The sequence below is a fragment of the Staurois parvus genome, unplaced genomic scaffold (genome assembly GCF_062004578.1).
Source record: "Staurois parvus isolate SC_StPar_1 unplaced genomic scaffold, SC_StPar_1.0 ptg000556l, whole genome shotgun sequence".
Classification (NCBI taxonomy): domain Eukaryota; kingdom Metazoa; phylum Chordata; class Amphibia; order Anura; family Ranidae; genus Staurois; species Staurois parvus.
The window spans coordinates 1,098,247-1,242,425 of NW_028318352.1; the positions used below are offsets into that span (position 1 = coordinate 1,098,247).

General features: G+C 42.2%; 1 protein-coding gene across 1 annotated transcript; it reads right to left on the reverse strand.

The window, feature by feature from the left end:
• Positions 1–10,575: 10,575 nt before the first annotated feature.
• RBM19 (RNA binding motif protein 19) lies at positions 10,576–120,343 on the reverse strand. The gene is made up of 25 exons (XM_089691232.1): positions 120,222–120,343; positions 111,003–111,185; positions 110,795–110,920; positions 107,010–107,042; positions 100,931–101,120; positions 96,571–96,764; positions 93,645–93,719; positions 89,484–89,562; positions 86,025–86,096; positions 82,763–82,963; positions 79,850–79,980; positions 77,309–77,427; positions 76,495–76,591; positions 76,293–76,403; positions 75,605–75,805; positions 59,461–59,575; positions 50,974–51,107; positions 50,760–50,820; positions 48,334–48,413; positions 44,498–44,553; positions 36,327–36,443; positions 33,422–33,527; positions 31,846–31,966; positions 14,944–15,029; positions 10,576–13,783 (listed from the first exon to the last, which is right to left on the reverse strand). The coding sequence occupies exons 1-24, from the start codon at positions 120,255–120,257 to the stop codon at positions 14,947–14,949; spliced, it is 2,721 nt and encodes a 906-aa protein (XP_089547358.1). The 5' UTR covers positions 120,258–120,343; the 3' UTR covers positions 10,576–13,783; positions 14,944–14,946.
• Positions 120,344–144,179: the final 23,836 nt, after the last annotated feature.

The window sequence follows — 144,179 nt, forward strand, 5'->3', positions numbered from 1 at the left end:
TGGTGAACAGAAAATGCAGAAAAAAAACAATTCCACTGCAGCTCAGAGAAATTGGTGTTGACTGGTAGAATCTGTATATTACACATAATGCGGAGGGTATGTAAAGCAGAAAGTCATTTCTGACAAGTTACTGTTCTGAAGATCATTACAGGAATCATAGGAAAGCACATAGTTAAGGAACTGAGACACAAAGAGAGAATAAAGTAGTAATGCATTGTACATAATATCATGGGAACTTAGCTAGCGCATGTACTATCTGGAAATTACGTTCCATGGCATAGGGTAACATTTGTGGTATACTAAAACACTATGGTACCTAATAAATGCGATTATAAATATGTGCAAAAAGGCAGAAGAGCTGATAGACAGTTTGCACCCCAAACATCTATTTCACTTGTATTTAAATGTTTTTTTTGGGGGGGAGGGGGGGGGGTTAAATTGTCCTTTTGCTTCTTATATTTGACTAGCCATAGACATGATAGGACCATTACCTATTCCATCCAAAAACAATCAACCAAGAAATAATTTCATATCTGTTGAAACTCCATCACTTCTACAGACACCCCCTGGACAACTGACCTCAGTGAAACAATGGCGTCTTTCTCATAAGGGAAGGATTTTCCCAGTGATATCTGCTCACTGTATAAGCACAGGTACTCAGCCATTTTAAGTCTATGGCTGGTCGATCTCTTGGGTAGAGATCTTGCTGCCACTGTTTTGAGCTTTACTTGCTGTGTCCATTAAAAGTAAGTCTTGCTTACCCTGTGGGACTGTTTAGTAATGCTGCATACAGGAAACTGTTAAGAAACCAAACACTTGTCAATAAGAAGTCCCTGATGCCAGCCACAATTCTAAGACTCACATACTCTACCCTAGATCTGATCCTGTGGCATACTTTGCAGTGAAACTAAAAAGGCACAACTTCACTGCCTTGAAACAGCCATATAGCCTGTAAGTCCATGTGAGTAGAACATGATGGGACCAGTCATTCCCCGATTCATGTGATGCCTTCTACCTCAAGGGAAGTGAATTACTAGATGGGTTCTGCTTCACTATGCAGTAACTAGTATGAGTTTAGAAATATTAATTTCCTTAAAAACCCTAATCACACAAGGGTTCATTTTGTGACATATTTCAATCAAAAATACTCATTGAAACTCCTTAAGTGAGACGACTCCTGCTGCAGCGGTAGTAGACCTTCATGACTGAACTCCATCATACAAATCTCACCATTGAAGTATTAAAACATGAAAAACGAATGGGTGACTCAACCAACAGTATGTCAATACATAACCAATAGATTTTTTGGATTGACCACTTAAAACCAATTTAAATGCACATGACAATAAAGCAGATTTAGGTGGTGTATTTATGAAAATTTTCACACAAGATTCACACAGGATTGATACATTTTTCACATTTAGACTCCACGACTTCTACAGCTTCTCCCATGACTCTTCTCTGCACATTAGCCAGGGAGTTTTCTAACAGATTTTAAAATGAATCAAACAAATAAAAAAAATGGCAAAAAGTTATCTACCACTTCCAAAGAAAGAAAAAAAAAAAAAAAGGTGAGACACTGTAGAATTCTTCGTAGGTAAAACTTTATTGGTCTGAACAAATGACATAAAGCCCCCATCAACAATGGGTTTAATCGTACAAACAACATTTGATCTGGAGATTACCACCTATATAAAAGGGACACTGAACATGTTATACAACAAACTGAGTCAGACTTGGAATGTTAATCTTAAATGATTGATAGTGAGGTCTTCTCTACATATTCATGTATCCCTCATAGGTTATGTCTACAACATCATTTGGACTATTAAGCTGGGCATAGACGGATTCCTCCATCCAAACAAGCAAGGTGGAATGAAGAATCCTTGCCCACCACCATCACTACCACTGGGACATTGTATTCTGACACGGGCTCCCGCTGCTCTCAGAATACATTGATCAGCAGCTGCAGCCACTGACCGAATAAAGTTTACAGCATGTCCATTTGACAGAAGTTGATCTAACATCTGATTTCTGTCGATCAGGGAGGGCTGCACACAGATCGAAATTTGCCAGGTCCCTGCTGAGTCATCAAAATTTTAATCCGTCTATGCCTAACATTACACTAAATCTTAAAAAGCTTTGGGATATTTTAGTTTGGAAGGTGTACATTTTTTGCTAACTTACAATTTTTTTCTGTTTGGGGGTAGGTATCCCCAGAGGTTTGCCCCCACCTAGGGTCTCTAAAATTAAGTCCAATCTTAGCTAAAATGTGTCAGGACCAGAAGGTCCCAGGCAGAGTTTTATGCCATTTGCCAAGAACAATATAGTTTAACCTACAAGGGATTTTACAGTGTGCACTGTTTTCTTTTGACTTAAAGAGAGCATAAAAATTGCTACTGTGTAAAAATTCTGATGCTTATTTTACATGTTTATGGACCTCACACAACATATAAAAAGGAGTAACAGAGGTTATTTTTACAAAGTAAAAAAAAAAAATGTTTTTGATGCACAATCTCATAACGCCACCTAAACAGTGGGATGTATCACATCTTTGAGGCCAGTTAGAGGACAACACTTTGAACTTATTTTACAAGACCACGAAAAACATGTATGGTATGAAAGTTCATAGCAATTAATCAGGATTCTTCTTTCACCAATTTGACCACATAAAACAAAACCCTGAGCTATTGACCACTGCACTGTTGTTCTAAGTCTGTTAGCATAAAAATGATAGAATAAATAAAAAATTAGACATGATACCTGCATGCCACATTGTCTGCCTGGGAGTACTCACAGCAAAACAGTAACAGTAATATGGTAGTAGGTACTCATATGACTTGAAGCATGAGGGTTAATATAGATGTTGCAATGCGCAGCTGTTGACCTTTCTCAAAGCCATAAACCTATACACACACAAGGTAATAAAAGTGATAAAAACTTTAACCCAACTCCAGCCATAACTAACCACCACACTCACCTACACCCTGCAGTGTCCATGCTCAATGCAACCCCAAAACAAAGAAAGCTATCCATGTAATAAGCGATAGTTTATATGGTCTACAGTTTATGTTGACTCGACGTTCTACTTTCTTGACAAGATTGTTTAACCACTTGCTTAATGGGCACCCCCTTCCTGCCCAGGCCAATTTTCAGCTTTCAGCGCTGTTGCACTCTGAATGACAATTGCGTAGTCATGCAACACTGTACCCATATGAAATTGTTAGCATTATTTTTTAGACAGAGCTTCATTTGGTGGTATTTAATCACCTCTGGGCTTTTTATGTTTTGCTAAACAAACCAAAAACAACCAAACATTTTGAAAAAAATTTTTTTTTTCTTAGTTTCTGTTATAAAATGTTGTAAATAAGTTATTTTTCTCCTTCACTGATGTGCGCTAATGAGGCTGCAGTGATGGGCATTGAAAGGTATCACTGATGGGCACTGATATGTGGCATTCATGTGCAGTGGTAGGCACTGATGTGGCACTGGCATGTGGCATTGACGGACACTGACAGGTGGCACTGATGGGGCTACACTGATCATCAGTACCCTGTGTCCCCTCTGAGGAATGCTGATTACCAGTTCTCCTCTCCTCGCAAGCTGTCAACGTGACAGCTCGTGAGGAAAAAATTCCGATAACCGGCATGTCCTTATTTACCTGCGATCAGCTGTGATTGGACACAGCTGATCACATGACAGAGCCGACGTCTTCGGCTCTTTCCGTTGATCGGTGATCCGCGGTGTCACATTGCACAGGCGCGGTTAGAGTGGGAGGACGTCATATGACGTCCTCCCAGAACGAGAGAACCGCCTTCCTTAACTGGCGGGTGGGAGGCAGTTAAATAGCACTATTTGTTTTCCTAGTTTTGGGGTTGCATGGAGTGTGTACACAGCAGGAAGTAGGTGGGTATGTGAGCGTGTTTGAAGCTTTGAGAAAGTTGGGCTGTGCCCAACTGAAACATATTGGGGATGATTTTGGAGACTGCAAAATATGGTGCAGCTGTGCATAGAACCAATCAGCTTCCAGGTTTTATTGTCAAAGCTTGAACAAGCTGAAGTTAGAAGCTGAGTGGCTACCATGCACAGCTGCACCAGAATATGCACTCTCCAGTTTTAGAAAACCAACCCCTCTATGTATTTAATACATTAAAAATGGTTTCCCGAGATCTATGGGTTGTCTAAAGACCCATATGTGCAAAGTAGATCCCTCAGCAGTTCCCTTTTTCTAAAACCTGAGCCCCGAGCCTTATTGTGATTCATTCCAGTTCTGTACACAACAGGCTTCTCTCATCACAGCTAAAAAGTAATCATGTTGTCCATGTGGAAAGGAACCTAGAGCTCTACTTGCTGTCTGGATAGAGGACTACATAAAATATTATGCAACACTGTATATTACCCAGGCTGAGAAAACTATTTAAAATTGTCTTTTTTAGGCCTGACCCTAATAAACATACAAAAACACACATCCCCACAAACATCACCTTTACAGAAAACCTGTACAGAAATATGAAAACTACCATTGCTGACCTCTTTTGAAAAATGTCTCCCTGTCTAAGGCTGCAATGCTTTTTAATCACTAAGCTGGAACAAGCTTTCAGATCAAAAAAGTTAGAGAAGCCAGAACCCTTGGTCAGCATGCCAGGCAGAAACTAATATTTCCTGGGCCCCATACTACAATCAGCATGGAAGTAAAAATAAAACCTTACTGATATATGTAATGTTCTGATGGATGGTATCCAAGGCATTATGTGAAAAGGTAGATTGTATAAACCAAGTACTGTGCTTTATGTATCTAAATCAAATACTGGCGAAGCGCTTCATATACGATATAACAAATCAAATATCATACAACCTCATATCATAACACTGCAAAAAAAATAAAAAATTATATATATATACACATACACACACCACTCAAAAAAATTAAAGGAACACTTTTTAATCAGAGTATAGCTTCAAGTCAGTTAAACTCCTGGGATATTGATCTGGTTAGTTAAGTAGCAGAGGGGGTTGTTAGTCATGTTTAGCTGCTTTCATGTTAATGAAATTAACAACAGGTGCACTAAATGGGCAACAATGAGACGACTCCCAAAACAGGAATGGTTTTACAGGTGGAGGCCAGACATTCATTTTCCTACTCATCTTTTTTCTGACTGTTTTTCCACTAGTTTTGCATTTGGTTAGGGTCAGTGTCACTACTGGTAGCATGAGGCGATACCTGGACCCTACAGAGTTGCACAGGCAGTCCAACTCCTCCAGGGAGGCACATCAATATGTGCCATTGCCAGAAGACCGGTATCTGCTCCTTTGTGCAAGGAGGAACAAGATGAGCACTGCCAGAGCCCTACAAAATGATATCCAGCAGGCCACTGGTGTGAAGGTCTCTAAGCAAACAATCATAAACTTCAGGAGGGTGGCCTGAAGGCCCGACGTCCTCTAGTGGGCACTGTGACAGACGTGAAAGGGTCTGGAGAAGTCGTGGAGAACATTATGCTGCCCGTGACGTCATTCAGCATGACCGTTTTGGTGGTGGGGCAGTGATGGTCTGGGGAGGCATATCCATTGAGGGACTCACAGACTTCTACAGGCTAGACAGTGACACCCTGACTGCCATTAAGTATCGGGATGAAATCCTTGGACCCATTGTCAGACCCTATGCTGGTGCAGTGGGTCCTGGGTTCCTCCTGGTGCACGGCAATGCCTGGCCTCATGTGGCGAGAGTATGCAGGCAGTTCCTGGAGGATGAAGGATTAATACCAATGAAGGGCTCCCACGCTTGCCTGACCTAAATTCAATAGAACACCTCTGGGATATCATTTGTCAGTCCATCTGACGCTGCTAGGTTGCACCTCAGACTATCCAGGAACTCAGGGATGCCAGATCTGGGGGCCATACAAATTAATGAGTGCCATTTTGAGTTGCTGCAATGAAATTTCAGCGAAATGGATTAGCCTGCTGCATCATTTTTTCACTTTGATTTTCGAGGTGTCTTTGAATTCAGTCCTCTGTAGGTTGATAATTTTAATTTCCATCAAACAATAGGGCATCGTTACAATTTTAACACATTACCCAGTCCATATCAGTATAGATATCCAGCATGATATTTTCCCCATTGAGATCTGATGTGTTTTCAAAGTTCCTTTAATTTCCTTGAACAGTGTATATACATACAGTTAAGCTCTTAACGCATAAAAAAACAAAAACGTATAGTCCAATGTAAGCGTCCCATACACCAACCAATCTTTATTCAATTGTCAATCGATATATTCATTCTTGTCAGAACAACAATATGACTTTCTTCAGCATGAACAAACACCACCGTGACCCTCACCACATCTCATGGGTATCTCCTCACCTTATATCATGGACCCCACTGCAAAAGGAGGGTCAATTGTGCTTTAAAATTAGAGACCACGAACTTCAGCATTCACCTGGTCATTACTGATCTCCCAGGAATAGATATATTAAAAAGAAGCAAAGAAACATCCAATAGTGCAGACATAGTTACATAGTTAGTCTGGCTGAACAAACACAAAAGTCCATCCAGCTCAACCATAGAAATAAAAGTTATAATCCTACACCCAGAGTTGATCCAGAGGAAGGCAAAAAAAACCCCCAGCAAAGCATGATCCAATTTGCTCCTGCTTGAAAAAAAAATTCCTTCCTGAACCCCCCAGAAGCAATCGGATATTCCCTGGATCAACTTTACCTATAAATGTTAGATTACAGTTATATTCTGTGCATCTATGAAACAATCCAGGCCTTTTTTGAAGCAATCCACTGAGCTGGCCAGAACCAACTCTTGAGGGAGTCTATTTCACATTTCCACAGCTCTCACTGTGAAGAAACCTTTCCGTGTTTGGAGAATAAATTTCTTTTCCTCCAGACGTAAAGAGTGCCCCCTTGTCCTCGGTGATGACCTCAAGGTGAATAACTCTACACCGAGTTCACTATATGAACCACTGATGTATTTATACATGTTGATCATATCCCCCCTTAATATCCTCTTCTCAAGAAAGAATAAATTCAGTTCCTCTAATATTTCCTCATAGCTGATCTCCTCCATGCCTCGTATCAGTCTAGTTGCCCTTCTCTGTACTTTCTCCAGTTCCCCAATGTTCTTTTTGTGGATTGGTGCCCAAAACTGAACTGCATATCCCAGATGAGGTGTTACTAATGAGGGAAAAGGATGACAAGATCCTTGCATGATAGGCAGAGGAAAAAATATACCACAACCCAGATTGCAAAGCACCAGAACAACATAAGGGCGCACAGGAACTCATCCACCTAAACACCTTTAAATGTCCCTGGGTTAGACAGAGGACAACTACAACCCTGTCTACCTCAACCCAAAGAGCATGGTTTTAGGAAACATCTGGCCTGGCTCGGCCCGACCCAACATAGCATAGTCAGCTAAGGAGCAAGGGGCAGAGAGATTTGCTAAAAATGTTCACCTGATTAGGGAAAGAAGGAAGGATTCTGGTGTAACTTCCTCCATAGGCTGCACATCAGTCACTGAAGTCACTAGTTTCCAATGATCAATGAGGAACCAGATTGAAACCCCAGAAATTTGGGGGGGGGGGGGGTGGAGAGGATCTTATTGCTCGGCAGTGAGGATGTCATGAAAAACACTAGGATGGACCTAACAGGGGTGTGAAAATTAAAAAAAAACAAAAAAAAAAACACTTGCCCAAGGGACTAAATCGGGGTCCCAATTTACTTGGGGTCCCAATTTACTTGCTGAGCAGTCAAATCAAGTTCTGGTGTCTGCTACATTAACCACTTAAAACCAAGCTTTTTCTGGCACTTTTTGTTTACATGTAACAATCAGCAATCTTTTGCTAGACAATTTCTTAGAACCCACGGCACCACAGTATTTGCACAGCAGATTCTCAAATTTAATTTTTTTTAAAAGATACAATTTTGGATTTTAATGAAAAAAACAAAACAAACTACAATACATAACCCAATTATTGGTAAAATATAAAAGATGATGTTACACTAAGTAAATAGATACCAAACATGTCACTCTTTAAAACTGCACATGCCCATGCAATGGCGACAATTTAAAAGCCTTTGCATATTACCTTTTTAGATTTACAGAGGAGTTCTGGTGCTAGAATTACTGCCCATGATCTTCAATTCATGGTGGTATCCCACATGTGTGGGACAATCTTTGTTTGCATGCATGACCGACAAGTGCCAGCAGGTATGTAAACATCCCTTGTGACAGCAATAGGCATGTGAAAGGTACTCCTTATGGAGAGATCAGGAGTCTGTAAGACCCCAGATCCCTCCTCTGCCCTTAAAAGCATTTGATCACACCAAGATATGCTTTTCATTTTTAAAAATGGCGCCATTTACATCTGGGTAAACTGGAAGTGATGTAAGGTCATTGCTTCAAGTTCCCTAATATCAATAGAGGTGAAAAGAATGGTTCCGGTGTTTGTCTCTATGATCAGTTGGCAGAAGTGTCGGCTGGTCGATCGGGTGCCACAGTGGAACGAGACAGCCCGTTAGAGCAGCGGAAGGTGGCAGGAAAGCTGAGGCATCCCCTCCAGCTGCTTGCAAAAGCAATCCAGTTGCTAAATAGAAAAAAAAAAAGGTCTAAATAGAATTTAACAAAAAACACCTGCCTGATGCCCAGAACTGCATGTCCCAGGCATTGGCCGATATGATTTGCACATCCATGCCTAAGATACAAGGCAAAGGAAGCCTCTGGAGGATCTGGCAAGTCAGGTTCTCATTAAAAAAAGAAACGGCTGAATCTGATCTCTGCTGTAGGGTCCCTCAGGGAAGTGTCAAATCTGGTGGGTACCACATACCCTAAGTGGTGCAACTGAATCCAAAGCAAGTGAACATGCCCGAAAAGAAGGAGCATAAATCCATGCAGGGTATCAAGAAAAGTCTTCACTAGAGTAGGAAAAAAGGGTCCCAGGGTATAGAGGTCCTTGACAGACCTGGTAAAAGACACCACTGAGTGCAGCAACCCCAGAAAGAGTGAGGGAAAGCCAAGGAAGACATGACAGATGCAAGAGTTTAGCCTGTAAGCTACAAGAGTAACTAGAGCTCCATATGCTTTGCAAGCATATAACCCAAGGACCCATCTGGACCTGCAAACATCCCCCCCACTTGTAAAAGTAGGGGTGCACCTTCATGCACATGGCTTACCAGAGGAGTAAGCTGACCTCTGCCTTTGAGCCCTGCAGCTTGGGGGAGGGGGGTAGTAGACTGTCGGAGTCGATGTGTACTGACCAATGAGGTAGATGAAGAAACTGGGTGGGACTCCTTTGTATTCTTCACAGACCTCCTGCACTGAGACATGTGGTGCATGCTCCAACCACCAGTGACATTACTAATATCACTGTCCCCAGAAGGTCAAATGAAACAATGTCCCTTGAAGGTTAACCAATTAGATGTTCCCTGGACAAAGGGAAAATGTTCCAAAATATTCTCAGGTAAATCCCTGGAGCCTTTATGGTGTTTCCAGTCCCTGTAGAGGAAGAAGTCATATAGTTCAGATAGCAGGAAGGTCTTTGCAATTGTAGGAGCGCTAAAAGATCCAAGGCATAGACAACACAGAGTCATCCATGACAGACACTTGGGACTTTAAATCTGAATCAGAAACAGTGACAATGTCCTAGGACCAGCTTGAATAGATTGCTCAGGATTTGCACAGCCAGAGTCTGTAGGTGATGGTTTGAGAGTGTGCACCTCTGTAGGCACAATGCCCTAGTTATCCTAGCACAAGCAGATAAGATGTCCAAAGTGGACATGGGGATTCCTGTGGCCATGGGGGAGGCCTTGGCTGCACCCAATGGAACAGAGTTAGACTATAGCAACCTTATAACAATAGGGGAAAACTGAACTGAGAGTGACTGGAAATTTAAATGGTGTCCAGCAATGCAACACTGAGGTAGCTCCCAGTGCTTCATCCTGCTATATCTTACTCTTACTTATTGAGTGTTCAGAGACAAGGTCACATCTACAGCTGTGCCACAGCTCTGGATCTGGAAAGTGTTCTGTGGGTAAAAGCAGGATGCTTAGATATAGAAAACACAATGCAGAGCACATTCCGAGCTATCCCCCTCACGTCCATTCCAGACATTTTGGGTACAGCCTCTAAACCTAGTGCTGAGGAGCTGCCAATCTGGATAACTGCTATAAACAGACCACCTCAACCAGGGGTATAGCCTGAGATCTTGATTTATATCACCAAGAAAAAAACAAGCTGTGTAGTGAGAATCTTGATTGAAGTCAACAAGAAAAAAAATACCAAAAAGTTAGAAAGCTAGCAAAAATGAGATTTTTTTCAGCAGATCTGAAGAAAATGTGTTCCATTTTCTATGACACTGGGTAGAAGAGATGTTTTATGGGGACTGGCATACATTTTGTGTTTGTCAGTATCCAAACTTTCTGTAGGCAGAAGTGTATCCCAACTGTTTCTGCATTCCTGTGTCACTCAATGGCCAAGAAAGGAAACAGGGCTTGTTTCATTGTGGTCTCCAACATGGCTTTATTTTCTGTGGCAGTGTAGGTACATTGCTGCTTTAGAGAACTCACGTTCAGAAATAAGCAACCAAGTCTGTTTATTGGCAATATATACAGGTGAAACTCAAAAAATTAGAATATTGTGCAAAAGTTCATTTACAGTCAGGTCCATAAATATTGGGACATCGACACAATTCTAACATTTTTGGCTCTATACACCACCACGATGGATTTGAAATGAAACGAACAAGATGTGCTTTAACTGCAGACTGTCAGCTTTAATTTGAGGGTATTTACATCCAAATCAGGTGAACGGTGTAGGAATTACAACAGTTTGCATATGTGCCTCCCACTTGTTAAGGGACCAAAAGTAATGGGACAGAATAATCATAAATCAAACTTTCACTTTTTAATACTTGGTTGCAAATCCTTTGCGGTTAATTACAGCCTGAAGTCTGGAACGCATAGACATCACCAGACGCATTGGTTTCATCCCTGGTGATGCTCTGCCAGGCGTCTACTGCAACTGTCTTCAGTTCCTGCTTGTTCTTGGGGCATTTTCCCTTCAGTTTTGTCAATCGGATTCAGGTCAGGTGATTGACTGGGCCATTGCATAACATTCCACTTCTTTCCCTTAAAAAACTCTTTGGTTGCTTTTGCAGTATGCTTTGGGTCATTGTCCATCTGCACTGTGAAGCGGCGTCCAATGAGTTCTGAAGCATTTGGCTGAATATGAGCAGATAATATTGCCCAAAACACTTCAGAATTCATCCCGCTGCTTTTGTCAGCAGTCACATCATCAATAAATACAAGAGAAGCAGTTCCATTGGCAGCCATACATGCCCACACCATGACACTACCACCACCATGCTTCACTGATGAGGTGGTATGCTTAGGATCATGAGCAGTTCCTTTCCTTCTCCATACTCTTCTCTTCTCATCACTCTGGTACAAGTTGATCTTGGTCTCATCATACTGCAAAAGCAACCAAAGAGTTTTTTAAGGGAAAGAAGTGGAATGTTATGCAACTGACTAGCTGATTAGAGTGGGGCACTTTGAGCCTAGAATATTGCGCCTTTTCACAATATTCTAATTTTCGGAGATTGTGGATTTGGTGTTTTCATGAGCTGTAAGCCATAATCATCACAATTATGACAAATCACGGCTTGAACTATCTTGCTTTGCATGTAATGAGTCTATCTCATATATTAGTTTCACCTTTTAAGTTGCATTACTGAAATAAATTAACTTTTGCACGATGTGTGTATATATATATATATATATATATATATATAGTGGAGGCAGAGCCGTTAAGAACTTATTTAATAATTATCATGAGTGTGATGTTTGTATCTATGGTATAGGGAACAATAGTAAGTATACCTGTCAAAACTACATGAGAATTTGGCCCTGCTACTTTTTTTGCATTTGTGTAAAATGATGCCATGACACTACCTCCTGACAATAATTACATTTGTGCATTTAGGACCTCAGTGCAGGCCTACAGTATACCACTGCACTGCTAATCCTTCTAAACAAGCAAAAGATATAAAAACATTACCTTGGCATAAGAAGCATGCTTTGGCAAAAAAAAACCCCAAAAAATTACAGTAATGGCACTTCACATCTCTGTAGTCAAGAGGACAGTGAAATGTAATGTGCAAATAAAGAACCTTTATAAATACCATAGTTGTGGTAGAAGTTTAAATTGGTGTCAAAGCAGCTCTCTTACAGGATAATAAGCTATATGATGATATGATCAGCTACAGTTACTTTCCCCAGCCTGGACAGGATGAGTGACGTTCAGTCCGCTGTCAGCTGAAAACTGGTCACAAGAGTACAGAACGAACTGCACTCCTGTGATCCACAGACGTAGTACAGCTAAAAAAAACCTGTACTTCTCCTTTAAAGTAGCACACAGACTGCAAAAAAATATGTTTTTCTATATACTTTGCACATTAGTACTCTAAGTTTCATTTCTGCATGTGTGGACGGGTACATCAAAGTAATGTTAAGTAGCGGCAGTCCTGACAATATTATGTATACATGTTTTTTTCCAGACTGCAGCGCTCTTAAATGTATTCTCAGACATGGCTGTCTGCTGATACAGGAACAGCACAGTTTGGATCAGACACAGTACTGCAAACAAACCTTGGTCTGATTATAAAGCAGGTATCTCACAGATAGAGTGTGCTCTGCTCCTGCTGGACATCACCTTTGCCTAATTTTGGATGAGCACGGATAGAGTGAAGGGTCCCCTGAGCAGCCACCCCCACCCTGGGGATGGGCTGCGTACTGACAGGAGGCCAAAACCATTTAACATCTCATCAGGCAGCATGGCGGTCCGGTTGTCACCGTGGCAACGCCGGGGCTCAATTTCACAAATGTCACATTGCGTTAACATCTTCACACTGCCCCACAACCCTGGGATTAACCCCTGCCAGTCTGCAGAGGAGTGTGTAGTCTACAAACAGTAACTCGTTGGTTCTCAATACACAGGATGTTTTAACACTTGAATGGTTTAAACAAAATATATTCTTCATAAACATCTGGATTTTTGCTTTCTGGATTCAGTTACAAACTGTAATCCCTGTTCAAAAACCTATAAGTACTGTGACCAAGCACCTTTTTTGTAGAACTTTTAGACTACTTGCAAAACTGTATTCTTCTTGAAGTTCCCACTGCCCATACTGATTGGGTTAATCCCCTTCTTATCAGATTTCCAGAACAAGCTATTTGTACTGAAACAGCATCAAGATCAGATATATATAAAAAGTGACTTTTATTTAAACAAAATGCAACCCGGGTCTGCACTTCTTAGCTTAAATATGATTAATAGGGCATAGGCTTCTGTCACCTCTTTTTCCAGTTTCAGATCCTGGAATCTGTCAAGTGCCATAATGCACCAGAAATCCATTGGCTCACTTTGGTTCACAAGTCTAATATAAAATAGGCAATAGGCTTTTGGGTGAAGCGTTTTCATTGTGTGATTGTCACAATAGTCTTTGCAGGTTGGATATTAAAAAAAAAAATAAAGTAGAAAAAATATAAAACAGGTATTGTGCATTGCCATGTGTTGTGAGCACAACTGTGCTCTTTGAGAACACTGCAAAACTATATAATTTCCTTGCGTAAAAAGCAAGCACAGAAGTGTCCCATTGATTCCAGAAGTCCAGCAGTCAAAGGTCCATCAATGTTCTAAAAAAGCTTTGTCACAGGAGCTCAGAGTCACCTCTTAAACAGGTGTAATTTGAATGATGACAGACTCTAAAGAATTAGTTCGCAGAACCTAAGTGGGGAAAAAGGAGGACCACAGTTAACCCAGACAGCAAAGAAAAATCAGCTCAATAGCAGCAAAGCCTAAGGCTATCAACTGTGCTTAGCTGTGCAGAGGCTTGTCTGCAAATCAAGCAGCTTGCTATATACACTGTGTTGACTGCTGTAATAGCATACTAGAAAATGGCTCTGTATATTACAGTCACAAAAAGTACTGGTAAAAATTTGTGTCCCTCCTATGAATAAATAATAACAAAGAAAAAATAGAAACAGCATTGGGAGAGGCAGTTAGAAGACAGCCAAAAAGCAACAGAAATTAAATCACCTACATAAGACAGAAAGAGGGGAATTAAGGGGACGAAGAAAAGGATATTTAACATATAAAATTGGGATTAGGTCTAGAAAAGGGTTGTGGATATGAGAGGATGGGGAGATGCTCATGCTAGCAAAGAAGGAGAGAGAAAACACAAACACTGGACAGACTGGGCATCCGGAGGAGGGAGGCTGCACTTGGAAAAGAAGGGGGAGAGGAGCCCATCTGGCCACAGTGTTACACAGAGATTGCTGGTATTAAAGGTTCTCTCGGCTGAGTGGAATCAGGGGACGGCTGGTAATGAGATGACAAAACGCTGGCAGTCTGGGAGGAGCGGCTCTGTCACAGCGCTGCGCGCTCAGCTGGGTCATTTGTAAGTGTCAATCACATGGTGCCCAGGGGGAAGAGAAGGGGGGCATCATCCTACTTCATCTGTTCCAGCATAAAGCTCTAGCTGAACCAGGTTTTCCCAGCTACCTGCAGTATCTACAGTCACCACCTGTCAGCATGTGTACACATGAAGACAGAGCACTTTAACTGCTTAACAATATGGATTTGAATACATATATGAGGAAGTACATGTGCTATAGCAAAAAATATCTGTTTGTGTCTATGATCTACATGCAGGCATTTACGCCATGTCCTAATTATCTGTTGGTTCAGTCTATAAAATGCTGAACATGCACTATATTTGGTGGTACAGAGAATAACAGTCTATTCAGACAAATTACATGAAGTCTAGATCTGAAGAAGAGTATATTTTGGGAAAAGCACAGTTCCCCCTGCTGACTTTGTTTTACTATCTAAATATTGTCTAGGTAGCTCTAATGTTCAGTGGGACCTGAGACCATAATCCTTACGTATTATTCATCCAGATCATCTGGCTGTATGCTCTCCATGAAATCCTCCATCACCGCAGAAGCTTTGCTTTTCTTTTTTGGAGGACCTGTGTGAAGAAAAGGAGCAAAGAGGACGAGGTGCAAATTAGCGTTATGGCAAAATGGCATGTGCAATGTCAAGAAGTCAGATGTGCAATGCTAATAATCCTGATTGTTTAATCAACAAGGGATATAGTGAACATACAATATTAGGTTACATTAGTAAAATATTTTCAAAATGGCAGAAATTACTTGCAGCTTTTTTACACTCACACCTTAACGGAATATTATAAACTTGGCCAAAGAAAGGTGTTTAAGTGAATGGTAACTTCCTAGATGAGTGGCACACTAGTATTCCCCAAATCCCCTGCATTATTTCTCACTGTTGCCCTGCTGTCTTCTCCGGGGAAGTTCCATCCTTAGAGGATGGAGTGGGAGGCCCCACTGACTGACATGTTTACAGAATGCAGAAAACTAGTCAATACTAATTAACCTGCTAGGAGACACAGTTGCTGACAGTGAAAGCGAAGGAGGGGGAGAAAAAGACAGAAAAGGAGGAGGAGGAGAGAAGTAGTGAAAGAATTAGGAAGTTAGGGAAAAATGGTGAAACAAAAAAAACCATACGGGTTTAAAAAGAATTATTAAAAAGTGGAAAGAAACTGAACAAGGAAAAAACAGACAAGACTTTTTTGGTTGAAATTTTGGTGGATGTCAAGTGAACTCTAATGCTATGTGAAAGAAAAATGGAAGTATAAAAAGTGGGTGACAAACTGTGGGAAACCATATAGAGAGAAGTATTGTTTAAATGAATGAGGTGGGATGATGTACGTTGAGCTATATGCAGAAATTTGCATGAACCTGCAGACACCCACATGCAGACTTCAAAAGTATTAATAATTAGCAATGTGGAAAACTGGAGAATGGTTAGAAACCAGAAAAAAAATAAGTGATTTAATAGCATGGACATCTACAAGCACTGTACAGGGGACATGAAAACACAAAGCAGCAATTGCAGTCTGGATTGAAATACAAAATCAGGGAGAGATGCTCTGTGTCTTTCACTGAACTTTTGATACATGCAAAATGAATTTTGTGTGGGGATCAAAGATTGTTGATAAAGGACACTGTTGACTGCAAATGTTCATTAATATCTCATTCTGCACATTATTCATTTGGAAGGACTGTGTTTGCAGGTTCCACTGTGTTTGTACAAGAGCCATGGGCAGCACTATTCATTTGATTATAATCTCTTGTTCGATACATGGCAAGGGTCAATACACATTGGCTTACATTAAAGGACTACTAATATGCTCACAAATATGAATAGAAAACATCTCCAAAGCTTGTCATAATAGAATAGACGTGAAGTAACAATCTGATCTGAAAAAAGACACTGACTGGCATACATCAAACTAGTTGATACAAATAGAGTTTTCTACTTAAAGGATAAGTTCACCTTTAAGAAAAAAAATAATAAAAATGCACTTTTTTTTGCAGGTAAAAAAATGTGCATTTGTTATTTTTGTCTGCAGGAGCCTGTAAACCATTGCACCAGCAATCAGTAGATCGCTGGTGCCATGCAAGTCTCCTGCAGATCTGTCAGTTTATCTGCTTGCTAGAACAGGATGCAAGCAGATATACTGACAGGAAGAATGAATGAACGGTGAAGCGCCGTGGTAGCTAATTAAGGACTATAAGCTGACCAGCTGTGGAGACTTGTAGTCTCTCATTCACGGTTGACTGTGAATGAGCGATACAGGTGTGGGGGCGGAGCCCCACACAGCCACGTTTTTAAAAAAATTGACAGCTAGCGAGTGGGGAGAAGATCCCCCGCTAGCTGTCAAAGCAGGGATTGGGGGGAAAGGGGGAGGCAGTCTGATTGTAACATGTTACACCTTGAATATGGGTGTAACAGGTAACGTGTTACGAAAGGTGAACTTATCCTTTAACATGGATTCTCTTATCCAGTAAGGTATACATCTGAATAAACTTTATGCAGTACCTGATTGGATAAACCAAATGAATAGGGTAAAAATGATTTGATAGTTGAATATTTCACATTTTGTGTTGTTGCCTGGCAGAGTATATATAAATTTACAGATTTTATTTGCAGCCATAAAATCAAAACAAAAACTGTATTTTAGGTTCCCTTACCTTTTAATTAGTTTATCACATGCTGCAGTACATCTAACAGTATTAGCAAATTATAGATAAGTATTTAATCATTTTACTGCCACTGACATAAGTTATTTATATCGGAATAGAACTGCTTGCAGCAAGCCAGCACAGTAACCCTTACGTTCATTGCATTACCTAAGGCTGTAAAGTTCAAGTCACAGAAGCTCACACCCAAGTGCTGCCTTAAAATTTGCTCTCATGTAAATGGATATGATCAGTGGCTAACAAAACATGATCACATCTACAAAATCTGTAAATGTGGCGGCTCCTGTATTCAGCTATGTTATGACTTCTGATCACATTTATAGTACTGCACCCAGTTTCCCTCTCCAACCCCTGTCACTTTACAGACCATGTCCCCATCCTGTGCTCCAGCACATGTTCCTCTCCAGCCTGTGTTCCCTTCCGGTGTTTTCCCCCTGTGCTCCAAGCAGTGTGGTGCTCTTCATTCGCCATCATACAAGCTCACCGATTGCACTACAGTTAGTGAGCTTGCAGGCTAAAAGAGGTGCCCAGCTCTACCAAAGTAATCCAGCAGCCGAATGCCTGTGGATCATGTTAACATCCTTGCACCTGAGAAAAGCACGACTTTTTTGTCAGGCTGCTGTGCTTTGCTCTGTAAATATGATTTGGTAGCTGTCATATTCACAGCATCTCTGCCCAGCTGTAAAAAACCTCCCCAATTGCCATCTTGAAAGTGTCATTCATGGGACTGGCATCGTAAGCTAGGGGAAATCAGCAAACTTGTCTTATGTTCACTAATCTCCTTTAGTTTAATTAAACATATAAATGCTCATTTATGAGCAATACTGGTTTTAATACTGGGCAACAGCAGAGAAGCATTCCTGCCCCTTTCCACCTCCTGCTGCTTCCCTTGGCTCTTAATGGCAATTCCCAGCTGTCATTTGAACAGCTGGGACTTGCAGGAAGCAGCTGCTGTCAAACGCCTCTGAGAAGTGTTTGTAAACACTGCTCAGATGCAATTCAGAAGAAATACATGTAACAATATTTAGTCTTTCACCTTCTTTTTCTCTAGTCACACCATCTTCTCCTTACAACCAAGATTGAGCATATTACGATTTGGTAGCAGTTCAGACATATCAGATCTCTGCCACCTACAATACATACCCTCTGGTCTTACATCATTCACTGGAAACTATGAAGGCAATTATAAATATTCCAATATTATTCTTATATAGCTGTATACCAAGCTAGATATATTTACGACTTCTCTTATACTTTACTATCCCCAAAGTTGCTCCAGTAAGGTTTCTCTGAGCTTGTCCCCCAGGGTCCTGATGGTATGGTCCCGTCAAGTCTGGATCACTGAATGTGACTGCAGTGAGTACCTCAACCTAAATATCTTGGTTATATGTTAAATGTGTATTATTGGATTTGGTAATGTACAAATTTCGCATTTATTGTACAGTATATATGAATATTTGTTTTCTATATATTTAAACAGATACTGTACTCTCCTGAGTCCTGCTGAAGAAGTGGACATCAGCCCTGTGAGACGTGCTGAGGGTCATGGGATACCCTTAATATGAAATAAAATATATTCAGATGAATAGCATGGTCTAATTTGATATAACATTAAATGTGGAACGCCAACATGGGGATCCCAGAACAAGAAGGGAATTGAAGAAATTGAAAAAAAAGGCAATATTTCACTTTCACTTCCAATTTATGTGCTTTTTTTATACTTTGTGAACGAAAATCTTATATAATTTTAACTAGTTAGTCAGTAATCTTTAAGCACCTTAAAAGTACAAATATTTCACAAGGTATTTAGCCCTGATATTTCAGCTGCCTGCAGGTTTCCTTGAGCCTTTTTACTAACAACAACATACTAAATAAATAAATGTGGGGAATTTAATTATGATTGTGCAATGTTCAAATGCAGACTTAATGGTGCCCATATCAATAGTTTAAGTACAACTCTCTTCAAGAGCCTCTCTATGGTTTTTATTGCTGTCTACTGTATGTCCCCACCGGGGTGATGGAGCTTCAATGTTTGTCCTTGACCATTGTCAATGGGTGAGAAATTGAGGCGGGGGGGATGAAACATATTTCAGTTCTCACTGGATCAGAATAAAGGAGTACTTTCCACTGGGAATATTTGTTGCAGCAATACCTACATTAGATAGGATTATGCTTCAATTTGGGGAAATTTCTAATTACTTCCGGTTTTGTTTCTGTGGAGAAGCGGTGCTTGATGGGGTCACAGGTAGCAAAAATACCTGACAGAAGTTTTATCCTTTTCTAACAGGCTGGAATACATATAAAACACTCAAATAACCAAAAAATTCTGTGGTATTAGTTTGTATTTTGACTAAATATGTAAGTGCATCACCTGCACCAAGAACCATCATGACTGGCTACTATGGCACTCATTGTTTTTTTTATTTTAGCATATTACAAAAATCAGTTATTTGACTGCACTAAGAAAATATCAAGCATATCTCATGTATAAACGGTCATGTCATGCAGGCATTTTTATGGTGGTTTTGAAGCAAACATGACAAAACACAATGTGGTTGAACAGTATCTGTAGATCTGCATGTAATGAAAGTGAACCTATGAGGACAGACATAAGGGAGGCTCCTGGACTGTCATCCAGATCCTAGCTTCATAACTTACTGAGTGATGAACATGAAGCAAGCATGCAGGTAAGTTTGAATATACACTAGAGTGCTTGTTTCATGTCAGTGACTTACTACCTAATAAACCAAAAATCATAATATATATATATATATATATATATATACACACACACACACACACACACACACACAAATATACAGTGAAGGAGATAAGTACTTGATCCCCTGCTGATTTTGAATGTTTGCCCACTCACAAAGAAATGATCAATCTAAAAATCGAATGGTAGGTGTATTGTAACACAGAGACAGAATAACAACAAAAAATTCAAAAGAAATGCATGTCTAACAAATTATACACTGATTTGCATGTTCATGAGGGACATAAGTATTTGATCTCCTATTATTCAGCAGTATTTCTGGCTACCAGGTGTCTTTCATACAGGTAACAAGCTGAGATTAGAAGCAGTCTCTTAAAGGGAGTGCTAAAAAGTTGCTTGATCCTGAAAAGCCCAAGAAGCACTTACAGACCTAATAAGGTGAGCTCTAACAGGAAAAAACTCAATCCTCAAGACCAGGGGTCTCCACCTATGGCCCTCAAGGTGTTGAGGAATTGCAAGTCCCATGAGGCCTTGCAAGACTCTGACAGCCACAGGCAAGACTACCAGAGGCATAGGCATGATGGGACTTGTAATACTTCAACAGCAGGAGGGCCATAGTTTGGAGACCCAAGCTCAAGACCATAAATCTGAACAATGGTCTGTATGCATTACCTAGAGATGACAGTACAAGAAGCTGGCAGTGCCACTCTGGGACCTCTGCAATGACAAAAAAGGATTAGGTCTTCCTAAAAGAAGCTGTGGCTGAGAGGTAAACTCACACAGCCAGAACCACATCTAGACGATGGAAGAAAATTTCCATCTGTAGCACCAATCCTGGATGAAAAAGGGGGGATGGGGTATTGTCCAGGGTAAAGTGAAAAGCAGAGACTATCTTAGGCAAGAAGGAAGTCATGGGCCTGAACACCACCACTTTGTCCCTATGCAAAACCAAAAAGTGGTATTTGCAAGAACCTTGTGTCTAAGAGTAAACAGAAGAGTGCCCCTAATGGGTTCAAAGAACAGCTTCTGAAGTGTAGATCCTGCAGAGTCACAAGGGGATGGACAGGGGAAACCTCAAGGGAGAACCCCTGCACACAGATTCTAATCAACAAGTGACAGGCCAATGGTCTCTGAAACAGAATAAAAATAGTAGACACTTGGAAAGATAGAATTCATTCAAAGGAGAAGCTTCCTAGGTGAAAGCCCCTAGATTTATACCAAGTAACATAAGCCTTCCATGTCCAGTGATAGACCCTGCAGGAATTGGACTTCCTAGCCTTAAAACATAGTAATAACACCCCTGTCTCTTGGGATTTGGGTTTCAACAGCCATACAGGATGAAAAATTGGCCATTGAGACAGAAGATCCAGCCAGTATGGCATGGCCCACAACACATGGGTCCAGACACTCCTAGCTGAGAAAGTCTGCTTGCAAACTGTTCATGCATGGAATGTACATAGCTTGCAAGGTTGAAACATGAGGTTCTAATCAGGGTAGGATCGGATCTACGTCTCTTGCTTCAGAGACGCCTGGTGCCTCCCTAATGGTTGTTGTGGCATATCTTGACTATGTCCAGATTTGAAGGCCCTCCAGCAAGTTGGTCCAATAATGAACAGACAGCCAAATTGCAAAGCACCAAGATGTTTGTTCAGGATTCTTCTGATGACCATGACCCGCCCCCCAGTCCCACATGCTATGGCCTGACATGAGAATCTTCTAATAGATGGGAAGTAAAAACTCCCCTGACTCCAAAGCCGGATTGCTGAGCCATCAAGCAAAAAAATAGCCTGGTCCTGGGTATCAGTTGGACTGGCCTGTCTAAAGAAAGTACCAATTTCTCATACAATGACAGAACATTGTGCTCCAGAGATTTGGAGGAACATTGGACAAAGGGAACAGCCTTAAAGAAGGCTACTATCAGCCCCAAGACTCATGCTAAAGTGGAAAGTGAAGCAGCTTCTGGACTGAAGAGTTCACACTTGAGACCAGAGAGTTTGAAGCTTCTCCTGGGGAAAGACCAGACCTAGAATCTCCCAAGTGATGAGTCAGTTCCAGCAATGATTTCTGAAGGTTCAAGATCCACCTGAACTATTGTAATGAATGTTTAGTCAGAATATGCTGTCTGATTGATTTGACCTTTTTCTTAGCAGGGGAATGTTAAGGTATCCTACAATGGAGATGCAACAAGAGCGTAACAGGGCCAACACTGGATGCAGGTTTGGATGCAGTTCGATTCAAAAGCAAGGAGGAGAAAAACTGGCTGGAAGTTGCCAATAAGAAGGGAAGCTCCCAGCAGTGATGTAGAGAAGAATCTTGACTGAAAGAATAATTGAAGAGGAGAAAAAAAATTGCGAGAAAAAAAATTGCAGGAAAAAAAATTATAGGTTAGACTTTACAGTAGAGATGGAGAATGCCGCTAGTAGGAAAGGTTATCCTAGGCTGGCTTGCAGTTTTCTTGTTTGCCGATGTCCAGTCATCCTGTAGGTGGTAATAAAACGTGAAGGTTAAAGTTTTCCTGGGAAGCTCAGAGTACCTCCACGCTGGCATTCTGCTTTTGTTTCAGAGAACACATATAAAACTGTGTATATCAGTAATAAATGGGAAAATAGCTGGTGTTCAAAAACATTTAAATAAAAGTATATATTTTTTTTTTTTTATATTTTCTAATGGGAAGAGACCTGATGCAACCCCCCTTACCCCAAGCAGCTCTGTGATGTCACATCACATCCTTTGTAAACATAATGTGGAAGTATTGTTGAGCAGTGCCTTGATCTAGAGATCACTCTATATTTTGGTGCATTCTATAGGGGATCGGAAGCTCAGGATTTAGTTTCAGAGATTAGTGCTTGGCAATTCAGTGGGAGCTATTGAACCTGGCTGGCATTTTTTAAACTATATCCTAGTATCGCTTTAAAGCAGGACCTGAGACCCAGTTATTTATGTGTCTTTAAAAGAAGTCAAATTCTTTGTTTATTTTAAGTATTAAACAGGTTGTGTAAATCAAATACTTATGGAAAGCACTGTATAGTCAAATGAAACAGGTGTAGTTTGATGATCACAATTCCCAAGTTAAAAAAGTATAGGCAATAGACTACATATGCAATTTAAAAACTTGGTATGGATGATTTAATTTAGTACTTGGATGCCAGTCTGTCCAGCCTAGCAGCCAACAAATCTCTATGAGCCAAAAGAGAAGATTTGATTTCATTAACAAAAACGGGAAAGGCTCAAAAGTTAGATTCCAGAAGTAATTTTTAGGTACATTGGCTATTTTGGAGGGATACCAGCCCTGGTATAAGATACAGTGGGAAAAACTATTATTTGATCCCCTGCAGATTTTGTATGTTTGTCCACTTACAAAGAAATTAAGGGTTTATAATTTGTTATCCTAGGTGTATTTTAAATTATAGAGACAGAATATCAACCAAAAATAACACGATAAAAATGTTATAAACTGAGTTGCAGTTCAGTGAGTAAAATAAGTATTTGATCCCCTACCAAACAACAATAATTCTGGCTCCCACAGACTGATTACGTGCTATGTGCTCATGGGGTACACAGATTAATCTGTCAATTTAAGAAGGTGCTCCTAAAAACAACTCATTACGTTGACACCGGTCCATAGAATTTCTTTCTTCCATTCAAACCTCACTATCATGGCTAAGAGCAAAGAGCTGTCAAAGGACATCAGGGACAAGATTGCAGACCTGCACAAGGCTCGAATGGGCTACAAGACCATCAGCAAGAAGCTTGGTAAGAAAGAGACAAATGTTGGAGTGATTATTTGCAAATGGAAGAAATACAAAATAACCATCAATTGCCCTGGTCTGAAGCTCCATACAAGATTTCGCCTCATGGGGTAAGGATGATCCTGAGAAAAGTGAGGGATCAGCCCAGAACTACACAGGAGGAACTTGTGAATGATCTCAAGGCAGCTGGGACCACAGTGACCAAACAAACCATTGGTAACACAGTATGCCGCCATGGATTGAAATCCTGCAAGGTCCCCCTCCTCAAGAAGGCACATGTACAGGCCTGTCTGAAGTTTGCCAATGAACATCAAATTGATTCAGAGAAGGAATTGAAAAACGTTATGTGGTCAGAGGAGAATAAAATTGAGCTCTTTGGCATTAACTCGACTCCCCGTGTTTGGAGGAAGAAAAATGCTCACTATGAAGAACACCCAAGAACACCATCCCTACAGTCAAGCACAAAGGTGAAAACATTATGGGGCCAATGGACGGGGCCATGTATTGTAAAATCTTGGATGAGAACCTTCTTCCCTTAGCCAGAACACTGAAGATGGGTTGTGAATGGGTCTTCCAGCATGACAATGACCCAAAACATACCACCAAGGCAACAAAGGAGTGGCTCAAGAAGAAGCACATTAAAAGGTCATGAAGTGGCCTAGCAGTCTCCTGACCTTAATCCTATAGAAAATTTATGGAGGGAGCTGCAATTTTGAGTTGCCAAGCGTGTTAAAGTGTTACTACACCCAGGACCCTGCATTCACTATATCTGGTCTCCCACAGTACACAGCACATGGAAATGCAATTAATTTCCTTTATTAAATATAACCTGCTAAATCAGTGTCCCAGCAAAGCACTGGCTACAGCTTATATGAGGAGTTTCATTCTCCTGTAGGAGGATGCAGGACCCCTGACCTCTGTCTGGAGAATGCCAGTTGGCCCTGTGCTAATCACATGCACTCTCCCAAGAAAAAAAAACAAAAAAAACTCTCTGGCAATACACATCAAACTGAGTATGTGCAGCTTGCCCCCAAGCCTCTGTTCTATCAGGAGATATTTAGGAGTTACAGGAAGAAAGGGAGGATCAGAGAAGACAAGATCAAAAATCCTTTTTACATAATGTGGAGGAATAACCCTTTAGGTTCCACAGTGAGTATAACAAGCATGCTTTACTGCATATACAGACTGATTTGACTGTTGTGGGTTTAGTAACACTTTAAGGATTTAGAGAAGAACTGTAAAGAGTGGACCAAAATCCCACCTAAGATGTGTGCAAACCTGGTAACTGGATCAACATTCGGCTTAAGAATGGACTGATAAGTATATCAATCCAATACATATTTAAAAGGAACATTATCCATTTATACATATTGTTTGTCTGAAGAAGGCCTCAGTTTTTGCACTGCCATTTCATCCAGGATCAATCCTTTGTGTTGAAGCCAGCATATGCACAGCATATCAATATTGGGCAATAAAACTGGAATATACACAGGCTACAAAGTAGAGGTTACTGGTGCGAGGGAGGTTGACACCCCACAGTGGGTGCTTTTGGGTTAACATATCTTAAAAATTACTCTACAATAATACTCTTCTCCGCCTCTGGACCACGCATGGTTAATACTCCTCTGGCTTGGATATTTTGTGGATACATCTTACAGTATATATTGCCATTACTGTTTGCAAACAGGATTGAAAATTGGAACCATACTTGATACAATCTCCAGTAAATAATATACTGGGACTATGCTGATTCACCTTTATCCATGATATGCCAACAAATCTGAAGATTTAGAAATCTACCCATTATACATTCTTGTCAACTGTGTACGGTACTGATCAGAGATCAATATTAGTCCAGCATTCTGTGCATTCAATTAAAAACCTAGTGGCTACTCTTTCTATCCCTATCTGTCCTCTATAACTGTCCTTTTGTTCTGAGAGCTCTCAGCTTTGATTGGTATCCAATTGGTATAATATGAAGATACAACCATTATCTTATTTATATATGTATCACTTTGATCCAAGATATCGAATTGATCTTTAGATGGTGACCCTGAAACCTTTTAATGAGTGTGTTTATGCGTTCAATGTGTATTAGCTTTTAACTAATTAATCAATAAATGTAATTATTAGTCAATGATATCTGTCGGTACAAAGAATTTTGTTTATAATTTTTCATTTTTGATATATGATTCAGCAAATATATCTAGGGTTGAGGTGTTGAGCTCTGGGGTGTGGAAATTTTTAAAAAAACTACTTGTCCAGGGACTAAATCAGTGTGCCAATCTACTTGTCCAGATGAAAAAAAAAATTAATTTTAACCAAAACCTTATTTAAATCAGAGGTGATTTTAGGACTGTTTTAATAAAAACAAAAGGCGTTTTATGGTGACTTAAATGTGTAAAATTTTTAACACTGTGCTGCTTATCTCCTCCAACCCCACCCCCACCCCCGGCCTGTCTCTAGCACCACATTCGGGGACTAGCAGGGAGCAGGGAGAATTTGCAGTGTAATGAGCACCAACTGGCTGCTCCTCAGGAAAGGGGTGTCCAGCTTATCCTTTATCCCTTTCACTACGAGAGCCATTTTTGTACAAGATTGTGCAAAAAATCATTTTAGGCCTGAAGATTGCATAAAACCCCCAAACATTATATATTTTCTGAAATCAGAGAGCCTAGAGAATAAAATTGGTAGTTCCAATTTTTTATGTTGCATGATATTACTGCAAAATTTCAGCAAAAATACAAGTTAATTTTAGGGCATAAAAAAAAGCAATACATTACCCTATGTTTTTGAAAATATAAAAGATGAGGTTGCATCGAGTAAATAGATATCCAACATGCCAAACCTTAAATTTGTGTGCACTTGTGAAATGGCGATGTATTTCAGTGCCCTACATTTTCAATAGATGATGCTTTTAAAGCCCCTTTTAGGTCATCAGTTTAGTGCTACGGAGGAGGTCTGGTGCTAGAATTATTGCTCTCATCCTGGCATGAGCAGCGATATGTGACATGTGTATCGCAATTGATGTTTACATGCATAGGTTCCCCAACGTGTGCTTTAATGTTTGTACGTGTGTAAATGTGGGGGGCTTCATTTTTTGGGGAGGGGGGGTGTTATGTGCTTAGGTGTAATTTTAATTTTTTTTCCATCACACAGGGGACAACATGCCCTAGCGGCAGTTCGGGGATGTGCCACCATATGTCTTTACACTACAAAGACTAGGTCTCCTGAGGATGAGGTAACTGCACGGTTTTTCCACTGAGGATCCACACAGCACTCGTGCTGCCATCTTCTACAAAGCCACAGGAAAACGATTGTGCCTGAGTTATAGCAACTCCTCTATGCAAACATGCACAACCCCATCCATTCTGTAGAAAACTGAAGAGTCCTAAGGAAGTGAGGGGACCCCTAACTTTGAAGAGTGACATTCCCATCCAGCTCTAAGTCCAATTAAAGGGACACAAGTCTTATATGACCTCACTTAACGGTTTGGTCATACAGTCATGGCCGAAATTGTTGGCACCCTTGATATTTTTCCTGAAAATCAAGTATTTCACACAAAAAAGGTATTGCATTAACACATGTTTTGCTATACACATGTTTATTCCCTTTGTATGTATTGGAACAAATATAAAACAGAGGCAGAAAAGCAAATATGACATAATGTCACACAAAACCCCAAAAATGGGCTGGACAAAAGTATTGGCACCCTTAACTTAATATTTGGTTGCACACCCTTTGGAAAACATAACTGAAATCAGTCGCTTCCTATAACCATCAATAAGCTTCTGACACCTCTCACCCGGAATTTTGGACCACTCTTCCTTTGCAAACAGCTCCAGGTCTCTCTTATTGGAAGGACACCTTTTCCCAACAGCAATTTTAAGATCTCTCCACAGGTGTTCAATGGGATTTAGATCTGGGCTCATTGCTGGCCACTTCAGAACTCTCCAGCGCTTCTTTGCCATCCATTTCTGAGTGCTTTTTGACGTATGTTTGGGGTCATTGTCCTGCTGGAAGACCCAGGATCTTGGACGCAAACCCAGCTTTCTGACACTGGGCCCTACAGTGCGACCCAAAATCCTTTGGTAATCCTCAGATTTCATGATGCCTTGCACACAGTCAAGGCACCCAGTGCCAGAGGCAGCAAAACAACCCCAAAACATCATTGAACCTCCACCATATTTTACCGTAGGTACTGTGTTTTGTTCTTTGTAGGCCTCATTCCGTTTTCGGTAAACAGTAGAATGATGTGCTTTACCGAAAAGCTCTATCTTGGTCTCATCTGTCCACAAGACGTTTTCCCAGAAGGCTTTTGGCTTACTCAAGTACATTTTGGCAAACTGTAGTCTTGCTTTTTTATGTCTCTGTGTCAGCAGTGGGGTCCTCCTGGGTCTCCTGCCATAGCGTTTCATTTCATTTAAATGTCGACGGATAGTTCGCGCTGACACTGATGCTCCCTGAGCCTGCAGGACAGCTTGAATGTCTTTGGAACATGTTTGGGGCTGCTTATCCACCATCCGGACTATTCTGCGTTGCAATCTTTCATCAATTTTCCTCATCCGTCCACGACCAGGGAGATTAGCTACAGTGCCATGGGTTGCAAACTTCTTGATAATGTTGCGCACTGTGGACAAAGGCAAATCTAGTTCTCTGGAGATGGACTTGTAACCTTGAGATTGTTGATATTTTGCCACAATTTTGGTTCTCAGGTCCTCAGACAGTTCTCGTCTCCTCTTTCTGTTGTCCATGCTTAGTGTGGCACAGACAGACACACAATGCAAAGGTTAAGTGAACGTCTCTCCTTTTTATCTGCTTTCAGGTGTGATTTCTATATTGCCCACACCTGTTACTTGCCCCAGGTGAGTTTACAGGAGCATCACATGCTTGTAACATTCTTATTTATCCGCAGTTGTGAAAGGGTGCCAATACTTTTGTCCAGCCCATTTTTGGAGGTTTGTGTGACATTATGTCGAATTTGCTTTCTTTCCTCCCTTTTTTTGTTTTGTCCCAATACACACAAAGGGAATAAACATGTGTATAGCAAAACATGTGTTAATGCAATACGTTTCGTGAGAAATACATGATTTCCTGGAGAAATATCAAGGGTGCCAACAATTTCGGCCATGACTGTATATACCAAGTGAGAGCACAGCCGATGAAGATGCACATTTTAGAATTGGTGGATTGCAAGCAAATCATTTTTGTCACATCACCAGGAGTGTGAAGTCATGGATTGAATAAGGACATTTTGCTGCAATAGTGTGATTGTAATTTCACATAGAATTTGTTTTGGATTGTACTTTGTTTCGATTGTCAGTAGACGGCGACACTGTTATATATAATTTTGGATCAATTATATTCCCCACTGTAAAAAAGCAATGCAATTATCATATAAAAAGAAAAATGAAAAAATGCAGGCAACAGAAATACAAAATGAAGACAATCTGACCAGAGATGAAGAGAAGTAAGCGAGAGAAAGAAAAAGTGTTCCTCTTTAGATCACTACGGCATGTATTATATCAACTGGACCTAAATTAAGGGGGGGGGGGGGGGGGAAGAAGCGGACAAGGAAGAAAAAACATAGCATAAGGGGACATGTCTAATACATCTAAACATCTTCTCCACCACTTAATCTAGAGTTTGAGGAATTTAAGTGGTTAGCCCTGTAAACCTGTAAAAGAGAAAACGTTTGTAAGCTCTCACATGCAGGCCCCTCCTAGCTCTCTTGGCTTGAACAGTTTTTTGATTGTACAGTCCCCATTTATTTTGTAAAGTGTTCCGGAAATTGGTGCTTTACTAGCCTCCATTAGCAAACTTCTTCTGAAAATGCTAACAACTTGGTAGCTAAGCTGATCTAGTGGCTTCAGTTATCTGAGTCAATGAACTGTGACAAGTATGCTGAATTAGATAGCCAAATGCCCTTATCAGCATACTTGTCATTTAGGGGCTCAATGTTCTGAAGTAAGGGTGTGAGACAGCAAAGCAACTAGCATTTCATGCAAAAGGGTCAGCAATGCCAGCCCCAATGTTTCTCCCACTATAGTTTTTCTTTCATGCGTTCCTGTCCTGTAGAAATTGCTTTTCAAATCTCCCTCAAGCAATAAGGGCTTGTTCATGCCAAAGAGCTGCACTGAATGTATGGCCGCTAGTGTGCACTACTTTTTTTTTTTCAGAGAACTTTACTGAAATGTAATCTTTGCGTTGGCTCTCATTGCAAAATTAAGGGAGACAGTACAGTTACAGTCAGAATTGATGGGGAATTACCTGATAACATAATAAACAAGGCATTTTGCCCTGCCTATGTATTGGAGCTGTGCAAGGAAATAGTGTCCAGTGTAGCACCTATGTATCTGGTGTGAATGGCCTTAAGTTTTTTTGGTCTCTGCCATGGGGTAGATTCGGTCTACCACCTAACCAATGCATCAGCTCTGGATATGTGACCTAGCGGCAGCACCAGCATCTTCCTAAAAGAAAAGTATTAAAAAAGCTACTGTAACCAGTTCAGTATTTTAAAGCTCAATCAGCCACTTTAAAGATATTTCTTGTTTATCCAGAATTCATTTAAATATCTCATTGGTGACATGCAACAATGCAGAAGTGTGCTATTTTCTGTCAACAGCAAGCTTTTCAGCCCTAAACACTTAAAGCAGTAATAAACCCAAAGCCAAATATGTAATATATACCAATCATTAGATGTGGTGGCCATATTAGTATTTTTTAGGCTCCCATCCCCCCCTTTGTGATCTGGCCAGTAATACACCTCCTGTATTATACAGACACCACTCTGGATGAAGGAGCACAGAAGGCAGATTTGGGCAGCAGTCAGTCTGAGGGGAGGGTAGTTTTATATCTGAGATTGTCAGTCTGAGGGGAGGGTAGTTTTAGATGTCTTAGAAGATTTAAATATACAAAAAAAATGTAATCCAAACTCCAGCTAACACTTTCTAAGCAGTTTTTTTTCCTTTTGGGACAAAGGTTTTACATAAATAAATAAAAGCAAATAATTTTAAGTACACTTCTGCCAGTGTTAAATGGTCTGTTTCATTCTTGTAACACCAAGACAGCATGTTCTTTTGAAAAACAACAGACTTACTGGCTGGATCACCAGATGAAAAGAGAAAAAATAAGGCTTAAAAAAAAGGAAACTAATAGCGTCATCACATGTAAGAATTCTTAAGCCACAATATAATAAATGTTTGGTTTTGGGCTTAATACTGCTTTAAAAGGGGAAAACAATTGTTGCACTAGCTGCATACATAGGAGTACTTACCATGAATTCCAGACAAGGACTAAGCAATCCCTGGCACTCGGTACATTAAAGCTTAATTAAGATACAGATGAGCACTTCATGAAAGACTTGCTTCAGGTTACGCTCTGACACGTTTCAATAGATGTGGACTAAAGCGTCTATACAGGTTTGACGCTGCAATCACAGTGTACTGCTCTTCTCAATAAGCCCTTCCGTCAGAGAAAGTTTAAGGTGGAACTACACTGTATCTGAGCACCACAAACCAAAAAACTATTTAATTCATGTTTAATGTTCAAAGTAAACTCTTCCATCCATTTATGCATTATTTTGCTGAGAAATAACTTTGAAAAACAAGCCCTAGCATTTCTGACAGAGGCCATCTTAAGTAAGGGCAGATGGTTCATGTAGCACTTACTTCCTGGAATACATCTGTCCTTAGCTCAAGCATGAAAGGAGGTGGGTATGCTTAGCTGAAAAAACCCTCCTCCCCCCCTGAAGACTCCTGAGATGTATGACATAATTTGCCTAGGCATGGAAACCAGGGAGTAACTGGAGAAATGTTACAAAAAAACATTTAAAACAAGAAAATATGATATACTTTCCTATCTATTTACTAATGCTAACAGCATAAGGAATAAAAATAGTCAATGTTGACAGAGAGTGAAGTTCCACTTTAACTGTCTCAAATGAAACACCGGTATTGCTGAATGCATGTCTGTATTTAACATCTTAATGCTTGTTATATATGGGCAAATAATTCCACAAATCTACTAAGAGTATTTCCCTCCTTGTAAGTCAGCAAGGCAACATGGGTGCAATCCAGGACATCATGTTATAAAGATCCAATAACAGAATACAAATATCTAATTACACTGTCATAAAGAGATATTTACATTACAAGTGAGGTATATTTCTAGTTAGGTCTGCTCAGTTTTAGAGAGCATAAAGCAGCTGACATCACACAACATTAACAGGTATAGTACAGGTTTGCTTCTTACCGTGATACTGTTCCGCTGTCCTTCTCCTTAGATCCTCCAAACTCTCCTCAGTGTCCGCCCATTCCAGGACCAGCCTTCGGCCATACAAATGTGTACTGTGACAAAGAGCATTAAAAGCCCTCTGTATTGGGGGGAGAGGAACTGAGCATTAAAATAAAGATCAGTGGCTTTCCAATTATACAAAAGTGAAAACTGAGCCTTTAGGAGGTCTAGGCCTGTGTTAGAAAGTATAACCAGTACAAGAAACCTTAAATTTTAATGTAGTACAATGTCTAGTAAATTATAAAATACAACTTGGCTTCTAAAACTCAGATTCCAAAATAAATTATTGCTGCCTGGAGCCTGAAAGTGGCATGATCGTGTTGGTTTATGAAGGCCAAACTTCCTATAATAAAAGGTCTCAATATAAGACATCAACATAAATTAACAATTCTTGAACAAACATAGAATATTCACTGGTGTCCACAGTTTCTTGGTTTAAAAATTAACAATGGCCCTTACTTGTGTGAAGGCATCCTATACTAAAGATACAATACAGGGAAGTCTGGTTGAACACATCTGGAATCATTGCATAAATGCCAAGTGGTGCTTAGCCTGGAAGCAATTGTGCAGCAATATATTCAGTATGAAGGATCAGGGTGCAAAAAAGCCCCCCAAAAAACTCAAACATTAAACATGAGGTTTGTGTTATAATTTAAATTAAATCCCTTGGTTTTCAAAAGTCATTTTCTGCCATGTATAAATAATTAAACAAAACTGGCAGATTTAGATCTCAAACAGTATGTTTTATAAAATCATATCCTTGGAAAGCCATTGATAAAAGTATTGTATATGTATGTACCAAGTGATTTTGCCATGTTAAAAAGCATTTACTTTCTTGCAATCCCCACAAATAAAGGTGAACACAAAAGTCAAATAGGTCAAGGACGCAAACCATTATTGCACACTGATGTCTACAGATTTAAAGGAAGCCATTCTTTCTTTCATGGGTCACAGGTTGCCTTTGCTTGTATCTTGTGTCAGAGGTAGCCAAGGCTGCGGCATAACAGATTTGAAGACAGAGACTGGGTCGAGACACAGTGTGAGCCAAATATTACCAGAACTGAGAATGTAAGAGTACAAATGAGGATGTAATTGGAAGGTCTTGCTCAACATAAACAGCATCTAAACATCACCCCCCTCTGCCTGTTTATTTACACAGATGCATCACTTGTTAATTGAGAAACAGGCAGTGTGAAAACAGCTATTTAGGGGGGAGGGGGGAGTTTGAGAACAGGATCCCCATGTCTAGAGGGGAAAAAAAAGTGAGGCACAGAAGATAATGGAAAAAAGCTGCAGAAAAGACTAGCTGAGACACTGCTGTATAAAAAGTAAGAGCAAGGAGTGGGGTAAGACCTGTGTGTGAAAAGCACATATGGGCAAACGGTAACTGAGTACTGTTAGTTTGCCAAGAGTCTCATTATTCTCATCATTTACTGAAAGTGACAGCTAAAGCAGAATTTTACCACATTTGTATCTACAGCCATGTAAATCACTGTTTGAGAACCATGCCTTCTCTTGACCTCTATTTTCTCACCTTAGCATCTTGTTTAGTTACAAAGTCCACAAAGCCAAAACCCCGATGTGCTCCTGTGCCAGCCATCTTCTTTGGTAGACGTACAGTCTTCAGTTCTCCGAAAGTGCTGCATTGAGGGACAGCAATAGATGTGAGAATCTGACACTATATTCCAGCAGTCTAGTACCATTTAGAGCACAAGAAACTAAATCCTTCTTAGTTTTCTTCTCTTAAAGTTACCCTTTTTAATGGTTTATCATGTTTTGTAACCTAATTTAACCTGGAATTATGAATAAATGTAAAAATAAAAATAAACTCTCATAAGCTTTAACATGTTAATGCAGTTTCAAGTCATTTTCAAAATGTCTAAACCTGCAGTTTTCATTTAAATTATACATTGTGATCCTGCCATAAAAGGTCAATGTTATGTATAATCTGACTTTCTTTTATTTTCTGTAGATTATAAATAAACAAAACAAAGCTGTTTCAGACAAGATCAAGACAAAAGGCTCCATTCACATCTGAGTGTTCCAGGAATGCACAAGAAATGCACCAAACTATGCACTGCATAGATCTTAATGGCACCCCAAACACGAAAAAAAAAAACAAAAACACGCCAAGCTCTGCACTCAGGAATACTTCCAAAAATCACTGTGAACAGTTCGCTGTGTCTTCCAAAAATGCAAGGTAAATCTCTATCATGCAAAAAATGCCATATCTGAACATAATCCAGAAATGTTGCCGTCTTCTCTGCAACAGACCATTTTAAATGGGTTTTGGCCCAAAGGGGAAAACTGTTCTGTAGTCACATAAGTCAAAATGTGATACTCATTTTGGCCACCATGGGTGCAGCGTTCTCTGGACTAAAGAGGAGAGGGACCTTAGGCTTGTTATCTGCACTCAGTTCAAAAGCCTGCATCTCTGATGAGATGCGGGTTAATTAATGCGTATGGAATGGGCAGCTGGCACATCTGGAATACACCATCAATGCTGAAAGATACTGTATATCCTGGGTTTATAGCAGAACATGCTCCCATCCAGACATCTTTTTCAGGGAAGGACTTGCATATTTCAGCAGAACAATGTCACACCTCATACTGCATCTACGTTAACAGCATGGCTTCGTAGTAGAAGAGTCCGAGTACTTTTACCACTTGAAAATATCTAGCACATCTTGAAATGAGAAAATAAAACAAAAGACCCAGGACTGTTGAGCAGTTAGAATCCTATCAGGCAAGAATGGGAAAACATTCCTCTACCAAAACTCCAGCAACTGGTCACCTCAGTTCCCAGATGTTTACAGTGTTGTTACAGAGTGTTTTGAGACGTGTTGCTGCCATCAATTTCAAAATGACCTTATTTTTTTCCTAAATAGGTACATTTCCTCAGTTTAAACATTTGATATGTTTTCCATTTTCTATTATGAATAAAATATGGGTTTATGAGATTTGAAAATCATTGCATTCAATTTTATGTAGATTTTACACAGTGTCCAAACCTTTTTGGAATTGGGGTTGCATTTAGTTTACCCCGCTCATCCTTGGCGCCTAGACAATATTGGCGTCACTTTCTTTTCAATAAAGGAGATGCTGAGTAGCCCAGATCTCGCTAGAAGATGTTACTGCTCTGTTCTAGAGAGTCATTTTACTAGATTTGGGCTCTTTTATATTTCACCGATTCTTGTCAGGAGGATAGTGATGCATGGAGTGCAAGTCCCAGTTTAAAAAAGAGGCTCCCTACAACATTTTTTAGGGCTTTTAAAGATGGACACAGTGCAGACGTACATTCAGCACCCCCATGAACACAGTAAGCATTCACTTAGTGCTTGATGCTGTCCCAGGTAATGGCACAAACTATAGAATCATGCCACTTTAAGCAGATCTATACCAAAACACGTGGTAAATATTCTTAAAATGCCAAGTGCTCCCTTTGGGGCATTAGTTTGTACAAGGCATTAGGCCCTCTAGGCATGGGTGTCAAAATAGGGCACCTAATATGCAGTGCTAGCACTCCCTGATGCCCTCAGCTAAAACAGCACAGTAAGCTGTACAGCAATTTACACACCAATGCTCAGCAGCTTAGTACAGATTTAGCACAGGTACTTAAAAATTGTTGGAAGACTGGACCAGATGTTAAGCATGCAGAGAAACTCAGAAATGATATATGATAACAGCTTTGTCTCAAATATCTTTGTCTATAATAAGATATAATTAACAGGTTCATTACATAACACAACTCAAGTTTTTAGGTTTGCTGGCCCTTTAACTACCACGATTCCCCATAATAAAGCAGTTTTCAGAAGAATATATGAAACATTTTTCTTTGCCCTGCTCTCCCCAGGTCTCACTCCCTCCTCTACCTATAGTTCATGCTACAGGCAATAATCCTGTTACAGAAAAATAACAGAACGAATGTGGGATGCATTAAATCCTCGCAGGAATGTTTTTCTTACAAGAAAAGCCTTTACTGCCCCAGACATTAAATCTTGGAGCCAACTCCTTTCAGAGCCCCCCCCCCCCCCCCGAACACCTCAAAAGATGCTATCCCCCACGAGATCTTTAAAAATAGTGTTTAGTCCACACAATGTGTCTTCAGTGCATACCAAGGACATAGAGAACAACAAAGATAGTCAAGCATGAACACTGCAGTGTTGCCAAACAGTGACATGAAAAAAGACACAAGGTCACTCAGTTCCATTGGGCACAACACTACACACACTGCACAACACAATACACAGATATTCACAATCAGGTGGTAATAAGATGACAAGATGTTGTAACATTACATACAGCATACTAATGTATGACTCTCCCCACATATACTTGCTCAAAGCAGAATTCCAAAGCACATTCAATACATACAATACCACAGCTCCCCCTGGTGAAATTTTTAAATTACACCAACACAGAATAAAAGGCTTACGAACCTGAACAGCTCTCGAATTTCCTTAACAGTAGCCTGGAAGGGGACATTTCGAACCAGAATCTTCGAGGTCTTCTGTTTTTTACTTATCTGTTTCTTGCGATCAGTAGACACCTTTTCCCTGCAATTAGCAAAATATAGGCTTTTTATTACATGTAAACTCTATACTAATAACTACTTCTACAATATATTTTAAAGTGGTTGTAAACCCTTACGTGTACCCAATGAAGTGACTAGCCTCAGATGATCCACAGAGATAAAACAAATCCTCCTGCATAAGTTGTACCTATTATTTGCAGCCATTTGTCCTGTACAGTCTTTAAAAACTCAGAGATGAAAAGGATTTTTCACAGACTCACTCAGCAGGGGGCAGGGAGCTACAGTTACAAACTGTACAAGAGCTCTGAGAGCTTATTAAAGGAAAGTGGTACACCCCCTTCACAGCGCACACAGGAACAGAGTTGAGACTGTCAATCACAGGCTGTGTGCTGGAGCTTCCTCCCAACACTTTTTTACTTCTTGGTGTCAGGAAAATTTGTCACAATTCACCCATTGACAAATACGCATCTTGTTCAGATTTCATGTCAGAGGTTTACAGCCACTTTAAGCATTAGAGTTACTGTTTTATTGTCTATTTATCAAACATGGAAAATCTCTTTAGGTGTAAATGTTTTCCCTATTTATTCAATATTATTCAGTTAAAAAACAAAGAGTGCAAAATCATCTGAATGCAGTCCTGTTTAATTATAATGCACTTTCCAAGAATAAAAATATAACTGGCATCTCTCAGACTAGCAAGAGATCTCCTATAGAGATAATGTACTTCACCAACTGTGACTTGCAGCACTCATACCAGCAGTATACCCTTAAGAGTTTAAGTTCAAATATGTTGTTAAATAGACCCCAACTACACCTGTAATAGACTTCTGAAAATGTATGGGAGAGTAAATGGCTGTGGAACAGTTTACATTGAAAATCTTGTTTTAGTGACAAAAACAAAATATGATTTTTGTAAAAAGGAAGTCTCGCACATTCATGATGTGCAAAAGAGGACAGTCTGGGGGGGGGGGGGGGAATATATCTGAAGCTTGAACCAGATAAAGTTGCAACCTCCACCCAGGAACGAAAAATGTGAGAATAAAAACAGCAGGTGGCAACCTAGAAAGGAGAACCAATGCCTGATGCCAGAAGAACAAGAAAACAGATAACCAGTGAGGAATGTCTTGACAGGGATGAAGGACACCTATTCATAAGACCATAAGCTTTGTAACTGGTTTACCTGATCCATCCAAAAGGGAGAAAAAACTGAGCAGTCTACAGGAACCAACTAGTACGACCAACAGAGACGCAATACTGAGAATAAAAAGTTCACAGCCTGAACAGTGGTCAATACAGAAAAGAAGCTCCTGTTGGAGGGCTAGTGCTGGACTGAGGAACCAAAAAAATTGGATGTTTTTCTATATACGTGTAAAATCAATTTCTTGGAGTATATCAAGAGCAGGCTATTCGTGACTATGTGGGTTTTATGCCACCTATAGGTGAATGGACACTGGCTGGCTAATCAGAGAAGTCCCCCCTATACAACCCCTCCTACACAGGAAGTACTTTAGTTTTGTAGCAAGCAATAAAATTCCAGAAAGAGGGGAGAGACCTCTGTGTCCTGTATGTACTCCAAAAAATGGATTTTAAAAGGTAAGTATGTAGAAAAAAAATCCAAATTTTCTTTATTGTACATTACGGAACATGTGGGATGTCCTACAACAATTAAAAAAAAAAAAAAAAAAAAAAACTTTGAGAGGTGGGTGACACCATATTAGCCACCGCCATCAATCCCTTAGGACCTATTCAGCCATTCATAATATGCTGCAGCCAAAGGCAGAATCCACCGTGGCAGAACCTTGTAAATGTATGGACTGAAAACCATGTAGCGGCCTTGCAAAACTGAGCAACTGACACCTACTGGCAGATAGCCCAAGACAAACACTCTCCTACTAGAGTGTTCTCTCAGCCAAAAGGATGGGACTTTAACCTTCAAACCATGGGCTTGAATCATTAACTGGCAGATCCAAATGAAAAATAGCTGACTTGGATGCCACCTGCCCTTTCTGGGCCCTTCTGGCAACACAAACCAGGATTCCTGACCTGTGTTCTTCCAATTCAAGTAAATCCTGTCCATCTGAAATACATCCAGAGTAGGCAGCGTTCTTTCCCCTGCCGACTGTGGACTAAGAAAAAATAAAGGCAAGACACGGTCTTGATTTAGGTGAAAACTAAAAACCACTCTAGGCAAGAAGATGGATGAGGACACAACAGCATCCTATCATGATGCCATGAATGGCTCCTTATATGAAATATTTGACACTCTTCCTGCCAAAGTGGTAGTAACCAAAGAAGCCACCTTTCAAGTCAAAGGATTAAGTTTCTTTAGCTGGTTCAAAGGAGGCCTCTGCAAGGACAACCAAAGCTGCAAGGACACAAGGGCAGCCTGACAGATGGGACTGTCCGTGTTATACCCTGCATGAAGTACCAATCAAAGAGTGAGAACAAGGGTCTCTGAGAAAAAAAGGATAGAGCCAAAATATGACCATAAATGGTATTTAAGTTTAATTTCATTTCTCCTCCTGATTGGAAAAAGGAAAAAAACCTTACAATCACACATTTCCGGGGGTGCTACTTCCTGGCCTCCCACCAGGCAAATAAGATTTACAAGTCCTGTAATGGAAGCTCACCGAAGCCAGCTTTCTAGCACTCAAAAATGCAGAGAAAATAGGACCCAAGATCCCTCGACCTTACCAGACCTGGCATTAAATAGCCAAGCCTTCAATCTTAGCAATCGTAAACAGGATACATTATTGGACCCAAGACAATAGGTTTGGGTGGACCGGAAGTGTCCAAGGACCATTTCCTGCCAGATACACTATGGCTGTGTATTAAGCTTTCCTGGACTAGGATGGGCTACCGCTATTAGTGTTACCTCCTCTCGGACCCTGCATAAAAGACATAGGCAATAGTTGAGTCGGGGGAAAGCACAGATTATGGGGAACTGGTGTTACCAATGCATCTACCCCAATGCCAGTGGGACTCTCAACATAGACACAACCTGTTTAACTTGTTGTAGAACCTGGAAGTCAGTAAATCCACACTGAGAGTTCCCCAATGCTGGCAGATTGCTGAGAACGTCTCGGGATGCAGGAACCATTCTCCCGCTATCAGCCGCTGACCTCAGGAGGAAAAAATAAAAAACCCTTGCCAGTTTCCTATACCTGGAATATGTACTGCCGACAGAGACAGCGCATGCTGTTCTGCCCCAGCAGAATGTGGTTCACCTGTTCCTGAACCGTATAACTCCTGCTGCCGCCCTGGTGGTTGATATACGCCACTGCCGGACCGAGCCTGACCACAAACCGGTGCAATCGGTTCGTCCAATAGTCTAGAGCAAGGTGTACTACCTGAAGTTCCAAGACATTGATGGGCAGTATTCTCTCCTGTGGAGACAAAGTTTCCTGAACTGTAGCCACCTTTAAACCAGCCCCCCCAACCAGAGAGACTGGCATAGATGATTACTATCTTCATTATCACTGGCAGGAAAATTACCCCTTCTCTAGATACTGAACAACCACCAATTCGGACTCTGCAATACCCCGGGGACAAAGTCCTCTGGCAATCCAATGCTTGGACTTGATCCAGATAGAAAGTTCCTCTACAAAAGACCTGGAGTGGAACCGCACAAAGGAAACCACTTCAACATAGATACCATTGCCTCATGCAGAGATGTACTAAAAGGATACCTTTTGCTTCTTATGTTCCACTTTAAACTTAAAACCAATTGCTCCCTGGGCAATGGAACATTAAGGTATTCTGAGACTGACATCACCCCCTGTTCTCAGCAAGCCCAGCACCAGGGCAAAGACCCTTGCAAACACTCAAAGGGCTGTGGCCAGCCCAAAGGAGAGTGCCCCAAAACAAAAAAAAAAAGTCGATTTTTTACTGCAATCACAGAAACCCTCGATGAGCGTAAAAAAATTGACACATGAAGATATGCATCATTGAGAACTATCTCTTGCAGAGAAGCCACCACTGATTGGCCTGATCCCATCCAAAACAGAAGGACGTCTAGACTTATGTCTTGTGCCTTGAGACCTAAGCTAGACCTCACACCCCTGTTTGGTTCTGGGCCTGCGAACCCGTCGAGTGTCTCAAATCACCTCAGAGACTGCCCTAGCATGCTCTGCCCGAGATACTACTCAAGACACAGGCGTCTCAGACTCTGAAGGGGAAAAGAATACAACACCTGGTATTGCCAGGCAGTCTCCCCTTCAAATACTAACCAGAGCTGACCCTGCTTAGCTTCAGAGTTCAGACGAGATCAAGTGCATTAAGGGTAATGCAGCCACAGTCCATTGCAGCTCCACCACCAGGAATAGCTGCAATGGCAGACAAACACAGCGGCCTATATACCCCCTGACACCAGTGGTTTATCATGAAATGCGAACACCACCAGACGGTGTCTGGTCATGCAGCTTCCCCACAGGTAATACTCACACATCATCCAGCCATAGACTGCTCAGTGTCCCTGGTATCTCTTTAATGTCTAAACCGCTGGAAACAAAAGGGAGTACACCCCTAAGTGAAAATGTCCAAATTGGGCCCAAAGTGTCAATATTTTGTGTGACCACCATTATTTTTCAGCACTGCCTTAACCCTCATGGGCATGGAGTTCACAAGAGCTTCACAGGTTGCCACTGGAGTCCTCTTCCACTCCTCCATGACGACATCACGGAGCTGGTGGATGTTAGAGACCTTGCGCTCCTCCACCTTCAGTTTGAGGATGCCCCACAGATGCTCAATAGGGTTTAGATCTGGAGATATGCTTGGCCAGTCTATCACCTTTACCCTCAGCTTCTCTAGCAAGGCAGTGGTCATCTTGGAGGTGTCTTTATGTTGGAATACTGCCCTGCGGCCCAGTCTCCGAAGGGAGGGGATCATGCTCTGCTTCAGTATGTCACAGTACCTGCTGGCATTCATGGTTCCCTCAATGAACTGTAGCTCCCCAGTGCCGGTAGCACTCATGCAGCCCCAGACCATGACACTCCCACCACCATTCTTGACTGTAGGCAAGACACACTTGTCTTTGTACTCCTCACCTGGTTGCCGCCAGACACGCTTGCCACCGTATGAACCAAATAAGTTTATCTTGGTCTCATCAGACCACAGGACATGGTTCCAGTAATCCATGTCCTTAGTCTGCTTCTCTTCAGAAAACTGTTTGCGGGCTTTCTTGTGCATCATCTTTAGAAGAGGCTTCCTTCTGGGATGACAGCCATGCAGACCAATTTGATGCAGTGTGAGGAGTATGGTCTGAAACTGACAGGCTGAGCCCCTACCCCTCCAATCTCTGCAGAAATGCTGGCAGCACTCATACGTCTATTTCCCAAAGACAACCTCTGGATATGATGCTGAGAATGTGCACTCAACTCCTTTGGTCGACCATGGCGAGGCCTGTTCTGAGTGGAATCTGTCCATATAAAACCGTTGTTTGGCTTTGTCCACCATGCTGCAGCTCAGTTTCAGGGTCTTTGCAATCTTCTTATAGCCTAGGTCATCTTTATGTAGAGCAACAATTCTTTTTTTCAGATCCTCAGAGAGTTCTTTGCCATGAGATGCCATGTTGAACTTCCAGTGACCAGTATGACAGAGTGAGATCAAGAACACCAAATTTAACACACCTGCTCCCCATTCACAACTGAAACCTTGTAACACTAATGAGTCACATGACACTGGGAAGGGAAAATGGCTAATTGGGCCCAATTTGGACATTTTCACTTAGAGGTGTACTCACTTTTGTTGCCAGCGGTTTAGACACTATTGGCTGTGTGTTGAGTTATTTTGAGGGGACAGCAAATTTACACTGTTATACAAGCTGTACACTCACTACTTTACATTGCGGCAAAGTGTCATTTCTTCAGTGTTGTCACATGAAAAGACAGAATAAAATATTTACAAAAATGTAAGGGGTGTACTCACTTCTGTGAGATACTGTACGTAGATCAGTAAGTAGCCCATGTTACATCATCATTAACCCCTTTCCGCCACCACCTCCCGGCCCTTTAACCACCTCAATACCGGGCACTCTTACCCGCTCCCAATTTGCAGCACTCTTGCACTTTGCATGATAATTATGCGGTCATGCAACGCTGTGCCCAAAGTAAATTTTTATCATTTTGGTTACACAACTAGAGCTTTCTTTTGGTGGTATTTAATCACCACTGTGCTTTTTTTCTTTTTGCTAAATTAACAAAAAAAGAACAAAATTAAAAAAAAACAAAAAGCTTTTCTTCATTTCTGTTATAAAATTTTGCAAATAAATCTTTTTCATAACTTTAGGCCAATATATATTCTTCTGCATTTCCTTGGTGAAAATAACCCAAATCAGTATTTATTATTAAGCCTGTAGGAAAGTTATAGAGTCTACAAACTATGGTATATATCTGAAAATTAATCAATCCTGAAGTATTGACAATTTAATTTTTTGAGGCCCAAAAATGTCAGGATAGTACAGATATTACCCTTTTTGCAAAGTAGACAGTCTGAGGTATTTAGTAAGAGGCATGGTGAGTTTATTTGTAAGTTGTAATTTTTTGTCTTAATTTTTTGGAAGCTGAAGAATTCAACACAATTTTTTTTTTCAATATACTGTCACCAATGCAGTACAGTGTCACCATATAACTGGTGTGGCGGTGATCAGGGACACTGACTGGTGACAGTAAGGGGGGAAAAAATATTTTTTTTTTTGTTTTTTTATTATTTATTACAGGTACTTATATAGCACGCCATCAATTTACGCAGAATTTTACATATATTGAACAATCACTTCGGTCCCTAAACTTTAAATGGCGTAAAATCTAAATTCCCTAACTTACATTCATACATACACATACTAGGGCCAATTTAGACAGGATCTAATTAACCTACCAGCATATCTTTGGAGTGTGGGAGGAAACTGGAGGACCCGGAGGAAACCCACGCAAGCACAGGGAGAAAATGCAAACTCTAGGCAGGTAGTGCTGTGGTTGGAATTCAAACCAACGACCCTAGTACTGACAGGCGGAGGTGCTAATCATTTAGCCACGGTGCTGCTTTTACATTTTTTTTTCTTTCTTTTTCTTTCATAACACGGTGTGACCAGAGTAATATAATGTTACCATAGTAACATTGTACTACTCGGTGGAAGTGATCAGTATTTATGATTGCTTACAGCAAAGAATTGCTTTGCTATAAGCAAGATTTTAACCGAATGAAATAAATTAATTCAGGGTTTTTTGTTGTGATTAGCAGTGATTGACCACAGTTAATCGCATGACACAGATGGGCTGTGATTGGCCCAGTCTGTACATGTCATCACTGTGACCAATCACAGCTAGTACCACAATTGTATACAATGGATAGGATGAAAGGAAGCCATCCATTGTTTACAATTTTCATGTGATCTACTGTGATTGGTCACAGCGGTCACATGGTATTGGTAACGAGTCGCTACACAGATCTGTGATCTACTGTCTCTGAGGTACACAGCCAGTGACAGATCTCGCCACAGCACAGCCCTATGGATCGACAGGAGGCCTGCTCGGCCGTCATTTTGCTATTGGCTGGGCGAGAACAGGTTAAGTGGATCTAAATCCTGGAAGGCAGAGGCGGGCTTTCAAATCATCTGATTACTGTGACTGGCAGCCATACTGGTCACATGATTGGAAAGCTCCTGGTCACAAGTATGCATCAGGAGCTTTCCAGTACCCATTGGTTACTGTGCTGGGAGAACATAGAGCACAGTAAAGTGTTTACAAATAGATGCATATATGCGGCTGCTCAGCGTTAAAGGTCCACCTGACGAGAGGCCGCATATATCCGCCAGGTCAACGAGAACTGATTAAAGGACGGTTAGTCCCACGCATTTCCTGGTGGCCACTCACAACTGTGGTCTTGTGTATCCTACAACAAACACACACAGGCGGAAATAATCTTATTAATAATACTGTGTTGCCTAGGATTTCTGACGCCTTCGATCTTCAAAAACACTTCATAAATGTACATATACTCTTACAGGTAGTGTATAGTACTTGCACACCATATGCACAACCTGTGAAGCTTATTTGTACAGCACACTGTATGCAGACTTACCGGGTTGCTCGTTCAGAAAGTTTGACCTCCAACTGATGGCCATCCACTGTGCAATGCTGTTGAAAAGAAAATGCACATGGTTATAGGTTCACCTCAGAGATTTTCCTTGTGTTCTAACAATCCTATTATTTATTATCCATCTACATATAATGCACCAAACTGCTCCCATGATTTTTGCAATTCAAATAAAGTGGTTTTCAAGGCAATTGAAAACATATGCTAAATTGTTGAAATATAAAATGATCTGACACAAGTTGTCCTCTTCTTTCAGTTTAACCATTAGTTTCTCGTTATTTGCTTTGACTATCCATTATTCACAAAAACCACACTGATGTAACTTTTCCACTGAACAAAACTCTAGCAAAAGAGCAAGATTATGGTATTATGAAGGGGAAAAAAATTTAAATTTTGGCTAAAACACAAGGAAACTAAAAAGCAATCCATGTATCAAAATAAATAGAAGAAACAGTCAGGTCCATAAATATTGGGACATCGACACAATTCTAACATTTTTGGCTCTATACACCACCACAATGGATTTGAAATGAAACAAACAAGATGTGCTTTAACTGCAGACTGTCAGCTTTAATTTGAGAGTATTTACATCCAAATCAGGTGAACGGTGTAGGAATTACAACAGTTTGCATATGTGCTTCCCACTTGTTAAGGAACCAAAAACAATGGGACAGAATAATAATCATAAATCAAACTTTCACTTTTTAATACTTGGTTGCAAATCCTTTGCAGTCAATTACAGCCTGAAGTCTGGAACGCATAGACATCACCAGACGCTGGGTTTCATCCCTGGTGATGCTCTGCCAGGCCTCTACTGCAACTGTCTTCAGTTCCTGCTTGTTCTTGGGGCATTTTCCCTTCAGTTTTGTCTTCAGCAAGTGAAATGCATGCTCAATCGGATTCAGGTCAGGTGATTGACTTGGCCATTGCATAACATTCCACTTCTTTCCCTTAAAAAACTCTTTGGTTGCTTTTGCAGTATGCTTTGGGTCATTGTCCATCTGCACTGTGAAGCGGCGTCCAATGAGTTCTGAAGCATTTGGCTGAATATGAGCAGATAATATTGCACGAAACACTTCAGAATTCATCCTGCTGCTTTTGTCAGCAGTCACATCATCAATAAATACAAGAGAACCAGTTCCATTGGCAGCCGTACATGCCCACGCCATGACACTACCACCACCATGCTTCACTGATGAGGTGGTATGCTTAGGATCATGAGCAGTTCCTTTCCTTCTCCATACTCTTCTCTTCCCATCACTCTGGTACAAGTTGATCTTGGTCTCATCTATCCATAGGATGTTGTTCCAGAACTGTGAAGGCTTTTTTAGATGTCGTTTGGCAAACTCTAATCTGGCCTTCCTGTTTTTGAGGCTCACCAATGGTTTATATCTTGTGGTGAACCCTCTGTATTCACTCTGGTTAAGTCTTCTCTTGATTGTTGACTTTGACACACATACACCTACCTCCTGGAGAGTGTTCTTGATCTGGCCAACTGTTGTGAAGGGTGTTTTCTTCACCAGGGAAAGAATTCTTCAGTCATCCACCACAGTTGTTTTTCGTGGTCTTCCGATTCTTTTGGTGTTTCTGAGCTCACCGGTGCGTTCCTTCTTTTTAAGAATGTTCCAAACAGTTGTTTTGGCCACGACTAATGTTTTTGCTATCTCTCTGATGGGTTTGTTTTGTTTTTTCAGCCTAGTGATGGCTTGCTTCACTGATAGTGACAGCTCTTTGGATCTCATCTTGAGAGTTGACAGCAACAGATTCCAAATGCAAATAGCACACTTGAAATGAACTCTGGACCTTTTATCTGCTCATTGTAATTGGGATAATGAGGGAATAACACACACCTGGCCATGGAACAGCCGAGAAGCCAATTGTCCCATTACTTTTGGTCCCCTAACAAGTGGGAGGCACAAATGCAAACTGTTGTAATTCCTACACCGTTCACCTGATTTGGATGTAAATACCCTCAAATTAAAGCTGACAGTCTGCAGTTCAAGCACATCTTGTTAGTTTCATTTCAAATCCATTGTGGTGGTGTATAGAGCCAAAAATGTTAGAATTGTGTCGATGTCCCAATATTTATGGACCTGACTGTATATACACTACTTCACATATTTGCACTTATTAAGATCTGTTTACATTTTCAACAACCAGTGATGTCAGGCCCATACTTAGATAATTTTTCCAGCAACTACATTATTCATCATATATAGGTCCTGTTCACATAACCTTCTCAATCCCCTTCAGTCTGCATTTCACCCACAAACACTTCACAAAAAACTGCTCTCCTAAAACTCACAAACAACTTACTAACAGCTAAAACCAATGGTCACTATTCCGTACTCTTACTCTTGGACCTCTCCACTGCTTTTGACATAGTTGACCACCCCCTCCTCCTCAAAAAACTATTTGTTTGGTCTCTGTGACTGTATTCTCCTTTGGTTTGAATCTTACCTATCTCATCGCACCTTCAGTGTCACTTACAACTCTGCTTCCTCCTCTCCTACTCCTCTTACTGTCAGGGTTCTGTCCTTGGACCTCTCCTATTTTCGATCTACACTTCATCCTTAGGCCAGCTGATAGCTTCCCATGGCTTACAATATTATTTCTATGCTGATAACACTCAAATCTATCTCTGTAATCCTCAGCTCACCCCATCAGTTTCCACACGTATCACCGATTTACTACCAGACATATCAGACTGCGTGTCACACCACTTCCTAAAACTCGATCTATCCAAAACTGAGCTCATAATATTTCCTCCACCACGTGCCTCTTGCCCTGAATTCTCGGTTAGGATCAATAGCACCACTATCAACCCACCCCTGCATGCGAGGGTGCTAGGGGTAACCCAGGATTCTGAACTATCCCTTACAGGCCCACATCCAATCCTTGTCCAAATGATGCCAGCTCAGCCTCCGCAACATCTCCAAAATACGCCACTTTTTAACCAATGATACCATAAAGCTCCTAATTCACTCCCTGGTTATCTCTCGCCTCAACTACTGCAACTCCCTCCTCATTGTTTTATCCTCATTGGCTTGCCTTAACATAGGCTATCCCCTCTCCAGTCCATCATGAATACTGCTGCCAGGCTCATCCAACTTACCAGCCGTTCAGTGTCTGCTACCCCTCTCTGCCAATCCCTCCACTGGCTTCCACACACCCAACGAATAAAACCACTTACAAAGCCATCCACAACTCTGCCCCAAGCTACACCACCAACCAATCTGCTCTCTTAGGTCCTCCCAAGACCTTCTGCTCTCTAGTTCCCATGTCACCTCCTCCCATGCTCACCTCCAGGACTTCTCCTGAGCTTCTTCCATCCTATTGAACTCCCTACCCCAATCAAACTCCCTAGCTGCTATCTCCTAATTTATCCACCTTTAGACGATCCAAGACAATCCCTGAAAACCTCTCTCTCTTTAAAGAAGCCTATCCTGCTTCTAACTAGTAAACTGCCTTTTTTTCCTCCATCAGCTCATCCCCCCACAGCTATTACCATTTGTATCACTCAACCCTTCCTCCCAGATTGTAAGCTCTAACAAGCAGGGCCCTCTGTTTCCTCTTGTAACAAATTGTATTGTAACTGTAATTTCTACCTTCATTTTGTAAAGCGCTGCGCAAACTGTTGGCGCTATATAAATCCTGTATAATAATAATATAATAACAATACATGTGAACAATTATCGGCCAGTTATTGACTCTAGAGGAGCAATCTAAAAATGCCTATGAGTCTTGAGGTGTGGCATCCTTAAATTGCTTATGCTTTTTACACTATAGAGGCATAGTTAAAAGAATTAAAAAAGACCTACTTGCAACTGTCGCAGGGCTTTTTGGGCTTGTTCTGGCTTCTTATATTCCACAAAACCAAAGCCCATAGATAGAAGTATACCTGTAAGAAATGAAACACCTTAAAATAACAGAGTGAATAAAAAACAAAACACTTGTCATAATAGCACAAGCCAAATAGAAGAAATCCTTTTAAAATTACATTATCTGAATAGTTTCCAATATACTAAACTACACTTTAGTTAAGGTAATTCATTTAGAGAACAGAAGACTAACAAATTGAGCATTCTTCAAAAGAGGGCAGACCACTAACACTGTAGTTAACCTCTTGCCGCCCACACAACGCATATATGCAGTGGAAAAGAGGGTGGGTTTTAATGCCCACAGGCCGCAAATATGCGTTTATGGGCAGCAGAGCTTTCTATGTTGAGAGTGTGCTCACTGCATGCTCCCAGCATAGTGACCAAGCTGTCAAAGACAGCTACCAGTCTCTACTAATTAGTGGTAACCAACAGGACCAGCTCCTGACCATGTCATCACAGTGGTCACGTGATCACATTTGCACTTTTCAAAGAAAAAAAAAATCTTCTAGAAATTAGCTTTTTAGTCAATAGGGATATATTCATACCAGCCGCTGAGTTACAGTGCAGCTGCTGGTGTGCAGCGGATCGACACATTTTCTTTTCTTAAACAAACTTTATTGCAATGTCACACAGACATCGCATAAAGTTCAACTGCCAGGCCATATGGTCAGAGGTGATGGACTGCACTGCACTACACTGGAAAAAGGTACTGCTCACAGTGGTATGAACAGTGCAGATGAGGAGACAAGGTATTTTTCCTCGTCATGAGGTGGGACTGAGCTCGAATAGTTGGATTTTAGGGGGAGCCCATTTGTTTTTAAAACTTTTGGTGTGGAGTCCCCCTTAAATCCATACCAGAATCAAAGGGCCTGGTAAGGATTGTGGAGGACCCCCTACGTTGCCTTATTTTTTACTGTTGGGGTGCCTTGCTTACATATTGCTGTCAGCTGGGAATCCCCTCTGACAGCAGCAATGACTCACTGCTTGTTAAGGACCCAGAGGGTGCCAGCTCCTTAACAACCAGCTATTAGTGCAAAGATCATCACAAATTTGTATACGAACATATCATTTAAAAGAATAGTGCATGCTGTATTTGAGTAGCGGTTTTTCTTTAACCCCTTCACGCCTAAAGGTAAAACAAATCTTAACGTCTAAACACAATTTTGCAACTTAGATATGTGTTAGTAAAACTGTACATATCATCACACTACTTTGTACATTCAAGTGAATTATATCTTGTTTTTTTCAGGACAAATTGGGCTTTTATTTGGTGGTAAATGGATATCTCCTGATTTTTTTTTATTATCAAAGGAAAACTGGCCCAAAATAGTAGCTGCATGTTTCTTGTTATTACCATAACCTACTCCAAAGAACAACCCAAAATAAAATTTCCAATTTTTGTTTCTTTTTTTTTTTTTTTTTTACCTAAAAAACACACTGACACTGATACCAATTAAAAAAAAAAAAATCCTGACCTTGACCCAAACACTAATCCTGGCAAGGAACTAGACCAAAGCTTGATCTAAGTATTTTTACTTTTTTAAATATCTATTTTTTTTAAACAGTTTTTTTTTCCTCTATGCAAGGAGAGAGAGATACAATAAATCTCTCTCCTCCATTCAGAGAGAAAAAAAAACAAGGGGGGCGGGGCTTCACAGTGACTGATCACTGTGATAGCCAATCAGAGGCTATCACAGCAATCATGTGACCTGGAATCGGGAGTCCCGGGTCTCGATTGCTAAAACGGGACCCAGGGCTCTCAGTGACACCCAGGTGTTTGTGCTGGGAGTGCGCTGTGCTCGTAACACAAAGGTATGCAAATATGCGGCCCCATGGACAAAAGCCCAGTTCTGTGAGGCGGCATATTTGTGTTACGTTGGTGTGAAGGGGTTAATAAATTGATAAAGTTTTAGGAAAATACACCATGATCCATTTTACCTCTATTTTTGGTGCAGCATGTAAGTTTTAGTGAATTGAGTCCCCAGTGAGATTCAACAGACCAATTTACCCAGATTACCAAATGTCTGGGTAACATTCCACAGAATCATTCACTCAGGTTAAAATCTGGCCACAATTCAACAGATTAACACACCAAGATGACCAAAAGCCCAAGTAATGTTCCAACGTTTAAAGAGTCACCCACCCAGACTACCAAAAGTTAATTTAACATCCCATGAACCCATTCACCAAAATCACCAAAAGGTTTGGATGATATCCTACAGATCCATTACCAAAAGACCAGGTAACATTTCACAGACTCATTTACTCAGATTACAATCCACATATCACCGAAGGCCCAGTCAACAATTCATGGACTACTTCACCCAAACTGGCAAAAGCCTGGCTGCCCACCAAAGTCAACTCACCTTGTTTGTCTTTCTTTTTTGAAATGCTACAAGATTTCACAGCTCCAATTTTCGAAAAGACCTAAGAAGAAAAATACTAGGTTACAATTACTTATTTATAGCAGGAATACATAAATCTAGTTTAAAAAAAGTGTGTCTAAAATGCTCTATAAAAAAAAATAACCATTCTCTAAAACCTTTTTCAAGCAAAAACAAGAAACGGCACATCTCTTACCTCTCTAAGTGTTTCCTCGCTGGTGTTAAAATTTAGGTTTTTAATAAATAATGTACAGCCAAGAAGCGTTTCTTCCTCCTCAGATTCACTCTGTCTGTCAGTCTGAGCTTCTTCATGTCCTGGGATAATGTTATCTACAAAAAATACCTACAGTTGTGACCAAAATTATTCAACCCCCAATGCTGTAAAGGGGTTTAGGGACTATAGTGTACATTTGGAATTGTATTCAGAATCAAATCCTACAAGGACGTTGTAACTACCCAAATGCAACTAAAATGACATCAATTGTTTATGTAATACAGTAGTAAATGGTTCTTATGTGGTTTCTTCATTGCCACAATTATTCAACCCCTTAAAGACTACCACTCTGAAGAACAGAGGTTCATACAGGTGCTTTCCATCAGGTATTGAAAACACCTGTGGATGTCACCGAGCAGCAATCAAGCATAATAAGCACCAATTAGGCAGCTTTAAAATGACTGTGATACTCAGCTCCTTCTAGACATTTACTGGTGTGGTTACAAACATGGTGAAGGCAAGAGAATGGTCCAGGAAGACAAGAGAAGAGGTGATTTCTCTTCACAGGAAGGGCAATGGCTATAAGAAGATTGCAAAGATGTTAAACATACCAAGAGACACCTTAGGAAGCATCATTCGCAAATTCAAGGCAAAGGGCACTGTTGAAACGCTACCTGGTCGTGGCAGAAAGAAGATGCTGACTTCGACTGCTGTGCGCTACCTGAAGCGTAGAGTGGAGAGAAGTCCCCGTGTGACTGCTGAGGAACTGAGAAAAGATTTGTCAGATGTGGGTACAGAAGTTTCAGCCCAGACAATAAGACGCACACTGCGTAATGAAGGCCTCCGTGCCAGAACTCCCAGGCGTACCCCCTTGCTGTCTCCAAAGAATAAGAAGAGTCGACTGCAGTATGCCAAAAGCCATGTGGACAAACCACAAAAGTTGTGGGATAGTGTTCTGTGGACTGATGAAACAAAATTAGAACTGTTTGGGCCCATGGATCAACGCTATGTTTGGAGGAGGAAGAACAAGGCCTATGATGAAAAGAACACCTTGCCTACTGTGAAGCATGGTGGAGGGTCAATCATGCTTTGGGGCTGTTTTGCTTCTGCAGGTACAGGGAAGCTTCAGCGTGTGCAAGGTACCATGAATTCTCTTCAGTACCAGGAGATATTGGATGGAAACGTGATGCAGTCCGTCACACACCTGAGGCTTGGGAGACGTTGGACCTTTCAACAGGACAATGATCCCAAGCATACCTCCAAGTCCACTAGAGCATGGTTGCAGAGGAAAGGCTGGAACATTTTGGAGTGGCCATCGCAGTCACCAGACTTAAATCCGATTGAGAACCTCTGGTGGGACTTAAAGAAAGCAGTTGCAGTGCGCAAGCCTAAGAATGTGACTGAACTGGAGGCCTTTGCCCATGAAGAATGGGCGAAGATACCCGTAGATCGCTGCAAGACACTTGTGTCAAGCTATGCTTCACGTTTAAAAGCTGTTATAACTGTAAAAGGATGCTGTACTAAGTACTAAGATTGAATGTCACTTGGGGGTTGAATAAAACTGATAATGCTGTGAGCACAGAAAAGACATTTGTGGTTATTTCATTATAACTGTTATGTTATATTTGTCTGACCTACAAGTGCCTCTTTAATGTAAATGTAAGCAAGATGACTGAATGATCAAAAGCAATGTCAAACTGGCCAAAACACTCAATTTCAGTGGGGGTTGAATAATTTTGGTCACAACTGTATATTGTAAGGGTCTGTATGTACATGTGCTAGTGTGAAATAGGATTCTGTACTCACTGTAAATCCTTTACTTGGAATCTATTGAGGGACACCACAAGTCTCGGTTCTGGTTATACTGTTACCTATAGGAGGATTTAACACTGACAAACAAAAAAGTGGAAGCCAAACTAGGATAACCCTTTCCACTACCAGCATGCATCAGATTATTAGCAAAGCAGTACCAAGAGCATGATTATAAAAACACAGGGTGGGGCCTGTGTTCCTCAATGGACGCCAAGAAAAGGATTTTATGATGAATACAAAAATCCCATTTTCTTTCTCATCCATTCAGTGTGCAACACAGCAAACACTAATGGGCCCAAAGCTGGCATCAGATGAGGAAAAAATGTTCACTTGGCAGATTAAAGAAAAATGTGTGAATAGAAGATCAGGTGGAAGTATTGCAAATTTGGGAAACATATGCTATGAGGCCCAAGAAGCACTCAAAGATCTAGTAAAATGCATCTTGAGAGGAAAGGGTGGATCCCAGCTTTGAGACCAAAAACCTGGATAATGGTCTGCCTGATCCAGCTACAGGTGCAATCAGAGACCAGTACATCCTTATGAGCTATATCTGGAACTAAATAAAGGGAATCAGTCTTCCAGAAAGACGCAGTGGCTGATAGACAGACTGTTAAGGCTGGAACCATGACCAGACAATGTAGGGACATTTCCTTCAGGTAAACTGGAGCTAGACACAGGGATGGGACTTGGTTGAGGTAAAAAGTGGAAACTTAGGCAGGAAGTCCTTAGGACCATCTCCCCCAATGCCAAAGCAGAAAAGCTTTCTCGCAGGATAAGACCACCAGGGTTGAGAGGTGATGGCTACAAGAAACAACACCTGTTTAGTGAAAGTGAAGAGAGGAATGGTCTTTATGGGGTTCAAACAGAGTTTTTGAAGAGAACCAGATTCAGAACCCATGAAGTCACAGGGGAATGGACTAGGGGAGCTATATGGGAGGCACCCTGTACAATCAAAGACTGAGAAACCAACGACCTCTGAAACAGAATAGAAAGTTCAGAAACCTTACCCTTGATAGTGCAGACAGTCAAATACTGATCCAGATACAGCTGCAATAATTTGTTCCCATCCAGAAACCTCTGGGTTGGAAGCGCAGAGATTCACACCAAGTAGGTATGTCTTCAATGCCCAAATGATAGAACTTGCAAGAAATAGACTTCCTAGCGTTTATCATCATAGGAATCACAGACTTAGAGATGTTCCTGTTTCTCAAAACCAGGGCATCATCAGCCTTGTAATTAAAGTGAGGGACTGTGAAGCAGGATGGCAAATCCCTCTATGGCAATGAATATGCTGACTATTCAGCAGAGCCATGGAGCGTTTGCCTAGAATGGTTGCTGTACCCTATCCACCTGGGCCGGTGTTAAGGAATGAGGAACACAGTCAATCTTGTGAAGGAAATTAGGGAAAAGTTTCAGGAAAGGAAAGGCCTATATCAGGTTGTACAGATCTCATGGAGCCACAAGAACATCCAAGGTTTCCGAAAGAGGATCCCTGTACCTGGAAACAAACTTGTCAAGTTTGTTGTTAAACCTGGAGACCAGGAGGTCCATATCTGGCATTTCCTACCAGCAATAGAGGTCCTGGAACACCTCCAGGTGTATGAACTGCCGGTCGAGAAGTCTGTATGTCCATTGTCTACACCTGGAATTTAAACAGCTAACAAGACTGGAACGTGATGATCTGCCCAGGACAGAATCTGCTCTAAATCTCCTGCTGCAGGAAGACTTCTGCTTTCTTCCTGATGTACACCACCATTGTGATGTTGTCTGGCTGAACTGGGATCAGATGACCTTCAAACAGGATGGCCTAATGCTGCACAGGCAGCTAAATTGCCCAAAGTTCCAGGAGGTTGATCGGATGAAGAAACTCTTAGGATAACAAACTTCCCTGCACTGACAGGGTGCCCTGGACTCCTCCCAACCACACAGACTAGCATCTGCCGTGAGGATCCTTCAAAAGACAATAAGAAAAGACTTCCCTCCATCGCTAAATTCCTGAGCCCCAAAGCCAGACAGATCCTCTTCCTTGATGACAGATGAATTGTTCTGTCCAAAGACTAGATCAACACTTCCTACGACAAAAGAATACTGCATAATAGAAGTCGGAGACGAGAAATGGAGGCGGGGGCAGAAACCTCTGGGTTGGAAGCGCAGAGATTCACACCAAGTAGGTATGTCTTCAATGCCCAAATGATAGACTTCCTAGCGTTTATCATCATAGGAATCACAGACTTAGAGATGTTCCTGTTTCTCAAAACCAGGGCATCATCAGCCTTGTAATTAAAGTGAGGGACTGTGAAGCAGGATGGCAAATCCCTCTATGGCAATGAATATGCTGACTATTCAGCAGAGCCATGGAGCGTTTGCCTAGAATGGTTGCTGTACCCTATCCACCTGGGCCGGTGTTAAGGAATGAGGAACACAGTCAATCTTGTGAAGGAAATTAGGGAAAAGTTTCAGGAAAGGAAAGGCCTATATCAGGTTGTACAGATCCCATGGAGCCACAAGAACATCCAAGGTTTCCGAAAGAGGATCCCTGTACCTGGAAACAAACTTGTCAAGTTTGTTGTTAAACCTGGAGACCAGGAGGTCCATATCTGGCATTTCCTACCAGCAATAGAGGTCCTGGAACACCTCCAGGTGTATGAACTGCCGGTCGAGAAGTCTGTATGCCCATTGTCTACACCTGGAATTTAAACAGCTAACAAGACTGGAACGTGATGATCTGCCCAGGACAGAATCTGCTCTAAATCTCCTGCTGCAGGAAGACTTCTGCTTTCTTCCTGATGTACACCACCATTGTGATGTTGTCTGGCTGAACTGGGATCAGATGACCTTCAAACAGGATGGCCTAATGCTGCACAGGCAGCTAAATTGCCCAAAGTTCCAGGAGGTTGATCGGATGAAGAAACTCTTAGGATAACAAACTTCCCTGCACTGACAGGGTGCCCTGGACTCCTCCCAACCACACAGACTAGCATCTGCCGTGAGGATCCTTCAAAAGACAATAAGAAAAGACTTCCCTCCATCGCTAAATTCCTGAGCCCCAAAGCCAGACAGATCCTCTTCCTTGATGACAGATGAATTGTTCTGTCCAAAGACTAGATCAACACTTCCTACGACAAGAGAATACTGCATAATAGAAGTCGGAGACGAGAAATGGAGGCGGGGGCAGGGAGTGATACTACAGGTTGTTGTCCTGGCATACCACCTCCTGCACCCAGGCATCTGAGAAGCAAGCTGTCCAATTGTCCACAAAGGTTAATAAAAATTTATAAAGAAAGGCTTGTCCAAGGATTTAGCAGACTTTGGACACCAAGATTTAAGTGGATCGAGAGGCTCAATGTTGAGCTCAAGTGAGTGGAGAAATGACGGATGTTTCTTGTCAGATAGATATAGGGGTTTCTTCAACTGAGAAAGATGGGTGCCCTTGCTACTAGGAGAATCCTTGATGTCAGGAGATGGTCAGAAGAGATGCTGTCCCTTGAAAACCATGCATATCAAATATTTTTTTTTGCACAAAGGTTTCACAGTAAAGCCATATAGCAAAAGTGCCCTTTGCATTTGCAGTGACGTGACACATGATAGAAATGAGACAGAGGGTTTAAGCAAACCATCACAGCTGATGTTTAATGTTATGGTCATCTGCTCTAAGCATTCTATAAGAGAAATCAACAGTAACAAACAAACAGTTAGATCTCCCTTAAGGAATTTTGATCAGTCAGACAGGGTTTGACAAAGTAAAGTCACAGCCAGAATCAGATAAATGGCAGGACTGGACACTGCCAGATCCACAATATTGGTAGACCACTAATGTATAAAACCTTCACAAAATATACAGAAGGCTAATAAGCACTTAGGGGGAGCAAATCACTTATCAGGATGCTTCCAGTCTCCATAGAAAAATAGCTGAAAAAGCTGTTGCAAAGGGAAAACCTTACAGCCTTAGGAGTTTAAAGCAATCCAAAACTGGACACAGCATTGGTAGAAGCAACAGGCTGAACCTCTAAATTCAGAGTAGTGTGCTCTGCATCAACAAGTGATAAAATGCTCTTCTACACTTTGGAAGTATTAGTAGTGAACTGTAACTCCTCAGGAGTAAGCTCTGTGGCTAATGGCTTGCATGCCACAAAGACATGTTTAAATCTAAAATGGAGTCTGCAGAAGGGAATATAGGAGAACGCTTGTGGCCTCTACTGTCAGAGTCAGTAAATCATGCCAAAGCCTTGATGACCATGACCATGATGGAGAGGGGAGTGGATCCAGCCACACCTGACAGAGCCAAAGATGACTCCAAGGAGAGACAAGATCGTAACAGCAGAGGAAAACATAATTCTAGGCTGCAGACATTGGCACAGTCAGTAAGCACACTGCAAGCAGGCCAAGAGACATTAGTAGAAAGTAAGTTGGGGGAACTGTGGTACAGCGGGACTGTCTCGTCTGTGTCTGAAATCACGCATGTTGCCACCGCCTAGTAGTAAAGCAACATATAGACTTAGAGTTAGAGGCAAGACCTCAGGTACTCACAAAACCCACACAGCTTTTAGCAGATGAGGGTTGGATGGCCATAGGTGACAAAAGTCCCTGTAGGCGGGAAGCAAAAACCAAAGACTGAATTTCCACGTGGCCCTTTGCAAGCAGAAGCAGCAGTGGGAAGACGCTTCCTCAGTGCAGTTTGGCAGGAAAGAGAAAAGAGTGCGTAACACCATCTAGCAGGTTACGTCAGCGCTCAGTCCTGTTAACCCCCTTGCATCCAGCAGGTTAAATCAGTGCTCAGTCCTGTTAACCCCGTCCACATCAAAAGCAGAGGGAACAAAAATGCTCAGTAACTGAGGTAGCTCCCAATGCTCAGAGCTCGACTGACCTACTCACTTAGCTTGTTTTCATGGACAGAGCATGCACTGAGGCAATACCAGCAGCTCTGGACCTTAAAAAGCACTCTGCAGATAACTTTTACCAAAACAGAGCCTGGAAAGAGTCCTATGTGGAAACTAGTGCCTGAAGGTCACTTTCAAGCTGTCCCCATAACTTTTAGTCCAGTGGAGTCCAGATGTGGTACTCCAAAATGCCAAACTGAGGATGCAAGCACTAAGATCAGCAACTGAAAAGACAAAAGTTTTATCAGAGATGCAGAGAAGATTCTTGATCATAGAAAAGAAAGTACAAAAAAGTGGTAGCAAAAAAATAAGTTTGTCTTTAACACAGTAGAGATGCAGAAAAGACACTCGTCCTCCAAGGACGCTAACAAAAGACTGGAAAGCTGTCAGGTTGGGAAGTTAACTTGGACTGGCCTAGAGTTTTTTCATTTGCCAGTGTCCAATCCCCTTGTAGGAAACAGCATAACCCAAAATTTAAAGGTTTCCTGTTTGCCTCAATGGATTAGAAAGAAAGATACAGTGCCATAATAAAGAAAGTCTGTCACCATCCTAATTTACTTTAAATAACTACCTTTCTCACTGCCAGAGTCTCCAATTTTCTTTCTTGGAGGTACAGCTGCGTAAGAATTTTCTGCATTCAACACCTTTGGAATATATGGTCCCCCCTGTACTCTCTGGTTTCATCCGCTGACACCTATGTCTCTACATGACATAGTAATGATGCAAGGGGTCAGCGGATGGAATGTGCAGGAAGTATCAAAAGCTTTTTACTGCAGGCAGCTTTCTTTTTCAGTTTTATATAGGTGGTGATACGGGACCATTTCAAGTCCAGACACTTTTACCCCCTTCCTGTCCAGGCCAATTTTCAGCTTTCAGCGCTATCACACTTTGAATGACAATTACGCAGTTATGCAACACTGTACCCATATGAATTGTTTAGCATTTTTTTGAGACAGATAAAGCTTTATTTTGGTGGTATTTATTCACCACTGGGGTTTTTATTTTTTTGGCTATATAAATGAAAATGTCCAAAAATTTGGAAAAAAAAGTGTTTTTCTTATAAAATTTTGCAAATAAATATTTCATCATAAATCTTGCCCAAGATTTATTCAGTTATCTTTTTAGAAAAAAAAATAACCCAAATTAGTTTATAACCAAAAATTATTATGTTTTTTTTTTAATTTACATTATTATGGTTTTTTTTTTTTGTTCTACATACTGTCACCCTAGCAGTACAGTGTCACCATGGTGATACTGTACTACTTTTGGGGGGTGAGGAAGATTTTTTTTTTTTTTTTTTTTACACTGATTGCTTTTACACCCATAAAGGCTGTAAAAGCAATCATTTCTCCTTCTCTCTGGCTGCATTCTTGCAGCCATTGAGAACTACTGTGTGAGCTGTGATTGGTCACAGCTTGTCACATGGTACAAGGCTGTTGTGAATAGCCTTGTACCATGTGACCTCTGTGATCATTCACAGATTTCACACGTAGTAAGCAATGATGTCAGAAGTGACATCTTGCTTACTACTCTGCATTCGATCACTGATTGGCCCAGGGAGCACGCACAGTCCAAAATGGCGGGTGCCATTTATGAACGGCAACCCACCCCTGGACTGCCACCGTCCGGCCGTTTATATACAGCGGCCGGACGGCAAGTGGTTAAAGGAATTTATAGGAGTCCAGACAAGATGTAGAATAAAAATGCAGCTTTACTGGAATTTTCCATTTAAATGCTGTAAGGATAACAAAGCTAGCACATTCATCCTCTGTCTTCTCACCTTTTTCTTCTTTTGCAGGCTTGTCCTCATTTACCAGTTCAGTTTTCTTTCCTGTAGGTGGGGTGTTAAACACATTCATAGGAGCCCATTCCAGGTACAGAGGCACATGCTGAAACTGGTATTAAAAAGGCAGTGCTGAAGTCAGCATGCAATGACACAAAGTGGAGAAACAAAAGCACAACAATGCACAATTCATCAATTTGATGAAAAAAAATATTCCAAGTATTATAAAGCAAAGTAAATTAAATAGCCAAGAAAAGTAAAGTAGTATAATATGATGAAGATTTTGTGCTTATTTATCAACATACACAATCTTCTTGCTGTGATTTTCATGGCGTAGTACATGTTTCTACACATTTAAAAAAAAGTTAAACTGTTACATGATTCCCAGGTAAATAAATCAATTAGATTTCTGAGGGTTGTGTCATATTTTTCACACAAGTCTTTAAGCAGAGATCAATGGACCAATTTTACTGGAAATTCTGAAGTTTGAAAAAAATAAGGCAGTCAGCCAGACCTATCAGGTATTAGCATGTCATCTGCACACAGGGATATTGGTTCCTTCAATTTTGAGGCCTGAACTGTTGTCAATGTTTTGTAAGTTAGTAAGGTAGTTCCACAAAGCCAGGCTTAGATAAATCTTCCCAGAACAGAAGATCAAAATGTTAGGAACCAGAAACAACGTGGCTTTGCTCTTAAAGCCTGTGTACGTAGGAGGGTCTGGTCACTATATTTAAACGGATGGCAGGCATATGTGGACATACAGTGGACACAGGCCTGCTTGGGTGAATTGCTAAAAAGGCTTACAGGCAAAGTAGCATGATGCAGTGGAGTATTTTGTTTGATCACCACAGACAACTTAAAATAATTTTTAAAAAGCTGTTGATGCATTTAAGGAGTGTGTTATTGTCACAAACTGGCCTGTACAGAATAGGAACTACAGTACATCTTTATATGTACAGTCATGGCCAAAAACGTTGGCACTCCTGCATTTGTCAGATATTGCACCACTTTGCCCAGAAAACTCTTGCAATTACAAATGTTTAGGTATTCCCGTGTTTATTTCTTTTGATTGTATTGGTATGACACAAAAAAGTGGAGAAACAAAAATCCAAATCTGACATGCAAAACCCCAAAAATGGACTGAACAAAATTATTGGCGCCCTAAATTTAATATTTGTTAGCACACCCCTTGTAAAAAATAACTGAAATCAATCGCTTTCTGTAACCATCAATGAGTTTTTCACACCTCTCTACTTGAATTTTGGACCTCTGTTCTTTTGCCAACTGCTCCAGGTCTCTAAGATTTGAATGATTCCTTTTCCCAACTGCTGTTTTGAGATTTCTCCACAGATGTTCTATAGGATTGAGATCTGGACTCATTACTAGTCAGTTCAGTATTCTCCAGTGCTTTGTTTGAAACCATTTCTGGGTGCTTTTTGACGTGTGCTTTGGGTCACTGCCCTGCTGTAAGACCCATGACTTCTGACAGAGACCAAACTTTCTGACACTGGGCCCTACATTGCACCCCAGAATTCTTTGGAAACCTTCAGATTTCATAATGCCATCCACACAGTCAAGACATCCAGTGCCTGAAGCAGCAAAGCAACCCCAAAACATCATGGAACCTCCAACATGTTTGACTGTAGAGACTGTATTCTTTTCTTTAAAGACCTCATTTCTTTTTCTGAAAACAGAAGAATGATGGGCTTTAACAAAAATCTGTAATTTTGCGTAGTCTGTCCACAGCATTCTCCCAAAAGGATTTTGGCTTCCTCAGGTAAGTTTTGACAAACTCCAATCTGGCTTTTTTATGTCTCTGTGTCAGCAGTGGAGTCCTCCTGGGTCTCCTACCATAGCGTCCATTTTCATTCAGATGGCGACATATAGTACAAGCTGCAAGTGTACAATCCAAACGCATACGTTCTTGCGTTAAAAATGGTTGTGTGTGTGTGTGTATATAAGTGGGTGTTGCAGCGACAGTCGGCTGGAACCGAACAGAATCAGCCAGGGAGAATGTCACCAGCAGACCAAGGATCACCAATATGGGTCCAAAAGTTTTAATGAACGATCACATAGTTACAACAAGGCAGTGTTTTGATGTCTCACAAGACCCTTTCATCAGGCATGATGAAGGGGTCCTGTGAGACTCCGAAACGTTGCCTTGCTGTAACTATGTGATCGTTCATTAAAACTTTTGGACCCATATTGGTGATCCTTGGTGTGCTGGTGACATTCTCCCTTTTATAGTACGAGCTTACGTCAATATTCTCCATTTTAACTGATTGCCGGTGTGATTTCTATATTGTCAGCATCTGTTAACTTAAACAGGTGAGTTTAGTTACAAACTACAGGAGCATCACAAACTTGGAACACAATTATTTCTTACAATTCTGAGAAGGTGTCAATAGTTTTGCCCAGTCCATTTTTGGGGTTTTAGGTGGAATGTGTCAGATTTGGTTTTTTGTTTCTCCACTTTTTTGTGTCATATCAAAACAAACAAAAGAAATAAACATGGATTGCCTAAACATTTGTAATTGCAACAATTTGCAGGGACAAAGTGGTGCAATATCTGACAAAAAAGCAGGGGGTGCCAATATTTTTGGCCATGATTGTAGCTTGAAGTAAGTTTAAAGATGTTAGGCAACTTGAATGCTCCTTACTTTTCCTTGATTTCACAGAATGTTTTTGAGCAGCAGCCTTCCTGCAGTTATGTTACATTTAACCTTCTTCCTTCATACTATGATGCCTCAATTTTAAGTCTCTCCTGATATGGCCCATGCCATATTATAGTACTATGAACCATCCTTTGCAACGGATTAGTTGAAGCTAAGGTAATACGTGACTTGCTGTGTTGAGTTAAAGAATGGCAGCCAGCGAGACACTTGTATAGTGCATGAGATCCAAAGACTTGCAATCCAGGTTGGGGGTACGGTATGACAGGACATTCTGGTCACCTGAAATACACTATATTGCCAAAAGCATTGGGACACTCTTCCAAGAAATCATTGGATTCAGGTGTTCCAATCACCTCCATGGCCATAACTGTATAAAATCAAGCACCTAGGCATGCAGACTGCTTCTACTAACATTTATGAAAGAATGGGTCGCTCTCAGGAGCTTAGTGAATTCAAGCGTGGTACTGTGAGAGGTTGCCACCTGTGCAATATCCCATCCGTGAAATTTCCTTGCTACTAAATATTCCACGGTCAACTGTTAGTGGTATTATAGCTGGGAACTGGGAAACAGCAGAAACTGGGAACAGCAGAAAGTCAGCCACGAAATAGTAGGCCACGTAAAATACCAGAGTGGGGACAGCGCATGAAGTCGTCAACTGTCTGCAGAGACAATAGCTAAAGACCTTGAAACATTGTGTGGCCTTCAGATTAGTGCAACAACGGTGCATAGAGAGCTTCATGGAATGAGTTTCTATGGCCGAGCAGCTGCATCCAAGCCTTACATCACCAAGTGCAATGTAAAGCGTCGGACGCAGTGGAGTAATGCCGCTACTGGACTCTAGAGCAGTGGAAAAGTGTTCTCTGAAGTGACTAATCATGCTTCTCTGTCTGTAAATCCAGTGGACATGTCTGAGTTTGGTGGTTACCAGTGAAGGGGGCTCTTAAGCGTTGGCATACCAAGACATTTTGGACAATTTCATGCTCCCAACTTTGTGGGAACAGTTTGGGGATGGCCCCTTCCTGTTTAAACATGTCTGCGCACCAGTGCACAATACAAGATCCATAAAGACAAGGATGAGTGAGTTTGGGGTGGAGGAACTTGACTGGCCTGCACAGAGCCCTGACCTCAACCCGACAGAACACCTTTGGGATGAATTAGAGCGGAGACTGCGAACCAGGCCTTCTCCTCTGACATCAGTGCCTGACCCCACAAATGTGCTTCTGGAAGAATGGTCAAACATTCCCATAGACACACTCCTAAACCTTGTAGACAGCCTTACCAGAAGAGTTGAAGCTGTTATAGCTACATAGGGTGAGCCAACTCAATATTGAGCTCTACAGACTAAGACTGGGATGCCATTAAAGTTCATGTGCGTGTAAAGGCGGGCTTTCCAATAATTTTGGCTATATAGTGTATGTCTAGTCCTGCACTAAAGAGTCTGCTGATAACGGAAATGACAAGTGCAGAAATTTTTTTGGATGGGAAATTATCTAGTTGTCAGGGTGAATAACAGTTGTTCATCCTTATCCTGGCATTAAAAGAGAAGTATAGCCAAAGCTTTTTTAGCTATACTTTTATGAATCACAGGAGTGCAGTTAGTTCTGCACTTCTGTAACGCGTCTTCAGCCGACAGTGGGCTAAAGCCCACTGTCAGCTGACGTCACAGAGCTGGTGCAGGCTCTGAAAAGATTCCAACAATATGGTTGGGATCCACCCAGAACCGGCACCTGACTCAGATCCTCAGCAATCAACAGAGAGCCAGAGCCAGCCTCTACCACCCTCTGGACAGCCCAGTGGTCCAGTGAGCGCTGAGGGGGCAAAGCAGAGAGCCAGAGACTGACAGTCCCAGCTCTCTGCTCAGAGCAGAGGGGGAGAACTGAGTGATCACAGTATTTGATCACTCAGTTCTCTGTGCAGAGCTGGAGGAGGACAAAGGTAGCACTGGGTCAATGCTGCATCCACCTAGGTGAGTATAATGATTTTTTTTTTATTTATACAGCCCATACTTCTTTTAAGTTGCAAATGATAGGATTACTATCTAACCTGTCCCACTCTCAGCAAGCCACAATTTTTTTACAAGAAATAAAAGGAGCTAATATTAACAAATATAAGGGCTGGATCTGTACCTTTTAAAATAAAGAAGAGGATTTTACAGGGAAGACAAAAATCCTTTTTTTAAAATTTAATTAAAAGCCAACTCAGGGACATAATAAAACATGCCAAGAAAAGGCTTAAAGAAACTCTGGGAGCAATCAAAACAGGCACCAGAATAGGCCTGAACATCCACTTAACAAGGGTGTAAGCAGAAGACCAGATGGCCACCTTTCGAATCTTAGGGTACTCAAAGCCAAACACTGCTTTAATCTGACTGCTAAAGTACGAGAATTCATCACACAGAGATATTCCTGGGATGGAAGCTGCTGGCTTCTCAGCAGGAGAAATAAGCTTTCCAAATATGATACACTTTTAAGAAAGTCCATTTCTTAGCCTTTAAGAACAGATGGATTAACAAGTCTGATGGGCTCATAAACTTCCAAAGACAAGCCATTAAAGGCAGCGAACAAGAAGCAATAAGGACCACCGAAATGCCATCAATCTTTATCATGGTCAGGTGACCTTGATAGAGGTCAAGTGTTAAAGGAACAACAGAATTTCCATGAGCTTGAGATCATTTTATGTGCCGAGCTTCCTCCAGTGACCAGGTCCCCTACCCAACAGGCTGGCATTGGTTATGAGTAAGATAGGACTTTCCCGATACCAGAGCTAGACTGGAGATCCACCATGCCAAGGCAAGTCTGGTCTTTCTGGTTGGGCGCATGAGACAATCCACAGACTGGCCTTCTTTGTCCCTTGCTGCCAAAATGGAAAGCTGCAACAGTCTGGAGTGAAACTAGCAATAAGTGCCTCGAAGGACGGCACCATAGGGCCTAAAACTCTAATTTCAAAATGAATGGTTGGGTGCTTCTTGGACTGTAAAGTCTGACCATAGGAGCAGAGTGACTGAACTGTATACAAGATTAGGCCCAGATACTCCAGGCAATACACTGGATCCCGCGCTTATTTCTGAAGATTTAAAATCTATCAGACCCTCTGTAGGTTCCACACTGTCCAGCTGACATTGGCAGACAGAACCAGAGCCAATTGTTATCAGGAGATTGATATCCCACAATTGAGATGCCCTGAGAGTGAAGGAAAGCGAGAAGAGAGAATAGGGGATAGCACCTTGATGAAAAGCAGAGGTGCAGTGGACAGGCCAAAGGGAAGGACAACAAACTAATAATTCTGTGTGCCTATAGTAAAATGCGGGTAGCGTTGATGTGCCGGGATAGGGATGTGCAAATAACATCCTTTATGTCTGCAGATGCCAGGAAATCATCCTGGTGAATTCAATGAGAAAATGTAAACCCAGTAAGTGGTGAAGTTCCTCTTGGGAACTGTGAATAGGTATGAATCTAAGTCTTTAAAACTTTTTTAATCTGCGACAAAAGTTATGACCCTTTGAGAGAGATGTTGCATGAGAACAGCATGAAAAATTGCTCATCTTTGCAACCATAGGGGTTGAAAGCTTGCTGACAGGTGTTTTTGCTTACATCTTCTTTGGCAAGAGAGTCCTCCCCCCAAATCCATGACTTCCTTAATATATATATCTTCAAGGATTCTCCATAAAGACATCCCCCTTCAAAGGGCATCTGCCATCTGCAGATACTTCTTTCAAGGAAGCTCCACAAGCGAACATTTGAGCCACAGGAACCTCCCCGCGTGTACTGAAAAAACTATGGGTATACCCAGCTTAAGAGCTAGTGAACAGAGAAGGTAGTTGCAAGCCTAGGCATTTTATGTGGAGCAAGGCTGTTGATCTTGGACCAGGTGGACACATGCACAAAAGCAGTCGCACACACATGGTGTTAGTAGCATGGAGTCTTGCAGCCTGGGAGAAACTGAGCAGGCATACCTTAACACTAGGCGATGTGTAAGTGATTTTTATAGCTTTTGTTTTTGTCTTTTAGTAAATTGGTTGCACTATGATATTCTCTTTCATCCTCTCGTATTCAAAAGACAGCTAAAGACTTTATTAGTTTAAGATTTGAAATGAACACTTTATGAGCTCATCTGAACTGCTTACTATTACTGCACAGGATCTGCACTTTGAATTGAATTGCTGTATTGAAAGAGTTATACAAGGAATTTTATCGCACCTAATGTTTTGTACCCTTTATACGTTGAACATTTTATGAACTCATCCGATCAGCCTATTGCTATTGGTGCACAGAATTTGGACTTTGAACTGGATTGCTGCACTGAAAGAGTTGTACTCCTTACGGAGTTTGACATGGCTTTTCTTTTAATTTAATATCTATGCACTTATCTAGGCAATGCTTTGGTAAATTCTTGCATAGATTTATCTGTGTCCCATTAGAGTACCAAGAGCCAGATGCTGGTTTAGACCAAACTGGAGCAAGGCCAAGATGTGAGGAATATGCCTGAGTGTTGAGGTGCCTGCTTTCATACCATCCAAAATATGCCTTCCAAGTGCAAAGGTAGATCGTACAAGAAGTCGATTTTCTCAGTTTAAGCAAGGATGGAATGACAGAAATCAGTAATGTCCCTATTATTTAGGATTCCCAGAGCCTGAATATGTCCGTATACCAAGTACTCCTGGGGTCAACATGAGGTGACAAAATCATTGAAATATGTTTCCATGCTACCTTGCGAGGCAACCCCCACAAAGGCCAGGGAATCCCTGGATCTGGTCTTAAACATGTCCAGTTTCTTGTTAAATCTGGAGGCCATGAAGTACACATCTGGTGTTCCCAACTTCTGACAGAACATCAGAAAGATCTCGGGGTGAAAGGACCACTCCCCCGAGTACAGGGGTTGGTAACTCAGAAAGTCCACCTGCCAATTTTCAATTCCAGATATGTAATTGGCTAAGAGTGTTGATCCTGATTCTCCGCTCAGGTGAGAATCAGATTTGCCACCTTCAGAGCTGCCTGACTTCTGGTTCCCCTTGGTGGTTTAAGTGGGCAACAGCTGTCGCATTATCCAACTGTACTCTTACTAGGTGACTGCGCAGGAGAGGGGTTCAATGTGGGACAGTCAGTCTTAAGGCTCTCTGTTCAAGAATACTGATGAGGAGTATTGACTCCTGTGGTGACCAGCTGCCCTGGACAGCTAGGCAATTGTAGTTTCTACCCTAGCCTAGTAGGTCAGCATTTGTGGATGCTACCTCCAAGGGAGAGGGGAGGAATGGTTTCCTATTTCCAGCGTCGAGCAGGAAATCCACCATGCCAGGAACACTTTTGCCTGGCTGCATAGAAGTAGTAGGCAATGCAGAGGAGCATCTGCTTGTCCCAAATCCTGAGAATTTTGAGCTATAAGGGTCTGGAGTGGATCTGAGTAAAGGGAGCCACCTCAAAAGGAGGCCACCATGATGCTCAGAACTCTCAGGAAAAAGAGTTGAAGGATGCCTAGGTGATCTGAGAGTGACAGTTGGACCTCAGAGCAGAATTATATTCCTGGGGAAGGAAAATCTTGGCTGAGCTGTGTCTAGAAATAGTTTCAGGTGCTCTAGACAGTGGGATGCCTGGAACATAGACTTTTTGAAGTTGACCACCTATCTGAAAGTTTGGAGGAGCCAACTGTTATTTGACCATAGGAAGACTAGGCAGTGGGCTGAGGGGTCTTTCAGCAGAAAATCTTCTAGGTATCCTGTGACATGGATGTCCTGAGATCTTAACAGGGCCAAAAGCAGAGAAAACCCCTTTGTGAAGAATCTTGGTACAGGAAAGAGCCCAAAGTAGGAGGGAGGGTGACAAATTAAAAGTGTTGGTATTACACAGTAAAGCGTAGCAAGCATTGGTATGTGAGAAAGATGGGAAAGTGAGGATAGGCATCTTGGATGTTCACGGATGCCAGGAATTCCCAATTTGAGAGAAGGGATGAAAGATATTGCAGACTCCATACAAAGTTTGTGGACATGCAGATATCTGTTCAGGTATTTAAAATTAAAAATGTGGGTAAACAGAACTATTTTGAAGGCTCTTCCGGGGGAGGGGCGTGAGCAGAGAGGTGTGTGGTGGCTGCTTCTCGGAGGGACCCAGCGGAGGAGAGGAGGAGTCAGGTGACCAGGCGTAGAACCTGGAAGCCTGAGAGCTGAACGCTGGCGAGAGCAGCATGGACCATCTCTGCCCCATCCTTAAATGGGCCATTAGTGTGGCCCCCTGAGTAGGGCAGCAGATCTCCTGCCGGAAAGCGGAGCCTGGAGTGATGACAGCGGCAGTGAGTGGCACGGGAGGAGTGCGTTACGGAGCCATCACAGGATGCTGACTGTCAACCCAGGGACCTCTCTTACACAAAGGAGGATCCAGCAGCTGATGAATAACCAATGTGAATAATATACAGGATTGGGTGAGCGGCAGCGGGAGGCGGTAAATCCCCAAATCTGAATATCCGATTACCTGTATGTTACAACGGACGCTGAGGGAACCAAGGATACAATATTAGTGTTTGGGGGCCCCAGAAGAAGTGGATGAGACAGTGTACTCAGGACTTCAGCTAAAAAGGGAAACCTGTATTTAGCCCCAAAACCCCCCCCCCCCGTACACTTTGAGAACATGAAGAGCAGATCCGTTAAGGGAGAGGGAGCGAAAATTCCTCAGCCGAACTTAAATACAAGTACAGTAAAAAAGTACATGCCTTTACAGGAGAAAAGTCCAGAGGAATTAAACCAAGAAAGATTCGGAGAGGAAAATTATACTGAAGGTATACTGAAGGTCTTTCGAGGTATCGGACAGAAATCGGCTGAAAGAAATCTCAAAACCTGAAAGTGAAAGAGGAAAAAAAAGTATAGAGGAGCAAGAAGTAAGGCTACAAATGCCCACAAAAGCAGAAATTGCATATATGTTCGTAAAATTAGAAAACTCAAAAAAAAGTGAAATGGCGGTCTTACACCACGAAGTGGGACAAGTTCTATCACGAGTAGAGGAAACAGAAGGGAAACTGGAGAAACAAATACAAGTAATTTCTAAATTAGAAGAGCAAGTAGAGGCAATGAAAAGAGAACAGAGACTGCTATCCTATAAATTAGAAGATCGGGAAAACAGGGAGAGAAGAAATAACTTAAGGATCAGAGGTTTACCAGAAATGTCTCAAGGAGAAGATCTAAGGGACACTATGAGAAGATTGTTTAACCCAAAATTGGGGGTGGGGGGGAGGGATGAATAGGGGGTGGGGGGGGAGGGATGAATAGGGGGTGGGGGGGGAAAGGGAATAAAGGGTTGGTCTTCTAGTTCTAAAAATTAGTTCTCTTTCACCCCTACAAAGGCTGTTTATAGGAAAGCAGTTAAACAAGATGAAGGAATATGGTTAACTTTATGACATATAATGTAAAAGGATTAAATACTCCAACAACAAGACATAAGGTACTGAGGGAAATACACCAACGATCTATTGAGGTGGTGTTTCTTCAAGAGACACATATATTCCAGGATTCAAATAATAAGCTATACTCTATATATTTACCAACCTGGTACTATGCGGATTCCCCAATAAGAAGGGCAAAGAGAGTGGCAATAGGGCTCAGACAAAATGTAAAATTAATTCTAGACGAAAAGCAGGTAGACCCAGAAGGCCGATATTTATTATAGAGAGGAATATTGCAGGCAAGAGAGTGTACACTAGCAAATATTTATTGCCCTAATAAAAACCAGATTATATATTTGTTTGGAATATTAGCAAAACCTATGGACTTCAAAAAGGGGTAGTGTGATTGTGGCAGGGGATTTTAACTTTGGCATAGATCCAGAGATGGATGCCTCATTGTGTGTACGGAGAGGAGATAGGAGTCTAAAGAACATCAAAAAAAAGTTATATCAATGCCAGCTGATGGATGCTTGGAGGGTTAAACACCCAAAAGAAAGACTATACCTTCTTCTCGGCGGCACATAGGATGTATTCAAGATTGGATTATATATTGATTGAACATAGACTCTTGTGGGTTTATTTACTAAAGCTGGAGAGTGCAAAATCAGGTTCACTTCTGCATAAAAACCAATCCGCATTCAGGTTTTATTGCCAAAGCTTAACTGAACAAGCTAAGGTTAGAAGCCGATTGGCTACCATGCACAGCTGCACCAGATTCCAAGTGAACCAGCTTTAGTAAATCTCCCCCATGGAATCTCTGACAAAAAATAAAATTGAAGTACTATCTATATCGGATCATGCCCCTATTACAATGAAACCACAGTTTGGAAGGAAACAAAATAAAATAAATGTGTGGCAATTAAATGAGTCTATACTACAAAATCCTGAAGTAGAAACAAGAGTAAAGCAGGAAATAGATCAGTATTTTAAGTTAAATGAGTCCAAGGAGGTTTCTATCGCCACGGTATGGGAAGAACATAAAGCCTATATTAGGGTTATATTGATTGCAATAGGTGCAAAGAAAAAGGAAAAACAGGGAAAAAGAATTAGGATATTAACGGAAGAATTACATCAGCTGGAACAATCACAGAAAAAGAAAATAAACAGAGTTACAACAAGAGATAATATTAAAAAAGATAGACGCTAAAGGATTTTTTGGAACAAGAAACAAGGAAGATTTTTAATAGGGGTTTCGAAGGAAGGATACTGGTGGGGGAATAAACCAGGGAAATATCTGATGAAGAAGTTGAAGGAAAAATAATCAAGGAACTTTATAAATAAAATAAAAAATGAAAAAGGTGAAATGGTTTATTCAACTACCGATATTGCTAACACATTCCAGAGGTACTATAGCGGTTTATATGGAGCAGAAGGGAAGAACCAGAAGGAATCAGAGGAGGAGAGGAAGAAGAAGAGGCAGACTTATCTGAAAAAGGCTGGCCTACGTAGTTTGGATAAAACCAGACTAGCAGCTTTAGATAACCCAATATCAATAGAAGTCAATTTAGCATTAAAGAGTACAGCTGTAGGAAAAAGTCCTGGACCAGATGGTTTTAATCCAGGATACTATTAGAAGTTTAAAAACATCTAGTCCCTAAATTGTGTTCATATATGAACGCACTAGGAAAGGAGATAAAGACGAGGGAGGAATCGTTACAGGCATATATCACAGTAATACCCAAGGAGGGGAAACATTAGTCTCAGTGTACCAGCTATAGACCCATATCTTTGTTGAATACTGATACAAAAATCGTATGTGAAGGTGCAAGCCACCAGGATGAAAGAGTTGATGTCTGAGCGGATACACTTAGATCAAGTGGGATTTATTCTGGGTAGAGAGGGAAAGGAAAACGGTTTAAGAACATTGCTTATCCTGCAAAAGAATAAAAGAGGAGAGGAACTGGGAATTATTCTGTCAGTTGACGCTGAAAAGGCTTTTGATAGAGTAGATTGGGGATTTATGTTCGATATGCTCAGAACATTAAAAATCGGACCTAGAATGATACAGTGGATAAAAGAGTTTTATAGAAGTCCCTCCACTGCAGTGAAGGTAAACAGTTCATTATCAAAATTTTTTTAGGATGTATAATGGAACAAGACAGGGATGTACCCTGTCCCCGTTGCTGTTTGTGGATTCTATGGAACCGCTACTAGCAACTATTAGAAACGGCGTTTAAGTCAAGGGAATGTGGATAGGGGACAATGAACATAAAGTAACAGCATATGCAGAGGATATGCTGTTCTATATTAAAAACCACAGATAATCAGTACCAAATTTAATGAGAAAATTGATAGGATATGGAGAGCTATCCAAATTTGAAAATCCATAACTCAAAAAGTGAGATGTTAAACATAAATGTTCCAAAGGCAGAGAAACGAATTCTACAAAAAGAGTTCCTCTTTAAATGGAGAGAAAAAGAATTAAAGTATTTGGAAATAAAACTAACGTCGCCTATAAAAAATTTATATCAGGCAAATTATATCCCACTAATAAACGAGATAAAGGATGAACTGAGGAACGCTTCTACGGGAAAGCTGTCTTGGATAGGTCGGAGAAATATAATACACAATGCACAGGGGAGAGGTTGAGTAAGAATGGAAAGTTTACTTAGTAAGGCACCATTAGAAAAGTTTATTTGGATACCACAGGAATTTCACACTTGGGATGAGGACACAAGCACTTTGACACAAGATGTATTTAGGATTTGGAATAAGCAGAAGGATTGGAAATTTAATTCATTGTCAATTCCATTGGCGGGAACAAGGTTTTTTCCACGCGGGAATGATAATATCTCAGGGAAGCGGATAATAGATAAAAATACCTGCTTAAAAGATATTGCGGATAGAGGAGTTTTATGTTCTTTTCACGAGTTGAAGAATAAGAAGGAAATATTTTCTACACTGGATGAGTGGCGGTATTGTCAAATAAGACATTTTGTTGCAAAGCTCCCACAGCCACTAAGGAATGAGGATGAAATGTATCCTTTAGAGCAGGGTTCTCCAAACTTTCCAAAGGGCCAGTTTACTGTGCTTCAGATTTTAGGGGGGTCAGATTGTGGCCAGCTGGGGTAGAAAAAGTCTCAGGGCCAACATCAGTGAGAGTAAACAAGGTCTCAGGTATGGTGTTCAGTTACATAGTGCCTGTGGTCAGTAGGAGGAGTAGTGCCCCAGCATTGCTATCACTGGAAGGAATATTGGCCTATCATTGATGTTAGTGGATGGAATAGGGCCTCATCATTGATATTAGTGGGAAGAATAGTATCCCTTTGCTGGTGTCAGTGGGGGGAATTATGCCCCACTTTTGGTGGCAGTGTTAGGAATAGTGCTCCAAGGGCCGGATAACAGCCAGCAAAGGGTGCTTATTTTATAAATCAGAGCTCTCGGTGAAGCAATATAAAAATACAATTTTGTTCCATCTCCTAAATGCAGCCAAAAGCCTTATCACTAAAATGAAAAGGAGGGGAAACAGTGAAATAGATCAACAAACAAAGAACAAGAAGTAAATGGAAGGATCAAGAAAACAAAACGAAGAGGTAGGGTGTGGGAAGGGTGTGGGAAGGGTAAAATCGGGACGGGGACTGTAATTAAATAAAGATTTTTATATTGTATGTTGTTGGTTTAAAAATGGATTGCATGAAACAAAAAAAAATTAATAAAGATGTAATAAAAAAAAATGTGGGTGAAAGCCTCTGGTTTTGGAAGCCTGAATAGGTTTTTATTGTAAAACATCAAAGTTATACCCAAGCACATAACATCACATACACCAGAATGGAAGCAATAATTCTAGCATGAGACCTCCTCCGTACACTATACAGATGACCTATAAGGGGCTTTAAAAGTGTTGCCTATAGAAAATACGGGTTACTGAGGTTCGTCGCTATTTCACAGGTGCACGCAAATTTAAGATTCGACATGTTGGATATCCATTTACTCTGCACAACCTCTTCTTTTATATTTTACAAAAAAATAGGGTAATTTATTGCTTTTTTTTACCCAAATACGTTATTAAAATTAACATTTTTACAGAAATTTTGCGGTAATATCATGTGACATAAAAAATTGGAACTGCCAGTATTTTATTTTCTAGGGTCTCTGCTTTCAGAAAATATATAATGTTTGAGGTTTTGTGTAATCTTCAGGCCTTAATTTATTTTTTAACCGTGTGCAAAAAATGCAAAAATGGCTCTGACAGTGAAAGGGATAAAGGATAAGCCCATCACTCCCCCTTCCCTGACAAGCACCCAATCGGTACTCATTACACTGCAAGGTCTCTCCCCTCCTTGCTAGTCCCCGGGTGTGGTACTGAAGAGAGGCAGGGAGGGGAAGAGGAAATAAACAGTGCAATGTTAAATTATTACACGTTTAAGTCGCCATAAAGGCACTTTTGATTTTAAAAGCCCCAGGCATTCCTAAAAGCACCTCAGATTTAAATATGGTTTTGGTTCAAATTTTTTTTTTTTTTCATCTGGACAAGTAGATTGTCATGAGAGACAAGTAGATCGTAGCACTGATTTAGTCCCTGGACAAGTAGTTTTTTTAAAAAATTTCCACAACCCTGCAATGTACATGCATATCACAATGGTCTAATCCCTACTTAAAATACATGTCATATGTAGTGTGGATACTTTACATTATCACAATTATTTTTATAGCTATCATTTGTGCAAATATTCACAAGACAGAATCGGATAAGTGATAGATGAGTATTTTTAAAAAAAGCTGTTAGGAGAGGGGAGTTAGTGTGAAGGTTTGATAGATGGATACCATACAAGAGTGACACTTTCAAGAACATCAGAGAATGACTTAAGACTATTCTCTAACAAGAGACCTGTCCAAAGATCTAGCAATGACTTTGCCAAATATCACAGCAAACATGACTTTAAAATGTAATGAAAGACAAAACTTTTTTTCATTTTGGATAGAGTAATGGAAGGTCTCCCATTGGGGAGATTTCCCACAATATGGGAATTTCTTTTCCTTTCACTTTCAGTGATAATGAGAGACAGTAACAATAGAGAGAGTGATTCTCCCTAATGGGGGCACATAGAGCAATAAAAACTGACAGGGTTTCTAAATCCTCTCCATTGTATCCATCCCACTGGATATCACATCATGAGATAAAATACCAAACAGTTTCATAAGATAAATACTACACGTCAATGAAAAAACTCATGCCTTATTTTAGTAGCGTTTTTTTGTGAACTGCAAAAAAAAAATAAAAGTTTGAAAAACACCACAAGTTATTTTACCTCTGATCTTTAATATGGAATATAACGCTTTGTGAATTGAGCCCATAGTCAAAATTGCAGGGAAATCACGTCTTACCATGTCCACATTGCAGGTTCCTGGAGGGGACACAACTTTACAGAGGGCATACCCCCAAAGCAGCCTTCAGGGTCTGGGTGCCATTAGGAATGGACCATACCCCTAGATCTGTTTAAGCACCCTGCAACTAACTACACTTGTTGCACTCTTGGTGGCATAAAACCTATGGTCTATTACTATACATCCTGTGCCCTGTACTTTAAAATTAAAGTTTTAGCAATGAAATAAAATTATGACAATCCAAATTCTACATTTCTTCTCATAGACAAACCATATTACCAAAGCCTTACAGGGAGGAGCATGTCTAGATCCCTGAATGTTATGTGTATATCTTACATGCATTAAAAACCTTTAATAATGTATTCATATCACATTTTATGGTCAATGCGTTTCACATGAGACATACTGACCGTATGTCTCATGTGAAACACAGACATGATCAGGCATGTTTAATAAGACAAACAGAAACATTCAAATTAACAGATCCATAGCATTTTTCACTGGTTTAATCTCTGTAATCTGAAATGTGATGGCTGCTATGGGTTAGAACACTATATCAATTTTCATATCTATCTTGCCTCTTCACAGTATGTAAAATGGTTATATAGAAATGCACATATGGTGGGTATATTTTACATGCAGTACAATAAAATTAAGTATGCACCCAGAAAAATTCGAATGAATCTAAGCATCAGTAACTGAAATGCACAGGCTTTACCTTTGTATATGCAAGTTTACGAAATGCTTGCTTGGCTTCAGTTGGCTCAATGAACTCCACAATGGCAGTTATGCCACCTTCTGGCAGCAACACCCTGCCCAGGTCTCCAAACCGCCCAAACACTTCCTGTAGTTCGGAAACCTGAACACCAGCTGGGAGATTTTTCACTAAGATTACAGATTTACTGCGCGGTCCAGAGGCCTAATGAAAAGATAACAAAACAGACCATCAGACACTGCTAGATTGTACAGAAAGGGCTCACAAGCCTATTATGTGACAGATTTTTCCCAGGTGTTACCTTTGTGACTAAGGAGGACAATCATCTCCCCATATTATATAATCACTGGCAAGCATTCAAAACATACTAGAAGTATAAGTCACTTTTATAAACAACACCACATTGCTGGAGAGCTACAAAAACTACCCTTCATTTCTTAAACAAGACATTTCATGTAGAAACCATACAGGGTATCCATCATTCTCCTTGAGCATACTGTTAGAAGCAAATGTGACATTGAGATACAAGTCCTCCAGTTTACAGTTTAAAATTACCAAAGTATGCAGTTGAACATATACCACTATAAAAAAATACAATTATAAAGAAATTAACATTAAAAAAAGAAGCAATAGTTGTGACTTTTCATAAGCAAGCAAATCACAAATGATTTTATAAATAGCAGAAAATAACCTGGCTGAAAGAATCCAGACTGACTCCATTTTCCATTAGGAACTGACGAACATCTTGTACTAATTGTGTCTCTCCCAAAGCAACTCTGACAGCTACACTTCCCTTTCCTTCCTGCAGGAAAAGGGAAAATATATGAACATATAAAAAATACAAAAACACATCTCATTATACCCAATATGGTAAAAGTTTGGGCAGCACTTACATGGTCCAACACTTGGCTTTTGCTAGTATTGTATTTCTGAGCAATCACCTCGGCCACTGAGCTGGTACCCATGAACAGTGTATTCCAGTTGTGGGCGCTAAAACAAAATGTACAGATAATTTATCACAGCTTGCAGTATGCCTCTAGGACTGCAGTAAAAAAAAAAAAAAAAAAAAATGGTCTTTAACAACTGGACGAACTTAATAAACTGCAGGGATACATTACATGCAGTGAAAGAGGAAAGTCGGGCTATAGCCTACATAGATAAAAACAAAATTAGGGGAATTCAATAAAGCTCTGACACATTTTTGTGATGGTAGTTCCCATTAAAACTACCTGCGCCTAATTCAGGAAAGCATTTGCTCAAGTTTCGGTAGCGTTACATGCACCAAATTCAGGCAGTTTTAACTACTGACACTTGAAGAACCAGTCGCACAGGTAGCGACAGCTTCCTATCTTTCTTACTGCAGGTTTGCAGTTTAGGAGACTGTCTTACAGTAACTAAGACCAGCTGTGAGCTGGCATACGCAAGTAAACCAGTGCTCAAAGTGGAGCACGCCTGTGTTTCTCATCAATGTGACAGATTGCCACACAAAGTTGCACCTCCAACCCCATTCAACTATCAGCTAGGAAATTCCCCAGCAAAAAGCAGAATGTAAACAAATTGCAAGGGATAGTGGTCATCACAATGTCTAGATTTAGAAAATGACTTCAGTCACTGGGTGGGTGGAGCCTGGTGGGGAACTGAGAGACTAGTAAGATACAATTCACTCAAAAGTCAACATGTATAGCTCTCCTGGGTTACAGAAAGTACCTGGAGCTATTGGCTTTTTCCTTCAGAGCCTTTTGTTTCTTATATCTGGAGGATTCTGCAGCCTCCTCGGCTTCCTCTTCTTTTTTTACTGTTGAGGGAAGAACATGCAACATCCGGCCCTGTGGAGCAGGGCTATTGTTAACAAGCAGTCTTACCAAACTGTCCTCAAATACACTGCAACATAAAAAGCAAGACTAGTTTATGAATGCACATGTTGCTAGAATGGAAAGAAACAAACACAATGGTGCATATATATGTATATTATTTTACCAATTCCATTATGACCACTGAAGGCAAGATCACTGAGGTAACTAAAGCCTAGACACCCATCCTAAGTGTAGCAGCAACATCAGTTATCTCCTTGAGAGATATTTATAGAGCAGTAGTTTGCTGTAATTTAAGGAATAAATTCACCTTTTAGACAAAAATAATAAATGTGCATTTATTATTGTTGTCTACAGGAGCCTGGAAAGCATTGCACTAGCGATCAGTAGATCAGTGATGCCATGCAGGTCTCCTGCAGACCTGTCAGAATATCTGGGATGTAGTCCCAAGAAGTCTCCCCATACTATCTGTCAGAGGGAGGTGGGGGGTACTATCTTGTCAGAGGGAGGGGGGGGGGGGGCAGGGGCAGCGGCTGCAGCTATGGGAACATGTTACATGTTCCACCCTAAAAACAGGTGGAACATGTAACATGTTCACAAAGGTGAACTTATCCTTTAAAACACATGCACCTGGAAGATTTGAATGCATTGAATAGATGGTTAATGTCCCATTATATGCTTTAGAAAAATGCCAGTATACGCCTGATGGAAACACATTCTCAGTATAGTAGTTCCTCATGGCTATCTCCTGGGAATTTCCATTTGGGTGCAAAATGCAGAAAGTAGATTTGAGTTACTGATATGCAGAAAGACAGGCATAATATATATCTGCAGACTGGAAGTTTATTAAAAACATCCAGCGATCACCATGGTTTGTTATTACAGTGCTCACTTGATCAGCAACCATACTGACTGGCTCCTGATCATCACTCTGAGATCTGCGGGTGCAGGTGACAGCATGTTTGCAGAAATAGAGGTACCTAAGCACATTGCTCCTAGTTCACAGCTGCAACAAGCAATTTTCTCTTTGGGTTTTATTTACAGATTGCAATCATCTAGAAGCTAAACAAATATATAGTCTAGATCAGCAATGGGCAAACTATACGGCCCGGCGGACCTTTTATTCCGGCCCGCGGAGCTAGGCTCCCGCTAGGCTCCTCGAACAGTCCGCCCTGAAGACCGGTGTAACATGAAAATCTGTCTCCTATGAGGATCTGTTCCCCTCGACGTATCTGCGCATGTGCCGGAGATCGCCGATCGGCTGCTAATGCCTGAAACTGGCACATGCGCAGATAGGTCGAGGGGGACAGATCCTCATAGGAGACAGATTTTCATGTTACACCGGAAAGGCGCTGGAACACCGCGAGAGGAACGCGCGGAGCAAAGGTAAGTGAATTGACACAGAGGGGACTTGGGGACTTAATATGGGGGATGAATTAATATGGGGGATGAATTACTATATGGGGAATGAATTACTATATGGGGAATGAATTACTATATGGGGGATGAATTACTATATGGGGGATGAATTACTATATGGGATGAATTACTATATGGGATGAATTACTATATGGGGGATGAATTACTATATGGGGGATGAATTACTATATGGGGGATGAATTACTATATGGGGGATGAATTACTATATGGGGGATGAATTACTATATTGGGGGATGAATTACTATGGGGGATGAATTACTATATGGGGGATTAATTACTATATGGGGGATTAATTACTATATGGGGGATTAATTACTATACTTACTATGGGGGATTAATTACTATACTTACTATGGATGACACATACACATCATTCATCTACTCTTGGTCCGGCCCCCGGGTCCAATATATGAACCCATTGCAGCCCTCAAGTCAAAAAGTTTGCCCACCCCTGGTCTAGATACAACACAGCGCACACATGTATCAAAGTACAGAAATCCTCACCTTGTAATTTATATTACCTTTACAAAAAATAGGTATAATTCCCATACCCATACAGGAAATATGGATGAAGATTGTATAAATATCTAAAGAAAAAACAATTTTCCCAACTAGTCCCTGCCCTTTCTTACATTCAGTACTACTAAAGATAGACAAACCTGACATGGTAAAATAATTTAGCAATTTAAAAAGTATGTAAATATCAATGGGGTTTTCTTAATATTGGCAGCAAGAACTCAATATATAATGACAGCTGTCTACTGCACAATGCAATGGAAAATAATGAAAGAGTAATAAGGGCTCCACAAATCCAGGCTCCCAACTGTTTCACGCCCCAAAGGCTCAATCTTCTTTTGGGAATTGCTCATTGGTGTCATACCAGAAGCGTAAGCCAGTGAGGAAGTTGCAGATTCAGCATAAGACTCCTAGACTTAAAAATCAGACTTTGTAACACTACAAAGACTAAATAAGTCTGAAAAAGTTTTGACTGACTAACCTGAAATATCTGTCCGTCAACTTCGGCATAGGCTTTTACAGCATGTTCTGTAATAAGGAACGTAACAAAGGCAAAGCCTTTTGGTTTCTTGGTTAGCTTGTCAATGGGAAAATGGATCTCAGAAATTTGTCCTAAAAGGGAAAAACAGAAGAAGCCATTAGTTGACAAATCTTTAGCATCACATACAGTTAAAGTTGTAGTTGAAGAGCCTTGCAGTGTTGTACAGTGTACACAATTGTTTTATTTAGAAATGAATAAATTACATGGAATTATGTATCTATAGCTAATAATTTTTTTTGTTGTTGTTGCTTTAGAGAGTGGTTAAGGCTCCACTCACACTGGCTTAAAAAAAATGCCAGTGCTCTTAGAAGAAAAAAAAAAAACCTGTTAATTTTGAGTGTTTCTATACTAGCCTTTAGGAGCGCTTAACATTTTTTTCTACCAAAAAAAAGGTTCTCCAAAAATTTTTTTTTTTTGCCTCTAAACACTGAACTTAAAAAACGCCTTTACACTACCTAATGTGCATTGACACACAGGATAACAGTTGCTTCTACAAGCAAAATGCTAAACTCCTGTAAGATCAGTGTTTTTCTTAAGCCTAAAGATTAGATTTTTAAAGAGAAAGTATAATTTAAAATTAAACAATGGAGAGTGGTTGTGGGCTTTTTATTGCAGGCATTACATCCTATAAGATCAATTTGCAAAGCTTTAACACAAAGATCAGCATCTTTATTTTCAGCCGCATGAGTATAATTTTCAGATCTCAATGGATTCAAATGAAAATTGGCAAATGTGAATTGCCCCTATGTCTTTTCTGTAACAAAATTAATTGCCTGTTTGCAATCTTTTTAAAACTGTGCAGCTCAGTCCAATAAAGCTCCCTGCAGAATTGCTAAAAGACTTAAAAACCCAATTCTTCTGATATATCTATATATCTATCTATCTATATATATAATTTTGGAAAAAAAAGCTAGGCTTAAAAATCCATCTTGACACACCCAAACTCCAGAGGTGGATTTGGATTCTCAGATCCTATAAAATATCATGAGGCCATTTATCTTAGCAGACTTCTAGATTGAGACAGAAAGCCTTAGTTAGGGCTCAAACAGTCCTTCCTTTTTACCTCAATGTCAAACCTTTCTACCTGGCAACTTTTAACTTCACAAATTACCCTCTTTGGCTAAACAGTCAGACTCCTTTTTCAGACTACTACCCAAGCCTTATGGCCTTGGTCTTGGGATCCCTACACCTCTCTGAGTACTTTAGCCCCTCAATTGCTACCGTTAATACAGAAGTGTATGTTTAAGGCTGGCTTATTTCTCCTGTCAAAACAAAGTCATGCCATCCTACCAAAAGACCTAGATTTCATGAGAGGTTTTAAATTTTGCTCCTATCTTAAATCTTACCAGATGCATTAGAAAAATTAGGCGTAGATCAAGCTGCAATCTGACTTTTTTTTATTCTTAGTTTACCATAACCACAGAAGGCAACAAAGAAAACCTTCAATTCTTACAAAAATGGGAAGATGCCTACAAGACTACATTTTCCCAGGCCCAAAAAGATCGCATTATCCTATTTGCACACATAGCTTCTTTGGCCAACAAATATGAAGAGAATGGATATAAGCAGATGACATTATGGTACAGGACCCCTAGGCAACTACATCAGATATACCCCAAGGACTCCCATGTATGGTGGCGCTGCCACCTCTATCAAAAAAGAATTACAAAAATTCCCCCCTCAGACTGCAGTTAAGGCATGTATACTCACAATGTGGAAAATAAACTAATCCTCAACTAAAAAGCAGCGGTATACCAGAATTAGTGAGATCCAGGAAATGGGGAATCTCACCTTAGCCCTGAAAAACCAGGAAGAGAAATACTTTTGTATTCGGACACCTTGGTTTCTCTATAAGGATGTCAAGACCCCAATTCAGCCAGAACCACCCAGTCTCATAACCAAGTAGAGACCCCTGGCCTCCTACCTTTTTTTCCTCTTATTCTTGCTGTTCCTTCTAATACCTGCCTCATATGACCATTCCATGTGCAGTTATTCTGCCCCATTCTCTGTGTTTCTCTCCCTATCGTCACAATCTATTCGTCTACCCTCTGAGAAAGGAGAAACAAGGAGAACAGTTGCGTTGTAAATCATAGCTTTTTATTGCAATAGAATTATAGTATGATGTTTGTCCATGGACAGGTGACCTGATAGGTTACTGAACAATTATAGAACTTGAATGCCCAGAATGTAAATATGTGCATTATATGTGTGGTGGTTGCCTTACAGTGGTTCTAATGTCAAAACATTTTTACCTTAGTGCATTCTAGGCATTAAAAGGCAAAAAAAAAAAAAAAAACAAAAAAAAAAAAAAACCACACTACTACCTGTCCTAGTCCCCCCTGTCCCTAAACACCTATCTGAATGACAGCACCAGGAAATGGAGGATCAGTGCTGTAACCTGGACAGCACTTCATCAGTGCCAGGAGTCAAACTCCTGTGAGGAGAGAGCAGGGGTGTGGCTTACTGGCACTGTGTGTGTGTCTCTATGGACACACACAACCTGGATTGAGAGCATGCCTACACGGGTACCCCTTAGCACACGGCTTGCTGAGGGGACATGTGCAGGAAGGAGGAGTGAACAGCGCCGGTGGGGGAGAAGAAGAGGCGGCAAGAGGAGGTAAGGGACTACTTACTTTCCAGAAGAGGAGGCAAGGGACCACTCTCTGCAATATGATTGCACAGAGAAGTAAAACCTCTTTTTTATTTTAACGCAAAATAAAATCCTTTAGTGTCATTTAAAGATTAAAAAAAGAAGAAAAAAAACACACAATTCTATTGCCATAAAATTTCTAAATCGACATACATTTTTATTTATATTTAACCAACTGGGAAGACTAATTTATAAATATTTACCGTATTTGGAGAACAATGCTTCTAGGTCTGCCTCAGTGCAGCTGTAGGGCAGATTTCGGACAAACAGTCTTCCAGATTCTGATAAATCCTCCTGCAGCTCAGAATCATTCTTCTTTATTTCCCATGGTCTGCTATGTACTTTCTCCAAGACTGAAGTGGCCTTTGCTTGCTCAACCTGAAACACTTCTATGTATCTTCCACCTATAAGACATTGCTACAGTATTAACAATAACAGGCTGCTAACATGAGACTGACTAACGTTAGTTAGGTCCATATATATTTGGACACAGGCACAATTTTAAAATTTTCAGGTATTTAACAAAATATTCATATTCAAGCTATCGTTATATAATGGATATGGGCTGAAAGTGCACATTCTCAGGTTTAATTTGAGGGTATGTACATCCAAATTGGAAGAAGGGTTTATGAACTACAGCTCTTGAGAGTAGCCATCCCCCCTTTTTCAAGGGACCAAAAGTAATTGGATAATTGAATCAAAAGCTGTTTCATGGCCAGGTGTGGGCTACTCCTTTGTTATTTCTTCATCAATTAAGAAGGTAAAAGGTCTGGAGTTGATTCTAAGTGTGGTATTTGCATTTGAAATTTATTGCTTTGAACCTACATCATGAGTTCAAAGAAGCTGTCCATGCAAGTGAAACAGGCCATTGTAAGGCTTCAAAAACAAAACAAATCTATCAGAGAGATAGCAGCAACATTAGGAGTGGCCAAATGAACAGTTTGGTACATTCTGAGGAAAGAACACACTGGGGAGCTCAGCAACATAAAAAGGCATGGACATCCACAGAAGACAACAGTGTTGGATGATCGCATGATCCTCTCTATGGTAAAGAAAAACCCATTCACAACATCCAGACAAGTGAAGGACACTCTCCAGGAGGTGGGCGTATCATTGTCAAAGTCTACAATCGAGAAGACTTCACGAGAGCTAATAAAGAGGGTTCACCACAAGGTGCAAACTATTCATAAGCTTGAAGAATAGAAAAGACAGATTAGACTTTGCCAAAAAACATCTAAAAAAGCCAGACCAGTTCTGGAAAAGCATTCTTTGGACAGATGAAACTAAGATTAATCTGTACCAGAATGACGGGAAGAAAAAAGTGTGGAGAGGGCTTGGAACAACTCATGATCCAAAGCACACAACGTCATCTGTAAACCATGGTGGAGGCAGTGTGATGGCATAGGCATGCATGGCTTCCAGTGGCACTGGACCATTGGTGTTTATTGATGATGTGACAGAAGACAGAAACAGCCGGATGAATTCTTCAGTGTTTAGAGATTTACTGTCAGCCCAGACTCAGCCAAATGCAGCAAAGTTGATTGGACGGCACTTCACAGTACACATGGACAATGATCCAAAACACACTGCTAAAGCAATCCAGGGGCTTTTGAAGGAAAAGAAGTGGAATATTCTGCAATGGTGGAGTCAATCACCTGATCTCAACCCAAATGAGCATGCATTTTACTTGCTGAAGGCAAAACTAAAGGCAGAAAGACCCACAAACAAAGAACCACAGAAGACAGCTGCAGTTAGAGCCTGGCAAAGCATCAGGAAGAAGAAAATCCAGTCTATGGTAATGTCCATGGGTTCCAGACTTCAGGCAGTCATTGCCAGTAAAGGTTTCTCAACAAAATATTAAAAATGAACATTTTATTTATGATTATATTCATTTGTCCAATTACTTTTGGTCCCTTGAAAAAGGGGGGATGGCGACTCTTAAGAGCTGTAATTCCTAAACCCTTCCTCCAATTTGGATGTACATACCCTCAAATTAAACCTGAGAGAGTGCGCACTTTCAGCCCATATCCATTATATAATTATAGCTTGAATATGGTAAATATTTTGGTTAATACCTGAAAAAAACTAAAATTGTGCCTGTGTCCAAATATATATGGACCTAGCTGTATGTTCAGAAGGATGTTTAAGTGTGTTTGGCAGATAGATTTGATAGCTGCCAAGTGCTTACTAACACTGGGAATGATTAGTATACTGAACCAAGCGACTCATTACACGTGTAGGGTCTATATGTCAAGAGAAGTGTTTAGGCAGCAACGGGCTATTTTGTTTCACTGATGCCCATTGGAACCATTCTACCACAACCTGAAGAGCACTTCAATCACAGCCGTAATGCTGTCCTAAAATTAGTTGAATATTCTGAAGCTGTGCACCTGTGTGCACATAAACCAATATATGGTTCTACAACGCACATATTTATCGTAAAATTCCAATTTAAATAATTGTTTGCTAACAACCAGCACAGTTGTGAATTATTGCAATAAATTAATGCTTTGCTTGTGGCACATTCAGAGAATATTAACAAAACTAGGCAATTTGCATGTGGAGTCATGCAGAACACAGATAAAAAAAAAAAACCATTAACAATTCTTTCCCTTGACTCTACAACAGTTCTTTATCTAACCAATAAAAATCCTATAAAATTAATTTTTTATTTATTACAGGTACTTATATAGCATCGTCAATTTATGCAGCGCTTTACATATATATTGTACATTCACATCAGTCCCTAATCCTCAAGGCGATTACAATCGAAGGTCCCTAAGTTACATTCATACATGCACATACTAGGGCCAATTTAGACAGGAGCCAATTAACCTACCAGCATGTCTTTGGAGTGTGGGAGGAAACCGGAGTACCTTGAGGAAACCCACACAGGCACAGGGAGAACATGCAAACTCCAGACAGGTGGTGCCATGGTTGAGATTTTAATCAACAATCCTAGTACTAACAGGCGGGAGTGCTAACCATTTAGCCACTGTGCTGCCCATATATAATATATAACGACTGTAATGTAACCAAATTTTTGAGTCATGCATATTATCACTGGAGGCGAATGGAAAGCTCAGATACAGATTCAGGCTGCTTTCACATTGATCAGTTTTCTTCAGCTTTTGCATTAAAAAGAGCAAAAGAAAAAAATGCGTGACCATGTATTCCTATGGAGCTCTTCACACTGATCCCTTTGGGTCAGGTGCGTTTTTAAAAATCCTGCTTGCTGCATTTTTGTGCTGCTTGGTGTGTTTTTTTTTTTTGTAAATCAATGGAAAACACCGCAAAAATGCATCAAAAATAAATTTTTGGAGTCATGTTAAAAACGCACTACAAACGAGGTAAAAGCACAGCAAAAATGCATATGCGTTTATGCTGCGGATCAGTGTGAAAGTAGCCCTAGAGACAGCAACTAAATGCCACTGCATCCCCCAAATCACATAATCAGTCACTTACCCATATAGTCCTTATTCTTTTTAAGGGCTTTTTTAATCTCATCTTCATTTTTCAAATCCACAAAGATATAACCTAGACAACAGATGTACAAGAATGAATACACCAATGTTTTGTTTTCTGTTAGTTTACCAAGAGTTTATATGTTTATCGCAGGAACACATTCAGCTATTTTCAATAAAATACTGCATGGCACTATGTAGGTCTGAACTAGTGACAGACCAAAGGCCTCCAGCTATGAGTTCCTTGGAGGAGGAGGGAGCAGGGGGAGGAGGGAGGAGGGGGAGGAGGAGGAAGAAGACGAAGAAGAGGAGGAGGAAGAAGAAGGAGGAAGAAGAGGAGGAGGAGGAGGAGGAGGAGGAGGAGGAAGGAGGAAGAAGAAGAAGAAGAGGAAGAAGAAGAAGAGGAAGAAGAAGAAGAAGGGGAGGAAGAAGAAGAAGAAGGGGAGGAAGAAGAAGAAGAAGGGGAGGAAGAAGAAGAAGGGGAGGAAGAAGAAGAAGGGGAGGAAGAAGAAGAAGGGGAGGAAGAAGAAGAAGGGGAGGAAGAAGAAGAAGGGGAGGAAGAAGAAGAAGGGGAGGAAGAAGAAGAAGGGGAGGAAGAAGAATTCCAGTCTGGCAAAAGGTGTCCCTGCAGAGAACGCCGCTATTTCTTTGACAGTGCTTTGACATTTATAGCGATTGCAACAATGTATCTATTTGTTTCCAAATAAAAACATCTGTATCCGAAATGGATACACATAGATACATTGTTGCAACCGCTATAAATGTCAAAGCACTGTCAAAGAAATAGCGGAGCTCTCTGCAGGGACACTTTTTGCCGGCTGTAGACGGGATGAAAATCGGCCGATTTTTTTTACCATTCCTGGTAACGTCGGCCGCTTGAACGACCAATTTTTCATTTTTTTTAAAGAAAAATCGGCCGGCTTTCTCCCCATCTATGGCCTGCATAAGACTGGAGAGTGCAAAATCTGTTGCAGCTGTGCATGGTTGCCAATCAGCATTTAACTGCAGCTTGTTCAACTAAGCTTTATCAAAAAAAAAAATCCAGGAAGCTGATTAGTTTTTATGCAGAACTGCACCAGATTTTAAACTCTCCAGTTTTAGTAAATCAACCCGATAGTCTTGCTTGTATCTCCAGTCCTTATTCGCCTGTATGTTATCCCAGTAATCTCATGGGTATTCAGTCTACTACCCTGTGGCTGCTATTGATTACATTTTGATTCAAAGGTTTGTACTGATTAATTTTTAGATACCGCTTTTGGTTTGTCAGGTAAATTCCCAGTCTGTCCTTGTTTTAGGTTTTTTATGTAACGGTGTACCTGTTTGAAACACTTTGGACCTCTCTGTTGCAGTTTTCTCTTTGTGCTGGTGTACGGCTTCCTGTTAGTGCCCTATATTCTATGCACAATTGCAATGTGTATTGCAGCTCTCTTCCTTGCCTCAGGGTACTGTATTGTCCTAGTGTCTCAATTCTGATTTATCTGCCTGTAATCCTGAATATCCATGTTGGTGCACCACCTCATCGTGTCTAGCCGTATGTCCATTTTACTCATCAGGTTCATAGTCCTCTGTATAAACATCATCGTGTCCACACTCGGTTTTTCCCAGTCAGCTTGTTTTCTTGTCTGTGTTATTCCTTTAGACCACAGACCCATCTTCTTTACTGTGGCAGGGTAACAGACCTCATCCTAGCTCTCATATATCTGTCTCAGACTTACATCGAGGCATGAACCCTGGCAATAGCAAACAATTATCTCTGACTCTAAACACTGGTTTGGCTTACCTCTCTAGCCAGTTTTTTACCTTGGTCTCAAAATAATTTGGCTTCAGCGGCGTGCGTTCCAGCTCATGGAAATGACAATCCCGCCCATGGAGTTCCTCTGACCATTACAATTTGCCGTTTTCTGGACTGAACTTAGTTCAATGGCTTAGGTAAGTGGTTGTCAATTTGTGAGCTAAAAGGGTCCTCAAATGCAGCCCTTTACAGGGCTGAAAAACTGCACACTTAATAGAGGCAATGAGGGTCAGAAAGTGTGGACATGCTATATTTTTGGCTGGGGATTGGCTGAACAAGACAACATGAAGCTGGAAACATGTTACATATGACTAGTAGAGATCATTACCTATTACCCTAATCAAGGTTTACACTACAGGCTGCATATCATACACCAAGAGCAGCAGGTTGAGCAGCAGGTGCTTAGGTAAATAAAAACCACTGTTCAGTTGCAATATTCATATATTACTTTTCATATATTACTTCTCTTCTCCATCTATACCTCCTCCCTTGGCCAACTCATACACTCTCACGGCTTCAACTACCACCTCTATGCCGACGACACACAAATCTATCTCTCAACCCCCCACCTCACCTCCTTGGTCTCAGCCCGAATCACACACCTACTGAGCGACATATCAGACTGGATGTCGCTCCACTTCCCTAAATTGAACCTCTCCAAAACCGAGTTTCTGGTCTTCCCCCCAGCCCGGACACCACCCCCCATTGATTTCTCCGTCACATCCAACAACGCTACCATCAAACCCGACCTGCAGGCCAGAGTACTTGGTGTCATTCTGGACTCCAACCTATCCTTTCAACCCCAAGTCCAATCTTTAACAAACTCGTGCAGACTCCACCTCCGCAACATCGCCAAAATCCGCACGTTCCTAACCCCAGAAACCACTAAACAGCTCATCCACTCCCTCATCATATCACGACTCGATTACTGCAACTCCCTCCTCACTGGCCTGCCTTGCCGCTGGCTATCCCCGCTTCAGTCGATCCTGAATACGGCTGCCAGACTCATTCCCCTTTCCAACCGCTCTGTCTCCGCCACCCCCCTCTGCCAATCCCTCCACTGGCTTCCGATTGCGCAACGGATCAAATTCAAAATCCTAACGCTGACGTACAAAGCTGTCCACCATACTGCCCCGAACTACATCACTGACCTAATATCCAAGTACCGCCCAGCACGCACACTCCGCTCCTCACAAGACCTCCTTCTCTCTAGTTCCCTGGTCTCCTCCTCCCATGCCCGCCTCCAGGACTTCTCCAGGGTGTCACCCATCCTCTGGAACTCCCTGCCCCAACCCATCAGATTATCACCTACTCTCCTCTCCTTTAGGTGCACCCTGAAAACCCATCTCTTCAGGGAAGCCTACCCCACCCCCTGCTAACTTGCCGACCTCCTCCACTCTTCCTACCACTCCATCCCCCACAGCTATCTCCTCCTGTGCCACCATCCCCTCCCTCCTAGATTGTAAGCTCGAAAGAGCAGGGCCCTCGATCCCCTCATGTTTTGCATTGTATTGGTATTGTTCTGTCACATGTTCTGTCCCCCTTTGTAATGTACAGCGCTGAGCGAACTATTGGCGCTTTATAAATACTGTATAATAATAATAATAAATCAAGAGTGAGATTTCTCTTCTAATAGCAAACACCGGCCAAGATCAAACAGAATCTTACCCGTTTTGTTGCCATGACAGTTTCTCACTATTCTTATTGCAGCTGGCCTCAGTGGCAAAAGAAATTCACGCACATTTTGCTAAAAGTAAATTGTGAAAAAAATAGTTACATTTAGACATTCCATAATATCAGGATTACACATTAATAAAGAAAATGTACTGCACATAGATATAGCATATGCCATAAACTGCATCATCACAGGCCACTGTGGGATTTGTGGGATATAATTGGTTTCGCTGTATGATGTATAGCAGGGATAACCTGTTGTTAGCTGCTGTGAAAAACAATGTGAAATGTAACCATTTCTGTAAACTCCCAAAGATCAGGGATTTGAGAAAACCACCAAAACTCCAACTAATAATGTATGTAAATATATTCTAGCCTAAATAAATACAGCCTTGATGTAAATCCTTATACAAGTACATATAGAAACCTGTGCCTTTTACCATTTGACATCCAGGCCAATTTTGACATTTCTCATATACATGTTAAAATCAGCATCTTTTTTTGCTAGAAAAAAAACTTAGAATCCCAAACATTATACAGTTTATATTCTGAAAGCAAAGGCTCTGTAAAATAAAATGATAGCTGTTGCAAATTTATATGTCACATGATATGTGCACAACTGCTCATCAAACTGACATTTTCAGGAAAAAATACACTTAAATGAATTTTAATGCACACAAACACAACATTTTTTGGTAAAATATAAAAGATGATGTTGTGTTGAGTAAACAGATACCAAATGTGAAGATTTAAAATTGTACACACATGTGAAATGGTGACAAACTCTGGTACCTAAAACTATGCATAGGTGACACTTTAAAAGCCTTTATAGATTACCAGTTTAACGTTAAATGAGAGCTCTGGCAAGAATTATTGCTCTCACTCGGACATTCACAGTAATACCTCAAGTGTGGTGCAATCATCGTTTACATATACATGCAGGACCTACATGCAAGTTTGCATTTGCGCATGATTATGGGAGGATGGGGGTGGTTTAAATTTAAAAAATTTTTATTTAAATTTACTGTTTTTTATTTTATTCTTCTCTTTTAAATTAACTTTATTGCTATCACAAGGAATGAAAAACACACCTTGTGATAGCTTGGGCTGTGATAGTTACTATGAAAAAAAAAAAAAATCAGAGGTCCATCAGAAAGCCAATCTCCAGCTCTAAAAAATGATACCAGGATCATGGCTGCAGCTTTAGTCATGACTCTAGTAAAGCCACTTGCTCCTGAGGCTGTATATACACGGTCTAAGGAGAGGAAGTGGTTAAAGACCAATTCAACTCAAACATTTTATTTTCTTTGGAAAAAGTTAGAGACTCAGGTTTGGATTCCTATTTGGGTTATCTTCCCCCAACTCCCATCAGGGCAACAAGCAATGATAAAGCTCTACAATGGGGGACAAAGACAAAAATGGGGTTACAGGCAGTCCCTGGGTTACGAACAAGATAGGTTCTGTATGTTTGTTCTTAAGTTGAATTTATATGCAAGTTGGAACAGGTACATTTTTTTTTTACGTTTAACTCCAGCCAAAAAAATATATTTAGGTTTTGCATAGCATAGGGAAGGATTAAATGGCCATGCAGTGATGTGGGATTTCTGACAGGTCTGCTGGACAGTAGGTGGCAGCATACAGTGAGCAGCAAAATAGCCGTCCAGCAGTTTCCAGACTAGCATGATGTCACGCTGCCTGTTCTTAAGTACGAGTCGTATGCAAGTCAGATGTTTGTAACTCGGGGACTGCATGTATTGTACTCACCGTAAAAACTTTTTCCTGGAGTCCATTCAAGAAGATTTAAGTTATTCTGTGTCCAAGTGTACTGCCAGCAACTAGAATATTGGACATGGCAAACAAAAAAACTGTAGGCCTAGGATAACCCCTCCCACCACCAGCTTGCCTCAGTTTTGTAGCAAAGCAGTACGAAAAACAGTACTAAAGTATGATCATAAACACAGAGGGGTAGAACCCCAAAAGTGTTTTACAGCAAGTACAAAAATCCTATTTTTATTTCTCATCTATTGAGGGACACAGGAAGTCTGTAATCTTCAGAACATCCAAAAGAAATCCAACTGAGGAGTGGTCAACAGAGCAAATATCTTCCAATAAGCCCAAGAAAACAACTGGGTACTGCCCAGTACAAAACATGCAATGAGGCCCCTGCGGCCACTTTGTACAACTTAGAAAACGTGTTAACAGAAAACCAGCTGGCAGCCTTGAAAATTTGGTAAAATGTTGCTCAATGCGGAAAAGGCCCAAAATGTACTCAACAGATCTAGTAGAGCATGCTTTGTTGGAACCTGATCCTTCTGATCATAAGCTTGAATTATGGGATGGGTTAGTGATGGTCTTGGGATGCATATCCATGGAGGGACGCACAAACCTCCACTGGCAAGACAATGGCACCATGACTGCAATTAGGTATCGGGATGAAATCCTTGGACCCATTTTGCTGGTGCAGTGGATCCTGGGTTCCTCCTGGTGCAGGAGAATTCCAGGCCTTATGCGGCGAGAGTATACAGGCAGTTCCTGGAGGATGAAGGAATTGATGCCATTGAGTGGCCCCCACGCTCGCCTTACCTAAATCCAATAGAACACCCTTGGGATATCAGGTTTTGGTCCATCTAACACAGCCAGGTTGCAGCTCAGACTGTTCAGGAGCTCAGTGATGCCCTGGTCCAGATCTGGGAGGAAATACCCCATGACACCATCCGTCGTCTCATTAGGAGCATGTCCCAACATTGTCAGGCATGCATACAAGCACATGGGGGCCATACAAACTACTAAGTACCATCGCGAGTTGCTGCAATGAAATTTCAGCAAAATATACTAGCCTGCTGCATCATTTTTTCACTTTGATTTTTGGGGTATCTTTGAATTCAGTGCTCTGTAGGTTGATCATTTTCATTTCCATCAAACAATGGGGCACTTACGTTCCTAACACATTACCAAGTTCATATCAGTATAGATATCCAGCATATTTGTCCCCATTGAGATCTGATGTGTTTTCCAAGTGTTCCTTTAATTATATTTCTAAAGGTGCTATTGACCTGAAATTTTCACGTCGGTAATGACACAGGGGAAAAGTACTGAACACATGAAGAAAGGGAGGTGCAAAAAGGAATGGAAAGCCAAGACACCAGTTGAAATCTATCAGTAATAGGAAAGCAATCCTGCCCCTTGTCAGTGAAAATTAATATCAGCTGGTTCAGTCTCAACTGATGGCCTATAAAAAGGTGTCTCATTACTAAGGTGTCACACAAAAAGCATAGAGCTCTCTCAAGACCTTCGCAACCATATTGTTGCAAAACATACTGATGACATTGGTTACAGAAAGATTTCTAAACTTCTGAATGTTCCAGTAAGCACTGTTGGGGCCATAATCCGGAAGCAGAAAGAACATCATTTCACCTTAAACTGGCCACGACCAGGTGCTCCTCGCAAGATTTCTGACAGAGGAGTGAAAAGAATTATCAGAAGAGTTGTTCAAGAGCCAATGACCACTTGTGGAGAGCTTCAGAAAGAACTGAAATTAGCACGTGCAATTGTTTCAAAGAAAACAATAAGTAATGTATTTAACCGCCATAGCCAGTATGCACGCTCACCATGCAAGACTTCATTGCTGAAGAAAGAGCATGTTGAAGCTCGTTTAAAGTTTACTACAAAAGATTTAGACAAGCCTGTGAAATACTGGGAGAATATAGTCTGGTCAGATGAGACCAAAATTGAACTCTTTGGATGCCATAATACACACTGCACACATCACCCCAAAAACACCATAGCAACAGTGAAATTTGGAGGTGGAACATCATGGTGTGGGGCTCTAATTCAGCATACGGTATAGGCAAACTTCATATCGTTGAAGGAAGGATGAATGGAAAAATGTACCAAGACATTCTCGATAAAAATCTGTTGCCACTACCAGGATTATGAAGATGAAATGAGGGTGGACATTTCAGCAAGATAATGATACCAAAACACAAAGCCAAGGAAACTCTCTATTGGTTTCAAAGGAAAAAAATAAAGCTGCTAGAATAGCCCAGCCAATCACCTGACTTGGATCCATTAGAAATTCTTTGCAAAAAACTAAACAGAGTTCATAGAAGAGACCCATGGAACGTGTTGTTTGGATAAATCTGCTGATGAACTTACTTCAGTTACATTGAAGGGTGCTCCCCTCAGCTTAATGGTATACGGAGTTGTAGGCTCATTCTGAACAGTTATTTTCTAGAAAAAAGAATGAAAAACATTTTTTAATCATCTGAGTATGGTTAAAAATGCAGAAATCTTCAACAGTAACCAGAAAGACTGACAAACGTTAAAAATTTACAGTTTAAAAGGAAATTACACTACTTAGGGGAAACAAAAGGGAAAACATACAAAAATCTGTTCAGACAATATTCTTGGTGTGAATTATCCCACTCTAGTGCTGCTGCATAATCATGTATTTTTGTAGTGCATTTCTTATGCGTTTTCATGCGTAATGCATTTTTTGGAGGAGCAGATTGATTATTAAACACAAAACCCTGCCACAAACACACCAAAAACAACATACTAAAAGAGGTGCTGGGAACGTTTGGACTTGTAAGTGTAGTCAGATAAAGAGCTTTAAACAAAATAAAAATAGGTCTGGCGAGGTGGCTCCCACACAGCAGTTTCCCTCGATGGCCACCCAACAGTAACTCAAACCATAGAGATACAGACCAAAATCGGAAAAAATAATCTAATTTAATTTTAATAGTTGGTTTAAAAGTAATATAAAAACAGCCAATGCATTTTAGGGGCAACACCACTCCTCCATCAGGGATACAAAAATTAGCAAAAAACATAGCCATAATGATAAAAAGAAAAAAATTATGTCTAGATATGAATATATACCACATAATTTAGAACATCACATAACAGAGTTGTCACATGATCTTCAGTTTTCTTGACTGAATTACAGAATGTTAAAAAATACAATCAATATATATTGTAAATCATAAAAAAAATATAATGAACATATAATATAAACCAGGGTTCGGAAAATCCCAGGTGCCAGGTCGCCATGGAAACTACAAATTGCATTCTGGCACCTGAGCTTTTGTCAGCCCATTCACTGTGGACACCAGGCAGTGGCTTTACTACTAGGGTCGCACTTGCAACCGGGCCCTGGAGGTCCACCATTGTTGGGAAGCCCCAAGAGCCTGCACTGTGGCTCCCCAGTGGGGTGGCTGGCTGCAGGGCTCTCAGACAGTCTCTCTCATGCAACCCAGAGCTGACAGTTCCCCCCGTCCTCGGATGGGAGAGGAGAGAGAGCTGTGTAGGGGGACTCCTGAGAGCAAGTTGAGGCTGGGTACAGTATTGTTGAAGACTCTTGGGGTCAGCAAGGTGGCAAATACATGACGGAGATGTGGGCGGCAGTAGACCGGTGAGGGGGAAGGAATAAAGGGGGGGAAGACGGGTCCCCTATTGCTAGCAGTGGACCGTGCTTTGGCGGCTGATCGGTGTAGAGGGGTTGTGGAGGTGAGATCATACTGGGGGTGTAGGGAACTAGAAAGTCGATCTATTGGGGTGACAGAGAGGCAAGCTCAGGCTAGTTGGAGAGGCTCGGGGATGCCAATTGTTTTGGCAGAGTGGCGGAGAAAGGGGACTCCATGGGGTCACATGGTCCCGGCACACAGAGTCTGGCCTGTGGTCATGTGGTGCTGTGTCATGCCATGTGGTCAGTGTCCCCCCATCTATCATCTACTGCCACCTACTGCCTTCTTCCTATCAGCAGATAATAATCCCATCAAATTTGTTATACAGTCAAGCTGCCATTAAATAAAACACATATCAAAACTGAAGCAGCTGAGCTTGGCAACCAATCAGCTTCCATCTTTCATTTTCAAAGCCTCGCTGAACAATCTGATTGGTTTCTGCACACAGCTGCTCCAACTTTTGCCTGCTCCTGATTTTGATGAATTCTTCCCATTAGCTGCCATGCTGACCCAATGGCACAGATTATTTCTACCCAGACCAGGAAAGTCCATCTTTATCTGCATTTTTGTTCCAAGCAGGGGATTAGAAGTAGCAGGACAGCCAGGTAACTGGCATTTTATGGCAAAGACCAACTCTTGGAATTAGTAAAGAAAATCAAGCCTGGTTTCCCTGTGCCCTCCCTCCATGCTTGCTAAGGGCTCATCCACAAAAGAGCCATGTGGGAATGCAGTGTGTTCAGAACACATTGGGTGGGCAGTCTGTTGCGGGTGTTAGTATATTCCTAACATCACTCTAAATGCAGATTGATACTGTGACACCATGTGATTCAGTGCAGGCAAACAAATTGGCAGTGTATTTTTCAAAAGTAGTATATGCACTTCTTTTTGTGCAATCCAGTGCAATTTCAGTCCATTAATATTAATAAGCTGAAAATTGCACTGCACTGAGCAGCACAGGAGCGCAGACCGCATTTGTGTGTGATTCAGGTGTGAACTGTCCCTTACTGCGACTCAGCAAGCTGCATTTTGCATGGACATGGCAGCCCATTTATTTGAATGGGCTGCTGCGCCTCCAGAAAACACAGGGAAAAGGTCCCTGCACCTTTTCTGAAAAATGAAGTTGTTCAGTCTTTTCTGAGTTCCCTATGAGGGCTCTCTAGATCTGGTGCTTGAACTATACTAGTCCTATGTGTGGTCAGTGTTCCCGTTTTACTATACCAGTCCTGGCCATGTGTGGGGGGAAAAAAAAAAAAAATGGCCCCTAACTTTTTTTAGCTGCCTCCTAGATTAAAAGCAAATTTGTCAAGCCCTGATATAAAAATATATTAATTTGCATCGAAGACTAAATGTGCAAAACGTATTGAAAAATCAGGCTCCTGAAACAGAAGTAATTGGCTACTAGAACACATACCAAAAAAGTACATAGTAAGACGAAGCTGCTGAAATAAAACTGATTTCTAAAAAAAAAAAAAAAAAAAAAGACCTCAGGAGACTGCACCATGTTGTATTGATGTGAACTGACACCATACCAGAATGTGATTTCCACTGCTATGAATTGCAGTGTGACCACAGAAGTAGGAGAAACTGCATTAGGGTGAACAAGGCCATTCACTTACCTCTTTCTTTGTGGCTTTGTTCTTTGGAGAAGGTGCCAGACTTTTACTCTTACAACTTGGAGTATTCTGATCAGTTTCTTTATTGTTTTCATTTTGTTCTGCCTCACTCTTATTTCCAGATGAGGCATCCGGTACTACCTTAGACTTAAGGTACTCCATGTCAGAAACTCCAGTCTGCAATGCAAGCTTTCCATCTATTGATAAACAGTGAAACATAGTTTTTATTTCTATCACAGTAAAAATGTATTACCAAAATAGGGCAAAGTATGACAAGCCATAAAAGCAGTAAACAACCACATCTTAAACAATCTAAAACAGACATATGCTTTATAGCAAAACGTTTGTGGGCACCTAACCAACACACCTCAACAAGCTTTTTGGACATCCTATTCCAAAACCACAGGCACCAATATGAAATTATCACTCCCTTAGTGGCTTTACTGGCCACCACTCATCTGGGAAGGTTTTCCAGAAGATTTTGGAGTGTATCTGTGGGAATTTGCTTTCATTTATCCAAAGAAGCATTTGGGAGATCAGGTACTGATGTTGGACTCGAAGACCTAGTTAACAACTGGCATTCCAACTAATTTCAAAGGAGTTCAGTAGGGTCCTAGAACAAGGCTCCATGAAGGTCACCCAAGTTCTTTTGTATCAAACTGGTAAAACCACATCTTTATGTACAGGGACACAGTTATTTTTAAAAGGGCCTTCACCAAATGGATTCTACAAGCCTAAAAGTGCGGAGAAGTGAGCTCCCTGTATCATGTATTATGTCAGTGTAGATCACTTCATTCCTATTGAATTACAATATTTTCTATAGCCACATAAGCACCGGAAGATTTACCCCCCTTCATGACCAGGCCATTTTTCGCTATTCAGCGCTGTGCGATTTTACCTGGTAATTCCGCGGTCATGCAACGCTGTACCCAAATGAAAAGTATTTCCTTTTTTCCGCAGAGCTTTCTTTTGCTGGTATTTTATCACCACTGGGTTGTTTTATTTTTGTGATATAAATGAAAAAAAGATTGAAAATTTGGGGGAAAACAAATTATATTTTTTACTTTTGGTTATAAAAAATACCCAATAAACTCAAAGTAAGTCAAAAATTTAGGCCAAAATGTATTCTGCTACCTGTCTTTGGTAAATAAAAATTCCCAGTATGTGTATATTACCGTATTTTTCGCTCCATAAGACGCACTTTTTTCTGTTGTTGCTTGACATGCGGCGCCCATCCATGTGCTCCTTGCTGCAAAGGCAAGTTATAGATTGGGGTAGTTGCTATTTGTTTGTACAGTGTCTACAGATGCAGGCAGCACCACTCAAGACCAAGCCCGTACAAGTGAGAAATAGGAAGAGAGGAGCCAAGAGCACCGGCAGGGGGATCCAAGAATAGGGGGTTTGGGGCTGCTCTGTGCAAAACCATTGCACAGAGCAGATAAGTATTTAAGAAAAAAAAAACCAAAATAAAAAACCCCAAAAGACAAGGTTTAGAATCACTTTAAAGCCAAATTCTATTCAAGGCCTGTTTGTAGGAAGTGCAGAATGCAAGGCACAGAGTAATCTCTGAGACTGATGAGTCTATTCACACCAGGCAAAAAATTTCCAGGTGTGATAATAGATCTCAAATAGAAGAGGCTTTTAGGTAGGAATCAAAAGACACATAATCCACTCTATCCTTTACAACCTGGGTTTCAACAAGCATGCTGTTAAAGCCAGGCTGGGTACACACAGTTCATTTTAACAGATTCCTGCATACACACAAGTGAAGTGAATGCAGGAATCTCCCCTGCTCTACTATTGTATTCTGACAGCAGGGCTCCTCTGGTGTCCGAATACACTGATCAGTGCTGACAGCCAATTGGCAGCAAGCTGCTGATCAAAAAGAGGTTTTCCAGCAGGACCGTTTGAAAGAATCCGATTGGAACCAGGGGGGCTACACAGAGATCGGAATTTGGCTGGTCCTTTCTGAACCCGCTAATTTTCAAACCATGTGTTTCCAGCTTTAGAAACGGGATGGAATAGACACTGAAATAATGGATCTTGCCTGTTCGGTAGAACTCGGAGATTCCTGGTTGTGGCAAAAAACAGCAGTAGTTTATGGTTGTTTCTGGAGGCCAGAATGGCCACATCTGGATGCACGCAGCACAGTTCTCACTGCTGAAACCTGGTGGAAGGTAGGCTCCACCCACCAAGGGAACGACATCCCTGTCTTACATATAGTGTTTCACTATAAATTTCTCCATTGAGGTGATAATTATTGAGCAAAACAACAGTGCAGTGCTAATCCTCCTTTTTTCTCCTTGATTACAAATGCGCTTATAGAACATTTTTGTTGTAAAAGGTCTATTTATGAAAAACAGTTACTTGCAAAGGAGTGGAGTGATTAACCCTTGAGCTGCCTACTGCAGGCAGGACTGGTCTTATTGAAAGATATACCTCTGCTGGACCTTCTGTAAGTTAAGGGGTCATTTGCTAAAGGTTAACATTTTTGATACACTTGGGTGTAGAATGAACACACTGAATTACTGCACAGTGTGTATAGCACTTTGATGAACACCTTGGATTATTGCACTTGAAGCACGGTATTTTTGTGAGTGGATTAATTTTATTTAAGACAACAGTGAACACTAGGATTTAAAGTTCTCTTTGCGCTATTGTCATCTTTAGAAGAAACAGTGAATGAGAATCCTTTCATGCGTTAACGTTTCAGTTGATGAGGAGTGGTGAAACTCCACCCTTTTCCTTCCTTGATGACAAATGCTCTTATAGACCCTTTTCTGTTGTAAGAGGTCTATTTCTGAAGGTAAGCGATATAGGTAAACAGATTTGAGAGTGCACCTTGTGAATATTAAGTCATATGCGTCAGTAATCTTACTGAAGATAGAATTTGAAAACATTTTTTGAATGGTTTGGAGTCTGTGGACTTTTGTGTTTTGGGACTATTATATCAATATATGGCACAGTTTTTTAATGTTTCTTTATGTTTTGGCAAGTTTAAGGTATAGGTGTTTAATCTGTTAGAATTATAAGTGCTGCAATGTTATTTTGTTTTGACTTTTGAAATACTTTCCAGTGTTGGCTTTAGCTTTAATTATTTATGTTATTGGGGTTAGGCATAGTTTCACACTTAGAAATTTGCCATTGTGCTGACAGTGTAAGAACATAAAAATATATTGGCCCAAAATTGATATATATTTGTAAGGGAATGTTTGAAAAACTAGAAGTGGACATGGGCTCAAAAGGATGAACGATAAAAAAATTAACCAATTCCCCCAACTTGATGTAGGAATCCTTCCCGCTGAGCTATTGTATTCTGACAGCAGTGAGACTTCCCTGCCATCAGAATACAGTGTTGTCGGCTATAGCTTGCGCACTGATCGACTACAATAAAAACAACAGGCTGGTTGTACAGAAGTGGATCAGTATATCATCTTCTGTACAACCAGCCAGCCCATACACTGATCCAAATTCTGCCAGTCCCTGCTAAACCAGCCGTATTTCGATCTAAAAGTGGATTAACCAAAAGACGTATATGTGATACTACTATTACTGCAGTTCCTATCACCATGGGCCTACTAGCTAGCAACAAATCCCATTGGGTCCCCAATAATCCAGTTGTTAAAACTGAACTCCGGTATCCTGCCACTTGGGAATCCCAGTTCCTTTACCACGTACACATGAAAACAGCTGTAAAATGGATGAAAATATTTTTTTAGTCTTTCCCAGTACTAAGTTAAAGTGGAGATGTGAGCTTGTAAAGTCTCATCAATTATCAGAGATCTAGTTGAAAATTATTGGTGGAGTTATAAAATCATAACGATTAGTATAGTATTTGCCAAAGCTGTTCGTTAAGGTAAAAACAATCTTGGGCCAGTTCGGTGGCAGAGGGGTGTGAGGCGGATTGAAGAATGCAGCTTATAGAACTAGCAGGAAAAACCACTGTAGTACAAGAGGCTGGTGCCTTTTCCTGCCCATGAATACTCTTACCTGTGCTTGAATGTTTTAGAAACAAAAAAGATCAAAACGTTGGGTAAGTTTTGACAATAACACACTTCAGGAGACCAAAATACTGTTCAGAAATGATCCCACATTAGTCTTGGTTCTTTAGCAGAATACTAGCAGTTTGTTCAACAAGTTCAAAATTCAAGCAAAATGTATTTCAATGTGATAAAAGATTAAAGATTTTCAAGTATAAAAATGATATAATCAAAAATGTCACAGAGAATATAATTGTAATTCTGATGACATTATTCCCTGATGTAACGTTTACTTATTTCTTTATATTATTTCTGTGCCTTAGCAATTTAAAAAAAGAGAAGTATCTTTGTAAGTTTATCCACATCCCTTGTTTGCGGCTTACCTTTTTCTAAATCATCCTCATTCTCATCATCTGCCTCCTGCTCAGATTCAGAGTCAAAGTTGAGGTAATCATCCCGTGGGAGACTTTTTGCTTTCTCTGGCTCCACCTTTGTATCGTTAGTCCAGGTTGCGGTTTTGCTCCTGTTCTGATGCACTGTAAGAAACTCTTGGAAGCCACTGTCTTTTTCCAGCTGCACATATCACAAAAAAAATATTGTATCAGAAAACACATGAATTTAGCAAACCTTTAACAAACATGGTTCAGCAGAACAAGTCTCCATATTCAGTCAACTACCAGGTCTGTTGCTTTATTAAAATGTTGTTAAAACTGGTGTGGTTAACAAACAAAGCATCATCACTGTACTCCAATATATTTGTTAGGACGACCATAGACCATGCAATTTTCTTTCCTGCAACCATGGGGAGGGGACCCATCCCTGCCAGCAGAACACAATGACTATTGCTAGCAGCTATAGCCACTGGCTATATCAGCATATAAAATACAACATGCTGGCTTTACCCAAGTCATACAACAATCAAATTGGGTACAATCAGCCTGCCAATAGATGGTTCGAATCTTATCTGGTTCCTGCTGAACAGGCTGAGATACAAACCATCTATGGCTGGGGAGAAATCTATAAAAAAAAAAATTTGAGAGCTAAAAAGGATGGAATTCAAGCCATCTATAACTGCCTTTAGAGAGCCTATGAAATGACACTAATCTGTAAAAGCTTCTCTAATATTCTAACAGACTTTCTGATCACTGTAAGGAAGCTGTACCATAATTGTCTATAATAAAGCTTTCAAAAATATCATTCATTAACTCAAATATCTAAGGCAGGCTGATGCAATTTTCTTTCCTGCAACCAAGGCTTGCATGAAAGAAAAATTGCTTGATTCCCACATCAACACAGTCAGTGTTGATAGGGGAATCCCTCCCGTGGAGATATTGTGTTCTCCTGGTGAGGGGCAATGTGAGCCGTCCCTGCTGGGAGAACAGAGTAATTATAGCTAGCAGCTGCAGCCTCTGGCAATAACCGGAAGCTAGAAATCTGACATGCTAGTTGTACCCAGGAGGTGGATGGATCGCTTAGGGCAATCAGCCTGCCCATACATGGACTGAATCTCTATATAATGAAGTTTATGTTTTGCTGTACACATATTGATATTGACGTTTTATATTGCAAAGCTTGTTTTTTATGAGTGATCACATTTTCATATTTCATGTGAAAATTTAAAGAGTTACGTATATGTTGTGTAAATTATTATATTATTTTACCTTTTCGTTTACATATTGATCATATTTTGTTAGACTGTTTTTCTGACTACCATGTGAACTTGTATTATTGATGTTTGTTCATTTGAAATTGATAATCATTGTAATAGATAACATACACTATATTGCCAAAAGTATTGGGACGCCTGCCTTTACACGCGCAGGAACTTTAAAGGCATCCCAGTCTTAGTCTGTAGGGTTCAATATTGAGTTGGCCCACCCTTTGCAGCTTTAACAGCTTCAGCTTTTCTGGGAAGGTTGTCCACAAGGTTTAGGAGTGTGTCTATGAGAATAATTGACCATTCTTCCAGAAGTGCATTTGTGAGGTCAGGCACTGTTGTTAGATGAGAAGGCCTGGCTCACAGTCTCCGCTCTAATTCAACCCAAAGGTGTTCTCATCGGGTTGAGGTCAGGACTCTCTGCAGACCAGTGAAGTTCCTCCACTCCAAACTCACTCATCCATGCCTTTATGGACCTTGCTTTGTGCAGTGGTGCGCAGTCATGTTGGAACAGGAAGGGGCAATCCCCAAACTGTTCCCACAAAGTTGGAAGCATGAAATTGTCTTGGTATGCCAACGCCTTAAACGTTCCCTTCACTGGAACTAAGGGGCCAAGCCCAACCCCTGAAAAACAACCCCACACCATAATCTCCCCTGCACCAAACTTTACACTTGGCAAAATGCAGTCAGGTAAAGTACCATTCTCCTGGCAACCGCTAAACCCAGACAGGTCCATCAGATTGCCAGAGAGAGAAGCATATGTCACTCCAGAAAACAGGTCTCCACTGCTATAGAGTTCAGTGGAGGCGGCTTGACACTACTGTATCCGACGCTTTGCATTGCACTTGGTGATGTAAGGCTTGGATGCAGCTGCTCGGCCATGTAAACACATTCCATGAAGCTCTCTACGCACTGTTGTGCTAATCTGAAGGCCACACGAAGTTTGGAGGTATTTAGCTATTCACTCTGCAGACAGTTGGCGATTTCTGTGCACTGTACACTTCAGCATCTGCTGGCCTACCACTTCTTAGCTGAGTTGCTGTTGCTCCCACTTTGTTATAATACCACTAACAGTTGACCGTGGAATATTTAGTAGCAAGGCAATTTCATGGATGAACTTATTTAACAGGTGGCAACCTGTTACCATGCTTGAATTCACTAAGCTCCTGAGAGCGACCCATTCTTTCACAAATGTTTGTAAAAGCAGTCTGCATGCCTAGGTGCTTGATTGTATACATCTGTGACCATGGAGGTGATCGGAACACCTGAATCCAATGATTTGAAGAGCTGTCCCAATACGTTTGGAAATATAGTGTACATACAAACACACACGTTTTTATATCTATATATCTCTCTATCTCTATCTCATTTACCTTCATATATTTTTCTGTTTATCAGTGTTATATGCACCTTCCATGCATGAGGAAGTGGCCAGTGTAGTGCCATGACGCTTTGATGGCGGTTTATAGTATTCTGTGAGCAATAAATATTGAATCAACGAAGAATCCATTTCTCAGCTTCTCCTTTATATTTGGGCGCCTCTGCTGCTGACACCAGTTTCTCACCTTTTGGGGCTCATAAACCTCTTATCATGGATTGAATCTCAGCAGGTCCATTTGCAGTTGCGCCACTGGGTCTTATCCCTCCATCCTTACCGCAAAACGCCCTTTAAACACGTCTGTCAGCATTCCCCAGGGTCCCCTGGTCTCATTTCTGTAATTTATGCCTCCCTTAACAGTAGGTACTCCTCATCACCCGTCTTATGTCTCTCAATGGGAGAGAGATCTGGGTGTCTCGATTGCGACGGAGGATTGGCGTAGGGCCTGGGGGATGGTGGTGAAATGTTCATTCAATACAGTCACTCTTGAAGCAGCCTACAAAGTTCTCCTGCGGTGGAACTGGGTCCTGGCTCGGACTGCTCACTTTAATCCGACTGGCGGAGATAAGGGTTTCCGGAACTGTGGTCTACGTGGGGACGTATTGCACATTTGGTGGTCGTGCCCGCGATTGATAGGCTTCTGGTCTAGGGTTTTTGGTTTGCTACAAACGCTATTTCATATTACGGTCTGTAAAGGATGCAAGGGTGGCCCTCCTGCACTGCCCAATTTAGGGTCTGTCTAGGTCTCAGCATAAATTGGCATGAATGCTATGTTCAATGAACAGATGTCTAGCGTTCTTCATGATTCTCATCCGAGATTCCTTAAAGTTTGGGAAGCTTGGATACGTTATTCCTTGCCATCCCTGCCTCCTACCAGTTATGGCCTCTTATAGTCGCTGCCTGTGCTAGCCTGGGATCCGTGATTCTTCTAGTTTTCCTTTCCTCCATGTTTTTTTTCTGATTATTTTTTTTTTTAATTTTCTCTTCTTCTTTCCTCTTTTTTTTCCAGTAATATGATGGATTGCTGCTGCTGCTATTATTTGGTTCAGTTTTTTGCTGTCCCTCCTTGATGTCATTGGACATTCCGTTATTTGGCTAATACAAGTTAGCAGGATGTATCTAATTAGGCGTTATTGTTCTGCTCTGCCCCTGCATGGGCGTATCTTGAGCTTGTTGTATTCTTAAAACAAAACTTTGTAATAAAAATATTGAAACAGAATCTCAGCAGGTTCCTACTGAACCGGCCAAGATTCAAACTATGGCCGGCTTAACAGTGCGCTGGTAGATCCTCCCATTTTTATCTTATGCCTGTCAGAATGCCAGTGGGCCTGGGACTCTGGCAGATTTAGAGTGATCTTTCTCCCAGGGATTCTGACCCTGCAACAACTTACATGAATTCTACTTGGCTGTGCAAGAGAGATCAAAAGGATTGTCTACTCAGCTGCAAAACTGGATATTATATGATCAAGAAATGGATAGCAAGTGAGTGAGTTTATTAACCGCCTCCCGCCCGCCATATAGTACAATGACGAGCGCAAGGCGGTCCTCTTGTTTTGGGAGGACGTGACGTCCTCCCATTCTAACCGCGCATGTGCGGCTCCAGGAGCGTGCAGCACGACGATAGGCGGTGCACTGTGTCCGATCACCGATCAACGGAAAAAACCGAAGATGTCGACTCGGTCATGTGATCAGCTGTGTCCAATCACAGCTGATCTCATGTAAATAGGGAAATGCCGGTTATCGGCATTTTTCTCCTCACGAGCTGTCAGTGTGGCATCGGCCATCCCTCAGAGGGGACATGTACACTGATCATCAGGGCACTGATGATCAGTGTGCCCTGATGATCTGTGTAGCCCCAGCAGTGCCACCTGTCAGTGTCCATCAGTGCCAGCTGTCAGTGCCCATCAGTGCCAAATCAATGCCACATTTCAGCGCCTACCAGTGCACATCAATGCCACATATCAGTGCCCATCTGAGCTGCCTTTCAGTGCCACCTATCAGTGCCAGTCAGTGCCACCTCTCAGTGCTGCCAATCAGTGCCACCTATCAGTGTCAGTCAGTGCCGCCTATCAGTGTCAGTCAGTGCCGCCTATCAGTGCACATCAGTGCCGCCTATCAGTGCTGCCTATCAGTGCCACCTAACAGTGCCAGTCAGTGCCACCTATCAGTGCTGCCTTTCAGTGCCCATCAGTGATGCCTGTCAATGCCCATCAGTGCCACCTATCACTGTCCATCAGTGCAGCCTATCAGTGTCCATCAGTGCAGCCTATCAGTGTCCATCAGTGCAGCCTATCAGTGTCCATCAGTGCAGCCTCATTAGTGCAAATCAGTGAAGGAGAAAAATCACTTACTTAGAAGATATAACAAAAACTAAGAAAAAACTTTTTTTTTCAAAATTTTCAGTGGTTTTTGGTTTAAGACAAAATAAAAAACCCAGAGGTGATTACCAAAATAAAGCTCTGTCACAAAAAAGATAAAAATGTCATATGGGTACAGTGTTGCATGACCGCGCAATTGTCATTCAAAGTGCAACAGCGCTGAAAGCTGGAAATTGGCCTGGGCAGGAAGGGGGTAAAAGTGCCCTGTAGGCTAGTGGTTGAAGGTGTTCCTCTACAGCACTACCACATACTTTTGTAACTGTTGCAGTGGTTAACATTCACATGCATGCATTATTATATCTGGAGTGAATTTATAACATACTTTTGGGATTGTTAGACATTTTTTTGCATTTTTGTGAGACTCAACTGAATTTTATGAACTCATTTCTTATATGAGGACTAGGATAAGACAACACATGCCATGTTTGTACAGTTGGCTGAACTGGATGCAGGGTCGCACTGGATGCCTTTGCTGTCATTTTGCTATAGCTAGGCGTCATGTGCCTGTACCTTTAAGGAGGGATGGGCTCCTCCAGGCACACCTGCCCTTAACCCACCTATTTATGCATGTGCTCCCATTGTGGAGGCTGTGGAGATTTTTATCATTAGGTTCACAGTATAAGGACCCTTTTCACAGGACTGCAGTTTACGCATATATTTGCAAATGTGTGCAAACAAAATCCTTTGTTTTTAACGCAAACTGTTACATAGTGCCAAATTGGTTGTTTTGCAGGCTGGCTGGCAAGTCTGCTGGGATTTCCTTTGGTTGTTTGTGATGTGCATTGCTCTTCTATGTGCAGCTTGCTGCTAAGGCTGGTTATAGGTAGGGACGGTTGCCTTTTTTTGTACAAATGAGTAAGAACCCAAAAGTTTCTACTAACCACGTTACAAAAAATACACTGGAAACTATATTGTGTACAACTACTGGAGAAACGGTTTCGTATTATTAAAAGTATTTTATTTATTATAAAAAAGTCTCAAAAACAGTTAGAAAACATGAATACGGATACCAAAGAAGACCCCATATTTAAAACAAGCTGAAAACGTACCTCCTCTAAAGCTGAATTCTTCTTTTTCTTTAACTGAAAAAAATTAAGCAATGATCATGTTAGGCAAGCAACAGTATGACAGATGTCTTGTAAACAGAATGATTTTCTATTTCAAACTGGCTGAAATAAGGACTGCCTGTATTGTCACCACCATTGGTCAACACAGAAGCGTCTTCCAGGGATTTTGAAAATACGCCCTAAAAATATTCGTAATAAAACAGTACCAGTAATTAGTTGATCTAGACGTGAGGTCAATAAAATAAGCAACATAATACTGTAGCAGATGAGTACCTGCTTGAATCAAGCTTTTAATTCTTGAGCTATGCTTTCAGGTTACTAGATAACAAGCCCAAAGACAGTCTACTGTTTAAAAAAATGTATCTGTTGTGATGATTTGTTATCTACTCCACTATCAAATTGTATTGTAATGTACCATATGAGTTACCTCTACCATATAAAAACTGAAAGCCTTTTTGTGCTTTTGTACAGGAAACTGTAAACCCTAACATCTGTTTGAACGAGCACCAATTATCCCACTGCCTACAATCTCTTCCTAAACTGCAATATTTTCCTCAGGGAACTGACATCTTTTGAAGAGATTCGCCTAACCACAAGGGGGATGCAACTGTCCCTCTCATATCAGTTCTTTGTGAATGCACACTCACAGGTTGACCCAGGATTTCTCCATAAATGGGAGAAAAACCTACAGCTCACTTTTACGGAGGCTCAAAAGAGAAGGATACTCTTCTTTGTCCATAAAGTCTCCATCTGCAATACATTTTAAGAGATTTCTTACAAGATCATGACCAGATGGTATAGGATATCAGCCGTCGCCAAACTCTTTACACAGTATAGTGCCCTATGTTGGCATTGTGAAACACATACAGGTTCTTTTTTACATGTTTTCTGGGACTGCCCTGCACTGCAATCTTTCTGTCCTCCAGTAAAGGAGATTATTAACGGACAGGTTTTTCCATGTCTGAAAACCCCCCTGTTGTGCTTCTTAACCTACACCAATGTCCCACAGGAGATACGAGAACTTTCCACTGATTCCCCTATTAAAGTTATTGTAAAGCTTTGGTTTTTTAATTAAAATAACAAACATGTCATACCTACCTGCACTGTGCAATTGTCTTACACAGAGCAGCCCTGATCTTCCTTTTCTAGGGTCCCCTGTCGGCGCTCCTCGCTCATCCTCTTTAGCCAGTGCCCCCATAGGAAGCCTCTTCCTATGGGGGCACCTGTGCGAGCTTGCTCCCAAACCCCGCTGCCTGTGTCCATAGACACATAGTTTGATTAACAGCAGAAGAAGCCAATGGCTCCCGTTGCCATGAATCTGCCTTGTAAGGAAGGATAAAACTGGGAGAGCTGCTTCTCTCGTTCACAGCACTGGATCACGATGAGGCTCAGGTAAGTATAAGAGGGGGCTGAAGGTTTTCTTACTTATTGCATAGGATACATTAAGGTAAAAACCTTAAGGTTGTAGAACCATTGTAAATGCTGACAGGGCTCATGTCCCTAGCTCCTACAAAAAGTCCAAACCTACCGACATTGTGACAATGGTTTACCAGGGTGAATGACAGCCAAGAGATGGAAAATCCTACCGTGGCTTTCAGAGATATGATTTTTTATCAGACCAAAGAATTGTATTATTGGAAAAATGTAAATGCTCTTCCAAATACAAACACATTTTTTAAGAATCTAGTTTCCCTTCTTGCGAGTACTGTCGCTTCCTTTTTCTTTATCCCAGTGTAGTAGATGGATGCACCTGCAGTTTTAAATTTGTTTGAGTATGCAATAATACAACTCTAACTATAAGCTACTATTCTTCTAGACTCCCTCAGTTCGGAGCCCCCACCTCTCTTACCTTCTTTCTGTCCCCTAGCCTTACCTTTTCATCCTATGGCCCTAGCTCCCCAGATACCCTATAATTCTCTAAATTCTACAAAATAATGGTTTGCCAGACATGCTATGCCAACACATTTAACTGTTCTTTTAACATTACGCATGTCATTATGCTTTGAGTGATTATAATATGTATCTGACCAACTGCCTTGTATTTTCTGACATACTATGTGAAATTTTGTAAGTTTTTCCCCACTTATGGTTTATCATGGGACTGATGTTCCCTTATGAAACCCTCACTTAAATAAAGAATGTAAAAAAAAAAAAAAATTCCTAAAGTGTTACTAAAGTCTAATTTTTTTTCTTTTTTTTTTTTAAATTAAAATAACACATGTTATACTCACCTGCTCTGTGAGTGGTATTGCACAGAGCGGCCCCAGTCCTCCTCTTCTCGGGTTCCACACCGGCGATCTTGGCTCCTCCTTTTCTTTGTGTGCCCCTATAGCAAGAAATTTGCCATAGGGGCACATGGTGTCTGCTCGCTCCTGCGCTGTGTGTCTATGGAGTCGCACTCCAAAGACAGCAGGACTTAACCCTGCCCCCAGCTTCCTCTTCATTGCATTTGATTGACAGCTGCAGGAGCCAATAGCTTCCCACAGGGAAGGGAGAGAACAGAGAAATAGAAAACATTTTTTTACCTTAATGCAAGGTTTAGTATCAATTTAAAGTCCCATCCGCGATCATTTTCAAACTATGAAAAAATCTAGTTCATTATCACTGCAAAATCCCTTGAACCAGATACTCAATGCACCTAAAAAAATGACAGTTGAAGTCTAACTAACTGGATATGAAAACTTCCTGTTCCGGGCCCACAGTGTCCAATGCATGCCTCGCCATCCCTTCTTTTTTGAATCACAAATGAAGGAGTGGGAATGTAATAAAACACTGCATGAGTGAGCTCTCTAGGTGTTCATGAAGGCTCTGCCTGCTTGTGTCTGTGACAGATCAATTTACTGTGTAGTTCTCACCTGCACAAACGCTAGATGTGCAGACCCAGGGATTATGTGGGATATGTAGTTTCCCCACAGGAAGTGTCAGATCTCACACTACAGACATCAGTCATACATTAACCTGTGCAGAGCCATAAGAAATGCCTCAAGTGTCAACACAAACAGAGCCTGCTCACACAGGAATGTAAAGATTTATTCAACTATAGGCTATGCATACAGTGCAACATATGATACCATGAAACCACATGGTGAATGCACATCTTATGCAACTGAAAAACACAAGACATGGGTAGGAATGTTTGCCATGCCTTTAAAGGCTGAAGTAAGCTACATTACCTTTAGAACTGTGAGAACCATCAAAGTCAGAGTAGTTTACACTTTAGGATTTAAAGAGACACTGTCACATTACCTTTGCAAGGCAAAAGTGACTAACTCTGCAAAAGCCCTATTTACATAGCTTACCAGGGATCCCTCATTGCTTCTTCCTCTCCTGCAGCCAGCACTGAAAAGAATGGTGGCCTGCGGAAGCAGTGAAGTCACTCCCCCTGTAATGAGACAGCCCTCTTGGTTGCTGGACCTCCGGAGGTGGTCACAAGCTACTCCCTACAAGTCAGTGCCAGGGATTGTTCCTAAACTGCATCAGAAGGGAGTAGCAGGGAAGCCCTGGTAAGGAAAGTAGGCTAGAGGGGGCCCTTTGCAAGAACACTTTACTCTGCATATGCAAGCTGACAGGGTCTCTTTAAAAATTAAAATCCACATTCAAACCTAACGTGATACTATACAATTACATTTTATAATTTTTAATAAACTTTTGTATATACTTTGATATTTTTTATAGTCCCGACATATATTAATCTCATGTGTAAAATAAATTACTGCTATAAATAAAGTAAATTATGTGAATTTATTTGTTTTCATCTTAGATCTTACCGTTTTATTGTCGCCTGATGACTGCTTTGCATCCTGACTTTTGGCAGATTCCTTGGCTTCTTTCTTGGAATATTTGCTCCAAGCTTTGGCCTTCAAAGGATCCCCAAATGATTTACAGATTTCCACCTTTGAAAAATAACACAGTTTTTACAAGGAAAATGTTACTTTCACAACAAAAACAAATATGCACATTACTTGCATAACTCACAGATATGCGGGATGTGTCAACGAAGCTTTTGTTGAAATGGTTAAGAGCTGCTTCGGCCCCTTCTTCGGAGCCATAACCAATAAAGCCAAACTTTCGGAATTTACCATCCTTTGTGAACTTGAGGGTACAGTCTGTTAAAGACCCAAATGCTGCAAACAGGTCACGGAATCTGTCTTCTTTCATCTGTATGAAAAGCAGCACAAGAGAAAAAAAAAGAAATATGTATTACATAATTTAAGCATTACCCACACTTATGAAGAGAAATTAAACTAATCAAAAGTATGCACTGCTGTCAAAACATAGGCAATATTTCACTTGTAATGTCTTTCTTGTCCATTTAGTGATTGTAAACCTCTAACATGAAAAATGAACAAAGCAGATGTGTGGAAAATGAACAAAGCTTCAGCATGTACTAGTCTCAGTCCAAAGCACCGAGTATCATTTCTCTCTGCTATTCTCATAAGTTACTGCTAATAGTCCATGACAACTTCACAGCATCCTGGGTGTTGCCCGCACCCCCTCCAGTACACAGCAGGTGACCGACAGCCTCACTGGTGTGTATTTCCCCATGATTTTGTGTAGAAAGAGATGTGTCTATTCCTTCCACTTATGGTTCAGGTCTCAATGAACTCTGTATGTAGTCAGATCCCTGCCCCTGCCTTATACTGCTGAGAAATAGCCTTTGATCTGTGTATTTTAGGATGATGTACAGAAGAGAGGGCTACATGTAAACAGGTACAACTTATGTAGGAGGATTTGTTTTATCTCTGTGTATCACTTGAAGATGGTCACTTCAGTGGGTATATGTAAGGGTTTACAACTACTTTAAGCCTTCAAGTCATATTACTAAACACTGAAGGCCAGCCAGCCCGCCCAGGCGATGCCTTTCTACTACCAGCATGCTGGTGGCTTAGGAGAAAAAGTCTTTTTTACTAACGTAATTATTTCTACCATTTTATTTTCGATCAATACTCCTCTACATCGCTCCTACAACTGGTCTGTATGACTGCGGCTATCCAGAGTGGATGTTCTCAGCCTAGCTCATGGCGTGCTGTCTAGACTCCACTGGAATGGGCATTGCAGGGATAGTCTGGAAGTAAGCTTTAATTATTCAGTGTAAGATACCTCCCAGACTCTGTTCTGGTAACAAGTTAGTGGAGTGCTTTCCAGGTCCAGGGCTCTTGACATTGCCTTAGTGCTTGCCTTCTTTCTGACAAATCAGATTAGATTACAGGATCAGCCTGCTGCCTCTGACAATCCTAAAAGTCCTTTAGAGAATCTAAGACCGCAAAGACTTTCGTGATGCACCCACTTTATTGAGATTAGAAACACTCTGACAAGACGTTTGCTCCCCCCAAGAACTTATTACACTTGTATGCATCTGAAAAGGATTTTATTAAAAAAAAGTGGTCTGCCCCCACTGTGGATCCGGCAGTGTCCCGCCTTAAAACGACCATCATTCCAGTTGCAGGATGCATCTGTCTTTAAGGACCCAACCCATAAGCAAATTAAGCTCTCTGTAGAGTTCTGCTTTTGTTGACTGGCCCTTCTTTTTGCCCTGGCTGTCTTTTAAAGGAGATCTGATCACTTCTATGGCTGATCCCTTGATTATAGAATTATTTGGTGTAAATGGTTGTAGCTTTCAGCTACATTTGTGAATGGCTGCTGATTTCCTGTCTCATCTAACACATAAGTTTCTTGTAAGTCATGGATGCTCAACCTGTGGCCCTCCAGCTGTTGTGGAACTACAAGTCCCATGAGGCATTGCAAGGCTGACAGAAGTATGATTCCCAAAGGCAGAGGCATGATGGCACTTGTAGTTCCACGAGGGTCACAGGTTGAGCATCCACGTTGTAAGTACACCTGCCGAGAACCCTTTAGTTAAAATATTCAACTTGGAAATTTGCATAAAAGAAGTGCTTGCTTTGCATGGCCTTCCAAAGTACAACATATTTTCAGATCTACTCTGGATACCATTATCGAGTCATGCTTCGCTGAAGATTAAAAAATTATTTTGTTACTCCACTTCTTCTTCCAAGTGTAAAGCCCCCTAAGCCTTCAGTTAACCTGCAAGTTCCAGGGCTCAAAATCTTCCAAACCCTTAGACAATGTTTCCTGAGCACACAGGTGTCAAACTGGCGGCCCTCCAGCTGTTGCCAAACTACAAGTCCTATGAGGCATTGCAAAATTGACAGTTACAAGCATGACTCCCAAATATTATTACTATGGATTTGTAGCTGGAGGGCCGCCAGTTTGACACTCCTGCTTAGCAGAACGGTATGCCCCCCACCCCTCTAAATGTCTGTTAGCTTTTGCAGACACATGGACTGTTTGCATCTTGGATGCTTGGGTAAGGGAGGTGGTTTCCAGGGGGCTACAAACTAGAGGTTTACTTCTTCCTCAGTTTTTCACCTCCAACCACTCTGTGTCAGATTAACAGAACTCCAGGGGTATTCTGGATCAAGATGTCATTCCCAAACCTAAAGGAGGTATCTGCCCCATCTTGAATCCCAAAGCACTGAATGTCTTCATTCAAGCTTTCTGGAAAGTTTTTCAGGCACTTGGCAGGTGGTCCTGACTCCCGTCAAGCTCACTGCAAATACAGTGTCTACAAGTATGCCATAAATTGAATGGGTCAGTTCACATTTGTTGCTGGGGAGCAAGGTAGTGTGATAGTCTGAACACAGTCTACAGCATTCAGTATGACTTCCGATTATTTTCCTGGCAAGTGGCAGAATGCTGCCTGTAAAAACAATAAGATGAATACTATTCTGCATACACTGCAGTGTGCACAATACCAAATTTCCAAAGAACTTGCTTGGAAGTGGGAAACCCCCAATTAAAATATACAGATGCAAGGAGCATAAACATGTTTTACATTTAATTGGTATTTTTAATATTCAACAGATTTTGATAACATTTACATTGTAAAGGCCTTCTTTAAAGAATTCAAAATTTCAGGTCCCTGCAAGAGAAAAGCTCCTTTACTCTCTGCCAGCCTGTGTGTTCTACCTCTCATCTGTTCCACAGCTGCAGCCTCCATCTGTGTTTTCAGCATTTGATAGTTGTGGGATTTTTAGATGTCCGTCTCCCCTGCTCAAAGTCATGGCTCCTTCCTTCAACCCCTACATTACTACTGGGTGCTGTAGTGACATAGGAGTGGTAGGAAGGATTCCCAGAGCCCAGTGAGGAAACAATTGTGTCACTCCCAGAAATGTTGCATGCCAAAGTCACTGATGGAAGGTGTAGTGATGGACAAAGGGGAGGTAGGAAACATGGGCCTTTAGAAAGTTGGGTATAAAGGTATTTTTACCTTGCAGGGACCTGACAGTCTGAATTATTTAGACATTTAATTTGTCTTTTTTGCTTTTAAGAAAGAGGGGGTTAGCGTCTCTCAGGTTTGTATGGTCGCCCATGATGACAAAACGCGTAGGGAGGAGTTACGGTGTGAGACGTCAAAAAGGCTGTGGTGGCCATCTTGTTGGTTGGAAACAACATTGTGGTATATTGTAATGCTTCTTTTTAACATTTTCAATGTGAGTGGATTCCTTAGAGTAAAACTCCTTTTATATAACTTTACTACAATATGAGATGTTTTTTTCCTTTTGATTAGCATATGCTGGAACATTGCTATCTACTTGGTTGGAGCCGGTTTGTCCAATAGGAGTTGGAGGTTCTGCTGTGGTGATTTACGGTGTTATCTTTACTGCACTTTTTGACTGTTCCTGGTTGGGCGGTCAAAACACAGGGTAGGAGGCAGGTTGTTTGGTGTGGAGATGGAGGATCTTCCTTTGTTTGTCCTATCATTTTGAGCACCATCACCTATAGCCTATTCATTGAGGATCTTCATGGATTGACAGCTTTTATCTAACACACCTACAACATTTATTTGGACTCTTATTTGCACTTTATGATGAGATATTTATGGACTTATTTTACATTTTATATTTAGCGCTGCGCTGCCACTTTGTATGGTTGAGTTGCCAGTCAGATTTTCACTCATTTCCTCTCCTAGTGATCATGCACAGGTGCTGAGAGGGGAGTGAGTGTATCTCCCTATAAGGGACACATACGCACATCAATTAAATCCCTAAATAAAAAATGCTAAATTTTTTATCTGCAAAATCATGTGCATTTATTATTTTTTTTTTTTACTAAAGGTGATCTTAGCCTTTAGCTTCCGAACCCTACTAATAAGAATCTGTTCATTGAAGTGATTCTGCTCACTCCCAGTCATGCTAATTATAAAAGAAGTATTCCCCTGAAGAGAAAAAAAGATGATGCTCTTTGCTCAGCGGCACAGTAGCTTAGTGGTTAGCACTTCCACCTGGCAGTACTAGGGTCGTTGGTTCAAAGCCCAACCACGGCACCACCTGCCTGGAGTTTGCATGTTCTCCTTGTGTGGGTTTCCTCCCACAGTCCAAACACATGCAGATAGGTTAATTGGATCCTGTCTAAATTGTCCATAGTATATGTATGTATGAATGTAAGTTAGGGACCTTAGGTTGTACACCCCTTGAGGGTTAGGGACTGATGTGAATGTACAATATATATATGTAAAGCGCTGCATAAATTGACGGCGCTATATAAGTACCTGAAATAATGATAAAAAGGGCAGAGATTCTAACACTTTTCCACATTATGTAGACATTAGAAAAAAAAAAAAGCTGAAATTCCATGTTATGCTTGTTTCTAAAAAAAAAATTTAAACTGCTAAAGTTCCCCTTTAAGATGACACTATTGCTTTTGCTGGCTACGCAAACGAATAGAAAATATAGGGGAAAAGCAATTAACAGGAATCCATTATTTATACACAACGAAAGAACATAAAACAAGCGGATCAAAGAGAAAGTTAGCCAACTACAGAGAACGTGTGTGCGCATGTATGTAAGTAGGTGAAATTCCTCACAGGGGGATAATACTGTGTTATGAAAAAAGAGGGTGGAATTAATCATAGGAGGCGTTGTGTACTAAGGAATATATATATACAGTCATGGCCGAAATTGTTGGCACCCTTGATATTTTTCCTGAAAATCAAGTATTTCACACAAAAAAGGTATTGCATTAACACATGTTTTGCTATACACATGTTTATTCCCTTTGTATGTATTGGAACAAATATAAAACAGAGGCAGAAAAGCAAATATGACATAATGTCACACAAAACCCCAAAAATGGGCTGGACAAAAGTATTGGCACCCTTAACTTAATATTTGGTTGCACACCCTTTGGAAAACATAACTGAAATCAGTCGCTTCCTATAACCATCAATAAGCTTCTGACACCTCTCACCCGGAATTTTGGACCACTCTTCCTTTGCAAACAGCTCCAGGTCTCTCTTATTGGAAGGACACCTTTTCCCAACAGCAATTTTAAGATCTCTCCACAGGTGTTCAATGGGATTTAGATCTGGGCTCATTGCTGGCCACTTCAGAACTCTCCAGCGCTTCTTTGCCATCCATTTCTGAGTGCTTTTTGACGTATGTTTGGGGTCATTGTCCTGCTGGAAGACCCAGGATCTTGGACGCAAACCCAGCTTTCTGACACTGGGCCCTACAGTGCGACCCAAAATCCTTTGGTAATCCTCAGATTTCATGATGCCTTGCACACAGTCAAGGCACCCAGTGCCAGAGGCAGCAAAACAACCCCAAAACATCATTGAACCTCCACCATATTTTACCGTAGGTACTGTGTTTTGTTCTTTGTAGGCCTCATTCCGTTTTCGGTAAACAGTAGAATGATGTGCTTTACCGAAAAGCTCTATCTTGGTCTCATCTGTCCACAAGACGTTTTCCCAGAAGGCTTTTGGCTTACTCAAGTACATTTTGGCAAACTGTAGTCTTGCTTTTTTATGTCTCTGTGTCAGCAGTGGGGTCCTCCTGGGTCTCCTGCCATAGCGTTTCATTTCATTTAAATGTCGACGGATAGTTCGCGCTGACACTGATGCTCCCTGAGCCTGCAGGACAGCTTGAATGTCTTTGGAACATGTTTGGGGCTGCTTATCCACCATCCGGACTATTCTGCGTTGCAATCTTTCATCAATTTTCCTCATCCGTCCACGACCAGGGAGATTAGCTACAGTGCCATGGGTTGCAAACTTCTTGATAATGTTGCGCACTGTGGACAAAGGCAAATCTAGTTCTCTGGAGATGGACTTGTAACCTTGAGATTGTTGATATTTTGCCACAATTTTGGTTCTCAGGTCCTCAGACAGTTCTCGTCTCCTCTTTCTGTTGTCCATGCTTAGTGTGGCACAGACAGACACACAATGCAAAGGTTAAGTGAACGTCTCTCCTTTTTATCTGCTTTCAGGTGTGATTTCTATATTGCCCACACCTGTTACTTGCCCCAGGTGAGTTTACAGGAGCATCACATGCTTGTAACATTCTTATTTATCCGCAGTTGTGAAAGGGTGCCAATACTTTTGTCCAGCCCATTTTTGGAGGTTTGTGTGACATTATGTCGAATTTGCTTTCTTTCCTCCCTTTTTTTGTTTTGTCCCAATACACACAAAGGGAATAAACATGTGTATAGCAAAACATGTGTTAATGCAATACGTTTCGTGAGAAATACATGATTTCCTGGAGAAATATCAAGGGTGCCAACAATTTCGGCCATGACTGTACCTGACCCCTGCATGTACTTCACGTATTCTCAACCTCTACAATCTCTATGGAAATACTGGTGGTATATAGTAAGCGCTCAAATTGCAAGCAGCTGAACATATAGGAAAACACATATAAGTCCCAAAATACATAAACAGAAGAAATGCAGCGCTCTTGAAGAAATGGTATTAGAAATGATAATAATAATAAACACAGTCCAATAAAAAACAGTGTTCCTTGTTTCCCAGTGAAAATGGTAGAATTTTGCACTAACCAGAACGCGCAAAGATAATGCGCATATGTGTGTATATCCTGAAGATCCTTTATCCACTTAAGGCTGGAAGAATGGAGGTCCTACGTCCTCATGTGGTGGAAAGTGATCCAGCAGGTCAGAGCAATGACAAACACACTGACCCTATTGGATGTCAAAATGGCCGCCGGGCCTCCTCGTGGCACCGGCGGCTTGATGTCAACGGCGTCCTAGGGTCCCACCTGACGCGTTTCGTGCGCACGCACTTCCTCAGAGGTGGAACATAGGGAACACCCTATGTTCCACCTCTGAGGAAGTGCGTGCGCACGAAACGCGTCAGGTGGGACCCTAGGACGCCGTTGACATCAAGCCGCCGGTGCCACGAGGAGGCCCGGCGGCCATTTTGACATCCAATAGGGTCAGTGTGTTTGCTCATACTTGGCTGTTCTTCTGTATTCTGCACCTATGCTGCTTTCAAATAAAGTTTTAATTACTACACTATGAGTGCTCCCCTGTGTCTCCTGTGAGGAGCTTTTCCATCCTTGTAGCCCTTGGGATTCCTGTTCCAGTTCCTTTTGGAGGCTCATCTAGATCGTCATTGCTCTGACCTGCTGGATCACTTTCCACCACATGAGGGCGTAGGATCTCCATTCTTCCAAGCCATATACCTGACCAGCCTTAAGTGGATAAAGGATCTTCAGGATATACACACATATGCGCATTATCTTTGCGCGTTCTGGTTAGTGCAAAATTCTACCATTTTCACTGGGAAACAAGGAACACTGTTTTTTATTGGACTGTGTTTATTATTATCATTTCTAATATCATTTCTTCAAGAGCGCTGCATTTCTTCTGTCTACAATCTCTATGTTACACACTCCTGACCCCTGCACACTATACAATACACATCTAATTGCTGCACTCTGTTCATTACATATTCCTGACCCCCCAACTTTGCACAATATACACTTCTGACCCCTACACACTCTATGTTACATACTCTTGACCCCTGCAGTCTGTACACGACATGCTCCTGAACCCTGCACTGTGTGTTACACACTATTGACCCCTACAATTACTTTACATATGCCTGTTCTGTACAATCTCTAGGTTACACACTCCTGACTCTCTGCACACTATACGTTACACAAATCTGATTGAGACATTCTGTGCACTACATACTCCTGACCCCTGCACTTTGTACAATACACACTTCAGACCCCTACATGCTCTATGTTACATACTCCTGGCTCCTGCACACTACACACATTTGATTTCTACACCGTTCATTCCATTCTTCTGCCCCTACACTCTGTATATTACACACCGCTGACCCCTGCACTCTGTACACATTACACACTGTTGATCCCTGCACTCTGAATGCTACACACACCTGCAATCTGTACGTAACACACTCCTGAACCCTGCAGTCTGCACACATTGCACACTCCTCAACCCTGCAGTCTGCGCATATTACACACTCCTGCCCCCTACACTCTGTACACATTTACACACTCCTGCACTCTGTACACATTTACATACTTCTTCCCCCTGCACACATTTACACACTTCTTACCCCTACACTGAGCGCACATGACACACACCTGACCCCTGCGCACATGACACACGCCTGACCCCTGCACTGTGCACGTGACACACGCCTGACCCCTGTGCACATGACACACGCCTGACCCCTGTGCACATGACACACGCCTGACCCCTGTGCACATGACACACGCCTGACCCCTGTGCACATGACACACGCCTGACCCCTGTGCACATGACACACGCCTGACCCCTGTGCACATGACACACGCCTAACCCCTGTGCACATGACACACGCCTGACCCCTGCACTTTGCATGTGTGTATGACAATTGAGCACACACATCAGAATACAATTAGGTCCACAGATGACAGAGAGGGGGGCACAATTTGGCATGTTTCCCTGGGCACTGGCCGGCCTTGCCCCAGTACAGGTTGTAACCCTTCCCTGGCTTTAGTTAGTACAGCACTGTAACGTGAGAGTAACGTTCACAAAGCTTCCTCACTAAGCAGAAACATTATCTGGCTAGAGATGACAGGTTTGTTGCCCCCATTCAGCTGACACCAGGTATGAGCGATTTTACACTTCTACGACAACTGAAGACCTAATGGACATATGACAACATGGGCTCATGAAAAGCATCCGAATAAACGGAGCCACACAGCTAAAACGACGTGCCGAACATCCCATGAGACTGCCTCTAACATGAAGTGAGCACAGGGGCCATCCTGTACCCGGTGTATGGAAGGCTGGAACACCGTGCTCAGTCACGTCGCTATGACACGGCCCGTACTAACCAATCCCAGTTGTAATACATACCCCGTTAGGGAGATTCTTTACGATTAATCGTGACATCTCACTGGATATTGCTGAACAACCTAACTAGCTTCACGTTGTGTTTCTGGACGCCGCCATCTTGGTGAAAAGCACGTGACTGCCTGTATGCGCGCGCAGCACTTGTGTTGAATTGAGGCGATGTGATAGGCGGCGCTTCCTGTATTGTACTGTAATGCCCTGGAGATAAACACCGACCGCTTACATTCCTCCCCACCCACTACATGACAATTTATGTTCCAGAAGTCAAGTACGTCAGGAAGACAGTTATATTCTTTCTATGCTATTCTGTTCTTTTATATTAATTTATGTTCTATTCTCATTAATTATTCTTTTCTATTTGGATTCCTTTATTTTCTATTCTATTTTTTTTCTATTCTGTTTTATGCTATTCTTTTGTAATCTATTCCCTTTTATTCTATTCTTTTATGTAGGTACTGTCAATTTACGCAGCACTTTACATATGTATTGTACATTCACATCAGTCCCTAACCCTCAAGGGGCATATAATCTAAGGTCCCTAATTTACATACTAGGTACAATTTAGACAGGATCCAACAAAACTACCAGCATGTCTTTGGAGTATGGGAGGAAACCAGAGTACCCGTAGGAAACCCATGCAGACATGGGGAGAACATGCAAACTCCAGACAGGTGAAGCCATGGCTGGGATTCGAACCAGCGACCCTAGTAGTGCCAGGCAGAGGTGCTAACTATTTAGCCACTGTGCTGCCCAAATTTCATATTTTGTTTTCTTATATTTTACTCAAATCTATTCTATTTTTATTTTCTATTCTATTACTTTACATTCAAATCTATTCTACTATATTATTTTCTATTCTATTCTCTTCAAATCTATTTATTTTCTATTCTATTTTATTCTTTTATCTGCTATGCTATTATCTTTTGTTTTACTCATATCTATTCTTTTTTATTTTCTGTTCTATTATATTCTTTTCTATTCTATTCCTTTATTTTCTATTCTATTTTTTTATTTTCTATTTTGTTCTTTTTTTATTCTGTTCTGTTTTATTCTATTCTTTTCTAAATTCAAAAGACAGCTATATTGTAACGCTAATAAACAAAGTATTTGAAGGAAATAAGCAAATGTTTATATGTCACATTTTTTTTTTAAATTTGGCTTTGTTTTTTAATTTGATTCAAATTTAATCCGAAATTTAGTTTTGTTATTTCATATTCGTTTAAATTTGTTACTATTGTAATTCAGAAATTCGGTGGGAGAGAGAGGTGGTGAGAGAGAAAAGGGGGTGGGAGAGAGAGGGGGAGAGAGAAGGAGGTGAGAGAGGGGGGGTGAGAGAGAGAAGTGGGTCAGAGGGGGTTAGAAAAGGGGGTGAGAGAGAGAAGGGGGGTAAAAGGGGGGGAGCTAGGTGGGTGAGAGAAATAGAAGGGGGTGGGGAGGAGAAATGGTCTAATGTATTCCCATCAGAGTGAGTGGAGGACTGTATACACTGTGCTAATGCAAAAGATGAGGTTATGTTGAAGAGTTGGGATGTAGTCGGGTTGTTGACATTAATAGGGATGTTAATATCTCCAAGAATGATAGTGGGTATTTCAGAGGAGAGAAAGTAGGGTAGCCAGGCGGAGAAATCATCAAGAAAGCGGGACACCGGTCCAGGAGGCTGATAGATCACTGCAATCCTCAGAGAAATGGAAGAAAACAATTGGATGCAGTGAGTCTCAAAAGAAGAGAAGGATAGAGAGGGAGGGTTGTGGAGGACCTGACAGGTGCTGAATGGGGATAGAAGCAATCCAACCCCACCACCTTTCCGACCACTGGGTCTGGGTGAGTGGATCCAGAGGAGGCCTCCATAGGAGAGTGCTGCGGGAGAAACAGAATCTGCTGCTTGAAGCCAAGTTTCTGTAATTGCTAATAGGTTAAGAGAGCGGGAGACAAAAAGGTCATGGACAGAGGTGAGCTTATTACAGACAGAGCGGGCATTCCAGGGCGCACATGAAAAAGGGAGGGTGGATTTTGGGAGCATGGGGATGGATATTAAATTGAGGGGATTGCGGCTATTCCCGGAAGAAAGAGGATGCCTGGTGTGGGGGTGAGATACTTGGAGGACCAGGGTTTAGGGAGATATCCCCAGAGGTTAGGAGAAGAAGAAGGGTGAGGAAAGTAACATGGGAGCGGGATGTATACAAGTGCACATGCCTTCCAGTCCTGGTGTTTGGGTCAGCACGAGAGTAAAGTATCATCAGGAGGTGATGAGAGTAGTAGTAGGGAGATGGTAGCAGTGAGGGTGAGATGTACAAGTTTTGGGGTGGAGCAGAGGGGTAAAGAAGTGAGATTTTGGGAACGCAGGATAGTAATATGAAAAGGAGGAGTAGAGGGGACATATTAAAAGGTACACGGAGTGGGACTCAGACTTGTAGGAGATGTTTCCCAGGGTGTTTGCTTGCAGTCTGTCCAATACGCAGTAGAGTTTCTTGTTGTTGTATCTTCCTGCTGCTTGAGTTATCCTGCTTTAGTTAAACTGCTGTGTTCAACTGCTTCTTAGCACTCCATCAAAAACTGCACTCATGCAGAAACCAGCACTCCACCTGTGACCCCCTCCCATGAGCTGATCTAAATTTATAGGGAGATGGTCAAATGAGCACTCTTCTCTGCCCCAATTAGGAACTGATAAGGATCACATGAATTGGGGGGGGGGGGGGGGATGTTTCTCAAACACAGACCAGACAGAGGCCACAGTCATAAAACGTGCAACAAGAGGTGAGAATCAATCAACACAGACAAAAATATATACACTATTTGTTCTGAGATTAGCAGGAGTCTATGGTTGTTGAGGTTGCAGTTTAGAGAGCAGACAGCAGCATTTTACCCAGAGATATCAAGAGTCTATCCCTCCAAGCAGCAAACAATTACCTGCAGAAACCTTCACAACTTGAACCCTGCTCCTTTCCACTCTGGAACTGATCACTTCCCCAAGCTAAAATAGAAAGTTTTCTTGGAATTTATATCCCTAAAGGAAACAATGTTTACTTTTAGTTTCTTAAATGATACAAAGTTTCCTGTAACTCCAGTGAAAGTGACATCTAAGCTTGTGAACTATAGTGAGGGAAAAAAAAGGCCGGCAATTGCATTTAAAAATCAGCACCGACATACACTTCGTATTGCAAAAAAAATTATGAAAATATTTGTAAACCGAGGCATTATTTTCAATGGATTTTCATTCGTAAACCGAAAATTACGTTAACCGAGGTGTTGGTAAGCTGAGGTACACCTGTGTTAGTATTGCAATCCTCTCCCCTGACCTGGCCACTGCTGTCTACAACAGTTCGCTTTCATCCACATTAGACTCACTTGCTCCTCTAACAACACAAAGCATCAGGCCCCGACCATTACAACCTTAGCAGACTGACGATACCAGAAATCTTAAGCGACATAGTCGTGTGCTGGAGCGATTGTGGCGTAAAACCAAATCTCAACAAGCATTCACCCTATATAAAGCTGCTTTCTTAACATACAATTCCTCCCTTCATGCTGCCAAACGAGCCTACTTTGTCACTCTTATTAATACCTTGTCATCCAGTCCTCGTTGTCTCTTCTCTACTTTTAACTCTCTACTTTCTCAACCTCCACCTCCAGCCAGTACCTCACTCACTGCTCACGAGATTGCAAATCATTTCAGAAACAAGATTGACGCAATTCATAGGGGCATTGCCACTGCACAGATATCCATCCCACTTTGCATACCTTGTACTAAACCTCCCTCAACTTTCCTCTTTTGACCTTGCTACTACCGAAGAGGCCACTAAGGTTTTCTCAGAAGCCCGTCTCACCACCTGCCCCCTGGATCCTGTCCCCTCACAACTACTATGGTCACCCTCTTTTTCCATCCTATGCTCCCTCACTCACATCTTCAATATCTCCCTCTCTACTGGTGCCTTCTCCTCCCCTCTGAAGCATGCACACATCACTCCAATTCTTAAAAAGCCCTTTCTGGACCCCACCAACCTGAACAACTTAAGACCCATCTCCCTGCTGCCATTTTCCTCTAAACTCCTAGAACGCTTAGTCTACAATCGCCTGAGCTCCCACCTCACTGACAACAACCTTCTTGACCCTTTACAGTCTGGCTTTCGCTCACTCCACTCCACTGAAACTGCCCTACTAAAACTCACTAATGATCTACTAACTGCTGATACCAATGGCCACTACTCCGTACTCTTACTACTTGACCTCTCTGCGGCTTTTGATACGGTTGACCATCCCCTCCTCCTCAAAAAACTCCACTTCCTTGGCCTCCGAGACTCTTCTCTCTCCTGGTTCTTCTCCTACCTATCGCAGTGTTCCTTCAGCATTACCTATAACGCTGCCTCCTCCTCTTCACTCCCTCTTTCTGTAGGGGTCCCTCAAGGTTCTGTCCTTGGAACTCTTCTCTTCTCCATCTACACCTCCTTCCTTGGGCACTTGATAAACTCCCATGGCTTTAAGTACCATCTCTATGCTGATGATACACAAATCTATCTTTCTACCCCTCACCTCATCTCTTCAGTCTCCTCTCTCATTACTAACCTACTAAGCGACATATCGGCTTGGATGTCACTCCACTTCCTCAAACTCAATCTTTCCAAAACTGAGCTCTTAGTATACCCCCCAGTCCGTGCCCCCTCCCCTGACTTCTCCATCAAGATCAATAACACAATCATCAGTCCCTCCCCTCATGCCAGGGTACTAGGTGTAATCCTAGACTCCCATCGTTTCTTTCAGTCCCAAATCTAATCACTGTCCAAATCTTGTAGACTTCACCTCCGCAGCATCTCCATGATACAGCCGTTCCTAACCTCGGAAACCACTAAGCAACTTATTCACTCCCTTGTTATATCTCGCCTTGACTATTGTAACTCCCTCCTCATTGGCCTACCTCATCGCAGGCTATCCCCTGTTCAGTCTATCATGAATGCTGCTGTCAGACACCTTCCATCTTACTAACCGTTCTGTATCTGCCATCCCTCTCTGCCAATCCCTCCACTGGCTTCCCATTGCCCAACGGATAAAATTCAAAACATTAACAATAACATATAAAGCCATTTTTAACTCTGCCCCAAATTACATCACTGATCTTGTCTCCAAATACCACCCAAACTGTACTCTCCGCTCCTCGCAAGACCTCCTACTCTCTAGCTCCCTTGTCTCCTCCTCCCATGCTCGTCTCCAGGACTTCCCCCATCCTCTGGAACTCTCTACCCCAATTTATCAGACTATCGCCTCCTCTGCTCACTTTTAGGCGATCTCTGAAAACCTATCTCTTCATGGAAGCCTATCCTGCCCTCAGCTAATAATGGAATCTTCTACTCTTCCTACCAGTCCATCCCCCACAGTTACTACCTTTTGTACCAGTAGCCCCTCCCTCCTAGATTGTAAACTCCAAGGAGCAGGGCCTTCCTATCCCTCTTGTATTGAACTGTATTGTTGCTGTATTATCTCCCGTTATATTGTAAAGTGCTGAGCAAACTGTCGGCGCTATATAAATCCTGTATAATAATTATAGTGCTGGTTTTTAAATGTAATTCTGGATTTTTTTTTCTTCACTATAGCTCAGAAATTCAGCTGTCACTTCCCCAAGCTAAAAGAGAAAGTTTTCTTGGAATTTATATCCCTAAAGGAAACAATGTTTACTTTTAGTTTCTTAAATGATACAAAGTTTCCTGTAACTCCAGTGAAAGTGACATCTAAGCTTGTGAACTATAGTGAGGAAACAAAAAGACCGGCAATTGCATTTAAAAATCAGCACCGACATACACTTCCTATTGCAAAAAAAATTATGAAAATATTTGTAAACCGAGGCATTATTTTCAATGGATTTTCATACGTAAACTGAAAATTACATTAACCGAGGCGTTGGTAAGCTGAGGTACGCCTGTATTAGTATTGCAATCCTTTGTATTGGGATACATAGAACCAACATACATCTGAATTGGCAACATAGCACAACATTTGTGTCACATTCAGGGACAGACTGACCATTTGGAAACTGAGTTTGGGCAAGGACACAGGGGCCCCATGATCTCCTATTGCCCGGGGGCCCCATGAGTTGTCAGTCCGCCCCTGGTCACATTTGAGATATCTGGCTAGTTATACTGACCTTGCCCAGGGATTTAGGGATGATTCACACCACAGAAAGAGAGGCTGGATTAGTGTCACAGCTCTGTGGATGAGTGGTTAGCACTGCTGCCTCACAGTGCTAGCGTCGTCGGATTGAATCAGAACCATGGCAATGAATTTGCATTTTCTACCTGAGCGGATGCCCTAAAATAGATGTGCTGGCAGCATTGTTGCTTCCTGTTGAAATGATCCCTAGAATGTGAATTAGAATGAGGCCTTGTCTGTTCAAACACCTTCAAAGCTGCACCTTATGTGAATGGCAAATGATGGGGTGAGATAAGGGCCTGGACTAATGATAGATTTGATAATGCTGGTTTGCACTCCACATCCTTTTGGGAAGGGTTTGTCAAGCCAAGAGCTGAGAGAGAGAAGAACGAGAGAGAGAAAAAAGGATTTAAAAAAAATAATAAATAATGGCATGGAGTCCCCCCCCCCCCCCAAATCCATAACAGACCCTTATCCGAGCATGCAGATACCGCATGCCTTCAAAGATTTATTTCGTTTGTTGAATTGCCTGCTTGGTTCACACTAGATGAGATTTAAAATTGTGCTTATTGTTGGCAATTTCACCGTGTTTTCTGTAGATTTACCAATTATTATTATTCTTATTATTATTATACAGTATTTATAAAGCGCCAATAGTTCGCTCAGCGCTGTACATTACAAAAGGGAGACAGAACATGTGACAGAACAATACCAATACAATGCAAAACATGAGGGGATCAAGGGCCCTGCTCTTTCGAGCTTACAATCTAGGAGGGAGGGGGTGGTGGCACAGGAGGAGATAGCTGTGGGGGATGGAGTGGTAGGAAGAGTGGAGGAGGTTGGCAAGTTAGCAGGGGGTGGGGTAGGCATCCCTGAAGAGATGGGTTTTCAGGGTGCGCCTAAAGGAGAGGAGAGTAGGTGATAATCTGATGGGTTGGGGCAGGGAGTTCCAGAGGATGGGTGACACCCTGGAGAAGTCCTGGAGGCGGGCATGGGAGGAGGAGACCAGGGAACTAGAGAGAAGGAGGTCTTGTGAGGAGCGGAGTGTGCGTGCTGGGCGGTACTTGGATATTAGGTCAGTGATGTAGTTCGGGGCAGTATGGTGGACAGCTTTGTACGTCAGCGTTAGGATTTTGAATTTGATCCGTTGCGCAATCGGAAGCCAGTGGAGGGATTGGCAGAGGGGGGTGGCGGAGACAGTGCGGTTGGAAAGGTGAATGAGTCTGGCAGCCGTGTTCAGGATGGACTGAAGAGGGGATAGCCAGCGGCGAGGCAGGCCAGTGAGGAGGGAGTTGCAGTAGTCGAGTCGTGATATGATGAGGGAGTGGATGAGCTGTTTAGTGGTTTCTGGGGTTAGGAACGTGCGGATTTTGGCGATGTTGCGGAGGTGGAGTCTGCACGAGTTTGTTAAAGATTGGACTTGGGGTTGAAAGGATAGGTTGGAGTCCAGAATTACACCCAGTACTCTGGCCTGCAGGGCGGGTTTGATGGTAGCGTTGTTGGACGTGACGGAGAAATCGATGGGGGGTGGGGTCCGGGCTGGGGGGAAGACAAGAAACTCGGTTTTGGAGAGGTTCAATTTAAGGAAGTGGAGCGACATCCAGTCTGATATGTCGCTCAGTAGGTGTGTGATTCGGGCTGAGACCAAGGGGGTGAGGTGGGGGGTTGAGAGATAGATTTGTGTGTCGTCGGCATAGAGGTGGTAGTTGAAGCCGTGAGAGTGTATGAGTTGGCCAAGGGAGGAGGTATAGATGGAGAAGAGAAGGGGCCCGAGGACAGAGCCTTGAGGGACCCCAACAGAGAGGGGGAGTGAGGGGGAGGTGGTAGCATTATAGGTAACGCTGAAGGAGCGTTGTGACAGGTAGGATGAGAGCCGGGAGAGAACAGAATCTCTGAGGCCAAGGGAGTGTAGTTTTTTGAGGAGAAGGGGGTGGTCGACTGTATCGAAGGCCGCAGAGAGGTCAAGGAGTAGGAGCACTGAATAGTGGCCATTAGCTTTGGCGGTTAGCAGGTCATTGGAGAGTTTGAGTAAGGCAGTTTCGGTGGAGTGTAGGGGACGGAAGCCGGACTGTAGGGGATCGAGGAGGTTGTTGTCATTGAGGTGAGAGCATAGGCGGGTGTAGACTAGGCGCTCGAGGAGTTTAGATGTAAATGGGAGCAGGGAGATGGGTCTGAGGTTGTTCGGGTCATTGGGGTCCAGGGAGGGCTTTTTAAGTATGGGGGTGATGTGTGCATGTTTCAGAGGGGAGGGGAAAGTGCCTGAGGAGAGGGAGAGATTGAAGATGTGGGTGAGGGAGCGTAGGATGGAGGAGGAGGAAGGTCGTAGGAGTTGTGAGGGGATAGGGTCGAGGGGGCAGGTGGTGATGCGGCATCAGAGAGGATCTTGGAGACTTCCTCGATGGTAGTAAGGTCAAAGGTGTGGAGTGTTGGGGGAGCTTCAGTATGAGGAATGTAGGGTGGGGTGGAAGAGGAGGTCAGAGCAGTGGTGGGGCTGTGGGAGAGGGGTGATGAGGGGGTAGCTGAGTGAGGGTGAAGGGGGTTGGAGAGAGTTTGAGCAGTGACGAAGTCCCTGCGGGTTATGTCGAGGGGGAGGGGGGATAAGGGGGTAGCTGTGTGAGAGGGGACGGGTTGAGAGGGCGTGTGAGTTGCGGCAATGTCCTTGCGAATTGTGTCAATTTTGTTTTTGAAGTGATTGGCAATCTCAAGGGCAGTGAGTGAGGTGCTGGGTGGAGGTGGGGGTGGAGAGAGTAGAGAGTTGAAGGCAGAGAAGAGTCGGCGAGGATTGGAGGAGAGGGCCTTGATGAGGGTCAAGAAGTAGGCCTGTTTGGCAGCATGGAGGGAGGAGGTGTAGGTGCGGAAGGCAGATTTGTAGCGGGTGAAGGCTTGTTGGGATTTGGTTTTGCGCCATAGTCGCTCCAGGGCACGACTGTGTCGTTTGAGGGTTTTGGTGTGATCAGTCTGCCAGGGCTGGAGCGGTCGGGGTCTGATGTTGCGTGTGGTTAAAGGCGCTAGTGAGTCAAGGGCTGTTGAGAGCGCATTGTTGTAGGCGGTCAAAGCCAAGTCGGGGCAGGACAGGGGGAGGATGCGGTCGTGGAGTTGATCAGCTGCAGAGTGGAGGGAGGCAGGGTTAAGGTTGCGGAGGTTACGGCTGGTAGTAGTGTGACATATGGAGGGGTAGGCGTTGGAGGACGAGGAGATAGAGAAGGTGATCAGGTTGTGGTCAGAGAGAGGGAAGGGGGTGTTAGTGAGGTTGTGGGGAGCGCAGCGGTTGGAGAAGACAAGGTCCAGGATATTTCCGTCGGAGTGGGTGGTGGATTGTATGCACTGTGCAAGTGCAAAGGAGGAGGTTAGGTGGAGGAGACGGGCTGTGTCCGGGTTGTCGAGGTTGACAGGGATGTTAAAATCCCCAAGAATTATGGTGGGTAGCTCAGAGGAGAGGAAGAAGGGTAGCCAGGAGGAGAAGTCATCCAGGAAGCGTGGTATGGATCCAGGAGGCCGGTATATCACAGCAATCTTCAGGGGGGTTGGGGAGAATAGTCGGAGGCAGTGGGCCTCGAAGGAGGAGAAGGATAGGGAGGGGGGGTTTGGGAGGACTCGGAAGGTGCTCTGCGGTGACAGGAGCAGACCAACCCCACCACCTTTACGACCGTTAGGCCTGGGTGAGTGGGTCCAGGTGAGACCTCCATAGGAGAGTGCAGCAGGGGAGGTAGAATCAGTGGGCTGGATCCAGGTTTCCGTGATCGCTAGGAGGTTGAGGGAGCGGGAAACAAAGAGGTCGTGGATGGCGGTAAGCTTGTTGCACACCGAACGGGCGTTCAGGAGTGCACATGAAAACGGGGGGGAGATTTTAGGGAGCAGGGGGACAGATACTAAGTTGTGGGGGTTGCAGTAGGACGTGGAGGCGGGAGGGTGTTGAGCGGGTGAGGGAGGTGGAGGGCCAGGATTCGGGGAGATGTCCCCCGCGGCTAGGAGGAGGAGAAGGGTGAGAAAGGTGGCATGGGAGCGGGATGTGCAGGAGCGTGAGAAACTCCTAGTGGAGGTGTTGGGGTCAGTGGGAGAGCGGAGTAATAGGAGGAGGTGGTGGGTGCCATAGAGGGGTGAGGGAAGCAGTGAGGACACGATATACAAATGTTTGGGAGGGGCAGAGGGATATAATGAATGGATTTTGGGAACAGAGGAGAGGAAAATGAGAAGGAGGAGTGGAAGAGACATTTTGGGGAGGTGAAGAGAGCAGTAGTAGGGAGATGATAGCAGTGAGGGGGAGATGTACAGGTTGTGGGGTGGAGCAGAGGGGTAAAGAAATGAGATGTGGGAACAGAGGATAGTAATATGAAGAGGAGAAGAGGGGTGTATTATATAAAGGTACACGGAGTGGGTCTCAGGCATGTAAGAGGTTTCCCAGGGTGTTTGCTTGCAGTCTTCCAGCATGCAGTAGAGCTTCTTGCTGTTGTTGTGTCTTCCTGCTGCTTGGGTTCTCCTGCTTTAGTTCAACTGCTGCGTTTAACTGCTTCTTCTACGCACTCGTTCAAGCCGCACTCAATCTGAAGCAGCACCCCCATCAGACTGTGCCCCCCATCAGAGATCTCCCCCATGAGCTGATCTAAATTTATAGGGAGATGCTCAAATGAGCATTCAACTCCACCCCAATTAGAAGCTGATAAAGATCACATGAGGAGTGGGGGATGATTCTCTCAGGAAACAGGCACCAGTCGTAAAACGGGTGCAGCTGAAGGTGAGAGCTGGTCAATATATACAAAAATATAAATACACCATTTGTTCTGAGTATAGCAGGAGTCAATGCGTTTTGGAGTTAAGAGTGGAGGTAGGAGAAAGGTGCATTTACCCAGGAGGAAGGCAGCAGGAGTCAATGCGTTTTGGAGTTAAGAGTGGAGGTAGGAGAAAGGTGCATTTACCCAGGAGGAAGGCAGCAGGAGTCAATGCGTTTTGGATGAGTTATTGCTTTTTCAATTGTGTTTTGCATTGTGATTTCTAATGTAGTCTATATGTGAAATCGCTACAAAATGCAGAAAAAGTTAGACAAGAACTACTTTTGAAATTGTGCTGCAGCAAATTGCATATGTTAAGACATTCACATTCATTAGATCCGATATACGATTTAAATTCCCAAATCGCACCTGAAATCGCTCACCCTGGATGCGACTTGGCATGCAATTTGCATGCCCTGTGACTTCCAAATCGCATGCCAAATTGCACCTGATGTGACCGGGGGCTAACACCACAGTGACATCTAATCCGATTTGGAAATCGGGAAACTTACAGTGAAGTCGCACGATTTCAGAATCAGGTTGGATGTGAACGGAGCCTATAGTGGACAATAGGGTGCAACTTGGCCTACAATTTGCAAGTCGCCTGTCATGCAAATCACATGCCAAATCGCACCCGATGTGACTGGGGGCCACCCCGGTCAAATCACAGCGGATTTTGAAGTGGTGTGACTTACACTACGGTCACATCATGTGACTTACAGTGAAGTCACATGATTTCAAAGTCGGGGGACATGCTGATTTAAAGTGTGATTTGCAAGATATCTGACACAGATCTCTCTGCAAATTGCATGAAAAGTAGTGTATTCATTGATTTATAAATCGTTGCAGCTCCGACCAAGTTTGAACCACACCAATATGAACGCTCTAATAGCGGTCACATTTAGTGCGACTATTAAGAGGATTTTAGAAAAAGAATAGCTAGCTGCACATTGAACACAACCTATTCATTGACACAATAGAGCTGCAAACATATATTCACCAATGCCAAATACACAATAGAACTGCAAACATATATTTGCGAATGTCATATACACAATGGAGCTGCGTGGAAAATTGCTATGGTGCACAAATAAACACTAAAACGGCTGTTGGAGGAGGCGCTAGAGCAGCTGTCATACCGGAAATATGTCATGACGTTTGTGGAAGGACATTTGGACACACTCGGAAGTGGTAGTGGGGAGTGTTAGTGGATGGGAGTGTAGTTAGGAGAGTTTAGTGGTAATTTGCAAGTCTATTTTTTAGCTTTGTGAATTGTTCTTTTGTGGAATTCCAGACCACATCTGGACATGGCGAGATCGCTGTTCTCCACCAAGGAGCTGATCCTCATTTGCAGGGGAAACATTACTAATGATTGTTGTATTTTCAGTTGAAAACATGTCTGATTCCTAGATACATTGAGCTATATAGCAGAGGTTCAAGGTATTCCATAGAAGAAGTTATTGTTCTTCCTAACTATACAGGTGGCACAGACACAAGCATACACCCAGGGCCACTGTTAGATATCACGGGGCCCCATACAGCATACCTGACAGCCCCCCACTGCCAGAGAAAATATCCAAATTATATTCATGGTAAAAATACTCTAAAAACATTATTAATGGACACAATCCCAACCAAATTCCTGTTAAATCTAAATGATAAAACTGTACTGAGTTCATAAATAATGCTGTGTGTGTAATTGAGGTCTTGGGGCTCATTCACATGGGTGCTGTGGCCTGTAGAGTTGGAATCAGTGGTTTGTTTTTGCGACTGTCGCCGTTTGCAGGCAACCTATGTTACACTATGGAAATGCTGCAGGTCCTAATTTGACAAGCATATGGGTGCAGGTGTACAGCCCTGAACACATACAGTGAGTATTCAGGGCCACTTCCCCACGCCTGCACACCTGTCAGATTAAAACCTGTGTTCATACGGCTGCTGTGTCCCCATAGTGTAACAGGTGGCTCCAGCCACATGAACAACCCACTCATTCATGCTGTACAGGACAGAGGACCTGTGTGAATAGGGCATTTTTTACTTTTTTTTCCTCAGCTCATTCATTTCAATGGGCTGCCTAATATGTGGGAACATGCAAAATACTGCAGGCATGTTATTTTAAAAGTGTGTTGCACCTAACCGCACAGTAGTGTGGTGCCATGCGTTTTGGTGGCTGTGAATGCGTCTGTGTTTACTAGACGTGTGGAGGTGCAATTAAGTTTTCATCATGGTACCTGTGCACATCTGCAAAGGCCATTGCATTTCTTTGATGTGCACAGTGTAGATGTGTTTCAGATGCGTTTTTGCATGCACTTTTGTGATGCATGTTCCAGTGCATTTTGGATGCGGTTTTGATGTGTTCCAGTGCATTTTAGGTGTGTTTTTGACGTGTTCCAGTGCATTTTAGATGCGTTTTCAATTTAATTAGGGACATGTGCATTTTATTGCATTCCAGGGCATTTTACCGCGTTCCAGTACAGTTCTATGCATAAACAATGCATCCTGTTCGACTTTTTTTGGCAGCACCTGCAACGCACTGGAACTGCAAGCGCTGATGTGAACTATGACATTGATAACCATATAACATTCTTTCTGTGCGTTTTGGATGCAGAGAAAGCAACTGAAACACATGTAGTGTGAACTGGCCCTAAAGGTTATTATAAGTAAGGGAATGGGACTGAATTGTGAATTCAATCAGACTAGTGGTGAAATACAATCAGGAATCATATAATAATGCGAGATCTGAGCTGTAGGTGATCGGAAATGAGACGCATTAACTTGATCAGTAAATAAATAGTTAAATAAAAAGAGTGGGGCGGGGATACATAGAACTGCAGATGGAACAGATGATGACGGGGGGGGGGTCAAGCTGTATAAGGAAAGAGGTTTAAGGGCTCGTTCACACTTGACTTTATTTCTAAGGCTGCGTTCACACTAGCTTTGTCAGCAGGCATCAGACAGGTGTTTGGGAAGCACTTGTAATGCTTCTCAGCCGCCTATGAAAATTCTGCACATGGCAGCACACAGTGCTGTTCACAGCAAAACTGGCTCCTCATGTCGAGTCAGGAGGAGTTGAAGCCTCCCATTCAAGTCTATGGTGTTGCTCCTCAAATGCATGGCAGGAGTTTGCGGTGCGTTTGCATTAATACCATTTAACTTCATTACAGGCATTTGTGGTGCAGTTTTAACCCTTGGCAAACACCTATCAAATGCCTCAAAACCCTGCTTAGGGTGTTTGGGGAGCATTTGAGGACCATTAAAAACGCTTCCAAAATGCCTGTCAAACGCTATAGGGGCGTTTGGGAAGAGTTAGAAATAAAGTCAAGTGTGAACAAGCCCTTTTACCAAACGACCCTATAGTCTTTGACAGGCATTTTTAACACTCCTCAAATGCCCTATGCATGGTTTTGAGGCAAACTCCAGACAGGTGCAGCCATGACTGGTATTAGAACCCATGACCCAAGTGCTGTAAGTTCTGAATTCTAACCACTAAGCCACTGTAGGAGACAGAGTTTGAGCTGCAATGTAGAATAGTTACATGATAAAAGAGAATGAAGATATATAATTATATTGAAAAATTAGAACTAGACATTCAAATTATTTGAGATATAAGTGTGAAAATGTTTTACATTTGAAAATAGAATGCATGACATTCATTAGGAAATGCAATAGTTGGCCGATCATTTTTGGAGAAACAGCAAACAAAAAAAAATTAAAATATAGGTGTGCTTTTTATTTTAAATTATAAGTATTCTCATATGATAACAGACAAAGCCCGCAGTTGTGTGAAGTGTCCTGTATATAGCTGCAGGTTTTACGCCTTTGTTCACAAGAAACTTCATCACCACACGCTGTTCCATGCAACACTGCTGTCTGCCATCTTGATTAACGATCTCTGGATGGCCCGATATGTGTGCACTGCCTATCAGTAATAGGACGCACTTGCCACTTACTACTGCATGTAGTACAGCCACACTAGCATCTCTTTTTATAGCTGTAAAATTAAAAGTCCCAGTTTGACTTAAATGCCCCTTGTACATTCTAAGGCATGGGTGTCAAACTGGCGGCCCTCCAGCTGTTGCCAAACTACAGGTCCCATGAGGCATTGCAATATTATCAGTTACAAGCATGACTCCCAAAGGCAGAGGCATGATGGCAAGCCCTTCATCTTGTAATAAAACTGCCTGTTGAGATGGAGTGATGTCCCAAAACTTTTGGCAACATAGTGAATGTTCCAGATCTTAGCCATCAGAGCTGTTTCAAGACAGTCCACTTTGTCTCCCAATGCCCAAGGTATACATCTTCAGGTGTTTGCTCCAAGTCACTTTCAATATCTCTGAGGGCATTTCAAATAGAGTTGTAACCATCTACAAGCATAGTTGCCAACTGTCCCGTATTGTCCATGACACTCACGGATTCCTAAAGTATGTCCCAACAACACCTTATTCTGGGCTCCATCCCAGAAATGAAGGCTGGTTATGGACAGGCAAGATGAGAGATATTCAGGGAAAGCCGAAAAGCTCTGCGAGCTCGCTGAAGAGCTGCTGGGCTGACCGCTCAGGCTGCAAAGAGAGCGAACAGAGGGGAGTGTGTAAGGATGTCAGAGGCTGACAAAGTGCCTATTTCGGGGCTCCATCTGGCTATGTGAACTTGGCAGAGCTGTTGATGCCAGTGGGAATGTGCTGGGAGCTGTCTATGTGGAGCTTGTAGCCAGGATTGATCAGCAAGTTTCTCTGGAAGGGGAGAGTGAGGTGCCACTTGTCACAACAACATTTTTTACAGCACACCTCTGTCTGCTGTGTGTAGTGCTGGGGACCACTGGGGACTAAAAGGACATACGTAGTTGGTAAGAAAGCCAACAATGTCCAGCCAACAGGGATCTGCTAGCAATGAAGTGGGTTAAAAGATAAGTTCACCTTTTAGAAAAAAATTATAAATGTACATGCAGGTAATGCAGGTAAAATAATGTGCATTTATAATTTTTGTCTGCAGGAGCCCGTAAAGCACTGATCTGCTGATTGCTGGTGTCATGTAGGTCTCCTGCAGATCTGTCAGTATATCTGCTTGCTCGTACGGGATGTATGAAGCAAGCAGATATACTGACAGAAAGAATGAATTCCTTCCTGTCACAGGGATGAATGAATTCCTTCACAGCGCCGTGGTAGTTCATTGAGGACTACCAGCTGACAGCCACTAAGGCTGTTGGGACTTGTAGGTACTCATTCACAGAACTCTGTGAATGATTGACCCGGCTATGTGGGCAGAGCCCCGCACGGCCACTTTTTTTTAAAATTTGACAGCTAATGAGAGGGGAGACAATGCCCTGCTAGCTGTCAAAGTGGGGATCGGGGAGAAGCGGGGGCCCTGAATATGGGTGTCACATGTAACATGTCACAAAAAGGTGAACTTATTCTCTAACTACCTCCCTCCCACCATATAAGGAAATTACGGACGAGCTGTGGTTCTCTAACCGCGCCTGCGCGTACCTGGGGCGTACAGCGTGGCGATCAGTGGTGCGCTGTGTCCCTGGGACACAGCGGATCACCAATCAGCGGAAAGAGCCGATGACCTCGGCTCTGTCATGTGATCAGCTGTGTCCAATCGCAGCTGATCGCATGTAAATAAGGAAATGCCAGTTATCGCCATTCCTCTCCTCACGAGCTGTCACGCTGACAGCAGATAGAAATGACACTTAGTGATCTTGATTGAGACAAGTACACACTATGGGAGGGATATGCTGTGTTCATATTTCATGTCTGAGGCTTACAACCACTTTAACCTTTTTATTGCTAGCAGCTGGTTGCTGGCTGTACATAATTAAACCCTTCATTGCTAGCAGATCTCTGGTGGCTGGATATGATTACCCTTTCATTTTTGCCAGATCCCTGATGGAAGCACATGATAAACCTTCTTGCAGAACCATGCCCATATTAATTGAATGCCCCACTCCTAATTAAAATACATGCTCCGCCTACAGCGGCTTTCTATACACAGAAAAAAATGTGTCCCTAAAAACTTTTTTGAAATGTTGACAACTATGCTATAAGGCAGGGGTGGACTGACCATTTGGAAACTCGAGCACTGCCAGGGGTCAGTAGGGGGCCCCATGAGATGCCCCTGGTACCTTTTTCATAGGCTTTTTTGAGTTTGGGCAAGGACACAGGGGCCCCATGATCTCCTATTGCCCGAGGGCCCCATGAGTTGTCAGTCCGCCCCTGCTACAAGGGCTTCAGTAGCATCAGCTCTTGCTGACCAGCAAGTGTCTGAAAGAGACTTAACAGTTAGTGCTTATTCCTTTCCATCCAAAGACTTGATTAGATTTGCCTGTATGTGTGTTGTCACAGAAGAATGATGTATAAGCTTTATATGTAGCCAAAATAACTAACAGCTTCAACACAGCAACAGACAGCAGTCCGTCCAACAAGATTCAACGAGTGAGCAGCACAGAAAGTAAAAAAAGTTGCTACTAAATTCTTAATTTTAAGTCTGGCCTGCATTTCGTAACATCCAGACATATTGCTGGCATTGTCGTAGGGCTGTCCTCTGCCGTCTTCAAAACAAATACCTTTTTTTCTAGAAATTCTAGCAGAGGTTCTTCAGCCTTGTGAAACCCAGTCTGCAGGAAAGTTACAAATCTTTCTACTGGCTTTTTCAGAAATGACATACGACACAACTGCTGTTCCGTATCCTGACACCCACACATACATTTTTTTACTAATAAAACTAATTTTATCATTATTGTTTTTTTTTTATAAAGGCAGCCTGGGGCTGGGGGCCCCCTCTTGCCCAGGGCAATTGCCCCTTTTGCCCCCTTATAAACCCAGCACTGTCTCCTCTCAGTGTACGTACATAAAGCTTATATATTGTGTTCAGTGACAATGTTGCCCATCCAACTTGCCTCTGAGAACAGCAGAAACAGAAAGGAGATGGATGGCCGCACACTCCGTAAGGACGTCAAGTTCTTTACCTGCTTAAGGACTGCCCCATTTACTTTTAATTCAGGGGTGTGGCATCTCTGTGCCAGGATTACTTACATGTATGAGATCTGGCATTTCCAGGTATAGGTCGCACGTGTGTTCCCCCCTGTAGCAATTGTACGTACAAATATGGATGTGAACATCTATTTTGGTAAAGAACCTCCATCTTGTATCATTTCTCACTCCAAATCAGCTCCCCCCTCCCTCTCTGTTGAGTGACACATGGTCCTTGTGTGCTGGGTTCAGAAGTGCACAGGACACAGTTGGATATCCTTCATGGTTGTAAACCCAATTAGCTGATGCCAGGGTGTCTGGCAAATTCTTGCTCTGAAGCTGATCGTAAATCCATAAACCCGGCAGTCACTAGACTTCAAAAGCATTCCAGGATAGCAGTAAAACATATATCCCATGTGAAAACACTCTTTCATACAATTTCATAATTTCTTGTAGGTAATACATACCATAAAGCAAAACATATATTCAGATTGGTCATTTTAATGCGAGTCGCCTGATATCTTACACCCCTAGTTAAAGTCTACAGCAGAGTAGGAAGCCATATAGTTCGAGCTGAAATAGTAAAATATGGCATATTTGATGTCTGGACGTTCAGGATATCATTCTGCATATTAATCTACTAGTGGCTAGGCTGCTACATGTACCTAGGGAAGGTTATTGACCATGATATAAACTGTAAGGGATTTGGTCATAGCCTGAGTTCCCTGCCTAAAACACCCTTCCCCAAATGAGGCAATTGGTTCTCTGCTTTAAGGAGGCACCCTGCTGGGTTCCTAGAAAAGGGCTGTTATGCTTGGAGCAGTAAGTTGAAGAATTCTTCCTTTTTAACATCAGGAACCAACTTTGGGAGCAAAGGCACCCTTTTGCTCTGACACTTGAACGCTGCTGTCAGGAATTGACTCGCCAATGGTGGTGGGACTCACCTGCCTTGTGGGCTGCAGTACCTGGGCTAGCCAGTGGGTGTTCTCAGCAACCAGAAGCTCACTCCTGAAATCAGCCATCACCTGAGGCTGATTGCAGGAGGTGTATTTAAGGAATGGCCAGACCTGCAGTCAGTGCCTTGTTGTACTGTTTCGCTTGGCCCCGGTATCCTGATCCTGCTTGCTTCTATCCTGATTCTGCACGAACTCTGCCTGTACTGACCTCGGCTAGTCCTGACCACTCTCCCGCCTGCTCCTGGTACCTTGTTTGCCCGTTTGCTACCGACCCGGCCTGCCCGACTACGTTTAGTGTTGTATGTATGGTTGTTTGTTGGAGGTTTGGTTTGTTGCACTGTGTTATGTTTTGCACTGCGTTTATGTATTGTTAGTCTTTAATAAATTGTATTATTTATACTATACCGGAAGCCTGCATTTCCCTGTGTCAGTCGTAACATTTCTGGTCATACCCAGATTCCTGACCAGAAGTGGCTGCACAGGGAAGCCATCTTGGCTTGTTGCTGGGAAGGATGCATCCTGATGAGGTTGTGTATTTATCTCTGCTAGTGTTTGATGACAGAGATTATGCCTATCAGACTCTGCAGGAGTATACCAGGGATCAGCTGCTAGAATGCATACAGATCACTCATTTCCTAGTAGATCAGGGCACAGAGTTCTCTGAGGTGCAACCATTGATTCAGGTTTGTGCAGAGTTAGCTTCATCTGGTACCCCTGAAAGCAGGGATGACTTTTTGCCGCCATTTAGTACAGACCAATTAGAGTCACTGGTGTGGTTATTGGAGGATGATGTGGATGGCTTCTTGGAGCATTATTCAGCATGTTCACAACAGGTGCTAATGGATTGTATAAACGCAGTGCAGTCTTTGGTCAGACAGGCTATGTGCAAGCTGAGCTTTGTTCAACCGATACTACAGTCCTGGTCAGACTTGTTACACCCAGTCTCAGTTAGTTTGCAACAAACCAGTCCTGCTTCTCATCATTCCTCTGCTCAAAGTTCTCTTCCTGCATTCCTGACAGCACCCCCAATGACAGCCCAGTATACCCTGCTATCTACCACATGTCAGTCCCCTGCTCCCACTTGCTGCACCTATCCTGCCTTTAACCCTGTAAAGAAGTCCTCTGTAGCAACTGCTCCCTCCTTTGTTCCATCCCCCAGCTCTTCTCTGCCTTCAGCTGCTCTATCCGTTTACAGACCTGCGTTTACTTACAGTGCTCCAGTAACTAAAACCAGGAAAAGGCGAAAATTCTTTCCAACCAGTACCATCCTGCCAGTATCCAAACCAGTCAGCCTGCCGTCTGAGAACCCGCCTTCCGTTGTTCAGCCTGGTGCCCCGGCGCCCGCAATTCAGCCTGATGCCCTGATGCCTGATGACCCAGTGTACGCTTCCCGGCCTAATGTTGCTTCCCGGCCTATTGTTCCTACCCAGCCTGATGTTTCTACCCAGCCTGATGTTCCTACCCAGCCTGATGACCCGGTGTTCGTGATCCAGCCTGATGACCCGATCCAGCCTGATGATCCTACCCAGCCTGATGATCCTATCCAGCTTGATGACCTGGTGCCTGCTACCCAGCCTGATGGCCCGTTCCAGCCTAATGGCCCGATCCAGCCTGATGGCCCGTTCCAGCCTGATGACCCGTTCCAGCCTGATGACCCGATCCAGCCTGATGACCCGATCCAGCCTGATGACCCGATCCAGCCTGATGACCCGGTGTTCGTGATCCAGCCTGATGACCTGATCCAGCCTGGTGCCTCGGTGCCCGTGGTCCAGCCTGGTGCCTCAGTGCCCGTGGTCCGGCCTGGTGCCTCAGTGCCCGCTGTCGTGCCTGGTGACTCGGTGCCCGCTGTCGTGCCTGGTGACTCGGTGTCCGCTGTCGAGCTTGGTGACTCGGTGCCCGCTGTCGAGCTTGGTGACTCGTTGCCCGCTGTCGTGCCAGATGATTCGATGCCCGCTGTCGTGCCAGATGACCTGGTGTCCGCTGTCGTGCCAGTTGACCCGGTGCCCGCTGTCGTGCCAGTTGACCCGGTGCCCGCTGTCGTGCCAGTTTACTCAGTGCCCGCTGTCGTGCCAGTTTTCTCGGTGCCCGCTGTCGTGCCAGTTTTCTCGGTGCCCGCTGTTGTGCCAGTTCACTCGGTGCCCGCTGTCGAACTTGGTGACTCGGTGCCCGCTGTTCTGCCAGATGACTCGGTGCCCGCTGTCGTGCCAGATGACTCGGTGCCCACTGTCGTGCCAGATGACTCGGTGCCCGCTGTCGTGCCAGATGACTCGGTGCCCGCTGTCATGCCAGTTTACCCGGTGCCCGCTGTCGAGCTTGGTGACTCGGTGCCCACTGTTCTGCCAGATGACTCGGTGCCCGCTGTCGAGCTTGGTGACTCGGTGCCCACTGTCGAGCTTGGTGACTCGGTGCCCGCTGTCGAGCCAGATGACTCGGTGCCCGCTGTCGAGCTTTGTGACTCGGTGCCCGCTGTTCTGCTAGATGACTCGGTGCCTGCTGTCGTGCCAGTTGACTCGGTGCCCACTGTCTAGCTTGTTGACTCGGTGCCCGCTGTCAAGCTTGGTGACTCGGTGCCCGCTGTTCTGCCATATGACTCGGTGCCCGCTGTTCTGCCAGATGACTCAGTGCCCGCTGTTCTGACAGATGACTCGGTGCCCGCTGTCGAGCTTGATGCCTCGGTGCCTGCTGCCTCGCCTGATGGCCCGGTGCCTGCGGCTCCGCCTGATGGCCCGGTGCCCGCTGCCTCACCTGATGGCCCGGTGCCCGCTGCCTCGCCTGATGGCCCGGTGCCTGCTGTCAAGCTTGGTGACTCGGTGCCCGCTGTCGAGCTTGGTGACTAGGTGCCCGCTGTTCTGCCAGTTGACTCAGTGCCCGCTGTCGTGCCAGTTGACTCGGTGCCCGCTGTCGTGCCAGTTGACTCGGTGCCCACTGTTGAGCCAGATGACTCGGTGCCCGCTGTCGAGCTTGGTGACTCGGTGCCCGCTGTCGAGCTTGGTGACTCGGTCCCCTCTGTTCTGCCAGATGACTCGGTGCCCGCTGTCGTGCCAGATGACTCGTGCCCGCTGTCGTGCCAGATGACTCGGTGCCCGCTGTCGTGCCAGATGACTCGGTGCCCGCTGTCGTGCCAGATGACTCGGTGCCCGCTGTCATGCCAGTTGACCCGGTGCCCGCTGTCGAGCTTGGTGACTCGGTGCCCGCTGTTCTGCCAGATGACTCGGTGCCCGCTGTCGAGCTTGGTGACTCGGTGCCCACTGTCGAGCTTGGTGCCTCGGTGCCCGCTGTCGAGCCTGATGGCCCGGTGCCTGCGGCTCCGCCTGATGGCCCGGTGCCCACTGCCTCACCTGATGGCCCTGTGTCCGCTGCCTCGCCTGATGGCCCGGTACCCGCTGCTCCGCCTGATGGCCCGGTGCCCGCTGCCTCGCCTGATGGCCCGGTGCCTGCTGCTCCGCCTGTTGGCCCGGTTGACCACTCTCCCGCCTGCTCCTGGTACCTTGTTTGCCCGTTTGCTACCGACCCGGCCTGCCCGACTACGTTTAGTGTTGTATGTATGGTTGTTTGTTGGAGGTTTGGTTTTTTGCACTGTGTTATGTTTTGCACTGCGTTTATGTATTGTTAGTCTTTAATAAATTGTATTATTTATACTATACCGGAAGCATCTCCCTGTGTCAGTCGTAACATTTCTGGTCATACCCAGATTCCTGACAGCTGCTTAAACTAAGGCTGACAGCATGTATTCTACCTCTCTAAACTTCTTTCTGTTATCTCTCTGTTGTGGTATTGCTCTCTGTATTTATATATATATATATATATATATATATATAAGCTACATCTTTTTCTGTATATACTGTTATTGCACCATTTTGACCTTTTTAGTAAATCTTATTTTCTGAAAAGTGTTGAACTGTTTCTAAAGCTCTTTAATGCAAACTAAGAATCCCTGTCTCTGAAGAGCGCTACTGTGTGTTTTTAAAAACTTCTGCATACATCTGTCTGCGGTGTCAGTGTGTATACAGACGCTTATTCAAACATCATAGTATTACTGCTAAGATTGGCGAGTTTCCTCCTTCTCCGTACAAAAAGGCGTTGGTGGCAGTGTGAAGGGTTAATTGCGTAATTAACCTGATCCAGTAACAATCACTCTCAGGCTGTGGTACATAGATTGTGGTCCATTAGCTGGAAAATCTTTGTGCAGGGTGCAGCTGAGCGTGGTATTGTTACGCACCTGACAGCGCGGTTTTAGATTGGTCAGTCCTTCGGTCACGAGTTGGTGAGAAGGGCTGGGGGTTTGACGCCGCATCCGTCACACCCCTCTTCCCATCTGTGCTGTCATTTGGTGCAGCACAATCGGTCAGCAGGTCTGGGGCAATGATTTATGGCCAGGACCTGCTGATTCTCTTAGTGAATCACATCACAGAGCCCTGTGTTTACTAACAACAGAGGGCTCTGTACAGAGAGTAAAATCAGAACTTTACACACTTTACACATTGTTAGGCACACAGTTTATCCTTTCATTGCACCTAGATGTTAACCCCTTCCCAGCCAGTGTCATTAGTAAAGTGACAATGTATAGCATTAGCACTGATCACTGTATTAGTCTGGGCCTAGACGCCGTGCGGCCGCATATTCGCGTACAGGTAACAAAAAAACATATGTGCTGAGAGCGCGCGCCATGCGCGCTCCCAGCACACATGTCCGCTACTCACGGAAAGGTCCCGGTCTGCTTTTTCGATCGGGAGCTTTCCCGACCATGTAACCACCGTGACGACGTGTCACGGCAATCACATGATCCCGAAACCCCGCCCCGCCTCCTGGCTTCTGAAACTCTTAAAGGGCCCGGAGGCGCCGGCGGGAAGGGGTTAAGTTATATGCTGATTGGCTACCATGTACAGCTGCACCAGATTTTGCACTCTCCAGTTGTAGTAAATCAACTCCACTCTGTTCAGCATACATAGGCATTTACAGGCATACAAAGAGGAGCATTTACAGGCAGACAAAGAAAACATCACTTGCACATTCAAGAGAGGAGCTTTTGGGCAGAAAAAACACTTTAACAAACACTGTTCTGGGGGTTTTGGGACATCCTAGTAGTGTACCACTACCAATAGGAAATGAGGGGCTTGAAACCCACAGTATCTTATA

What these genes read in the sequence shown, in the direction of transcription:
- RBM19 (XM_089691232.1), bottom strand. Translation starts at nt 120,257, where the DNA reads ATGTCACGATTAATCGTAAAGAATCTCCCTAACGGG. An exon ending in AGAATTCAGCTTTAGAGGAG is followed by an intron (nt 101,121 to 107,009) that starts GTACGTTTTCAG and finishes TGATATGTGCAG; the next exon opens with CTGGAAAAAGACAGTGGCTT. An exon ending in GCCTGCAAAAGAAGAAAAAG is followed by an intron (nt 51,108 to 59,460) that starts GTGAGAAGACAG and finishes TATTTTTTGTAG; the next exon opens with ATAACATTATCCCAGGACAT.